General features: G+C 47.0%; 5 protein-coding genes and 1 long non-coding RNA gene across 10 annotated transcripts in view; 3 read left to right on the top strand and 3 right to left on the bottom strand.

The window, feature by feature from the left end:
* Window positions 1-326: 326 nt before the first annotated feature.
* On the bottom strand, window positions 327-23877 carry POLD3 (DNA polymerase delta 3, accessory subunit). Its single transcript, XM_035116075.3, has 12 exons — window positions 23540-23877; window positions 22294-22349; window positions 21902-22004; window positions 18717-18756; window positions 16211-16343; window positions 14742-15009; window positions 12504-12576; window positions 11174-11324; window positions 8977-9083; window positions 6244-6332; window positions 4277-4355; window positions 327-2509 (listed from the first exon to the last, which is right to left on the bottom strand). Exons 1-12 carry the CDS (start codon window positions 23597-23599, stop codon window positions 2319-2321), a joined length of 1350 nt encoding a protein of 449 aa, XP_034971966.1. The 5' UTR covers window positions 23600-23877; the 3' UTR covers window positions 327-2318.
* A 7478-nt stretch (window positions 23878-31355) lies between these two features.
* LOC118085791 (uncharacterized) lies at window positions 31356-65318 on the bottom strand. The gene is made up of 3 exons (XR_015949809.1): window positions 65130-65318; window positions 34234-34348; window positions 31356-31526 (listed from the first exon to the last, which is right to left on the bottom strand). It is a non-coding gene; the product is annotated as an uncharacterized LOC118085791 (long non-coding RNA).
* Window positions 43973-48316, top strand: LIPT2 (lipoyl(octanoyl) transferase 2). 2 transcript variants are annotated; one of them, XM_088668886.1, is made up of 2 exons: window positions 43973-44631; window positions 47691-48316. In XM_088668886.1, exons 1-2 carry the CDS (start codon window positions 43988-43990, stop codon window positions 47761-47763), a joined length of 717 nt encoding a protein of 238 aa, XP_088525012.1. In that variant the 5' UTR covers window positions 43973-43987; the 3' UTR covers window positions 47764-48316. The 2 variants fall into 2 exon arrangements, with proteins under 2 accessions (XP_088525012.1, XP_034971211.2); XM_035115320.3 differs by having other exon boundaries at window positions 43976-44627.
* Window positions 58760-72043, top strand: KCNE3 (potassium voltage-gated channel subfamily E regulatory subunit 3). 4 transcript variants are annotated; one of them, XM_060274013.2, is made up of 4 exons: window positions 58779-58891; window positions 60934-61028; window positions 68583-68649; window positions 69044-72043. In XM_060274013.2, exon 4 carries the CDS (start codon window positions 69072-69074, stop codon window positions 69354-69356), a length of 285 nt encoding a protein of 94 aa, XP_060129996.2. In that variant the 5' UTR covers window positions 58779-58891; window positions 60934-61028; window positions 68583-68649; window positions 69044-69071; the 3' UTR covers window positions 69357-72043. The 4 variants fall into 4 exon arrangements, with proteins under 4 accessions (XP_088525014.1, XP_060129996.2, XP_088525015.1 ...); XM_088668889.1 differs by having other exon boundaries at window positions 69047-72043; XM_088668888.1 differs by lacking the exon at window positions 68583-68649 and having other exon boundaries at window positions 58760-58891; window positions 69047-72043.
* Window positions 72044-75332: 3289 nt separating this feature from the next.
* Window positions 75333-112000, bottom strand: LOC148686067 (maestro heat-like repeat-containing protein family member 7). The gene is made up of 22 exons (XM_088668464.1): window positions 111754-112000; window positions 109275-109399; window positions 107197-107319; window positions 106855-106928; window positions 105233-105377; window positions 103180-103275; window positions 102121-102225; window positions 101637-101772; window positions 100139-100254; window positions 98859-99011; window positions 97743-97903; window positions 97088-97217; window positions 94865-95043; window positions 93150-93287; window positions 91230-91344; window positions 89031-89171; window positions 85990-86154; window positions 84163-84318; window positions 82942-83064; window positions 80977-81076; window positions 79174-79239; window positions 75333-77630 (listed from the first exon to the last, which is right to left on the bottom strand). The coding sequence occupies exons 1-22, from the start codon at window positions 111998-112000 to the stop codon at window positions 77344-77346; spliced, it is 3081 nt and encodes a 1026-aa protein (XP_088524590.1). The 3' UTR covers window positions 75333-77343.
* A 16293-nt stretch (window positions 112001-128293) lies between these two features.
* Window positions 128294-142359, top strand: part of PGM2L1 (phosphoglucomutase 2 like 1) — a 38584-nt gene continuing 24518 nt past the window's right edge. Inside the window, exon 1 of the mRNA XM_035115219.3 lies at window positions 128294-129084. Within this exon, the coding sequence (XP_034971110.1) occupies window positions 128980-129084 (105 nt within the window). The 5' untranslated portion in view covers window positions 128294-128979. The remainder of the gene's footprint in view (window positions 129085-142359) is intronic.

Consider the following 142359-nt stretch of genomic DNA (forward strand, 5'->3'; position numbering starts at 1 on the left):
CTCCCATCAGGCCCGGCCTGCATGTTGCTGATGGGTGAGCAAGATGAGCAAAGCTGTCATGTGACTGCTTCCTCCATCGAAAGGAAAGGGCCGACAGCAGGCTCAGCAGCTCAAAAGGCCCTTCTGAAATCCCTGGCTGCTCCGCGATAGGTGAGGAATTCCAGCTGGCTTTTAAATTATATGTGTATTTGTACTTCTGAACATTAGATAGAGACAGTTCTTGGACGACTTCCTCCTTAAGTATTCGGTTGCATGGAAAAAACCTTCAAAGCTCAATGAAAATGCTTTAGCCAAGTGGTAGTATCACAAGTTCAGACACAAAAACATCTCTTCAGCAAGATTTTATTTATTTTATTTTTTTAAAAAAATGTTTAGCAGAAGACAGCATCTTTATTTAACATTTTGCTTTTTTGCCCCAACATAAACACCTGAGCACACAAAGGAGGGAGGGGAAAGTGTTATTTTATTGGGAAAGTTTAAAAAAAAAAAGATTGGCAAAAAAAATGGACTAAGGCTTTCCAGCAGAGGCCTCTTATTTCATATTAAAAAAAACAGCGAACGCTAACCCAAGGATGTGAAGCCTTACTCAGCTGTTGGCCTGAACTCTTTAGTCTCATTTAGCCTTGTGCCCTCCATGTTTTGGGCTGTAACTCTCCCACCAGAACCCCCCTGCTGGTTGCGTCTGGCGAGAGTTAATAGTCAAATTCATCTGGAGGGCACCAGGTTGGGGGAGGCAGGTCGTAGGTGAGGATGCCAAACCCACCTTCCCATGCGTAGGGGAAATCTGGGATGAGAATGCCAAGCAGGCTTGTCTGTCAGGAAGGTCAGCAACTGCAAGAACACCATGTTGAACACAAAACCCCAAGGACGCCAGCCAGAGGTGCAGGCCGGCTCGTGTATCTGCAACAGCCGTGAACGGATTCTGATGCTTCAGTAATGGACTTCAGAAACCAGGCTGTAATTTCAGTAGGGGCTAAGCCTCAAAATAAAAATATTATTTCTGTAATACAGGGTTTGAATAATGAACCCCTTTTGTCTTTCCTTTGGCCTCGGAGCCATCTATAATAGGCAAATGACATGTTTCATTAAAAAAACAAAAAAACCCTCACCAGCAGCTCTACCTGCTACTCTATTTTGGTTATGGCTTAGGGCATGGCTGTGGAAGACTGCCCACTCCACCGCTAGACCGAAACCAAACCAGAATGGTGGCAGAATGGAGTTCTTGCCCTCTGTCAATGGTTCACTGAACGGATCTGTCCAAACTGCAGCATTGTGAGAAGAATGGCCAGTCTCCAACCCTGCTCCTTTCCTTTCCTTCTAACTTTTTTTTTAAAGTTAGATCTTCCCAAATGGGGGTTGCTCATCATTTGGTTCCTCATTAACAAGTGGTCTCTCCATTAAAGTGAGGGGGGGGGGACACACACACCCTGCTTGGCAGTTGATCAAGGAAGCCAACCAGTCAAGAGACTCCAACCCACCTCGTTTATGCTAAAACTGATACAAACCCCATGCAAGCCAGCAGCTGCAGGCAGTCTTTGGTTGGGCTCCCCTTCTGAATGACAGGAGGAAGAAGAGGAGGGGGCAGAAGATAATTTGGGCCAAAGCCCCATACAAGCAGGTGGAACGAAGAGGGCCGTCCGGGCTGGTTCTGAATTGTTTCTCATTTCAAGTGTTTATCATAACAGAGGCAGCCTGTGTCAAGGCCAGAATGCTCTTTTCGACATTTCTAAAGCTGGCATTGCTTCGCGCCCGCCTTTCAAAGCATTTTGTTGAGAGAAAAAGCCCCACCAAGATTCCTAGGCTATCGCTGCCCTTCCGCAGAGCTACAAGAAGAGCAGGCAACTGTGTGCAGGGCCCACTAGATTCCCCTTTCAAATAGCTGCCTGGGCCCAGAGAAACATTGAAGACTCCATCAAGCTCTCTGAAGCCACCACTGTGAAGAGGAAAGGGGTGGGGGTGGGACAGCCATAGCTGGGGGAGGGAGACACTGAGTCACATCACATTTCATTGACCTGAGCCTGTGGGGAAAGCCAGCCCACCCGCGGGTCTTGCCGCAGGATGGGGCAGCTAATAGAAACAATTGGCCTTTAAATATAGAGATAGATATATTTAACAGGCCTGCACAAAGCAAATTAAATTGATTCCCGAACAGTGTCTCTGTTGCCTCTAAGCAGCTGCTTTCTAAGCAGTTTGGCACTGAAAGGTCCCCACGTGGGGTGAATCTCGTTTCCTGGTTCTGGAGAAAGCCCACTTACATGATAAGTCTTTGTGCCTCAAAGAGGGTGGAGGCCTGCTCTGACGCAGCTTCTGGCTGGAGCTCATTTCTTCTGGAAGAAGCCCATGATGGAGGCCTGCTTGCTGGCCTTGGGGGCTCTCTTTGCGCCTCTCTTCTCCTCCTTGGGCTCCTTCTTGGCAGCCCCGGCAGGTGGCTTGCGAGCCGCGGAGGGCTTGGAGCGGAAGTCGCCTTCGCTGTCTGTGCAGGACTCGCTCTCGTAAACCTTTTCGGTCACTGGAAACAAAAGGGCAGCATGAACCGGTTGCACCACTGGAAAGACCCTGATTTTTGTAGCCTCTGGATCAGGGGTCAGCAAACTTTTTCAGCAGGGGGCCGGTCCACGGTCCCTCAGACCTTGTGGGGGGCCGGACTATATTTTGAAAAAAAAAATATGAACGAATTCCTATGCCCCACAAATAACCCAGAGATGCATTTTAAATAAAAGGACACATTGTATTCATGTAAAAATACCAGGCAGGCCCCACAAATAACCCAGAGATGCATTTTAAATAAAAGGACACATTGTATTCATGTAAAAATACCAGGCAGGCCCCACAAATAACCCAGAGATGCATTTTAAATAAAAGGACACATTGTATTCATGTAAAAATACCAGGCAGGCCCCACAAATAACCCAGAGATGCATTTTAAATAAAAGGACACATTCTACACATGTAAAAACGTGCTGATTCCTGGACCGTCTGTGGGCCGGATTGAGAAGACGATTGGGCCACATCCGGCCCCCGGGCCTTAGTTTGGGAACCCCTGCTCTGGATTATCCAACAGCCTCTTAAAACTGCACTAGATCAACCCCCCAATTCTGAAGGCCACCACAGGAGGCAAGCAAGGCACGGACTCCTGATTGCTGCCCAACCCAACTCCCATCTTTCCTCTACTGTTCCTTCTCCTGCAGAACTATATTCCTGGGCCTGCTGACCTTTCCTCACCCTTAGGCAGCATCCATACAGTATGAAACCCCTGATGCAAGCCATAATAGCTTGGCTCCCAACAGGAACCCAAAGTTAAACATGGGAGGAGTGGGAAATCTCTCTGGATTGGACACCTAGAAATCCTCTACATACCTGCGACCCAAATGCCCCTAATCCCAACCCCTGACAGATGTACATATATAAATACAAACATTCTGGAAGTTCAGCAAAGGCAACATTTAGATCTCTGACTTTCAATGTATGGATAGGCCTCTTCTCCTATCCAAACCATTCTCACCACGATTCCGTTCCATTCTTTCTTTGCTACACCAAACCATCTGCCAAGAACACACCAGAGGTGCGGGTAGCAATGAACCGGGCCGGATCTGGACTGCAAATACGTAATGTCAGCATTCCACAGAGGACTATTTATTCCAAGTTCTAATGGTGAAGGAAAGCTTCCCACTCTTGACATGTTTAGAAAAGACTGAAGTTAAAGAATAAAACCCACACTTTCTTTGGAGGGGGTGGGGTCTATCTTTGTTATTGCAAGCTCTGGATGCATCCTTTCGAAGGGATGGGGGCCGGGGGGGGGGCAGGAAGGTTGGCTGAGGATAGACAGAAAAGAAAGAGCCTGTTTCTTTGGAGGCGCCTGAAGTGGAGGCCAGAGCACTTGGCCTAACTTGAAAAGTCAGGTCCTTAATCCATTTCTAACTTGACAAAACCCAGGCTAGAGGCTTGCATGACGAATGTGCACCAAGGGTTTCTCGTCAACACACGGACAGACTTCCCCACTTTCCTCCAGGCTCCCAAGGCCTCCGCTTGCAACGGATCTTGAGAAAGGGGTCCTACACGAAATGACAGTGCGTCCTGAGCTTGCCAGGGTAACTTAGGATGCTATGCAAATTGCACCGCACCCGTTAATACACTCAAACAGAGCCCAAAGGGATTTGCCCTCCCGTATCCAACAGCAGCTCGCTGTTTTTGCTACTGTTTACGTTACTTAATTGATGAGTTAAAACTAACACGGTTCATTGATTAATCCCAGGAAAGCTCCACAGCTAAGCCTCACCTATGCAGCCTTCCTCATCGATAAACGTTTTGGACTTCAGCACTCGCTTCCGCTTCCGCTTTTTCTCTCCTGCCGCTGCCTGAAAAAGAGGACAGTGCAGACTGTGAAGATGGTGTGCAGTGAATGTTGTGACAAACAGCATCTACTTTTGCCCCTTTCTTGTGGCTGCCTGGGACCCGGGGAGGGGCTCAACGTGCTACCAATGGAGGAGGCCGTCTCCTCCGGACGGAAAGCAGGTTCCAAAGGTGAAACTGTGTCACATTCGGCAAATTTCACTGGATCGATCATGGGTTACTAGCAACAGGCACCTTTCAAGCTACCTTTAAAAGCGAGTTTATAAAAGGGTGGAGAGTTTTATTCCACAGCATAGTTGCCATCAGCAATAGGGCGGTTCATAAAAAAACTTTTTTATTTTTTAAAAAAATGCCTACTCCAAAGGTCTTATCTTACCACACTAGGGATTATATAGCTATATCTGAAATTTCATGCATATCAGTTAATATCTTGACCCTCCTCCACAAAAATAGCTGTTTACTTGGCTGTTTTCCTATGTCGCGAAGGCTGAAATTTCAATTCAGTGGAGCAGGGTCAAGACATTAACTGATATGCATGAAATTTCAGATATAGCTATATAATCCCTAGTGTAGTAAGGTAAGACCTTTGGAGTAGGCATTTTTTTAAAAAAAGGTTTTTTTTAATGAACCGCCCTAATCAGCAAGCAACGATGCCTCTCCAAAGGAAACAGCCAGCTGTTCCACAGCCAGCCTATGGCTGACCCTTGAAATCTCCTTCCTCATAAGCCAAAACTGGCCCCAGGAGGGAGAGGGAAATGGCTATTCCAACCCACCATTCCTGGGTTCAAGCACATATACAGTACTTTCTTACATAGAGCTGGATTCAAGCTGGATTAGGCCAAAGGCTCACCTTTTCTCACCTGAAAATAGCCCTGTATAGGGAAGATTTCAATGTTTTACTGTGTTTGATGTTTTGATTTGTTGGAAGCTGCCCAGAGTGACTGGAGCAACGCAGTCCGATGGGTGGCATATAATAAATTATTGTTATTACCATCCTCATCATCATTATTCTCACAATGGCTGCCCACCCAGATGCCTCTGGGAAACCCACGAGCAGGACCTGACTGCAACAGCACTCTCCCCACTTGTAATTCCCTCTTCCTCCCAAAATAGAGAGATGTATTTTACAAGTTGGATCTATGCATATTTACTCAGAAATAAGCACCACTAAAAAAGAAAAAAAAAGAAATTTCAGTTCAGCTTTTGAAATCAAAGTGCGTAGCTGGGGAAAGTTGGAAGTTGGGTTGTGTTTTATAACAACCAGAATACATCCAATTTCTTCATTCACCCCACTTTGAAGAGAGAAGTCTGCTGAATTCATTCTGAAGTGAAACCTTTTGGGCTTCTGGGAGATGTTAACCGACTCCGACAAAAACGCAAATAGGTTTTGTCTCTTTGCCAAATTTTGGGTTTTCAGCCAAGCATTAAGAGCAAAGTGGCATCTGCTTGTGACTGCATGACTGGGTCGGATCATTTGTAATGGAGGCTGTGGCCACGAAGAATTCACTCCTCACTAAGCCCATCAGTCACAAAGAAGGCGCTGGAAGCAATTACAGCTGGGCCGAGAATCACTCATCCTGCACTACATTCCCAATTCTGCCACTTTGGGCCAGTGATCTAGTATATGAGAAGCAACAGCTCGAGATACATTGATATTTTATTTAAAGAAAGATTAAGAAGCAAATGAAGCTTCTACTGAGACCTTGGAAATGTAGTTTAGATCCAGGTAAGACTTCCTCCTTAATTCCTTCTGCCTCCAACCCCACAAAAACGCTCTCCGCTCCATAAAAATTACATAAGCCAAGCGAGCGAAGGACATTTGTATCAAAGACAATCAGAAGGAGGATTTTCACCCACTAATGTCTGAAGCATGCACGCAAAACCAGTCTTTACCTCCATGGGCAGAGGATCAGGCTCTGGGTTCGGGTCTGGCTCAGGAGAAAGGTCTTTCACTTCAGGAGTTACAGGCGATACCGGGACATCTGCAGGGGGGGGGGAGAGAGGAGTTAAGTTACAGCTTTGGAACCATGGCACAATGGGTATTTTCCTACCTTTGCATTTTGCCTTGCTTCCATCACAGAGCCCAAGGAATGGCAGCAGCCTCATGTGCCTCCACAGGGCACACTGAATATTTATTACTGCTTGTCTAGTTCAAGCCAGGGCAAATATGCCTCATTTCTAAATCGGCCCCTGAAATGCGTATTTGAGGCCAGATCTTCATAAGGGCCCCTGATGCCAGTTTGGAAAATGAAGCAGTGAGGCACCTTTCAAAAGCAAAAGTGTACACGCTCCATTTTGGTCAGCCAATATAGGCTCTTAAATGTGTTTGATTCTTTGGGCGAAAGGGTATACAGCGAAGTGTGGTAGGATGGACTCAAAAGCACCTTTTCTAACAAACCCCTCGGCAAAATTCACGTTATAGCCCAACACTCCTGTAAATTCACATATTTAAGACGTTCTCTGCCACACGCACCAATAAAAACTTATCCTTCAGTACTGAAAGCTCTGATTTGAGATTTTGCAGGAGCTGCGTTATATGAGCTGGATCATAAGAAAACAAATTCCTAAAGGCTCCCAGAAATACTCTGCTTTCCCTTGTGATATACCCACTATCTCTCAGGCCTGCTGTGCCATTAGATAAGTTCTTGGCAGCTTGACTATCAAACCAGTCCTTGCACCAGACCACCCTCAGTTCACCGGAATGCGAAACCTATCAAAAGTGTGTTCCTCTTGAACCATATCCATGAATGTACTTTAATGTACGAAACTGGAAGCATCAACACTAGTTTTGGGGAAACGCATCTCTAATGGCTGGAGGTGGTTTTGAAAAAAAAAACCCTGATACAATCAAGCAGTCTAAAAACCACGTCAATACAGAGGTTACTAACCTCTCCTCAATTCCACAAGACACATTCAAAAATGTTTTGGTCCTCAGGTCCTATCCTGACTAAACCCTGGGCATTTTGCGTTGAGTACTCTGTGCTATTTGGGTTCAGCTACGGCAGTAAGTTACAAGCTGTTGTGGTTCTGCCAAAGAGGATGGCGAAAGCCATTGATGATCACAAGGCAGATTTAATTTTAATGCTCCCCGATCTGACAGTAATGCGGAAACTGCGTTAGCAGCGGCACCTGTATCATTCAACCCCCCGCTGCGTCACCTTGACTAGTTGAAAGGTTGCAAAGAAGCCCTGCTGAGTTCAAGAAGAACAATTGCCACGGGGAGCCTTGTGGGGTAAGCAAGCAGAGAAGGGACTTGCCCTGCTAACCTGCTTAATAGAAACTATGGAAATATTGGACAGAACACCTGCCAAGCTTCCCTTTCAATCCACTTTTGGCTGGCAGCAGCTCTGTGCTCATACTGTAGTTGTGACTCGTATTTTTGGGGATGTGAAACCAGCCCAGCTTATTAGGTCAATACTGTCCCGGGAATGCCTGCGTCTGGGCCAGGCATCAGGCCAAGCGACCTTTCGCAGGTTAAGCAGGGCTGAGATCTACTGGTGGACAAGCTTCCAACCACGCAAGAATGAATTGCGTTCTTCTGTCGGGGAAGAGTGGAAACACGAGCAGCGAGGGAGACGGCAGCGTACGGGGCATCGCACAAAAATACACACCTCAAGATGCCCAGTCAGATCAAGTGGTGCCAGAAGCCAAGGTGGGCTGTCCTCGTATTGATGAGGTTCCTTTAAGGGCTTAAATCCCAAATTCTCGCGGTTATCCGATTGTGAGAATAAATGCAGTTGGGGTCGAGGTGAAAAACCCGGTTCACCCCTTTGTAACTTGCAAGGTGCTACTGAAAAAGTCCAGCCTGTCCACCAGGTGCTCATATACCTTAACTGCAAAAAGTGACAAGGTACCATTTGTACCTTGATGTTGGTATATGAATACAGCAGCAGCGGCAAAGGTTACAATAATAATAATAATAATAATAATAATAATAATAATAATAATAATAATTTATTATTTATACCCCGCCCATCTGGCTGGGTTTCCCCAGCCACTCTGGGCAGCTTCCAACAGAAAAATAAAACACAGTAATCTATTAAACATTAAAAGCCTCCCTGAACAGGGCTGCCTTCAGATGTCTTCTAAAAGTCTGGTAGCTGTTTTTTTCTTTGACATCTGATGGGAGGGCGTTCCACAGGGCAGGCGCCACCACCGAGAAGGCCCTCTGACTAGTTCCCTGCAACTTGGCTTATCGCAACGAGGGAACCATACATATCGTATGTATTTGATTTTTAATTTCTGCTGCATCTCCTTTTCATAAGCTGCGTTTTATTGGAAGCTCTTTGTTAAGCCCCCCCCCCCATTTGAAACCAATATGATGGGGAAGAGTTTTGCAACTCAAAAATATATAAAACGCCTGCAAAGAGGCAATCTCTTTTCAGCACGGAAGCCTGCATTTTCCTAGTGGTAGTAAGATGAAGGGCAGAAAGAATAATCATTTATAGCACAGACACAAGGAGAAAGAGAAGCCTAGTCAGACAGGACAGGACTTTGCACCTATCCAGGGCAGATGCTTAGCACTGCTGTACCCACTTATTTCCAAAGAGACCAGGATCTACTAGAGATACTGGCTTCAATGTAACTGCAACCTCGCCAAACCTCCACCCCCTGGCTTCCATTTACCCTCGTCATCGCTGCTGCTGGGTTGAGGCTGTTTGATCCGACGCCTCTTTCTCTTCAGGCTCTCAACCTCTTTCTCCTCGTCGTCTGACATCTCCAGCCTCTTTGTTCTGCAAACAAATAAGGCTCGTCACCTCAAACGTATTTCGGGGTGTGGAACAGGCGGAAAGAGAACAACTTCCCCCAGTGCAAAACGCACGACTGCTAATCTAGAGCAAAGAACAATAATGGCAGGCTTTTCCTCTTCTACCTATAATTAAAGACGGCTGCCTACGCTGAACTCTGGAGGAAGAAGCGACCTGAAAAGATGCTCCCTGGGTCACGTATGTCCTGCAATCAAAAACGAACAGAACAAACCGAGGTCGGGATTCTATCCGGAGGAAAACAGGTGTGGGCCAAACGGCAGTCCAGAAATCAGGAACCGTAATCACCTGGGTGCAGGTATGTATGCCATGCCATTAACAGCACTCAGGAAGCCAGATTAGGAAGGGAGACACAGAAGCCTAGCAATTGTAAAAGGGAAAGGACCCCTGACGACACTGGGGTTGCGGCGCTCATCTTGCTTTACAGGCCGAGGGAGCCGATGTTTGTCCGCAGACATTTCTTCCGGGTCAGCACCCTCTGACTTGAGGCCAACAAAACAATATGTTATTAAAAACAACGTTGACCAGCAGCCCACCCAAGACCCCCCCCCAAAAACGAATCAACTTGTTCTGAACCCTTGGAACAGGGCACGACATAAAAGTCAGTGGCATCTCAGGTGCAAAATGCCATGTTATGAAAGCGACTGCAGAGCTGTGAAAGCTAATATCCCCAAGACCTGGGAGCTCATCCTGCCTCAGGGGGTCTAAAGAAGTTTGTCCCCAAAGCACAGTTTTTACGAGAAATCATGTCCCAAATGGCCATGGAGTTGCTATGAGGTAGCGTCTCAGATGTCTGGAGTGGCTTTGAAATACGTTTTAGCATGATCATATTTTTACTAGTGGAAAAAAATTAATTAAATGGCTTCTTTCAGCACTGATGGGAAGGTGCCAGCTAGCTAGCACTGGTGGCAGAGACAACTCTGGGCATGGCGGCCCCTGCTCTTCTGCCAAGGGGCATCCTTTTCTACAGGCCTCTGGGGCTACAAACAAGGCAGCTAGTTAGAATCAGCTGACTGGCTTAAAGTCAAGCAAGGCGGGCGCCTCCACAACAGGAAACTTCCCACACCAGGCTGCAGACAAATGTTTGAGCTAAAATTAAACGTAAGCACAGAAGGATACCAGTCCAGAATTCTGGTGATATTATATGAAGCAGCTACTCCTGTCATCCTGTGATAGATTTCTATTAGGCACAAAGCTAGAGTATACAAATGCAATATGGGTGTGTGTGGACGCATGCGTTTTTCTTGTCTTGCTCTGTCTTTCAACAACCCGTTCCTTTCTGCCCACCCACCCCCCCTACAATGCTCCCCACCTGCACCTCAGTCCTTCCAGGCACTCTATACACATACAAATCTAGTGCTGAAGAGCTCCAGAAACTCGCAGAAGCCTGCAATATTGGTAAAATTTATTCTGGACACAAATTTAGGTTTAGCAGTCGCAGAATATCTAGCACAGGCATCCCCAAACTTTGGCCCTCTAGATGTTTTGGACTACAATTCCCATCATCCCTGACCACTGGTCCTGTTAGCTAGGGATCATGGGAGTTGTAGGCCAAAACATCTGGAGGGCCGCAGTTTGGGGATGCCTGATCTAGCAGGTTTTGCTCTGCTGCTCTCAAAATTAGAATCAGGGAAGTGTTAACAATTGCAACTAGTTTAAAGCTGAATCACTGGACTGTTTGTGTTACTTGTGTAATACTCAAGTATTACACCAAAACACTGCAATGTGTGCGCACATTGTACTTGAGTCGTTTTTAAAAAGAAAAATTAGGATTGAAAACAGCAACGAGTCCCTGCTTTAATACTGACGTCATTTGCAATCCTGCCTCCACTTTCTGAGCATTTAAAAGTGCAATCAGTCTGGAAGAAAGTCAGTGGAGTTCAAGGTTCTTATGCAATTCAGTGTTTGACTCGGCCTTTTAAAAATCTGTGTGCCTCCTTCCTCCCATTCCAGGCACTCCATTAGAGCACAATGAACTCCTGCAAATGAATGAGCCAAGCTGGCCATTTATACCCCCAAAGCCTTAGACAACCACACACGTAATTGGGGAGGGCTACCTTTTCTTGTCCTTCTGCTGTCCTTTGGTAGGGTTAGCTTTCTTGCTGGGTTTCTCACGTTCTGGTGTACCCGGAAGAGATTTGGGTTCCCCTGGAGACTTGGTTGCAGCTTTCTCTTCCTTTCGCTGTTCGGGTTCAGGATTCGCTTTGCCTGCATTTGTCACAAGGGAAAGCAGGAAGGCTGCAGTTTACCATGTTGCTCTCTCTGGTAGGATCTGGCTATAACAAGGGGCTCCATTCTCACAAAGGGTTGGGAAGGGGTTGAAGGACAGTGGTGCCTCGCTTAACGAACGCCCTGTAAGACGAAATTTTCGCTTAACGAAAGGGTTTTTCTAGCGGGGGTTGCCTCGCTAGACGAATTCGTTTTACGAAAAATTCGTCTAGCGAATCGCGGTTTCCCATAGGAATGCATTGAAATTCAATTAATGTGTTCCTATGGGCATATATATATATATATATATATATATATATATATATATATATATATATATAATATAAAAATTCAATGCATTCCTATGGGATTCGCTAGACTAATTTTTCCGTGGAACGAATTAAATTCGTCTAGCGAGGCACCACTGTATGTGGCAAAACCACAAAAGAAAAACTGGACAGATGCGACTGGAGCAGTGTAATAAACCACACAGAAGACAGCAGACCTAAGCATGTTCAGGCCTGGTCTGCATGTGCAGCAGGATTTTTTTTTTATTAGACTCATTTGTCGCTTTTTTCAACAAAATAATTCAGTGACTGCGACAATAAATCAGTAACACACACATTGAAACCAGCGTAAAACTGAAACAAGAGAAAAATCTAAAACTCATTCATATTTATTAAAGGTAGTATAAAATATCCTACCCACAGATAACTAAAAGCCAAAGGCCTGGGGAAATTAAATCTTTTTGCCTGGTGCCTAAAGATAAGTTGCCACCCTCTGGACCTTCAGTGGAGGAGCCAAAAAATGGCAGCACCTGTGCCGTAGAAATCCCTGCCTATTGACATTATGCTGGCATCCTCATTATAATTATTATTATTATTATTATTTATACCCCTCCCATCTGGCTGGGTTTCCCCAGCCACTCTGGGCGGCTTCCAACAGAAAAAGCCTGCTGAAAATGTTTTGTTTCAGCAAGCCTTTGTTACCTATATTTCCCCGCTGAACTCCTTAAGGTTTGCAAATGAAGAGACATGCTTAGGAACAAATTGCTAGTTTATCCTTTATCTAGCTATAATAAGCCCTTTGGAGCCACGGATTTGAACATAAATGCCGTAAGCTGTATTTAGCCCTTGACAATGGGGCAGGCAACACAAACAGGAGCTCGACAATCCTTACACAGAGCAGCTTTTCCAAAGAAGTTGTTCATCAGATTTCCTTTAGCAGGTGCCTTGCTACTTGCTGCGGAGGCCTGGAAGCAATTAAGAGAAACCGTCGTGAGAGAGAGAAGCCCCTGAAAACTGTTTCTTGAAATGCCCAGGTGTGAAACAGCAAAAAGGAGAGCATGCACACCTCTTATTCTTCTTTGAAGAGACAGAAGACATTCTTACGGAAGGCGCTCAAAGCAGGCATGTGCTTTTTCATTTTCAATTATCTTTCTGAAAGCCCAGAAGGTAAGGGAAAATATATTTCCGCTAGTGCTGGATTCTGTGTGCGCAAAGCTGCAGAAACCATGCGGACACTGCTGTCCCTCCCCTAAACTGGATGAGGTCTTGTCCCTGACATCTCAGAACAGCAACACAGGCCCTGCTGCTTCCCTAGTGCGGCATCAGAGGATGGAAGAAGAATCAAAGGTAAGCCCTAGAGCAGGGGTCGGCAACCTAAGGCCCATGGGCCACAAGATCATTTAACTGGCCCATGGACCCCCGCAACCCACTCAGGGACCCCCGCCATGTATGCGCTGTGCTAAACCGGTGCGGAGCAGAGCGGGGACCGCCTTCCATGACACTGGCTGGCTTCCCATTGGCTGCAGGAAGCTCCTGCAGCCAATGGGAAGCAGCGCACACGTCCTCCACACCGGAAATAGTGTTTGCGCATGCATGCATGCGCGCACACACTCTGGCTCACCGTATCTGCGGGACCGTGAACCAGCCCAAGCCACAAAAACTTTGCCAACGCCTGCCCTAGAGCCAGTGAGTGGGATATTAAAGCAGTGAGTGGGATATTAAATCAAAATATAACAGTGAGGGACAACCAACGTAATAAACCAATAGGCAATCAAAACACAGGACAGCAAAATCATAAAATGCAATGCAAGAACAACCACAGTCCTTTGATACTTCAGCTCATGTGCCACCAGAATTCTAGGCCTTCAGCCAGCCAGTCAGGTTAAAGTTTTATAGGGCAAGGGCTAACCCTAGGCTGCAGGCCGGCCCGAGTTCCATCAGCTGACTTCCACCCCCTGAAGATGGTCACATGATCTCCCAAAGCAACAGAAGCCCTAGAGTAGGCATCCCCAAACTGTGGCCCTCCAGATGTTTTGGCCTACAACTCCCATGATCCCTAGCTACGGTAACAGGACCAGTGGTCAGGGATGATGGGAATTGTAGTCCAAAACATCTGGAGGGCCGAAGTTTGGGGATGCCTGCCCTAGTGCCCTTTGTGCTAGGCTGGTCCAGCAGTCTCACTGCCCTTTACCTTGCTTCTGATGAGCTCCCAAAGCAAAGGAGAGCAATCATGTCCTATACAGCCCCTTCCTTCGGAGCCCCTGACATCTCATGCAGATACTCCGTTCTCCTATCCCATCAGAGCTACTTCTTTTCTATTCATTGTCTCCTGGTTTTTTTCATGACAGTTGAAAGTGCTTTCTCTCTTTCTATGCGGCTTCAGAACAATCAGAAGGGGCAGCATTTTATTTGATAAAAATAAATTGATTCTAAAAAATGTATTCAGCTTGTTCCCCAGCAGCCTGACAACCAATTATCAGCCTTCCGTTGTGTGCACACACGTCTGTACTTGTATTAAAAGTCAGAAAGGAATTACTTTCACTTGTTTGTTTGTTTGTTTTTTAAAAAAGAAGCCTCTGTATACTTTATTTGAAGGAAATGCATGAAAGCCAGTGGGACCAACATCTGAGTGTTCCTACGTAGGATTTGGAAATTTTATTCTGAGGTTGCCATGGTGAAAGCAGAAGGAGGGCAGTAATTATTTTAGTTAATCCAGAACATTTTTGTCTCTGGCTTTGCCCACCACTGGCACTTGGATCCAAAAGATTATCTCCAAAGGAGCACATCCTTTTTTTAAAAAAAGTTTTGCCTCTCCTGATTCAAGGCATTGAAAAACTGTCAAAATCAAGTCTTAAAAAAACAACCCTGTTTCACTGGTGCTTAGTTACCCTGTGGAAGGTGGATTATGGAACCCTCACAACCATCATACTCTGGCCTTCACAGAAAACTATGAATCTTCAGAGCTGTGTGCAGGAATTCTCTTCACAATGAATATATTCAAAGTAAACTGTATTTGCTCTCCCTTTCATGCCTTTGTGTCCAGAGCTGGCTTTCGTGGTGCAGCCTTGAGATGAAGTTGGGGGGGGGGAAGGTAGCTGATGACAAAGGGGGGCAAAGCCTGGAAACTTACGCTTGGTGACTCTTTAGCTTCCACTTTGGTTTCTTTCGGGGTCTCCTGGGACTTGGTGGCAGATTTGGCTGCAAACATTCCCATAATGCCCTTGGCTTGCTGGGAGGCCGTCTTTGAAGAAGCGCTTGGGGCATGGCCGTTGACCACAGGAGCAGCTGGTTTATCCACGCCATGAGGCGGCTGGCGATCCAGCTGGGCCGGGGTTTCGACGCGAGACATTTCAGCGGCTGTCCTGGCAACCGCAGCAGCACAGTGAATAGCACTAAACCTGGGTAGCGGGAGGGGAAAAACTTCAGTTAGCGCAACTTGGAAGTTTTATCATCTGACTTCCGTGCCAAACACTCTCCAAGAGCCTTGGGATAAAGGTGTTTCCTGGGGAAACAATTCCTGTTTCATTTCATACTGACCAATAAGGTGGGAGCAGACCAAGAAAGTTTTCTGTTCCTTTTTATACAAATGTCTCTTAAACTTGTCCTAAAAGTCACTTGCCCAAGCACAGCAGTGTGGACAGGAAGCAAGGGAATCTCTTTTCACTGAAGAGAACTGGCCAGAAGAACAAAATTATTTTTGTTTCAACTTGGGGGGAAAGGCAGGATAGAAATATACTAAATACTCCCTGCCTATTGAGATCAAGCAGGGGCCTTCACTGTAATCTTTTTGCGCCTGCTAAAAACATTCTTATTTGGACAAGCCTACTCAGCTGCTTAGAAAGTTGAGGTGATTTTAACCTGTTTTAGTATTTTAGCTTTTGCATGTCTTAAAGTAGGGTTGTAAATATTTCTTGATTTTACTGTTCATCTTTTGTAAACATCTTTGAGGGTTTCTTACAATTAAGATACGTTGGATTTTTATGAATTAAATAAATAATAATCACCCGGTCAATCCAAGTGAAGCAATACCGTATTGGCCCAAATATTTGCCGTACTTTTAAAATTCATGGGGGGGGGAGGAGAAAAAAAGGCAATACCCGAATATCTGCCACTCCCTTAAAATTCCACAGGCACTCGCACCTGTTCCGTTTTACCGTATGTCTGTTACAGCAGTGATATCATAAAAAAACCAAAAATTTTGTAAGGTCGCAAATTTAAGCCATATTTTTAACTTTTCACGGTCGGGGTTAGGAAAAAAAAGGGCGGCTTATATTCGAGCCGATACGGTAAATGAGAACATAGCAATTAAACTTGTATGGACGGTCAGAAAGGAAAAGTTTGGAACACTTTGCATGCCGCCGACTCTGAATTGAAACAGGAAGCAAAAGAAAAGCCAGCACTGTGAGGGGGGGAGAAACAGCTCAAAACTTTTCCTAGCAGAGCGGGGGGGGGGGAGCCACTACTGCAGGGGCACAATAAGGAACCCCCTGAGATGGGTTCTGGAGATCGCTTACAGCCTGAGCACAATCTACAATGATGGCAAGATAGAGGTGGGCTTATCGGGATGACCAGCAGATCAGTTACCGGGACAGAACTCACTTGCTGCAGTTCTGCAGGTTTGCTTTGATGATATCGTAGTCCGTGTTATAGAGCGGACTGCTGTCCTTGAGCATGGCTTTCTGGATGCTGTAGACGTGCACGCTGGCAATGGTGGACAGCTTCGACTTCATTGCTGAAAAGGAAGACAGGTCTGTGAAATGGAAAAGACCTCATAAAACGCAACCAGTTCGCAGTGAGATGGTTCGCACTTGGTGGCAACTCGACAAGCGACCTGGGAGTACTGGCGGGCCACACTTGTGTGCTCATGTGAAGCTTGTGCAAACTGGTGCCTCCATAATATATATGTGGCAACAGCAGTATGTGTACGATCATGGCACAAAACTGGGCAAAATATTGGGAGGGGATAACTCTTAAAATTGTGAATGGAAACCCAACAAACGAGCCAATCCCAGGACACCTTAGAAGACTCTCATGAAAAGCCTGCATTGCTCCTTGCCAGTTTCACTCAGTACCTAAAGCGACTATTCTGAAACTATCGTGCTCTTGGCAGCTAAACGTTTGGCTGCCAAGAGACACACAATGTAAGACTGTCTACCATATAGCTGGATTATGGCTACAAAAGCATTTGTAGTCAAAATGTCTAGCCCACATGCCTCTCCCCTGGGAAGGAGAAACATTAGCCCTGCGATAACAATCTGAGGGCTTGCAGCCCAAGCGCTTCTGCCAAGGCTGTATCAGATCACACGAAGCAGAGTTTGGTGGAAACAGAAGTTTGGAGGAATGTCTGCCTCACCTCTACAGTAGCTGGCTGTAATCTCAGATGCTTTCGCTTCTGCATCACACTTCCCCCACCCACCCCACGCAAACGATTGGCTGAGGTTGCACAATTTTTGCAGGACAGACTTGCAACCAGAGGCACAGTGATTCTGGCTAGAATTGTTGCCTGGGATGGGCTCTTCATCTCTGGTGCCGCGCTGAATCGCGGAGGCTGTCTAACTGCTTCTGGAGCAGAGTGCAAGATTGGGAACAGATCCCCTTTCCCAAGCTCAGGAAGAGGGCTGGGACTAGTACGCATTGCACCATGCTTCTGAGGCTCTAACTCTCTGTGTTTGGAGATGGGGCAGGATTCTTCCCGCAATCACGCTGTGATTCAGAAGTGCTACATGTGCCTGCAAATCACAGCACAGCACAACGCGGACAAGCCTGGTTCTCCACCCAGGCTTGGGTCTGGTGCTTGTCATAGTCCTCCAAGCAGGGAGGGATATTGTCCTGACCGCAACTGAAAAATAGCATGTTCTCAAACCAGGAAGAGGTGACTTCCAAGGAGTCAAGCAGAGGCTGTTAAGAGTCAAGGAGTCAAGCAGAGGCTGCTAAGCAGAGGCTTGACAGCCATATGTCAAGAATGCTTTGATGGTGTTTCCTGCTTGGCAGGGGGTTGGACTGGATGGCCCTTGTGGTCTCTTCCAACTCTATGATTCTATGAGAATGCTTCAGGACAACTCATTCAGGCAACACCTGATCATCTGTCTCCTCATTTGACCTCGGGGACTGCAGCAACTGGAGCGCCAAATTGACAATTGTTGGGCATGTGTTTGAGAGTCTGGTTCTTGAATACTGTTTGTGTTGCTTGTGGGGGGGGAGGGGAGTTTGTCAAGAGGAAAAGACAGGAGGGGACAGGAAGCATGACAACTCCCCCTGAGAAAGGCCAGACAACACAGAGGTTTAACTGGATGAAAGGAGCGAGTAGAACAGGGTAGGGGAAAGTTGACAAGTAGGCAATGTCCCCTTAGAAATGAAAATGGGCTGAGCATTGAGAAATTATAGTTTAACCCAGGTATGTGGATTGTTAACATTCAGTCTAAGTTCTATTCTGCATTAAAGGGGGTTTGTGCTCTTTTAAGTTATTTCCCCCGAGTCTTTGGGATACAGTAGTTTATAGCTAAGTATATAAGGCAAGACATGCTGAGCCTCTCCAGAGGTAACCTTCATCCACCTCTATATTATAACTGACTTCCAACAGGACAAGCTCCCTTAACCCTCTCACGTTTCAGCCAACCAATCTCCACGCCAAGAGCAATCAGAGGGTCAGTGGGGGAAGAGGGCTATTTGCATTATTTTACAGCCCACTCCCTCACAGTTCTTCCCCCAGACACAAAGTGCATAAATACAAAGCTAGATATGGGAGTATGCTGCTGGAGACACCTTTCCAAAGGTATGTGAAGGCGGAATCCTATGTAGTTTTGTCTTGTAGCCCTATTTTCTCTTCCTCACTCTCACACCATGGTGACATAGTTGCATTAAGTATTCCAAACCAATGTTAAATGCTGTGTTTTCCGCTCCTCACTCTAGAAGCATTACTACTACACAGAGGTGAATTGGCAACAAATGTGGGAACACCCTTAGAAAATAGCATGGGAGCAAGGTGTTCCAGACAAACCAGCAATACTACCCATACTCATAAATTTGCAAACTGAAAAAGTGATGTTAAGACTATTTCCAAAGACAGAGCAAGCTTCTTTGGAAGTACTGCTCTCAATGGACCTACCTTCCAGCTTTTCTTCTTTCACTACTGCAACCTTGTGGCACTGTAAAGAAATGGCAACTTATTAAAGCAGCAAAATACTGAATCATAAGAGTTGGGCGGGACGACAAGGGCCATCTAGTCCAACCCCCTGTAATGCAGGAATATTTCACCCAGAGTAGGGCTCAAACTCATGATCCTGAGATCATTGTTCCAGATAGTAAAGCAATATTCTGATCCCATATTTAACCTGCAACAAAATCTGCTAGATCTCAGTAAAACTCACTTTTAAGAAAGCAACTTAGGACTGCAGCCTCAGTCTAGTCCCCCAACTTCTAGCTTAAGTATTTCAAAAGCACTTGTGTGAATTTCTCTTGTTGTGTGAATAATAAGATACTTGATATTAGGTGCCATAAACTCTGGTTTCCTTTGCCCACCATTGTAATACTAGGCAGTGATCCTATTGGGGGGGGGGGTTGCCCTCTCATATAGCATGCCAGACCAAATATCCAAAAAGCTTTAAGCAAACACCTTGACAGTATATTATTATTACTATTATTATTAACTATCCACCATTCCCAGGGGGGGTTACAACATACTGCAAAACACATTGTACAAAACAATTAAAATTATCAGTTATAAATCATCACAGACAACAGTATCAGCTCAACACCTCCCACAACCTTGAAAAGCCTATACAGTACTGTATTTCAAACACCCAGTGCTCAGGAATGTCCCTTTCACAGCACAGCAGTGCCCTCTGCTGGACCAAGCTCGTTAGTACTGTACAAGAGAGTTGTCATTTCATTTACAGTGGAACCCCTACTTACGAATGACTCTACTTACAAAAAAATCGACTTACAAATTTAAAAAATTGGGGCGCGCTTACAAATTTCTTCGACATCCGAACGGCCTCGTTGCCCCGCGCTCGCCACCGCCGGATTGTGCCCTCATGGTTGTTGTCGCCACCGCCAGGCCGGCCTTCTACAGCAAGCGGGGCCACGGAGGAGCGAGAGGCAGAGGCCTCGGCCACCCGCCTGCCCGGCCCCTACCTGTAGCGCTCGCTCGCTCGCCTGCCTGCCTGCCTGCCTGCCTGCCTGCCTGCCGATGGCTTCTCTTTCTCCTTCGCCTGCTCTGAGTGCTCGCGGAGCTCGGAGCAGGCGAAGGAGAAAGAGAAGCCATCGGCAGGCAGGCAGGCAAGCGAGCGAGCGCTACAGGTAGGGGCCGGGCAGCCGAGGCCTTGCCTCTCGCTCCTCCGCGGCCCCGCTCGCTGCAGAAGGCCGGCCTCGCAGCGGTCATGAGGACATGATCTAGCAGCGGCGGCAGGCGCGGGGCAACGAGGCCGGCGAGGGCGGGGTAACGAGGCCTGTGAGGGCCTGATCCGGTGGTGGCAGCGAGCATGGGACAACAAGGCTGGCGAGGGTCTGATCCAGCGGTGGCGGCGAGCGCGGGGCAACGAAGCCAGCGAGGGCCCGATCCGGCAGCGAGCCCGGGGTAGCAAGGGAGGTAAGGCTCCGGAACGAATTAATCCATTCCCAATGAATTCCTATGGGAAACATCGTTTCGATTTACAAATGTTTCTACATACGAATGTGCATTTGGAATGGATTAAAATCGTAAGTAAGGGGTTCCACTGTATTTCTTCTTCAGTTAACAACTCATGAGGAGGGCAGCTGAGTAAGCATGCCAGATCTGGCCCCCGCCCCCAGTGCCCATTTTCATCACCTTCCGCTCGTTCATTGTCCAGGATTCCAAAATGTGTGGAAAGCCTTCGGATACAAGACTCCCTGTTGGAAGGCAATGAAAACACACAGAAGGCACGCTCGTGCCTGCTGCGCTCTCACAAATCATAAATCATCTGGTTGCATGAAGTCTAAAGAGGACTACTATGTCAAAAGGAACCAAGAGGAGATTGAGAGGAGATATGATAGCAGTCTTCAAATATCTAAGGACTGTCACATGGAAGATGGAGTAAGCTTGTTTTCTACTGCTCCAGAGGAGAGGACCAGAACCAATGGCTTCAAGTGACAAGAAAGAAGATTTCGACTAAACACCAGGAAGAACTTTCTGACAATAAGAACAGATTCCCGCAAGAGATTATGGACTCTCCTTCCTTGGAGGTTTTTAAGCAGAGGTTGAATGGTCATCTGTCATGGATGCTTTAGCTGAGATTCCTGCATTGGAAGGGGTTGGACTAGATGACCCCTGGGGTCACTTCCAACTCTACAAGTCAATGATTCTATTATCACCATGGACTCAGATGCTGTAGAGTAAGACCAGCCAGTGGGGTGCCCTCCCATGTTGTGGACTGCAACTCTCATCAGCCCCTGCCAGCACAGCCAATGGTGAAGGATGATGGGAGTTGTAGTCCAGCATCATCTGGAGCAAGCATCCCCAAACTCGGACCTCCAGCTGTCCTGTTAGCTAGGGATGATGGGAGTCGTAGTCCCAAAACAGCTGGAGGGCAGAGTTTGGAGATGCCTGATCTGGAGGGCACTATGTTGGTTACCCCTGCTGTTGAGACATAGCAGCGTTTGTACTTTTTCTGCCTGGAACTCTGCACTAGAATGTATGGAAAAGTAGCACACTCAACACACTGAGCAAAGTTGGTTGGAAATGCTAATATTTTTAGTCACTTTGGTTTTAACCCAAACACTTAATGCTTCAAAAAGACACAATTTCAGTAACTGTTACTGACTACAGAAGCAATGTGCCATTGTCCTAACAATGGAGTGTGCCTCCGGGGGTGAGGTCAAACCGCTGCATTAGCAGCACTGAAGTGACCTCCTCGGGGCGCAAGCCTGGGCTGTGTGTACGGAGCTCCTAGGCCTCCCAGACGACAAGACACACACACCGTCATTGATGTGGTCCAAAGAAAAGCAGAGCAATACGTTTGGCACCAGCCTGGCTGCAGGAGTTTCCGGAAGGAGGTGTACAAGGTGCCATCCAACCATCTTAGGGACTCCACTACAGATTTGTGTAGGGTTTGTTTCTTAGCCTTTTCTTCTCCCAAAGATATCGCAGAAGGCAGTGGATGTTTAGGATCAGAGTCTTCCTTCTCCTGGTTGGGCTACCTTCCCAGGTTGACAAGCCCCATCTGCTCCATTTCCCTTTATAATCCCACTGAACTTCTATGCCCATAGGTTATGGGCAACAACCCCCGAGGCGTACGGCATTTGTACTTGTAATGGAAGAAGCTGTGCACTCACTGTGTGTCCATTCTGAACGAGGTTTCCAGCCACTAAATAGGTGACATGCAACTGGGCTCCCGAATTCTCCTTCCGCTTTCTTTCCACATAGTCATACAACATCCTGTGCAAATGGATGGAGGGGGGGAGTGAGAGAGACTAAAATGAAGATAAATCCCTTAAGTTCCTCGATAAACTTATTATTAGTGAAGGCAGACCGCACACCTTGGAGGTGGCCTGGTGCGTCAAGATTCCAATAAATAATTATTCTACTCAATCTTTTTTATTAAAAAAAAATCCCACCGAGAATTATTTAGCCATAAGAGCAAAATTGAAGCTACAGTTGAGAAGACTTGCTCCTCTTTTTATCAATATATCATTGCTCCTCTTTTTATCAATATATCAATACTTACTGCTTAGCTTGGTTGACGTGAACACCTAGTGTATAGCTCAGCCATTTGTATGTTACCTGCAATGGAGAAAAATTCAATCGCAACATGCAACAAGGGCCAGCAGCCCCCCCCCAAAGACTGCCAACCATCATTACTGCAATTGCCCATAGAGAGCCAAGCTCATCATTTCTGCGCCAGTTTCTCTTAACCCACTTCCATAGGGTTAAAGGTAGGATATAGCTGCAATAAACAACCTTCTCTGCAGCTGATCTGAGACTCTAGGACAGGCATCCCCAAACTTCGGCCCTCCAGATGTTTTGGACTACAATTCCCATCATCCCGAACCACTGGTCCTGTTAGCTGGGGATCATGGGAATTGTAGGCCAAAACATCTGAAGGACCACAATTTGGGGGTGCCTGCTCTAGGACTCCCTCCCTTGTGGAGCTAGATTGGCTCTGCCTAGCAGGTGAGAAGACCTGCTTGTCCCAACAGACTTTTGGAAATGGACTGCTTTTAAAGAAAGGGCTATTGCCAGACTGTTTTCCTTGGAATTATTTGCATGTTTTTGTCACACACACACACACGAGATATATATTTTATTAATGTTCAATTGGTTTTTAAAATTAATCTCCCCCCCCCAATGTTTTCAAGCTGTTACTTTTATCTGTAAGCCACCTTGATTCCTTGTCGGGGGGGACGGCGAGCTACAAATATATACAGTATGCAGCAATATATTTAAATACATATATATATAAATATATTTATATAACTTACTCACTCAGTCAATAGAGCGTGCAGGGCCAGATCTAGATTTGATGAGGCCCTAAACTGCTGAAGATAATGGAGCCATTTATATGTCTAGCTGTTCTTTGCCAACAACAAATTGTGGCTGTTTTTTGTGTTGAATATACACTGTGTGGTAAATTATGGAGCTAATGGGTATCTAAAACCATTTGCACATAACAAATAGGAGCCTATACAACACAAAACACTGTTGCTGTATGTGGGTTTTATTTTTTTATTTTTTTTATCTTATATTTTGGAAATGTACATCAATTTTCTGGGGGCCCCAAGAGACTGGGCCCCTAAGCTATAGCTTGTTTAGCTTATACGTCAATCTGGCACTTATGCTCTGAGCATGAAACTCATGATCCCAAAGTATTGGGTTCGAGCGCCACGTTGGGCAAAAGATTCCTGCAAAAGATTCCTGAAGCACCTGCGACACCCCCCCCCCCGCTTTCGCACCCCTCCCCCCCCCCCACTCACGACTCTGTTCTGGTCCGTGACGAACTCGTCGATGTTCTCCAGGTACAGCTCGTCCTCCATGGCCGGCGGGGTCGGCAGCGCCAACTTAGGCCCCACTCGCCCTCTTCCCTCTCACAGGCGCCGAGCGGAGCCGAAGGAAACCGCCGCCGCCGCCGCCGCCGCCGCCATGGCAACCCGAGGCCTCCCTAGAAAGAGCGCGCTACGGCAGCCGCGCGGGGACACGCTCAGCGCGGTCTCTCTCTCTCTCTCTCTCTCTCTTTCTCGCGCGCGCGTTACGGAAGCTGCACCGGGCCAAGTGCGGCTGAGGCGCCTCCGCTTCACGCGCACGCGCGCGTTTCGGCCGCTCTCCCGGGGGCTGACGGGAGTTGTAGTCCAGAGCGCCTTACGGAAGCCGCACCAGGCCAAGGACGGCTAGGCGCCTCCGCTTCGCGCGCACGCGCGTTTCGGCCGCTCTCCCGGGGGCTGACGGGAGTTGTAGTCCAGAGCGCCTTACGGAAGCCGCACCAGGCCAAGGACGGCTAGGCGCCTCCGCTTCGCGCGCACGCGCGTTTCAGCCGCTCTCCCAGGGGCTGACGGGAGTTGTAGTCCAGAAAGTCCACGGAGGGCGCCGGGTCTCGGAGAAGGCGGCCATCGGCGTATCAAAGCGATGTTGTCTTGCTCGTGTATACTTTTGCCCCCGCTAGGGTAGGTCATAATGCCTTCCAGAGGTTGGAAGGCTGGGCATGGAAGCGGCGGCGGCAGGACCCCTCCCCACCACCGCAGCTGCTTTGCCCCCTCCTGAACCGCTGGTAATTCAGAGGTAGACTGCCTCTGGACATGGAGGCTCCATTCAGCAGCTCTTATAACCAGGGAATCCCCATGGCCATTTCCTCCACAGTATGTATCCCGTGCTATATGTTGAGAACTGCCCTGTGATCTGCAGTTGAAGGGAGGCATACAAAATTATTATTATTATTATTATTATTATTATTATTATTTGAAAAACCTACAGATGGGGAGCCTAATGCCTTTCAGATGTGGAACGCCATCCCTTCCCTGCCTCTCTGACATCTGATTATGCAACTTAAAGACACCTGAAGGCAGCCCTGTATTGGGAAGCTTTTAATTTATTATGCTTGGCTGTGCTTTTATATTATGTTGGAAGCCGCCCAGAGTGGCTGGGCAACCCTGTCAGATGGATGGCGTATAAGTAGTTATTGTTGTTGTTGTTATTATTATTATTATTATTATACAGTCATACCTTAGTTGTTGAACACCTTGGTACTCGAACGTTTTGCCTCCTGAACGATCGAAACCCAGAAATGAGCGTTCCGGTATTCAAACTTTTTTTTTTTTGGAAGCTGAACGTCCGATGCGGCTTCCACTATTGTTTCCTGAGCACCTGCGCAGTCAGGAGCCAATCGGAAGCCGCCTCTTGGTTTCCGAATGTTTCGGAAGTCGAACAGACTTCCGGAACGCATTCTGTTCAAAAACCAAGGTACGACTATTGGCCTTTTCCCAGGACCGGGGCTCAGATGTTGTTGGACTCCAATTTGCATCAGTCCCAACCATTGATAAGGGATGGTAGGAATTGTCCAGGAGTGAGACCTGTTGGTCACAATAGGGAGCTCAGTGAAGCTGTAAACGCAGGGTGCAGCTGCTATGATAAAGGCAAACCCCATGCTAGGGATCATTAGGAAAGATGAATCAAAAGTAAAGATGCCAATATCATGATGCCGTTGTGTAAATCGGTGGTGTGACCACATCTGGAGTACTGTGTACAGTTTCAGTTGCCTCACCTACAAAAGGATGTGTAACGGCAGCGGCCAGAATAATCTATACACAAAAGTGGAAGGACAAAAGAAGACTAGCAGAATAAGTGACTAGAATATGTGGAGCTAGCAGTATTGACTGAAAATATAAGAAATCAGGATGAGTCTGACATAAAGAGAGGAGTGGGAATAAAATGGAGAATACTTAAATAATTACAGTAGCCAAATAAATTTCCAAGTAGGACAAGATATATGAGCAGCAGTTAAAAACAACCAGAAGAAGGGTGGTAATTAAGGAAATGCAGCTCAACAAGGATTAAATATCAACCCTAGGGTTGCCAGACTCAGTAGAGGACAGGACCTCTGTGCCTTTAATTGCTTGGAAATTAAACAAAGGGTCTGCTGGTTTCTCTTTAAGGTTTCCAGACTCAAAAGAGAGCAGGGCAATTAAAGGCACAGAAGTCCTGTCCTCTATTCAGTCTGGCAACCCTAATCAACCCATGGAGGGATGTGTGGGGAAGTAAAACAATGTAGGATAAATGATTATAAAGTGGATGTATCAAACTATGGAAGATGCATAATTCTTTTAAATTTATTTTTAAAGGGTGTACAGTCAAAAAAAGTTCGGGGAAACAGCCCTGTGTGCAGGGCAGAACATTCATCCATTCTGATTTCTCTGTGTGGGTGTTTGCACATCTTCCTGTTAATCTTTCGTTCGACCCATACTTTTCAAACCTAAACTTCAATGTCCAAGATATATGTACCTGAAATGTACTCGGAGTCGAGAGTGAATTTCATGCTCTTTATTCAGCTCATAGTCATCAAGGAGAAGAGGAGAAGAAGAATGGCTCTTTTCCCAAAACCATCTGCTTATATACATTATTTACACAATGGGCCTTGCGTGATTGGCTACTTCAGGGCTACACCTGTGGGCCAATTATATTGTGGATTGACTTCTGCCTGCAGCCTGATTGGCTGCTCCTACAGGCCAATCAGGTAGCAGATTCACTTCTGCCCGCCGCCTGATTGGCTGCTCCGGCAGGCCAATCAGGTTGCGGATTCACTTCCACCTGGAGTTGGATTGGGTAGCTCCCGCTGTTTCTGAATCCTATTGTTCTAGGATTCAGCTCAGTACATAACACCCCTCCCCTCTAAGTTCCAGTCCTGCCCGGGAAGTTGCATTCGTAGTCCCCAAGGTCTGCTGGCCGCCTCCGTGTGCGTTGTGGCCTGGGGTGTTCCTTGGTCAGGGGTTCTGGTTCTGGTTCGTGTTCCGAGGCTGCTGGCTGTGCCGGGGCTGTCTGGTCTGGCGCCACTGAACCACTAGGTTGTGGCTCTGGTTCCGGTGTCCTTCCAGCCTCGGGGCGCCCCTCTGTGCCTACTGCTTCTGCTTCTGCTTCCCCTGCCCACCCCTCTCGCTCTACAGGCCTCACTGCCCTGCTGTCCCCTTGGGACCCCTCTGTCCCGCTCTCCTCCCGGGTTCCTCCTGGGAATCGTCGCCGTAGCTGGTCGCAGTGGCGGCGCCAACATTGCCCCCCTTCCGTTAGTACCTCGTACGACACGGGACCGGTCACCTTGGTGACTGTGGCGGGTACCCATGCTGGGCCTGCCCCAAAATTCTTTGCGTACACTGCGTCCTGGGCCACAAATGTCCGGGGGTTCCTGCCTTTCCCCACCACTACCTCATCCTGAGCTCTGTCGGGGTGAAGTCGGTCCAGTCTAGTTGCAAGGCGCCGGCCCATTAGTAGTTCAGCTGGGCTCCGGCCCGTCGTTGTGCTTGGGGTGCTGTGCTGTGCTAGAAGAAATGCGGCAAGGCGGTATTCCCAGTCCCCTTGTGTCATGCGGCGGAGGCTGTCCTTGGTGGTCCGCACCATGCGCTCCGCTTGGCCATTGGTGGCAGGGTGGAATGGTGCTGAGCGGATGTGGCGGATGGCGTTCTGCGCTGTGAAGGTCTGGAACTCCTCTGACGTGAATGCGGTTCCATTGTCCGAGACGAGGGTGTCAGGGAGCCCGTGGGTTGCAAAAAGCTTACGTAGTACCCGGATGGCTGCCGCCGTAGAAGTGGACGGTACCAGTGCGACCTCCAGCCATTTGGTGTAGGAATCCACCACTATGAAGAATGTTTTTCCCTGGAAGGGTCCAGCGAAGTCCACGTGCAAGCGTGACCATGGATGTCGGGCAGACTCCCAGGGCTGGACTGGGGCCCTTGGGGGATCCGGGCGGGATTCTTGGCAGGTCTGGCAGTGTTGGACCCAGGCCTCTATCTCTCTGTCAATCCCCGGCCACCACACATAACTCCTGGCAAGGGCCTTCATCCTCACTACCCCTGGGTGTGTCTCGTGTAGGGCTGTGAGGACCCTTTTGCGGAGGGGCTGGGGAACAACAACCCTGCTTCCCCATAACAAGCACCCCTTGTGGGCCGACAGTTCATGTTTGCGGTTTGTGTAGCCAGCGAATTCTGGCCCGGGGCTGCTGCTGGGCCATCCTCGCCACACCCAGTCCAGGACCCGGGAGATGACCCTATCTTTTGTGGAATGGTGCGCAACTTCTTGTGCCTGAATGGGTCGGTCGGGAAGCAGCTCCAGGGTCATAACCTCTTGCGCAGGCGCTGGGTCGGGGCCTGTTTCTGGTAGTGGTAGCCTGCTGAGGGCGTCTGCGTGGCCCATCGCCTTCCCAGGGCGGTGGATTAGTGCATACTGGTAGCCGGCAAGGAAAATTGACCACCTGAGGACACGTGGAGACAACACTTGGGGGGTCTGCTTCTCGGGGGCAAACAGGCCAAGCAACGGCTTGTGGTCAGTCACTATGGTAAAGGGCCGCCCGTACAAGAAATCATGGAATTTTTTTACGCCCTTCACGATTGCCAGACCCTCCTTGTCAATCTGTGAGTAGTTTCGTTCGGCTGCAGCAAGCGTCTGGGAGAAGTATGCCACCGGCACCTCTCTTCCATCTGGGAGTTGGTGTCCCAGGACAGCGCCGATGCCATAGGGAGAGGCGTCGCATGCCAGCACCACTGGCAGCCTCTCGTCGAAGTGTGCCAAGACCGAGTTCGAGACGAGCAAGTCCTTGACTGCCTGGAATGCGGCCCTTTGTCGCTGGCCCCACACCCAAGGGGCCCTTTTATCTAGGAGTCTGTGTAGGGGCTCCGCTACCGCTGCCTTATGCGGAAGAAAGGCATGGTAAAAGTTCAATAGTCCCAAGAATGACTGAAGTTCGGGCTTGCTCTTGGGCGCTGGGGCCTCACAAATGGCCCGTACCTTGTCACCGGTTGGATGGACCCCTTCTGCGTCCACCTTAAATCCCAGAAAGTCCACCTGCGGCACTCCCAGTAAACACTTTTCCCGCTTCACCTTGAGGCCCGCCGTCTGGAAACGGTGCAGGACGGAGCGGAGGCGGTCCTCAAATTCCTCTGGTGTGGGCCCGGCGATCAGTACATCATCGAAGAAGGGGGTGACGCCAGGAATCCCTTTAAGGAGAGAGTCCATTAGATTCTGGAATATGCCTGGTGCCACGCTAACGCCAAATTGCAGCCGCTTTACTCTGAATGCCCCTCTGTGCGTCACAATCGTCTGAGCCTCTGCTGTGGCTTCGTCCACAGGCAACTGTTGATACGCTTGGGCCAAGTCCAGTTTGCCAAAGATTTTTGACCCAGCCAGGGTGGCGAGGACATGGCTGACCACTGGCACTGGGTATGCATGGGCCGTGAGAGCCTTGTTTATGGTGCATTTGTAGTCTGCACAGATGCGGACCGAACCGTTAGGCTTGACGGGTGTGACAATTGGAGTTTCCCAGGGGGCGTTGGGCACCGGCTCCAGCACTCCTTGCTCCACGAGTCGGTCCAATTCCTCGTCTATGCGGGGTTTCAGGGCGAACGGGACCCGGCGGGCCTTGTGCCTGATGGGTCGTACAGCGGGGTCTAGCTGTAGGGCAATGGGGGGTCCTGTATATCGTCCCAATGCCCCATCGAAAACCCCTGGAAACTCTTTGCATATGGCGTCCACGTCCACTTGTAAGCTAGTGCGGTTCACCCCGGTAACGGCTAGCCCCAGAGGTCCAAACCATGCCAGTCCCAGTAAGCTAACGTAGGGGCCCTTAACTACCAGCAAGTCCAATTGTTGCTTTCGCCCTCGATATTGCACCCTGAAGGTCCCCACCCCCATTGTAGGGACCTTACGTTTCTGGAAGTCCCGGAGGGTGAATGGGGCCGGCCTTAGTTTGGGACCCCCATTAGGGCACAGTTCCCTTAATGTTCGGGCCGAGATTATGGATAGAGTTGAACCCGTGTCCAGCTCCATGCGGCATGGGGCTCCCTCTATCTGTACCTCTATATAAATTTTCTCTGTGCTGGGATGGGGCAACTGGAATACCTGGTAGTCCGTGATCTCCGTCGAGTTGCCTTGGTGCATGGTGCCATGTGACCTGGGGCTCCTGGGTCGGTCATCTGATGCTTGTCGACGGGTGAGTCGAGCCCGACACACCCGGGCGATGTGTCCCAATTTTCTGCACTGCCTGCACTCTGCGTTGCGGAAACGACAGGTCCTCCTCTCGTGGTTCTCCCCGCAGCTTGCACAGTTCCCTCCTTCTCGTCGAGGCTGCTGTGGTGTGTGTGCTGCTTGAGTGCGCCGCTGTACTCGGTGTACTTCCTCCCTGTCAGATTCGGATTCGTCGGTGAGGTCTTCGTGGTAGACCCTCGGTTGGGATGGCGGGGCCGGTCGTGCCTCTTGCGTTGACCTCTCGGCGGCTTCGGTTGCCAGGGCTTCCTCCAGAGCAATCTGGAACGTGAGGTCTTTTTTGGCGTAGAGGCGTCGTTGCAACATCTCGTCCCTCAGGCCACCGACGAGGCGGTCACGAAGCATGTTCTCCAACTCTGAGAAGTTGCATAGCCGGGCGGCTTGGCGGAGGGAGGTCACAAACCCAGTTATGGTTTCCCCCGGGGCTTGCCGCTTTGCGTAGAAGGCATTTCGGCAAGCTACCACCGAGGGCTGTGGTGAGAAGTGCTCCTTCAGCCGTTCCATTATTGTTTTGTACGAGACGGTAGCGACATCTCTAGGTGCAAGGAGAGCCCGGGCGATTTCAAACGTCTCCTCTCCACAGACGCTGAAGAATGTCGCCCTCTTCATGGCATCGTTGGTGACTTCTTTCGCTTGCAGGAGGAAGTTGAAACGGGCAGCGTACCCTTCCCAGTCTCCTGATGCTGGTTTGAATGGCGAGAAGCTGCTGTCGGTTGCCATTCTGGGTTCCTTGGGTCCTGGAGCTGAAGCCTGGATGCACGGTGCGATGCAGCGGTGCAGCAGGTGGCGGTGCTGCGGTGCAGTGCGTGGTGGCGGTCAGCTCAGCAGGATCCCATCCTCGTCGCCAGTGAAATGTACTCGGAGTCGAGAGTGAATTTCATGCTCTTTATTCAGCTCATAGTCATCAAGGAGAAGAGGAGAAGAAGAATGGCTCTTTTCCCAAAACCATCTGCTTATATACATTATTTACACAATGGGCCTTGCGTGATTGGCTACTTCAGGGCTACACCTGTGGGCCAATTATATTGTGGATTGACTTCTGCCTGCAGCCTGATTGGCTGCTCCTACAGGCCAATCAGGTAGCAGATTCACTTCTGCCCGCCGCCTGATTGGCTGCTCCGGCAGGCCAATCAGGTTGCGGATTCACTTCCACCTGGAGTTGGATTGGGTAGCTCCCGCTGTTTCTGAATCCTATTGTTCTAGGATTCAGCTCAGTACATAACAGTACCGTATATAGTCATCATGACTTAATAATAATAATAATTTAATAATAATTTATTATTTATACCCCACCCATCTGGCTGGGTTTCCCCAAACATATTTGTTGTGCTAGAGCGTGCTTTAATCCACTTTAAATGTGCAAATCTGGAGTGCCGCCATGCACCCGAGTGTGTCCTGCAAAACACTGATAAACTGGAGGCACTGAGCTCAGAAGTGCGACAGAAGGGACCCCCCCCCCGTCACCTATATTGTCTTTTCCTGCCCGCTCCTAGGTCTGGGTAATGAAGCTGCCATAACTAATGATAAAGAAATGATTCATTATAAGTCAGAGCAAAAGCCGAGGAGAAATAGTTTTATTGTTTGCAAGCTGTTTGCTGCAATGAAGGGGCTGCTGTTTTGTGCTCTTTGTCGCCTGCTCTCCTGCAACCGTCCTCGAGAAATTCTCTTCACAGCCCAGTCACTCGGATCAAGCCAAATTGCTATGCCAACATGCCTGATATGCAGCAGCTGTAAACGGAAAGAATAAGTGGTTAAGAGAATGCACTGCTAGTGCACCAAATTATTAGAATCATAGAGTTGGAAGAGACCACAAGGGCCATTCAGTCCAACCCCCTGCCAAGCAGGAAACACCATCAAAGCATTCCTGACAGATGGCTGTCAAGCCTCTGCTTAAAGACCTGCAAAGAAGGAGACTCCACCACACTCCTTGGCAGCAAGTTCCACTGCCGAACAGCTCTTACTGTCAGGAAGTTTAGGTGGAATCTTCTTTCTTGTAGTTTGAATCCATTGCTCTGTGTCCGCTTCTCTGGAGCAGCAGAAAACAACCTTTCTCCCTCCTCTATATGACATCCTTTTATATATTTGAACATGGCTATCATATCACCCCTTAACCTTCTCTTCTCCAGGCTAAACATACCCAGCTCCCTAAGACGTTCCTCATAAGGCATTGTTTCCAGGCCTTTGACCATTTTGGTTGCCCTCCTCTGGACACGTTCCAGCTTGTCAGTATCCTTCTTGAACTGTGGTGCCCAGAACTGGACACAGTACTCCAGGTGAGGTCTGACCAGAGCAGAATACAGTGGTACTATTACTTCCCTTGATCTAGATGCTATGCTCCTATTGATGCAGCCCAGAATTGCATTGGCTTTTTTAGCTGCTGCATCACACTGCTGACTCATGTCAAGTTTGTGGTCTACCGAGACTCCTAGATCCTTTTCACATGTACTGCTCTCAAGCCAGGTTTCTCCCACCCTGTATTTGTGCCTTTATTATTAGCAAACCTAAACTTCAATGTCCAAGATATATGTACCGTATATAGTCATCATGACTAATAATAATAATAATTTAATAATAATTTATTATTTATACCCCGCCCATCTGGCTGGGTTTCCCCAGCCACTCTGGGCGGCTCCCAACCGAATATTAAAAACGCAATACACAATACTAAGAAGACTGAGCATGCACTATGTCTTTAAAACTCAATCAAATGAGATTCTTTCCCTCAAAGAATTCTGGGCAACGTAGTTTAGCACTCACAGTTCCCATCAACCCTGAACAAACTGCAGTGCCCAGAATTCTTTGAGGGGAAGAATATGCTTTAAAGGGATGGTGTATGCACACAGCTAGTAGTGACGAAAGATGGCCTTCTGCGGCATGAATTTTTTAAAAAATCACACTGAGACATCGCAGGGGTTTAGGGTGGTCACTAGGGTGATGACTTTTTCATTTTTTTTCCTCAAAAAATGGATGAACTTTTGCCTATTAATGTCTAAAATGAGGTATATTCCATTGAAATATTTAAAAAGGTCAGGCACAAACCGTTTTTAATTTTTTTTCTACAGTATGCCGTTTTACCATTTCATAAAATTGTATTAACAATTCTATATATATTTCGTATCAAATTTGGTCACAACACCACATTCCACAATGGGGAGTGTTCTTAGCAACATAGGGTATACAAATGTCACACCTGCGCAAGGTAAAAGCCCCTTTTTGGGACCGGACCTCAAAACTCAGCCAGCAGACCCTGCCGGGCATGCTGGGAAAAGAACCTACAGGAGAGGTAGCAAAACATCGCCCTCTAGCGGCGTCTATACTGTTACTGCAGCTAAAAAAAGCTTCCTTGTGTGTTTGATGACCCTATATAATGTTGTATATATGTGACTCTAAAGCTTGGGTTCAATTTTATATCTGCTTACAGTGACTTCAAAAATGGTCAAAAAACTGATAAATAAAATTTTTAAAATCATTTTGTGCGTGAGGTTTTTTTTTTATCAAATCTCTTTGAAAGTAAGATTTTATCTAATCTTTAATGAAAGACCATCAATCTATGATACAGGAAAATGAGGCTGTCATCACCCTAGTGTTCACATGTGCGTTTGCCAAAAAGGAGGACAAAAGGTTTACAGATTTGCATACATTTTGCACGTGCTAATTCATAGATGCCTATTTAGAAATAATTGCTAGGTTTTAAACTGCATATGATGCATCTCGCCATACCGGGGAAGATGGCCCAGGTCACTTGCAAACTATTGATTGGCCTGTACTATTTTTATTTTATTTATTTATTGAATTTATATACCGTCCTATACTCAGAGGTCTCGGGGCGGTTCACAGAATTTTAGATTTGCGTTACCACCAAGTCACATGCAATTTAAGAAGTTCTACCCAATTTTGTAGATCTTTGGATGTTGGCAGAAACGGAAAATTGGTTTTCAGTGTGTCATGAGATAGTTCTCTCAGGCATGTAGCTCTCTTTTAAACTGGGCTTGCATCAAGCAACGGGAGGACTGCACTCCCATCAAGTGGGACACTTGCACACCCTACCCAAAGCCAGTGTCGTGTTGTAGCGCTGAGAGTCCTGGACCTGGGAGACCAGGGTTCAAATCTTCACTCCGCCGTGGGGCTCGGAGCCAGTCATTCACTCTCAGCCTAGCCTACCTCTCAGGCTTGTGGGGATTAAAAGAGGGTGGGGGAGAATTATGTACACCACCTTGAGATCCTTAGATAAAAGTTGGGCTATAAATGCAAGAAATGAATAGTAATAATTAAAGAACATTTCAGCCATCGTGTTACAGAAGTTTGGTTCTGTTGCCTAGTTTCCCTTTAAGTTTGGTTCCCCTGATTTCCCACCAGGCTGCTGTGCTGAGGATTATATATCATCTCAACAACAGAAAGATGAGAACAGGGAAGGGGGCATAAGAAGGAAACTTACACCAAGCCTTCAGCACAGTCTTCGGGCCCCAGAGACTTTTCCTGGGGGAAACAATCCTTGCGGCAGTAGCCTCGGTAGTTTCCGCAACCCCATTCTCCAGTGCCAACATCCAGACCTGTGAACAGCAACAGCAGAACGGAAAAACCAAGCACATGAATGCCCTCTCAAAAGATAGGTTCTGTTGCAGTTCGCCCAGAGAGGGAGATTCTTCGGGGCTAAATCGTCATGGCATGCTTTTTGTCTGCTGCAAGCAACAGGAAATTTCATTCTTCCCTTGATACCTTCTCCCTGTGGGCAAGCATGATGCACAGGTGTTGGGCAAGGGCTGTGGCTCAGCGGCAGAGCATTTGTATGTAGAAGGTTGCGAGTTCAATTCCAGCCATCTCCAAGGAGGGAAGGGAGAAACTGCAAGTCATTGCAGGCAGGCAAAGGTAAAGGACCCTTGGATGGTTAAGCCCAGTCAAAAGTGACTATGAGGTTACGCCGCTCATCTCGCTTTCAGGCCGAGAGAGCCGGCGTTTGTCCACAGACAGCTTTCCGGGTCATGTGGCCAGCAGGACTAAGCCGCTTCTGGCGCAAGGGGGCACCGTGACGGAAGCCAGAGCACATGGAAACACTGTTTACCTTCCTGCCACAGCAGTACCTATTTATGCTTTCGAACTGCTAGGTTGGCCGGAGCTGGGACACAGGAATGGGAGCTCACCCCGTCACGGGGATTCGAACCGCCGACCTTCCGATCGGCAAGCCCAAGAGGCTCAGTGGTTTAGACCACAGCACCACCCACGTCCCTCTTCCTTGTGGACAATATCGGGATGGGTGAACCAGTGACTGCACTCAACAGACTTCTTCACACACATTACACTGTACACAGGGACAAACACTGTCTACACTGTCTACGACCCTCTTGCATTGAGGCAGTTAAAATATTTCGAGGTAGTACAATCTTTGCATCTAGACAGCCGTGAAGCTCACTGGGTGACCTGAGCCACTTACCCCCGCAGCCTCACTTATCTCACATTGTGGGGATGAAATAGGACTGACAGAATCAGAGAACTGTCAAGTGGGAAACTATCCCTAAGGGTCCTCTAGTCCAACCCCCTGCAATGTAGGAATCACAGCTAAATTGTGCGTGCCACTCCCAAGTTCCTTGGAGCAAAGGGTAGGATTGATTGATTGATTTTTAAGGTCAAGGGATACTGATAGTTATCCCTTTAAAAATTAAGGGATGAAAGATATTGCCCCATACTCACAGACAGCAGCAGTTATAGCCAGGAACAGCACCAACAAAAAGAAATGAAGGTTCGCAAAGGCAGCCATTTCCTTGGAGAGACTTCAAGATGAAACACACTTGACTTGACTCCACAAACTCCTGCTTAGAAATCCAGGGGACAATCCCACCATTCAATGGGATCCCTTTGAATTGATATTCCCACGGGACAAGGGAGTCCCTAAGAGAGCAAATCTGTAGTGTGTAGAGGGGGGTGGGAAAGAGCTGTATGGATGAGGAGTCAGTGACGGGTGGCGTATCTTATGACAGTTAATTAAATTAAAAGCTGGCCCATTGGCCCGGTCACAAGAAACCTATTGGAGACTGCTGAAGAGAGCCCCTGTTTGGGGTCAGGAGATGGAGAGGTTCCGCCTGACTCGGCGGGTAAGGATTTCAATTAGTGTTCACAACATACAATAGAGTCCCTATGGATCAGCCCAAGGGCCGCCAACTTTTTGGAAGAGCGGACACATTTTGAATTTTGAGAGTGCTAGTAATAGTACCACTGTATTCTGCTCTGGTCAGACCTCACTCACCTGGAGTACTGTGTCCAGTTCTGGGCACCACAGTTCAAGAAGGATACTGACAAGCTGGAACGTGTCCAGAAGAGGGCAACCAAAATGGTCAAAGGCCTGGATACGATGCCTTATGAGGAATGGCTTAGGGAGCTGGGTATGTTTAGCCTGGAGAAGAGAAGGTTAAGGGGTGATATGATAGCCATGTTCAAATATATAAAAGGATGTCATATAGAGGAGGGAGAAAGGTTGTTTTCTGCTGCTCCAGAGAAGCGGACACGGAGCAATGGATTCAAACTACAAGAAAGAAAATTCCACCTAAACATTAGGAAGAACTTCCTGACAGTAAGAGCTGTTCAACAGTGGAATTTTCTACCAAGGAGTGTGGTGGAGTCTCCTTCTTTGGAGGTCTTTAATCAGAGGCTTGACAGGCATATGTCAAGAATGTTTTGATGGTGTTTCCTGCTTGGCGGGGGGTTGGACTGGGTGGCCCTTGTGGTTTCTTCCAACTCTACGATTCTATGATTCTAGTGCTGGGAGTAGCACTCACAAAAGAGCTTCCGCAGAGGAGGCATGGCACAATGCAAAATGACTGGCTGTGGGGAATGGATTACCCAAAGTGAGAAAGACAGCTACGTCCTGATTATGGAGATCACACACACACACACACACACACACACACACACACACACACACACATGATGTTGCTAATAACAACAGGGAACATTCCTCAGTACCAGGGAAAAATTACAATGTGCCCACACCACACTCCTTTCACAGATACAGCCTAGAAGATGCTGCACACTTTGCCCCAATTTTTTATTTCTTGCAGTGCTACAGGCATACTTTTTCTAAAGCAAAAACTCAGAATCTGGGGCACCTGCCCAGGAGCACCACCGGAAGCCTTTATGGTTTAATAGGCAATCTCTATACCCAGGCAATTCTGGGAACTCTAGCTCTGCGAGGGGAATAGGAAGTCTCCTAACCATTTTTGGCACGCTTGAGGGTGGTGGTGGTGGTGGTGGGGAGCCATGACAGTTTCAAGTGGTTGGATGGCCATCTGTCCTGAATGCTTTAGCTGAGATTCCTGCATTGCAGGGGGTTGGGCTGGATGACCCGTGGGGTCCCCTCCAACTCTGTGATTCTGTGGTCTCATACTGTATCACTTCAGATGCACGGGGTGAATGTGGTCCAAGTCCACCAAGGTGCTCTCTTAACTTGCAGATGGAGCTGGCCCTACCAGGAGGCCAAGTGATGCAGCTGCCTCAGGCAATTCTGAAGGGTTGCGAGGAGACAGAGCTCTTGAATGTGTGCCATCAAGTCTTTCTTGGGCCCCTTAAGCTCCCCTGCTCCACTCAGAGGCAATGGAGGATGCTGAAGTGAAATTCAGGTTACATCCGCACGATGCTTTTAAGGCACATGGCTTCCCCCAAAGAATTCTAGGAAGTGTCACCTGCCCCTTAAAAGGTAAAGGGACCCCTGACCATTAGGTCCAGTTGTGACCAACTCTGGGGTTGCGATGCTCATCTCGCGTTATTGGCCGAGGGAGCTGACATACAGCTTCCGGGTCATGTGGCCAGCATGACAAAGCTGCTTCTGGCGAACCAGAGCAGCGCACGGAAACGCTGTTTACCTTCCCGCCGCAGTGGTACCTATTTATCTACTTGCACTTTGATGTGCTTTCGAACTGCTAGGTTGGCAGGAGCTGGGACCAAGCAACGGGAGCTCACCCCGTCGCAGGGATTCGAACCGCTGACCTTCTGATCAGCAAGCCCTAGGCTCAGTGGTTTAACCCACAGCACCACCAGAGCCACCTCTCGCCCCTTACAGAATTACAATTCCCAGCAGCCTCAATGAATTCCAGTTCCCAGGATTCTGGGGGAAGCCATGTGCGTTAAATCTCAGTTGCCAGTCTAGTCAGCTTTTGCACATGGAATGGAGAGAGGCAACATCTTGTTCTTTGCCTCAGGCAGCAAAGTGTGTTGGGGCGGCCCTGCTTGTGGAGGTTATGTCCGACAAGGCACATCATCATCATCTTCATCATCATCATTTTATTATTTATATGCCACCCATCGGACTGGGTTGCCCCAGTCACTCTGGGTGGCTTCCAGCAAAATATAAACAACAACAACAACAACATTAAAAACTCTGTACAGGGCTGCCTTCAGATGTCATCTAAAAGTCAGATAGATGTTTATTTCCTTGAAATCTGACGGGTGGGTGTTCCACAGGGCAGGCGGCACTGCCGAGAAGGCCCTCTGCCTGGTTCCCCGTAATCTCACTTCTTGCAATGAGGGAACCACCAGAAGGCCCTCAGCGCTGGATCTCAGTGTCTGGGCTAGACTATGGGGGTGGATATATTCCTTCAGGGGCAGAGGAACCAGCGACCAAATAGCAAACATGCGCTGGATTATGGAGAAAGCTAGAGAGTTCCAGAAAAACGTCTACTTCTGCTTCATTGACTATGCAAAAGCCTTTGACTGTGTCGACCACAGCAAACTATGGCAAGTTCTTAAAGAAATGGGAGTGCCTGATCACCTCATCTGTCTCCTGAGAAATCTCTATGTGGGACAAGAAGCTACAGTTAGAACTGGATATGGAACAACTGATTGGTTCAAAATTGGGAAAGGAGTATGACAAGGTTGTATATTGTCTCCCTGCTTATTTAACTTATATGCAGAATTCATCATGCGAAAGGCTGGACTAGATGAATCCCAAGCCGGAATTAAGATTGCCGGAAGAAATATCAACAACCTCAGATATGCAGATGACACAACCTTGATGACAGAAAGCGAGGAGGAATTAAAGAACCTTTTAATGAGGGTGAAAGAGGAGAGCGCAAAATATGGTCTGAAGCTCAACATCAAAAAAACCAAGATCATGGCCACTAGGAGAAGATGACGACAGAGGACGAGATGGTTGGACAGTGTTCTCGAAGCTACGAACATGAGTTTGACCAAACTGCGGGAGGCAGTGGAAGACAGGAGTGCCTGGCGTGCTATGGTCCATGGGGTCACGAAGAGTCGGACACGACTAAACAACTAAACAACAACAACAACATATTCCTTCAGGTATATACAGGGCAAAGGACATTTGGCGCTTTAAAGGTCAGCACCAGCACTTTGAATTGTGCTCAGAAATGGTACTTAACTTCCTAGCAATCGTTCACATCTTCTAAAAACACTCTATCAGCAAACTAGCTTGAGAAATACCAGCAAAATTGCACCTTGCCATTCAAGATAGCCATCTGCTTAGTGGAGATAGGTGGGAAGGAGGGGTGACACACCATTTTGCTAATGCCTTGTGCATCATGCTGTTCTGCTTTGGGTATGGAGGGGTCATTCATTCCTCTGGGCTGCGGAAGCCCTTGGATTCCTTACTAGAATAATAATAATAATTTTGCTCCTCTCCACCATGCCCCCTGGTCCATCTGCGTATTTGCTGACCCCAAATTACACTCCTGAGACAGTGATGGGAAGAGAGGAAACGCGAGGAAGTTCGTGTTTGCGTCCAACTTCTCATCTTCATGCACTGTAAGAACCATGAAGGAAGTTGATCCAGAATTCCTCCTGGTGGTTTGGCAAGGCGTGGAGGCCACAGTTGCACAATTCCATGTTGGCGCATAGCCCCAGCTGCTCCTTGGCCCATATTGTTTTCTACAGAAGGTGCCAAGTACATTTTTCTCATGGATAATCCTTGTTGGTGTGGCCCCATCTGCATGAGACATTTAAAGCAGTGCCGTGCTGCTTTAAACAATCATGGCTTCTCCCAAAGAATGCTGGGAACTGAGTGTTGTTTGGAGTTTTTCCGTACAGCTCCCTGATAGTTTGCATAGAATGCAAAGGCATGTTCCCAAAGTCTCCTCCAGAGCTCAGGAGAATCATAGAATCAGAGTTGGAAGAGGCCACAAGGGTCATCCAGTCCAACCCCCTGCCAAGCAGGAAACACCATCAAAGCATTCTTGACATATGCCTGTCACGCCTCTGCTTAAAGACCTCCAAAGAAGGAGACTCCACCACACTCCTTGGTAGCAAATTCCACTGCCGAACAGCTCTTACTGTCAGGAAGTTCTTCCTAATGTTTAGGTGGAATCTTCTTTCTTGAAGTTTGAATCCCTTGCTCCGTGTCCGCTTCTCTGGAGCAGGAGAGCATGCCGGTGTTCCACAACTCTGATCCTATACGTTCAGTAAGCTGGATTTCAAGCATCTAGACAAGCAAGGAATCGAGAACCCTGAGGCTGGCAATTGTACACTTTGGTGGTCAAATAGTGAAACCTTATTGGAAATAAAAGGTAGGGGGAAAGCAGGCTGCGGAATGTATAGCAAGTCATCTTTGGAACTTGCCTCTCCTTGATGCCTTTGAAAAAATATTTATCTAAATATCATCACAGCCCTATCTGCGCCTTTATATTTGTAGGAACAGCAAACTGCCCCTTTTGCGGCAGGACTTGGAACCAAGACCTCTCTCTGCATACCAAGCAGGATGTTGGCAGTGAACTGACCACAACATTCCCCTCTTCCTATTTTGAACAGGAACCCTGACCTGTTTGAATCACGCAACCTTCCTGCCACTGCGTCCTGTCCTTGCTTCCCCACAGCCAGCCAGAGAGGAAAAACATTGGCCTTTTGATATTTGGAAATGAAATGTGGCGCTTCCTCCAGAAAGAAGGAAAATAACTGGGCGATAAACACGCACAAACGAAACGAGGCGGGTTGGCTCGTATTTGTGTGTGTTCACAAACCTTATCTGAGTTGGTGTAGCACAGGAGAAAACAAACTCTTTGCATGTGGAACTCTCTCTGCCTATTGAGGTGTGTGTGGCCTCATCTCCTCCTGGCTTCAGGAAGTTAGTCAACAAGGCGCACCTTTTTTGCACGGCATTTGGGGGAGAGAGCGGATACTGCCGCTATTAGTCATTGTTGTGCATTTTCAATGCAACAGGTTGTGTTTTTTCCCGTTATGGATGTAACGTATTCTTGATCTACTTGTTTTTACTGTCAGCACTAGCCAAAACAGCAGTGAGGCTATAAATCGTGTAAATAATGTTACATGCGACCCCTATTTCCAAGCGGCGAAAGACTCCAAGGGTTCCAGGCACTTACCCAGGTTTGGTTTCCTTGGAATGAAGGTCAGCGGAGACTGTAGTGTCTAGGGTATATGGTTTGATTTGCACATACATTTAACAGTTCGAAGCATGCCAGTGCAAGTAGATAAATAGGTACCACTGCAGCGGGAAGGTAAACGGCGTTTCCATGCGCTCTGGTTTCCGTCACGGTGTTCCGTTGCACCAGAAGCAGTTTAGTCCTGCTGGCCACACATGACCCAGAAAGCTGCCTGTGGACAAACGCCGGCTCCCTCAGCCTGAAGGCAAGATGAGAACTGTAACCTCATAGTCACCTTTGACTGGACTTAACCGTCCAGGGGTCCTTTACCTTTTTTACATTTAACCTGAGCATGATGACAGGGCTCACGGCATTAACGCCAAAACAGATCTTGCTTCTCCATTAGCACAGATCAAGCATGACTAGCTCCCAACCTGCTTCCAGCTCAGATCACACACCCTGCTATTGTTCTCCTATCTAGCAGCCTGGTGAAAGTGGTGAATGAAAAGCCCACGCATTAGACTGGAGGGCCTCATCCCTTAGTTTTAGTTCTTGCAACTGAGATTCTTTTGGGGTGCTGGTGGCCAGCTAAGGTTGTTGCCTGATCAGTCTAGCAACCTCCTCAATTAGATTCCAACCCTTACTGGGCACAGGACCCCAGGTACTGGAAGGGATTAAGGGCGTCCTTGAGACTGACCTCCCCCCGGGCAAAAAACAACAACAACCTACAACATTAAATGAAAAATAATAACTAGAACCCAGAAAGCCCAATCCACATTTTGCCCTTGCTGGGCTGTGTTAGGGCTCATTCTTGGTTGTGTAAGCATTGTTGTTCAATTTACTGCCAGGCCCAGACCTGCCATAGTCAGAAAAATCCCAGGCACTACGAAAAACAAGCAGGGTGAAAGATTTATACGATCTGAGGAAGAGCCAGAGTGGAAACTATTGGCCACATACTCCTGCGATGCAGCTACTACGAGGAGGTGCGAGGCGAGCTCATCCACACGATACTGGTTGAACTTCCTGGACACTCAGACAATTTCTATATAGAGTGGCTTCTTTCAGATGCTAACTCTAATGTGACAGCAAAGGTAGCAAAGTTCTGTGCTAGAGCCCTAAAAATCCGAGCCGAACCTAGTAAGTAGTGCTCACGAATTTCAGGACAGAGCCAAAGATGATCCATTGCTACCATTTGTTGTACCCTCCCAAGTGGTGATATCTTCTTTTATCTAATAATTTTTATAATGGTTGAAATGGTTTATATTCATTGCTTATATTTTAGATTGTATTTTGGATTGTTTTATGCAGGCACCCCCAAACTGCGGCCCTCCAGATGTTTTGGCCTACAACTCCCATGACCCCTAGCTAACAAGACCAGTGGCCAGGGATGATGGGAATTGTAGTCCAAAACATCTGGAGGGCCGAAGTTTGGGGATGCCTGGTTTTATGTATATATGTGTATGCTGGTCGAGAACCGTAACAATAAACTAAACTAAACCAAGCAGGGCTGAAGGTAGTCACCAGCTTCCTTCTTTCTTCCCCTGCCCCATTTTGTTTTTTCCAGTGGGGACAGATGTGCTGCAAAACTCTAGGGGCATTATAGGGGAAAGAAGGTTGCAGAGAACTTCAGTTTACAGCACATCCTGCTTGAGTAAAAATGTAAAAAAAAAAAGGAGGCGGGGAAAACAGGAAAAAATAGGGATGCCTGCCCTGGACCACCACTTGCTAAGCTTACTGGAAGTGGGGATCCTTGCCCAGACTCAGTCCTGGTGCCAGCCTTCATATTTATATAAATTTATATAAATATGAAATGTTGCCATTTTTTTAAAAAAGGTGTGGTAATAATAATTATAATAATAATAATTTATACCCTGCCCATCTGGCTGGGTCTCCCCAGCCAGTCTGGGCGGCTTCCAGTAGAATATTAAAATACAATAGTCTATTAAACATTAAAAGCTTCCCTAAACTGGGCTGCCTTCAGCTGTCTTCTAAAAGTCAGGTCGTTGTTTATTTCCTTGACATCTGGTGGGAGGGCGTTCCACAGGGCGGGTGCCACCACCGAGAAGGCCCTCTGCCTGGTTCCCTGTAACCTCACTTCTCGCAGGCAGGGAACCGCCAGAAGGCCCTCGGAACTGGACCTCAGTGTCCGGGCTGAACGATGGGGGTGGAGACGCTCCTTCAGGTCTACTGCGCCGAGGCTTGTTTTCTGCTGTTTCAATGGATTCAAGTTACAAAGAAGAAGATTCAGACTAAAAGTTAGGAAGAACTTTCTGCTAGTAAGAGCCATTCAACAGTGGAACAGACCACGTACCAAAGAAGGTGGTGAACGCTCCTTCATGGCGTGTTTTTACGCAGAGGTTGGATGGCTATCTGCCAGGGATTATTTAGCTGTGATTCCTGCATTGCAAGGGGCTAGGCTAGACTGAACGATGCTTGGGGTCCCTTCCAATCCTATGGCTTCTATGATGCAAGCAATCCTCTGAGCAGCAGAGGGCAGGTGTAAGAATACTATATTATTATTAATAATAATTTATTATTATCATCAGTAGCAGCCGTTGCTATTATCATTAATTTATAGGCCGCCTAATAATATTAACAACAATAATTTTATTAATATACAGTATTCATAACACTTATTATACTATACTATATTATTAATAATAATTTATTATTATCACCAGTAGCAGCCGTTGTTATTATTAATTTACACACCGCCTAGTAATATTAATAATAATTTTTATTCATATATTCATAACAACAACAACACTATTATTATACTTTGGTATATTATTATTATTAATTTATTATTACCATCAATAGCAGCCGCAGCCAAAATAACCCCACCCCATCCCCCATCCCCGCCGGCGTCGTATGCACTCTGCACGCGCTCAGGAGCCCTCTCGCGGCCTGCGCCAGAACTTCTCCTTCCTTCCTTCCTCCTCCGAAGCGGGGGGATCCGCCTCTGCCCTTCTTCTTCTCCTCCTCCCCGCTGGCGTGCCCGTGCCTCCGGACCCCGGCTGCCGGATGCGGCCTCCGTGCGCGGCGGCTCCCCCGGTGCGGGTGCTGCGCCTAGGCCGCGCGGCCTACCTGGACTCCCTGGCGGCGCAGGGCCGCTGCGTGAGGCGCCACCGCGAGGCCTCCTCCTCCGAGGCGCCGCACCGGCTGCTGCTGTGGGAGCCGTCGGGCCCCGTCTTCACGGTGGGGCTGCGCGGCCTGGACGCCCGGCGGGCCTCGGCGGAGTCGGAGTCGGAGGAGCGCCGCCTGAGGGCGCTGGGCGCCGGCTTCGAGCGCGTCCCCCGCGGCGGCCTGGCCACCTTCCACGGGCCCGGCCAGCTGGTGGCCTACCCGGTGCTGGACCTGCGGCGCTTCGGGCTGCCCGTGCGGGGCTACGTGGCCGCCCTGGAGAGCGTGGCCGTGGCCGCCTGCCGGAGACTCGGCCTCCCTCAAGCCGCCGCCCTGCCGCCGCCCTACACCGGGGTCTGGCTCCGAGGGAGGAAGGTCTGCGCCATCGGTGGGTGAGAGAGAAATCTCTATCCTCCTTAGCCATATCATATCCATATTTATCTCTATACAGTACCTGTCTTATTATACTGTATAAAAATCATATCTACCTAGGGCTATATCCATATCCATATCCATATCCATCTCTCTCTCTCTCTCTCTCTCTCTCTCTCTCTCTCTCTCTCTCTCTCTCTCTCTCTCTCTGTGTGTGTGTGTGTGTGTGTGTATACCCATATCCACATCTGTATCCATATCTATCTCTATACCTAGTTACAGGTAGGTAGCCGTGTTGGTCTGAGTCGAAACAAAATAAAAACATTTCTTCAGTAGCACCTTAAAGACCAGCTAAGTTTTTATTTTGGTATGAGCTTTCGTGTGCATGCACACCAAAATAAAAACTTAGTTGGTCTTTAAGGTGCTACTGAAGAAATGTTTTTAAATTTTATCTCTATACCTCTCTCTCTCTCTCTCTCTCTCTCTCTCTCTCTCTCTCTCTAATATCATATCTATCTAGAGCTATATCTAGATATCCGTAGCTCTCTCTCTATATCTATATCTATATCTATATCTATATCAATGGCTATCTATATCTACCTAGGGCTATACCCATATCCATATCTATACAGTGGTACCTCGGTTTAAGTACACAATTGGTTCCGGAAATCCGTACTTAACCTGAAGCGTACTTAAGCTGAAGCGAACTTTCCCATTGAAAGTAATGGAAAGTGGATTACTGTAATCCGTTCCCGACAGTCCGTGGAGTACTTAAACTGAAAGTACTCAAACCGAGACATACTTAAACCGAGGTATGACTGTAACCCACAGGTTGTGCTGTGGGTTAAACCACTGAGCCTAGGGCTTGCTGATCAGAAGGTCAGCGGTTCGAATCCCTGTGACGGGGTGAGCTCCCGTTGCTTGATCCCAGCTCCTGCCAACCTAGCAGTTCAAAAGCACGTCAAAATGCAAGTAGATAAATAGGTACCGCTCCGGCAGGAAGGTAAACGGTGTTTTCGTGTGCTGCTCTAATTCACCAGAAGCGGCTTAGTCATGCTGGCCACAGGACCCGGAAGCTGTACGCGGGCTCCCTCAGCCAATAATGCGAGATGAGCACGCAACCCCAGAGTCGGTCACGACTGGACCTAATGGTCAGGGGTCCCTTTACCTTATGACTGTAACCATATCTATTTCTATACAGTACCTGTCTATATGTATATAAAAATCATATCTACCTAAGGCAATATCTATATATCCATCTCTCTCTCTCTCTCTCTCTCTCTGTGTGTGTGTGTGTGTGTGTGTATACATCAATGGCTATCTATATCTATATGTATCTAGGGCTATACCCATATGCACATCTATATCCATATCTATCTCTATACCTATCTATATAGTCACAACAAAGGGTGGTTGCCGAAAAACTCTTTCCCAATCTTCATCTAAAATCTGTTCTTGGGTATCTAACTTCCAATATTCTTTCAAGATTTCCCCTCATTTAGTAGGACCTTTTACCACAATTTTTAACTTCTTCCTCTTTCAACAAGGAGGAGATTTGGGTTTTTTTGGTAACCAATTACAGTACAGTAATCTTATTCTATGTATCTAACTTCCAATATTCTTTCAAGATTTCCCCTCATTTAGTAGGACCTTATACAATTTTGAAATTATTTTAACCCTGTCTATCATGTATCCTTTCACTAATTCTTCAAAGGGAGTCATAATTCTTTTACCACAATTTTTAACTTCTTCCTCTTTCAACAAGGAGGAGATTTGGGGTTTTTTGGTAACCAATTACAGTACAGTAATCTTATTCTATGGTCCAGGGGGTCACGAAGAGTCGGACACGACTAAACAACAACAACAATCTTATTCCAAATCTCGCCTTCCTCTTCCCTCATACCTTCTGTTTCCCAACTTTTATCCATATCCTGAATTGATATCTCCTTTCATTTATCCCCTACTTCTTTTGGGATGAGCTCCCGTAACAGGGCAAATTTATCATAATACCACATTTTTGTTAGGGGAGAGATAGCCTTCAGCCAATTAAACTATTTGTAAGTTAATTCATTTCACTGGTGAGTCAATTAAATATTGCAGCCCTAATCTTAAATTTTGCTACCTTTTAAATGCCGGGTTAATAATTTGCTGGAAGTTGATTTATTTCGGGGTTCACTCTGAGGTTACTCCATGCAGTAGTTTTCTTCAGTACAGTGGTACCTTAGTTCTCAAATGCCTTGGTACTCAAACAACTTGGAAAAACCCAAACACTGCAAACCCAGAAGTTAAGTGTTCCAATTTGTGAACTTTTTTCAGAAGCTGAAAATGCTCTGTTTTGAGTGTTACGCTTCCGATTTGAGTGCCGCACTTCTATTTTGAGTGTTACGCTGAGGTCTGTCTGTTTTTGCTATTTATTTTGCGTTTTTGTTTTTGCGGCTCTTTTCGTTTTGTTTTTGTGACTGTGTGGAATAATAATAATAATAATAATAATAATAATAATAATTATTATTATTATTATTATTATTATTATTATTATACCCCGCCCATCTGGCCGGGTTTCCCCAGCCACTCTGGGTGGCTTCCAACAGAAGTATTAAAATACAATAATTTATTAAACATTAAAAGCTTCCCTAAACAGGGCTGCCTTCAGATGTCCTCTAAAAGTCTGGTAGTTGTTTTTCTCTTTGACATCTGGTGGAAGGGCGTTCCACAGGGCGGGTGCCACTACCGAGAAGGCCCTCTGCCTGGTTCCCTGGAACCTGGAACCCAGTTCAGCTACTGATTGATTGTGTGACTGCAGTACACTGTTTATTGCTTTCATTTTTATGGATCAATGGTCTCGTTAGTAAAATTCATGTTAAATTGCTGTTTTAGGGGTTGGTTTAAAAAGTCTGGAACAGATTAATCCATTTTGCATTACTTTCTATGGGAAAGCGCGCTTTGGTTTTGGAACAGACTTCTGCAACAGATTAAGTTTGAGAACCAAGGTACCACTGCATTGCGGCACAGCGCTTGATAAATCGACGGCAGCTCTCCCTTCCCAGTAGGTTTAATGCATCTCTCTTTTCTCGCTCTGCAGGCATCCACTGTGGGAGGCATATCACCTCGCACGGTTTGGCTCTGAACTGCTCCACCGACTTGACGTGGTTTGACCACATTGTTCCTTGTGGGCTGGAGGGGAAGGAGGTGACCTCCCTAAGCAGAGAACTCCAGAGACATGTCTCGGTTGAAGAAGCCACCGAGCCTTTTCTGGCTGCCTTTCAAGAGGTGTTCAAGTGCACTTTGATGGAAGGATCTACAGCAGAGAATTAGGAGTGTCAGAGAATGAATTGTCTTAATATCCGCCGGCTCCTTAGAAACACACAGATCTTCTGAATCATGAAAACCACTGTAGGCCTTTGTGTATGAGGTTTGTCTTCTGCTGCCAATGTGTTGCCTTCAGATGTTACTGTGCTACAAATCCCATTATCCCATTAGCCGTGTGGGCTGGGGATGATAGGAATTGGAGTTCAACAACATCTGGAGATAAATCTCCATGTTCTGCTGTATAGACTTGAAATGCTGGAGATTCCTTTCCCAGCCAGTCCTGGGAATTTTGCCTTTTTGTGAAAGGAGAGTCCCAAGGAATTTCCAATGGAATGTTCAGCGTCTCAAATAAACTACGGTTCCCAGGAAGCCGTGATGGTATTAAAGGTGTTCAAAGTTTGTGGTGTAATGGGGTTTCTGTTCAGTTGTTTCCATTAAATAGCGGAGCAGGAGAGCTGAAAATAATGCCAATATATTTCGCATCTGGCAACACAACGCTCCTCTCTGGTTTCAGATTTTCAGATAGTACCTGGGTAGATGGGTCTAAAAAGCCCTGGAGACAATTTTTCACAGCCCTCTAGCAGCTATGGTGGCTCATTGACCAGAAGCAATGTTACACGTAGGTAGCCATGTTGGTCTGCCGTAGTTGAAACAATTTTATATATATATATAAAAAAAGTGTGCATGCACACGAAAGCTCATACCAATGACAAACTTACGTTGCTCTCTAAGGTGCTACTGGAAGGATATTCTTTTTTTACAGAAGTAATGTGTTAGCGTTATCTCCAGAAGTGTATACAGTCATACCTCGGTTTAAGTACGCTTCGGTTTGAGTACTTTCAGTTTAAGTACTCCGCGGACCCGTCTGGAACGGATTAATCCACTTTCCATTACTTTCAATGGGAAAGTTCGCTTCAGGTTAAGTACGGACTTCCAGAACCAATTACACTCATACTTCGGGTTAAGTACGCTTCAGGTTGAGTACTCTGCGGACCCGTCTGGAACGGATTAATCCACTTTCCATTACTTTCAGTGGGAAAGTTCGCTTCAGGTTAAGTAGGCTTCAGGTTAAGTACAGACTTCCGGAACCAATTGTGTACTTAAACCGAGGTACCACTGTACTCGATTCTGACCCAACTAAGTCTCCTGGAACAAAATATACATCAGGAGGTTTAGTTTGGTCAGAATCAAGTACACAAAGAAAGAATACAGACCTCATGGTTTTAGAGATGATCGTAGAAGTGGAACAGGGTTCACTGTGGTAACACGTTGAAGGTTTTTCCCCCAAATGTTTGGAGATCGCTTAACATGGATTAAGACACACTGAATTTTCCCAATTGCCTCTCCCCCCCCCATCCCCAGTAAACTAACAGAATAAATAATCTATAAAGCCATCTTTGTTAGGTGGTTTTTCAGTGGATGTCATTCAACTGTTCCTGTGGGTGTCCTTGTATTTCCACTGTTTATTTAGTAGGGTAAATTTATATTCTGGCGATAAAATGTGATCCAAAAAATGCTTACTTTAGAAGTAAACCACAGGTCTTCCTCTAGTAAATGGGTTTAGGATTGCAGCCTTAGAGTATGTGCAGTTTCTTGAGACAAGTTAATACGAAATATTTTCATTGTTTGAATTGAAAGGCCAGTGGCTGCCAAATATAAATATTTCTTCTGGGACAACTGAAACATGCCTTCAGGTCCCCTTTTTGTGCTCACAATTGAGGTGGTTAAAGAATGCTAGATAAGTAGATTAGTTCCACTACCTACTTGACAGCATTCTTATGAATGTCATTGCAGTTCTGATCTGCAAGGGCTAAGAGATATTCTAGAATCCCACATCCAGAATAAAATGATTTTCATAATTGCTGGGTGGTGCCAGATGAAACCCTGGTGGTTGTCTAGACATGTTTTGGGATTCAGATTCTGCAGCCTAACCTGACAAGTATTAGTATATGGGGGAAAGGAAATTTGGGTCTGTCTGGCAGCAGGAAAGATAGGAAGTTCTAACCAAGTTTGATGGTCGATGCTCAAATACTCTTGTAGGAAGCGTTTTATTCTTTACTTTATCTATAAAGGTATTTAGGAGCTGTAATAGCTCATAATACTGTGGCAGCATACAACAAATAAAATTTTAAACATACAACAAAAATCATAACATACAACATAAAATGGTAGCATACAAGATCAAATGACCCAACAACAAATAAAATGTATTCTCTAAAAATGCTTGGCAGAGCAAAAAGGGGGGTTGGACTGGATGGCCCTTGTGGTCTCTTCCAACTCTATGATTCTATGAAAAATGTTTTTGGCTAATGGCAAAATGTTTTTCCAGCTCTGCTTCTGAATCCCTCCTGGATAACAAAAGAAATACCTGTGTACAGGTGGAGGAATGGGGTGGGAAGCTTTTCTTGCTTTAAGTATGTTGCCTTTTGGGGAGATAACAAGGAACCCCCCCCCCCCAGCCCATAAGGCAGGGGAACACAGTCCAGTGGTACCTTGGTTTACGAACTTAATCTGTTTCGGAAATCCGTTCTTAAAGCAAAGCGTTCTTAAACCAAGGCGTGCTTTCCCACCCATAGCAGCGGGGGACTCAATTTACAAAGGGAACACTCTCAACAGGAAGCGGAACATGTTCTGCTCCCAAGGCAAAGTTCACAAACCAAAACACCTACTTCTGGGTTTGCAGCGTTCTTAATCCAAGTTGTTCATAAACTAAGCTGTTCTTAAACCAAGGTGTCACTGTCCTGCTTCCCTTCTGGAAAGGCAACAGTGTTGTGGGGAGAAGAGGCATAGCAATACTTCTCGTGTGGCTCTGGGTTTCTGATATTTCCCCAAATGGTGCAGAAAGGAGCCATGCCACAAATACATGATCTTTCTCTCAAGAAAGGCGACAAAAGCCAATTTGGCCCCATAACCAGGCCTGAACCCACACTGAAATAGGTCAAGACAATCTGTTCCAAGAGTACTTGGCAAATATTGCCCCACAACCCTGTCAACCACCTTCCTGAAATGGGTCTTTGGGTGGCGCTATGATCTAAACCACTGAGTCTAGGTCTTGCCGACCAGAAGGTTGGCAGCTCGAATCCCCGCAACGGGTTAAGCTCCCATTGCTCGGTCCCTGCTTCTGCCAACCTAGCAGTTCGAAAGCACATCAAAGTGCAAGTAGATAAATAAGTACCGCTCCAGCGAGAAGGTAAACGGCGTTTCTGTGCGCTGCTCTGGTTCGCCAGAAGCGGCTTAGTCATGCTGGCCACATGACCCGGCTCCCTTGGCCAATAAAGCAAGATGAACGCCACAACCCCAGAGTCGTCCACAACTGGACCTAATGGTCAGGGGTCCCTTTACCTTTACCTTTTAGTAGTTGTCGCAAACCAACAGATCTAGGGTGCGGTTTTTTTCTGGAGTGGTGAGATCATGGTGTCTTTCAGGACAGCTGAGAGCACTCCTGCACTAACGCATTGACTGCATGCCGGACCCACTTGGTCATATCCCCTTGGCAAGCTTTAATAAGCCCAAAGGGTCAAGGGGACAGACACACTGCTAGCCACATCGTTGCGAAGAACTTGTCCACATCATTGATTGAAACCGATCCCATGAACTTGCAGCAAACGCCACTGGGCACCTCATTGGCGACGGCCAGGAACATGGATCTCCATGAAGATTGCTATGAAGGCAAGGGACCCTCAAGGTGCCTTGCAAACAGTTCACGGGGCTTTTCTGAAGGGTCTAAAACAAATATTTTTTTAAAGTGTGGAAGAACTGCTACAAACCTTTATAACTTTATTACAGTGGACTCTCACTGTATACAAGTTGTACAAGTGACAAAGTTATTTCAACTTCACAGGTTTCAGCTCTGCAAAAACCTGGCTAGCTTGGGAATGTTAGAGCATCGCTTCTCAGTCAGAAGATGATTGTTAAAATATGTGTGTACAAGTATTAAGATGGAGTTAAAGAGGTCCAAGGTCAACATTTCTTCAAAAGCCCCAGTTAAAAAGGTTTTCCCTTTCACCTCTGCTCCTTAACTGGAACTAGATGTCGTTCCAGCGAAGAATGCTGTCTTTCTGCCCTTCCCATCTCTACCGTTTGACACTTTAATTTATCTCACGTTACTTATTAAATGAATTAGATGGTTGTTGTTTTTTAATACCAGGTCAGGCTTGGCCAGAGAGAATCATGGCATATAGCCAGTGGCTTGCTTAGAAGAGTACAATGGTGAGTTGTTGGTTTTTTTTGGAGTGTTTTTTTTAAAGCTTTCAGCAATTGTGTTTGCTTGAGGCTTCTTCTGTTGAGAGAAAGTTGGGGGTTCTTGAGTGAGTGGCATTAAGGCTCATAATCAATTTCCCACAGGAATGTGGGCAATAATCCAAGCAAATTGCAAGGGGTCCCTGAGTAAAGAGTAGCATCGGTTATTTAAATATATATGAGCCACACTTTTATAAAGTGTATCACTGCGGCTTGCAACGTGGTCATATAATCAGTTCATACAAATATCCATAAAACATAACGAAAATCATTACGAGTTGGTTAAAAAGGAGAGAATCATTGTGAAGACCTGTCTATAAACAGTAGCTCTTTCAGGAGATGGCTGAGGTACGTCCCTGTTTGCCTCATAGGTGCTAATCCTGTGCAGAGTTTTTTTTGTTTGTTTTTTTACCTTCCCTTCGCAGCGATACCTATTTATCTACTTGCCCTGGAATGCTTTTGAACTGCTAAGTTGGCAGGAGCTGGGACAGAACAATGGGAGCTCACCCCGTTGCGGGGATTTGAACCGCCAACCTTCCAATTGGCAAGCCCAAGAGACTCAGTGGTTTAGACCACAGCGCCACCTGCGTCCCTCATCCTGTGCACAGTTACCTGGAGGTAAGCGTCCTTGAAAAAAGTGGGCTTTACTGCCAAGTAAATTCCTGCCTTGCAGGGGGTTGGGCTAGATGACCTTTGGTGTCCCTTCCAACTCTGCAATTCAATGATTCTAAATATGCATGTTGGACCGGATTTAGGTTTGATGAGGCCCTAAGCTACTGACGGTAATGGGGCCCTTTATATGACCAGCTGTCCTCTGTCAACAACAAATGGTCGCTGCTTTTTGTGTTGAATATGCGCTATATGGTAATTTATGGATATAATGGGTATCTAAAGCCATTTGCACATGTTGCCTTGCAACCAGTCCATGCAGAATGTCGGCACCCTATAAATAGAAAAAAGCACACCAGTGATATTTTAGGGAGAAGGCTAGCAGGCGGGGCCCATGAATCACAGAGTTGGAAGAGACCACAAGAGCCATCCAGTCCAACCCCCAGCCAAGCAGGAAACGCCATCAAAGCATTCTTGACATATGCAATTCTGGGCTGCATCAATAGGAGTATAGCATCTAGATCAAGGGAAGTAACAGTACCACTGTATTCCGCTCTGGTCAGACCTCACCTGAAGTACTGTGTCCAGTTCTGGGCACCACAGTTCAAGAAGGATACTGACATGCTGGAACGTGTCCAGAGGAGGGAAACCAAAATGGTCAAAGGCCTGGAAACTATGCCTTATGAGGAACAGCTTAGGGAGCTGGGTATGTTTAGCCTGGAGAAGAGAAGGTTAAGGGGTGATATGATAGCCATGTTCCAATATATGAAAGGATGTCATATGGAGGAGGGAGAAAGATTGTTTTCTGCTGCTCCAGAGAAGCGGACACGGAGCAATGGATTCAAACTTCAAGAAAGAAGATTCCACCTAAACATTAGGAAGAACTTCCTGACAGTAAGAGCTGTTCAGCAGTGGAATTTGCTACCAAGGAGTGTGGTGGAGTCTCCTTCTTTGGAGGTCTTTAAGCAGAGGCTTGACAGCCATATGTCAAGAATGCTTTGATGGTGTTTCCTGCTTGGCAGGGGGTTGGACTGGATGGCCCTTGTGGTCTCTTCCAACTCTACGATTCTAAGCTATAGCTTGTTTAGCTTATACGTAAATCTACCACTGTATGCATGGGATTGGACTATATGTCTCCTATCTGGCTAGGCACCACCAAACAGCTTGCAGGGGTTCCTGCTTTCGGTGAAACTTAACCTCAAATTGCTTTCATTTATCAGCATTTTATCAGCCCCATTTTTCTCAGCTAGCGGAACTAATGGTTTCTGAGGATGGAGATGCGCCACTATTGTTGCTTAGTGAAGGTCGGGACTCTCTCGACCTTTGATCCATTGCAAAATAACCCATTCTTGCCATTGCGCCACATTTATGGCTTCTAGGAACAGGGGGGGGGGGCTGCTCCTGTTCAGAGGGAAGTTGAGGTCAGAACCTTCCAGTGCAGCTGGGACATGCCCAACAATTGCGTAAGACGTCCCAGGTATGTAGCCGAAATATGCACATTTAGCTCATAAATCCAGGCGGTAATATAGCCCTGCCACCTTGCAGGAGGAAAAAAACAAAGAGGACTGAGGCGGTGGCTTAGGACATGTCTGCACAAATGTCAATCAAGCACCCGTTTTGGGTGGGGTGAAACTCAACCGCCATGCTCACCACTGCGGCGCAAGCCTGATGTGGACCCTGCTGTGTGGCAAACAGGAGTGAGACCAGGAGCACGTTGCAAAGTAGGAGAGCATCAGAAGAGCCTGCTGGATCAGGCCAACGCCTCGTCTAGTCCAGCATCCTGATCTCACAGTGGCTGAACAGTTTTCTGTGGGAAACTAGCAAGAAGGATTCGGGCACTGGAGCAATCCTCTCTTTTAAAGCCATGCAAGTTGGTGCTCATCACCGCCTCCTGCAGCAGGGAGTTCCACAGATTAACTACGTGCTGTACACTTTCTTCTCTCTCTCTCTTTAAAATTTATTTCTTTGGTTTTCCAACTTAAAATTTTACAGAGGTATATCAAACATAAATAATAATAATAATAATAATAATAATAATAATAATAATAATAACAACAACAACAAGATTCCAAGGAATCTCCTGGACTTCTCTCCTCCCCTACGTGGGTCCTATCATTAATCAATTCCTCCCGCATCTTTTATGATAATCCAAACCTGAAAAGGTCGCCAAGTTAGGCCATCAGTCCATATAGCTCAGTAGCGTTCACACTGACTGGCAGCAGCTAGATTTCAGACAGGGAGTTCCCTCCCATCCCTAACTGGAGATGCCTTTGGGGATTGAACATAAGACCTTCTGCATGCCAAGCAGATGTTCTACCACTGAGCTACTGCCCTCGCTACAATCGGGTCCCCTGGTCCTGTGCTTTGCCTTACGCAATTACCAGGGGGTCAGAGATTGTTGTGATGCTGGGTGGGGGGGTTGCCACCAGGGAGGGCTGGCAGGTGGGGATGCTTGAACCCTTTCCACACCTAGTGCTCCCCTGCCCCAAGCCTTTCTTCACGGCATTTAAAAAATATATCGCACCCCCTTGTTAGTTTCTGGGACGCAAAGCATCCGAGCTGCAGGGGGATATTTTCAGCACTGTCTCAAAATCGCAAATGGCAGGAATCTTACTTATTTACAGGTAGGTAACCGTGTTGGTCTGAGTCGAAGTAAAATAAAAAAATTCCTTCAGTAGCACCTTAAAGACCAACTAAGTTTTTATTTTGGTATGAGCTTTCGTGTGCATGCACACTTCTTCGGATACACTTGACTCTTCTGTTTCAAGTGTATCTGAAGAAGTGTGCATGCACACGAAAGCTCATCCCAAAATAAAAACTTAGTTGGTCTTTAAGGTGCTACTGAAGGAATTTTTTTATTTTACTTATTTACAACGGTGTTTCTGGGCAGGGTATAAATATTATTATTATTATTATTATTATTATTATTATTATTATTACTAATACTGTTATTACATCGTAGGAGCCTACCCAACACAAAACACTGTTGCTGTAGGTAGGTTTTATTTTATTTGTTTTTTATCTTATATTTTAGAAATGTACATCCACGTTCTTTTTTCCTTAAAAAAAATTTTTTTTGGGGGGGGGACAGAGAGTGGGGGCCTAAACTCTAGCTTGTTTGGCTTATACGTCAATCCGGCACTGTTGCTCTCTCCCCAAACGGCAGGTTGGGGCACAGCAATACAAAAGAACGTTTTAACAAAAATTCCCCCCCTGTCACGGATGCTTTTAACTGAGATTCACCTGGTTGGACAATGGTCTCAAAGCCACCAACATGAGTCTGACCAAACTGCGGGAGGCAGTGCAAGACAGGAGTGCCTGGCGTGCTATGGTCCATGGGGTCAGGAAGAGTCGGACACGACTAAACGACTAAACAACAACAACATCTGCACTGCAGGAGGTTGGACCAGATGAGCCTTGGGGGTCCCTTCCAACTCTACGATTCTATGAAAAAGAATTAAACACAGCACAGAACATGTATCAAAATGACGGGCTACTTGGGAAAACTTAGAAACAACTGCATAGTCTTGTCGGTGTAAAAAATAAAAAGTCTCCAAGCGATTGCTGAAATCTGAAAGTGAGGATACTGGCTTTCTCTGTGGGAAAAGCGTTAAATAGCAATAAATATCCAATAAACCATTTCCATTCTTTTATGAAAAGTCTTGATTTCTTACTCTTCCAGTAAGCTTCGCCATTCCTACATATTCCACAAGTTTTTGTATCCATCCTTCCTTGGCTTGGACTTTTGCTTCTTTCCATTTTGGGGGGCAAGTAGCATTCTCGCTGCTGTAGAAGCATACATAAACATACTTCTATACAATTTAGGCAGTTATATCCCTATATCACGAAGAGTCGGACACGACTAAACGACCAAGAGAGTGGGGCCCCCAAACTATAGCTTGTTTAGCTTATACATAAACCCGGCACTGCACATACCCCTAAACCTTTTGTGAATCTTTGTACTTTTGTCCACCTACTTCCCCCCCCCCGATTTGAAGTATAAAATGGTGATTTTCTTGAGTCAAAATCAGAGTACCACTCATATATATACATATGTATATATACACATATACATATATACATACATATACATATATACATACTCATATATATATATACATATCCTATATAATAATTTCCATGTTGTCCCTGCGTCCAGATGTCCCGTGTGTCCCTGGGGTACTGCGCATGTCCCCCAGAGACACAGGGATTGGACGGAGGGACAACCAGGGACACAGGGATTGGACCCGTGCTCTCGGGACACAGGGAACAGCCAACTGCCGCTCCGCCAACCGCCGCTCCGAAGCCCAGTCTCATGCTGGAGGTGCGCGGTGAGGCGGCGGGGGAGAGAAGCGCTCCCCCCCCCCGGCAGCCTTGCCGCACACCTCCGGCATGGGACGGCGCTTCCTCGGGGAACCCGAGGAAGCCGAAGCGGCAGCGGGCGCGGAGGGAGGCCCGCTTTGGCTTGGCAGCGGCGGGAAGAAGGGGAGGAATTCCTCCCCTTTTTCCCGCCACCGCCAAGCCAGTCCCGGAGCCGAATTGCGGCGCGGCGGGGTTTTTCGCTGTTTGCCTCCCCCAGGGGAAGGCAAACGGCGAAAACCCCCCGCTGCGGACTGGCTTGGCGGTGGCGGGAACATCCCGCCACCGCCAAGCCAGTCCCGGAGCCGAATTGCGGCGCGGCGGGGTTTTTCGCTGTTTGCCTCCCCCAGGGGAAGGCAAACGGCGAAAAGCCCCCGCTGCGGACTGGCTTGGCGGTGGCGGGAACATCCCGCCACCGCCAAGCCAGTCCCGGAGCCGAATTGCGGCGCGGCGGGGTTTTTCGCTGTTTGCCTCCCCCAGGGGAAGGCAAACGGCGAAAACCCCCCGCTGCGGACTGGCTTGGCGGTGGCGGGAAGACCCGCCACCGCCAAGCCAGTCCCGGAGCCGATTTGCGGCGCGGCGGGGTTTTTCGCCGTTTGCCTCCCCCAGGGGAAGGCAAACGGCGAAAAACCCCCGCTGCGGACTGGCTTGGCGGTGGCGGGAAGACCCGCCACCGCCAAGCCAGTCCCGGAGCCGATTTGCGGCGCGGCGGGGTTTTTCGCCGTTTGCCTCCCCCAGGGGAAGGCAAACGGCGAAAAACCCCCACTGCGAACTGGCTTGGTGGTGGCGGGAAGACCCGCCACCGCCAAGCCAGTCCCGGCAGGCCGCTTCCTCTAGCGCCCGTTTTTAAACGGGCTAAAATCCACTAGTGTATATATATATACATATGCATATACAGGTGGGGCTGTGGGTTAAACCCCAGAGCCTAGGGCTTGCTGATCAGCAGGTCGGCGGTTCGAATCCCTGCAATGGGGTGACCTCCCGTTGCTCGGTCCCTGCTCCTGCCCACCTAGCAGTTCGAAAGCACATCAAAGTGCAAGTAGATAAATAGGTATCACTCTGGCGGGAAGGTAAACGGCGTTTCCGTGCGCTGCTCTGGTTCGCCAGAAGCAGCTTTGTCATGCTGGCCACATGACCCGGAAGCTGTCTGCGGACAAACTCCGGCTCCCTCGGCCTATAGAGCGAGATGAGCGCCGCAACCCCAGAGTTGGACACGACTGGACCTGATGGTCAGGGGCCCCTTTACCTTTAAGCACTGGGCTTACCTCCAGGTAAGTGTGAATATTTGCTTTTGTTTTTCATGTGCCCTGGGCTCTGTGGGGTCCTGAAAACACATGCACATAGCTGCCAAGTTATCCCTTTTTTAAAGGGATTTTCCCTTATGCTGAATAGGCTTCCTCGCGAGAAAAGGGAAAACTTGGCAGCTATGCACATGCAAGTGGCAAATCTCTCCTGCGCTCTCGGCTGCAGCGCGCGGCAGGCAGAACTTCAACATGTGAAGCCCCACCTGTTGGATTTCTGCCGAGGAAAGGGTGTCACCCCCCCCCTTTCCAGGATCAAGTGGCGGCCTCGGCTTGGGCTGGCTGGCAAGGAGGGAGGAAGGGAGGAAGGCAAGGAGGGAGGGAGGGAGGGAGTTACGGCAAGGGCTGGCTTTGCCTCTCGCCTCGCCCAAGGCGGCTGCTGCTGCCGGGAGACGCTCCGCTGCAGAATCCCGCAGGCGAGCGAGCCGGCGCCGCTGGACAGCAGCAGCAGCAGCAGCAGGTGGAGGTGAGTCATCGCCCCAACCGTCTGTCTGGCTCCCCCCACCTGTGGATAAACCCTGGCTGAGACACGCGACCCACTGTGTGTCTCGTGTGAAATCGCTTTCTTGCAGGGTGGGTTGGATTCAAACCCAATCGATTTCAATCACTAGTCAGTAAGGCTTGATTTAAATCTTTCTTTCTTTTCTTACAAGACTCTTTCTTGCTGGTATAATCTTAATATTTGCAACCAGATGAAAGTTTCCTTTTCCCGAATACTAAATTTTCAGAGTAGTTTTTACAGTGACTGGTTTGGTTATACGGTTAGAAATACAGTACATAGACTAATAATTATGAAATAATGGTGAGGTTTAATAAGTTAACTGTTTATATTTGGACAACTTTTCCGCTGTACTTTATCGGAAGGAGAAAAGCAACTGTTTCCTTCGTAACTAAACAATTTATTTAACTGAAATGGTAACATTATAGCATATGCATCCATGCTTGTTAACTGATGTGGTTAAACAATAATAATAATAATAATAATAATAATAATAATAATAATAATAATAATAATAAACTTAGACTGAGTTTTAGTACATATGAAAAACTTTAAACAAATCCTTATTTCCTGATGAACAGCCTTTGGACCAGGGGTCAGCAATCTTTTTCAGCAGGGGTCCACTGTCCCTCAGACCTTGTGGGGGCTAGACTATATTTGGGGGAGGGGGAATGAATGAATTCCTATGCCCCACAAATAACCCAGAGATGCATTTTAAATAAAAGGGCACATTCTACTCATGTAAAAACACACTGATTCCCAGACCGTCCGCAGGCCGGATTTAGAAGGTGATTGGGCCGGATCCGGCCCCCGGGCCTTATGCTCTGACCCTTTCATTGGCTGTGCATCCTTTTCTGTTCTGCAAACCCTCCGATGAAGTCTGGGTGTGTATATCCAGTGCAGGATTTACACATAAGCCAAACAAGCTATAGCTCTTAGGGCCCCACTCTCTTGGGGGCCCAAAAAATCTAAAGGGGGAAAAAAAACCACTGGATGTACATTTCCAAAATTGTTGTTGTTGTTGTTTAGTCGTTAGAGCGTGTCCGACTCTTCGTGACCCCATGGACCATAGCACGCCAAAATATATTATATCCAAAATATAAGATAAAAAAACAAATAAAATAAAACCTACATACAGTACAGCAATGGTGTTTTGTGTTGTGTAGGCTCCTATTTGTTATGTGCAAATGGCTTTAGATACCTATTAGGTCCATAAATTACCATATGGCATATATTCAACACAAAAAACAGCGGCAATTTGTTGTTGACAAAGGACAGCTGGACATATAAAGGGCCCCGTTACCTTCAGTAGCTTAGGCTATGGGGCCTGCCTGGTGTTTTTACATGAGTAGAACGTGTGCTTTTATTTAAAATGCATCTCTGGGTTATTTGTGGGGCATAGGAATTCGTTCATTTCCCCCCCAAAAAATATAGTCCGCCCCCCCCCCAAGGTCTGAGGGACAGTGGACTGGCCCCCTGCTGAAAAAGTTTGCTGACCCCTGACTTAGGGCCTCATCAAACCTAAATCCGGCCCTGTGCATATCTGTTTGTGGATTAGAGTTCCAGCTGCTCTTTTCCTTCCCCACTGCATTTGGTGACTTTTGTGATCAAATGGCACCCTGCCTGGAACCATATAGAAGTGTGAATTATTATTGTATGAAAGGCCCTTGATGAAATGTCTAATACAAAAAGGCAGGTTGGTTGGTAGCAGAAGAAACTCCTGCTGGGAATTCCCGTCTCAAATCCAGGTATGTGCAGGCCGATCGTGATTCTTGGGGTAAAAGCACTCTGCACATGCTCAGAAAGCAAATTATTATTACGTTCTGTGTTCCACACTGGCATTGGGGGGAAAGGGTTCCTGTACGCCCAGGGAGAGGAATCTTTTTCTTTCCAGTCTGAGGGCCACATTCCCCCGTGGGCAAGTTTCTGGGGTGCCCCACATGGAGTGGGCGTGGCCAAATGCAAAAGGGGCTGGAGCAATGGATGTGACTCTTAACCTTGCATTCCAGGTACACGAAAAGCAGAGGCTTCTACCGACACAAATCTCTGTATCTTCCATCCCGGCAAGCAAAAGGCACCGTCGCGGATCAAGAACGCTTTCCAGGTAAGTGAAATCATGTGAGGAGGTTGTGAGGCAGGACTAGTGAGAGATTTGGCCTGGGGGAAGAGTCCGAACGATGCCTTCGAAGGCTACCTTTGAAACATGTAAAAAGGTAAAAGAGTATTGGGACATGTAAAAAGGTAAAACTGTATTGGAAAATTATTTATAATGAACTGGGAGAAATGTTTAAAATTACTCCCCCCCCCCCAAAAAAAAACCAACTAGAGTCCTTTCTGCTGGGGATAACCCAGATTGAAATTCCCAGGTGTCAGAAAAGATTATTTATGTATGCAACAATTTTGGCCCGTGTTTTGTTACCCTCAAAATGGAAAGCGAGCGACGTCCCAACTCAAGAGGATGGGCAACTCAAATTGAAGGAATATGCACAATTTGCAGATTTAACATATAGAATAAGAGAGCGGGAAGAACATACGTTTAAAGAAAATTGGAAAACGTTATATGGAACATTGCTGTGTACAGGTGAAAACGCTGGCAGCATTAAGAGTAAATCATTCTTGATGGATGTAATAGTGAAAAATTGATTTGAATGGTTATATTAGAATACGCAGGGATGTAAGATACTGTATGTAAAATGAACCATGGAAAGAGAAGAAGGGAAGTCATTGGATATTTTAAAGTTTGTACAATGTTTATTTGAAATTGTAAAACAGATCATTTAATAAAAAATATTATTGAGGAACAGCCAAGGTGCAAGACTAAACGTGATCCACCTGGAGCAGGAACTGGCAAGCCACTCCAGTATCCCTGCCAAGAAAACTCCATGGACAAAGACAACAGGCATATAAAAGGCTCACTGGAAGGACAGATCCTGAAGCTGAGGCTCCAATGCTTTGAGAAGAGAAGACTCCCTGGAAAAGACCCTGATGTTGGGAAAGATGGAGGGCACAAGGAGAAGGGGACAACAGAGGACGAGATGGTTGGACAGTGTTCTTGAAGCTACGAACATGAGTTTGACCAAACTGCGGGAGGCAGTGGAAGACAGGAGTGCCTGGTGTGCTCTGGTCCACTAAACCAGTGTTTCCCAACCAGTGTGCCTCCAGATGTTTTGGGACTACAACTCCCATCATTCCTGACCACTGGTCTTGCTAGCTAGGGATAATGGGAGTTGTAGTCCCAAAACATCTGGAGGCACACTGGTTGGGAAACACTGCACTAAACAACAACAACAAGACAATGGGAACTATAGTTCAGCGATATCTGGAGGGTTTAAGGCAGGCACCCCCAAACTGCGGCCCTCCAGATGTTTTGGACTACAACTCCCATGATCCCTAGCTAACAGGACCAGTGGTCGGGGAAGATGAGAATTGTAGTCCAAAACATCTGGAGGGCCCAAGTTTGGGGGATGTCTGGTTTAAGGTTTCCTACACTCAGTCTAGATGTGGCCCCATTCTAGGATCTGGCTGCCTTTCTGCCTTTTTTGGGGGGGGGGGACCGGACGGAGCTGTTTTGCACTGCCAAACCATACAGTGTCTGATGTTGCTTTCATGTGCAATGCTGGGCTTCTGAGTGTAACACACACCCGCTGCAGGTGTCATGAAACTGGAGAACTTTGTTTGCGCAAATCTGTAAAAGCACACAGCCCAAGCAGTCCTGGAAATATGCAGCTAATTCCCCAGTGTAAATACCGAAGGGTGTGGAGTGAGAGAGGCCTCGCTGATCCCTCTTGCTCCTCAAACATGAATGGGCTTCGCCGGAGACGTCTCAACATCGCCATAGGTGTGCAACCTAGGAGGGATCCTTTGCAGGCCGCGCCAGATTTACGTATAAGCTAAACAAACTACAGCGGTGCCTCACAAGACGAAAGTAATTCGTTCCGCGAGCCGCTTCGTCTTGCAGTAATTTCGTCTTGCGAAGCGCAGTTTGCCGCGCCAAAAAAAAAATATGCTGAAAAACTTCGTCTTGCGAAGCGCGGCCATAGAAAACTTCGCCTTGCGAGTCACCAAAAACATCGCAAAACGCTTTCGTCTTGCGAGTTTTTCGTTGCGTGAGGCATTTGTCTTGCGAGGTACCACTGTATAGCTTATGGCCCCACTCTCTTGGGGGACCCCAAAAAATGTAAAGTTAGAAAAACAACTGCGTGTACATTTCCAAAATATAAGATAGAAAACAAATAAAATAAAACCTACATACAGCAACCGTGTTTTGTGTTGTGTAGGCTCCTATGATCTAAGTCATGGTAGCCTGCTAGCCTGCTCCCTAAAATATCCCTGTTTTGCTCCTTTCTATATATAGGGTGCCTACATTCTGCATGGACTTCTTGCATGGCAACATGTGCAAATGGCTTGAGATACCCATTAGGTCCAAAAATTACTACATAGCATATATTCAGCACAAAAAACAGCAACCATTTGTTGTTGGCAAAGGACAGCTGGACATATAAAGGGCCCCATTACCTTCAGTAGCTTAGGGCCTCATCAAACCTAAATCTGGCCCTGTTTGCAGGGTTGTTTGAATCGGCCGGTTGAATCTTAGAATTAGAGCTGGAAGGGACCACGAGGGTTATTTAGTCCAGCCCATGCAATGCAGGAATGTTTCACCCAATGTGGGACTCGAACCCACAGCCGTGAGGTTAAGAGCCCCATGCTCTACCAACTGAGCTATCCATCCTACGCAGAAGGATGTAAGAACTATAGTGCAAAATACAGAGATGTTCTGATTTTGAAAGACATCGTGTACTCACTCAAGAAGCAAAAATAGGGTGGTTTCTCATGAAAATACAACCAAAATTGAATTTGTCCCCCCAACCCAGATTCACACACTGTTGTATATCTCTCCCCCAACCCCCCATGGGTGCAGATTAGCCTTTTCAGGCTAGCCAGTCAGCCCTGGAAATGTCGTCGTCCTCTGGCCCTTTGCAGATATTGGACTTACTGTTATTATTCATTTATTGCCTATTGCATATTTCCTCCAAAGAGCTCAAGGTGGCGTAAACCAGGCATAGGCAAACTCGGCCCTCCAGATGTTTTGGGACTACAACTCCCATCATCCCTAGCTTACAGGACCAGTGGTCAGGGATGATGGGAGTTGTAGTCCCAAAACATCTGGAGGGCCGAGTTTGCCTATGCCTGGCGTAAACGGTTCTTCTCCTCTCCATTTAATCCCAACAAGAATCCTGCGAGGTAGGTTTAGGCTGAGAGCAAGTGCCTGGGCCCAAGCTCACCCAGTGAGCTGAGTGGGGAATTCGAACCCAGGTCTTAGTCCAGTGCTCTAACCACTATACTGTACTTTACTGACTCTCAGTACTTGGTACGGCTGTCTGATTGTGCCTGGGAGGCAAGATCTTGGATCATGTTTCTCTCCTGCACCCACAGCCAGCAAGGAAGTGATTTCTTGTTTGCATTCCTCATTTTTTGCAGAAAGGGAGCTTGGCAAGCTCAGCCAGGCAGGCACAATGGAATTGTGGACGGCCCGGTTTTTTGGTTGACCACTGAGCTCGCGGCCAGGGATCCAGTATTATCAGTCTTTCCCCTTCTCTGAACAATAGCGGCTTTTACAAAACAGAAAAGACCAGGAAGTCAAATACGTCAGCTGTAATCAGTGGAATTGCAGAGTTGGAACGTACACCCAAAGGTCATCTAGTCCAACCCCCTGCAACGCAGGAATCTCAGCTAATCATAGAATCCTATTATAGAATCATAGAATCATGCAGAATCATAGTACCGCCAACATCATCATACCATTGTACACATCTGTAGTGTGACCGCATTTGGAGTGCTGTGTACCGTTCTGGTCGCCTCATCTCAGAAAGGATATTGTCGATTTGGAGAAGGTTCAGAAAAGGACAAAGCAAATGATCAAGGCGATGGAACTCCTCCCCTACAAGGAAAGGTTGCAATGTTTGGGCCTTCTTAGTTTAGAGAAATGGCGAGTCAGAAGAGACACGATAAGATTTGGTGGCCATCACTCCCTTCTGCTTAACTATGGGCAGAGTGAAGAAAAACATTCACATTCCACCTTCTCCATTCCATGGATTCATAAACTTCTATTTCGCTTTCCCCTCCAAACGGCTTAGGGTTGCCATCTTTCAAAAAGTAAAAACCGGGACACCCCGAGAACTGTGGAGTTGTTTTTCGATGGACTCACCTAAGATCCAGGAGAAAGCGCCGTCTTTCGTCAATTTCCCTCGGACGTCAATTCCGCCTTTGAAATCCCAGTAATATCCGGGATAAGCCGGGCGTGTGGCAGCCCTGCAAACGTTGCAAACTTTCTTCATTGGGGAGTTGCACTCTCTCCCCCCCCCTTGATCATTTCGGTTTCCCGTCTGAATGTTTTCCAACTTCGCAAGGTACTTAAAAAAAAAACTCCCAGGGCAGGAAAATAATGATGCTAGAGGGATCACAGGAGCACAGCCTCGTAGCAAATTGCTTTTTCTCGATTGAGTTTACCATTCCCACACATTTAGGTATTGTTTGCTTTTCCTGAAGGGCAATGGAGCATAATTCATTCATGTTTGCAAAGCCCTTGAGAATCTTTGAGCAAGCAGAGCTGCGGTGGAATTAGTCCACCGCAGAGCTGCTTTACACTTACTTAACAGAAGTGTTGTCATTCTGCAGAAGTGTGCCCCTGTTCCATTAAAAATAATAATAATACGGTGGTACCTTGGTTCTCAGGCTTAATCCGTTCCGGAAGTCTGTTCCAAAACCAGAGTGTTCCAAAACCAAGGCACGCTTTCCCATAGAAAGGAATGCAAAAGGGATTAATCCATTCCAGACTTTTAAAAACAACCCCTAAAACAGAGATTTAACATGGATTTTACTATCTAACGAGACCATTGATCCATAAAATGAAAGCAATAATCAATGTACTGTACTATAAAATAATTAAGACAGTATTGTAGATGATAAAAATTAAAATTAAATTTTTTTCCCTTATCTGCATGGATCTGTCATTGTTTGGATGGGGGGCTTTTATCCATTTCCGTAGTCACACAATCAATCAATCAGTAGCTGAACTGGATTCCACACAGTCACAAAAACAAATGAACCGAAAAAGCCTCAAAAACAAAACCCCAAATTTAATCCGTTCCGGAAGTCCGTTTGACTTCCGAAATGTTCGAAAACCAAGGCACAGCCTCTGATTGGTGCAGGAGCCCCGGAAACAATAGCCGACAGCCGCATCTGATGTTTGGCTTCCGAAAAATGTTCTAAAACCGGAACGCTCACTTCCGGGGTTTTGGCGTTTGAGAATCAAGGTCCCACTGTAATAATAATAATAATACAAAGTTTCTAGCCCTCATTGTGCAGGGGATGAAATCTTGAAACCCAATAATTGTTCGTTAAAAAATTATCTCTGCAAATCAGCTTTGGTACTATCCTAAATGTGTAGGTCACCTACAGAGCTGAAAAATTAGGTCCCTGCCCCCAAGGGCATTACAATAAAAAAAATTGATAGTGGTGGAGAGAAAGGGAAGGAGGAGAGAGAAAGTTAGCAAAGGACGAGTGAGTGTGTGCAAAAAATAGTTACGTGTTCTTAGGCTTTATTTTAGATGGAGAGTCAGACAAGAGAGGAGGATAGGGAGATATTTGAAGACTATTTAGCTGCGGTGGATGGAAATTGGAGTTCAGATTGTCCAGAGGGTGGGTTGGTGAAAAGCTGTGCTAGGAATTAAGTGCTGGGTGGGGGCTTCTGGGAATTACCTTTATTTGCAACGGTTGTGGGAGATCAGCTGAAGGTCAGCTGGCGGCATAGAAGCTGAAGGGTTTGTAGAAGCCAACCCGGCACAACAGGGCTTCTGTTGCAGCAAAGCAGAATTGGGTTTGTACCAATGTTGAACAGATCAGGGAAGATTGAGGCATTTTCAATCAAGAAACCCAGGACAGGACATCTGTATGTGGGGACTTCAAGGGAGGGGGTAAAAAGAAGAGCGAGGGACTGAGGAGCTAGGAGTCCTTCCCAGACACGACTCTCAAGAGCCTTTTCAGGTTCAAGGTGCTACTATTAGTATACTAAGCCCTTAAGTAAACCCCTTAGGGATGCGGGTGGCACTGTGGTCTAATCCACTGAGCCTCTTGGGCTTACCGATCAGAAAGTTGGCGGTTCGACGGGATAAGCTCCCATTGCTCGGTCTCAGTTTCTGCCCACCTAGCAGTGCAAAAGCACACCAGTGCAAGTAGATGAATAGGTACCACTGCGGCAGGAAGGTAAACGGCATTTCCGTGCGCTGCTCTGGTTTCGCCAGAAGCAGCTTAGTCATGCTGGCCACATGACCCGGAAGCTGTCTGCGGAAGCGGACAAACGTCGGCTCCCTCGGCCTGTAAAACGAGATGAGCGCCGGACTCCCTGCGACTGGACATAACTGTCAGGGGCCCTTTACCTTTACCTTTAAAGCCCATGGCGATATGTGGGTGGCGCTGTGGCCTAAACCACTGAGCCTCTTGGACTTGCCGATTAGAAGGTTGGCGGTTCGAATCCCCGCGACAGAGTGAGCTCCCGTTGCTCTGTCCCAGCTCCTTCCAACCTAGCAGTTCAAAAGCTTGTCAGTGCAAGTAGATAACTAGGTACCGTACTGCTGTGGCAGGAAGATAAATGGCATTTCTGTGCGCTCTGGTTTCCATCACAATGTTCTGATGACCTCCCAGGCTGCTAATGTGTTTTGAATTGCGGTAGTTCTTTAGAGCGGTATCTTGGGCGTGATAATCTCTCCAGCGAACTTCTTAAGGGTCAAGATAAGGAGATGGTTATGGTCTGTTTACTAAATCGCTGGCTTCTGAAGCTGGGATCCTGAAGTGAATGAGTAACTCTCCAGCACTGGGTAATAATGTCTCTGCATTCACCTGCAAAATTCCACCGGTTCCCTATCCCTGGTCTACTTTTTAAACCAGGAAACGGTGTAGCTCTGCCGCAATGCACTTGCTTTGAACGCAGGGTCGGTCCCCAACGGTAGGAGAGACTCCTGCTTGAAATCCTGGGGAGCTGCTGCAAGCCAGTGCAGGCACTACTGAGGTAGAATAATAGAATCATAGAGTTGGAAGAGACCACAAGGGCCATCCAGTCCAACCCCCTGCCAAGCAGGAAACACCATCAAGGCATTCTTGTCAGATGGCTGTCAAGCCTCTGCTTAAAGACCTCCAAAGATAATTGGTAATTAGAGCAATGGAGAGGGTGGGACAGTAGCTCAGTGATAGGGCAGGTGCTTTGCGTGCCCCAGGTTTAAGCCCTGAAATCTCCAGGTAAGGCTACCAAAAACCTTGGAGAGCCACTGCCAGTCCATGTAGGCAATACTGAGCTTAATGGACCACTGGAGAGGGTGGTGCAATAGCTCCATGGTAGAGTGCTTGCCTTGCAAGCAGGAGGTCCCAAATTCAATCCCCAATGGCATCGCCACGTAGGGCTGGGAGAGACCCCTTGAAATCTTGCAGAGCTGCTGCCAGCCCGTGTAGTCAGTACTGAAGTATATGAACCAACTTTATGCTTTTTATTATGTTTTCATCATTGGTGTTCTGTAATGTGCTTTTAATGTTGTACGCCGCCTTGGGATAATCTGAAAAAGGGCAGTATACAAACTGAAATGATAATGATAATTTACTATTATTACAGTGGAACCTTGGTTCTCAAACGGCTTAGTTGACGAACAAATCGGCTCCCGAACGCCGAAAACCCAGAAGTAAGTGTTCCAGTGTTTGAACTTTTTTCGGAAGCTGAACGTCCGATGCGGCTGTTGGCTATTGTTTCTGGAGTGCCTGTACCAATCAGAAGCTGCGCCTTGGTTTTCAAATGTTTCGGCAGTCGAATGGACTTCTGGAATGGATTAAGTTCGAGAACCAAGGTTCCACTGTATTTATTATTATTATTATTATTATTATTATTATTATTATTATTATCAACAACAACAACATCTGTGTGCCTGAGTGTGCCTACGCTCTTATTTCCTGTGCTTCCTGGGGCAGCAGAATATATTGGGCTGGCTCCGAGTGTGAATGAGGCCACCCCATGTTCTTTCGGAGGTCTGCTTGTTCTGAAACGGTTCCTGTTTCTATTTTTTTTGCAATCCCCCGCAGCAGCAACGGCACCCCCTGGGATCGGACGATGGCCTCCGCGTTGGGAAACCTGACAGAGACCTGGCTTCAGAAGCTGGACTCGATGATGGAGGCCCTGAACCAGACTCTCTCCCATGTTTGCCCCCAAGATGCAAAGCCCGTCGAGGAAGAGGAGGACAACAGCTACTCGTACGTCTATATCCTCTTTGTGATGATCCTCTTTGCCGTGACGGTTGGGGGCCTGATCCTCGGCTACACCAGATCCCGCAAGGAAGTGGACAAGCAGAGCGACCCCTATCATGTTTACATCAAGAATCGGGTGTCCATGATATGAGGAGGAGGAAGAGGAGGACCAAGGGAAGAAGGACTTGAGATGCCGCAGGGCAGAGATCCTTGGTGCATCCTTTGCAAGAAGAAGACACGCCTTTTATTGCCTTTTATTCGCCAACCTGGCACCTTCCAGGTGTGTTGGACTACAACTCCCATCATCCAGGGCCACGCTAGGCTGCAAACGACCCCCTACTGGTTAGAAAAAGGTTCTGCCACATGAGCTGCGTTCTAAATTTCGCTGAGATCCAAAGCCTTCAGCTCCAAACCTATTCTCACTTACCTGGGAGTAAAGGTAAAGGGTAAAGGGACCCCTGGCCATTAGGTCCAGTCGTGACCGACTCTGGGGTTGCGCGCTCATCTCGCATTATTGGCCGAGGGAGCCGGCGTACAGCTTCCAGGTCATGTGGCCAGCATGACAAAGCCGCTTCTGGCGAACCAGAGCAGCACATGGAAACGCCGTTTACCTTCCCGCTATAGCGGTTCCTATTTATCTACTTGCATTTTGACATGCTTTCGAACTGCTAGGTTGGCAGGAGCTGGGACTGAGCAACGGGAGCTCACCCCGTCACAGGGATTCGAACCGCTGACCTTCTGATCAGCAAGTCCTAGGCTCAGTGGTTTAACCACAGCGCCACCCTAAAGTCAGTGGTGCAGCTACAGGTGATATTTCAATGGGGCAATACCTTTTCTAACCAGTAGGGGCCATCCTACCAGCATGGCCCTGCTGGCTGTGGCTGATGGGAGTTGTAGTCCAGGCGCCAGGTTGATGAATCCTGCTTTTCCTGGTTCCAGTTATATCCCCCCTTCTGGAACTGAGGCACACCTGTGTGCTGATGGATGGAAATCTAAGATGCAGGGAGAGGAAACACTGTTTTCAAAGTAATTTGGATTGGTGGGGGTGCCTTCAAATTGCAGATTATCAAGGGGAATACACACACACACACACACACACACACACACACACACACGCTTGTTTGTTTGTTTGTTTGTTTGATTGATTGATTCCTCCTTCCCCGCCCGCAGTACACAATAAACAGATCAGTCTCCCACCCTGGGAATGAAATAAACTACTAGCGTTCAGGAGCGATGGAAGATGTTCTGGTGCCTAAGGTTGAGAATCCAGTGGAGGTCTCAAAAGAGGATTGGACAGGGTCTAGGATACCTGATTCAGCCAATATCACATGTGCTTTGGTCCTACATGTTTATCAAGTTCAGTATTTTTTTTTATAAAGCCGCTGGTGAATTAGCTTAGGGTACCTGATTTATCTGTTCTGGGAAACAGCCAAGGCAAATTCACCCCAGTGGCAGTCAAGGCAAAGCCCATGAATTCTCCTTTTGTTTCCCTTGAAAGCGGACTTGATAAAACATAACTTCTATGCCAACAGGATATTGGGCATCAGATATTGTGTCTTTCCTCTTGGACTGCCTGCCCCCCCCCAAAAAATTCTCCCCTTCCTTGGTGGTTTCATCACTTCTTCAAACACTTCCTGCATTGCTAGAAACAGATCATTTTCATGGGGCAATATAATCCCACAATAGGATAAAGGATTTGTTCTTCCCAGCCCGATTACGTCATTCTTTCTCCTCCCTACCCTCCGCCACACGGTGAAATGTGTTTACTCAGTGAGCTTGCGAAATCCGCTCTTAAACCGCACGCATGCTTAACGGATTTGTTTTTCTTTCCTATATCGTGCTGAGATTTAAACATGGGCGGCAGCCTCTGATTCGTCCCGTTTTCCAAAAAAAAACCCCACAAAAACAAAACAACCTCCCCTGGAAGGTGGGCTAAGTTTGGCAGAAAGTTAGGATAGAGACTTAAAACTAAATGTTGGGTGTATACATTGAAATGGGCTCACTGGAAGGACAGATCCTGAAGCTGAGGCTCCAATACTTTGGTCACCTCATGAGAAGAGAAGAATCCTTGGAAAAGACCTTGATGTTGGGAAAGATGGAGGGCACAAGGAGAAGGGGACGACAGAGGACGAGATGGTTGGACAGTGTTCTCGAAGCTACGAACATGAGTTTGACCAAACTGCGGGAGGCAGTGCAAGACAGGAGTGCCTGGCGTGCTCTGGTCCAGGGGGTCACGAAGAGTCGGACACGACTAAACGACTAAACAACAACAACAACAACAACATTGAAAAGGATTGTGTCCTGCCTTGCATTGGCTGTGGTGCTGGATTTAGATTTGGTGCAAGTCCCTGTTCAGAACGGGAGATTTCTGTGAAGCTGGCACTGCTGGGAGTTGTAGTCCGAAATGCCTAGAAGCTACCAGCTTGGACAAAGGCTGATCAGATTGGTTTGTTCCTGCTTCCTGTAGGCTCAGGGATGTCTCCAATGTGATAGCAGGCACCCCACACCCATATACTTAATGCTGCCGTATTTAACTTGATCCTATGGATTTTTAAAAAGAAAACCTACGCAACTTTGGAATTTGAACTTGGCCCTTCCAAGGACAAGGCCAGTAAGAACTCCTAAGCCCACGAGGACATCAAAGCTTTGCAGAAATCACACGCAGCATGTGTGATTGCAAGGGGCTCTGATTAGACGACCCAAATGTATGAAAATTTATCCTACAATTCACCCCAATTTGTTTGTATACGTTTCCCCATTAATCCCACACTTTTCCCTAGTGTACTTCCTCAACCGAATAATATTTATTTTTTAAATAAAAAAAGGGGATTTCTTGCACTAGGACAATAGAGCGCTTTAATCCACTTTCATTGCACAAGCCTACATTTCTGGCATGCACTTGAAATTATTATTATTATTATTATTATTATTATTATTATTATTATTATTATTATTATCCTGCAAGATAGTGGCAAATCTGGAGGCACACACAGACTTCAACAAAGAGGTCCCGAGAGTCAGTTAGGTACACACACAGAGAAATCTATTCCACTTTTGTAAAAACAAAACAAAAAACCAACTTTAAAAAATAAATCAGAAAACACAAATTTACTGGCTTAAAGTCCTCAAGGCATATGTGCATATAAATATATATACAGTACATGAGAACATTGCTATATATTGCTTGGAAATCCTATCTTAATGTAGGAAGCTGCATTTTGCAAGTAGTGTGAAGGCCCTTGCGGTAAGGGTTCTTCAGCAAGCAAGAACGGTTGGCTTGCATCCACCACATTTTGGGTTTCTCATCTGCATCCTTCGACTGAGGCTTCTCCTGCAGCCACCGCTGGCTCTGTCCTCCTGCAGCCAGAAAGCTCCTGGTGAAAGAGAGAGAGAGAGAGAGGACAGAATACCTTCTTGTGGTTGCTGATCTGTGCTGGGGCGTGGGGGGAGGAAGCAGAAGGTCTTGGGAGCCTGAATACAGGGAAGGTGGGCAACTGGCTTGACCGTAATACATGTTGAAAGGATAGAGGAAGACTTAGTAGAACACAAGCTTAACATGAGCCAACAATGTGATGCAGCAGCAAAAAAAGCTAACACTATTCTAGGCTGCATCAACAGAAGTCAAGTGTCCAGATCAAGGGAAGTAATAATCCCACTCTATTCTGCCTTGGTCAGACCACACCTGGAATCAGGGCCGTCTTAAGCCTATCCAGCGCCATGGTGCAAAGCTCTCTCCAGCGTCCCGTCCCCCCCGGGGCAGCGGCTGGAAGGCGGCTCTGGTGGGGAAGAGGCGGAGGCTGGATCATAGCTGCCAAGTATCCCGTATCCGCCGGGAAAACCCCTTTTTTCTTACTGTTTCCCGGCGGTATCCCGTTTGGCGATAAATCCCGGCATTCTCCCTTAAATTCGCTTCTTCCCGGCGGCCATTTTTCTGGTGCCGCTTTGCCATTCTATGGGCACCAGAAAATAGCGACGCCGGCGCCGGAAGTCGCTTCCGCGCATGACCGGAAGTTGCGTGACGCGACTTCCGGTGGCGCTTCGCCCTTCTATGGGCATCAGAAAATGGCGGCGCCGGCGCCGGAAGTCGCTTTTACGTGTTTCCGGTCATGCGCGGAAGCGACTTCCGGCGCTGGCGCCGCCATTTTCTGATGCCCATAGAAGGACGAAGCGCCACCGGAAGTTGCGTCACGCAACTCCCGGTCATGCGTGCGCTGCCGATCCCGGATCTTTACGACCTGGACTTGGCAGCTATGGGCTGGATGCGGCACCTCCCAGAAGGTCACTTCATGCTGCGGTGGCCACGGCAGATGGAGGCTCCGGACGAGGGCAGCTTGCTGATGCCGGGAGGCGCCGCGTCCAGCCTCCGCCTCTTCCCTGGCGCCCTCCAGAACTTGGCGCCCCGCACCACTAGCTTCTATGGGTAAAACGCCCCTGCCTGGAATACTGTGTCCAGTTCTGGGCACCACAATTTAAGAAGGATGTTGACAAGCTAGAAGGTGGGCAGAGGAAGGTGACCAAGATGAGCAAGGGTCTGGAAACCAAGCCTGATGAGGAATGGTTGAAGGAGCTGGGTGTGTTTAGCCTGGGAAAGAGGAGACTGAGAGGAGATAGGAGAGCCGTCTTCAAATATCTGAAGGGCTGTCCCATGGAAGATGGAGCAGGCTTGTTTTTTTCTGCTGCTCTGGAGGGCAGGACTCGAACCCATGGCCTCGAGTTACAAGAAAGGAGATTCTGACTAAACACAGGAAGAACTATCTGACAGTAAGAGCTGTTCAACAGCGGAACAGACTCCCTTAGTGGACTCTCCTCCACGGGGAGTTTTTAAGCAGAGGTTGGATGGCCATCTATCATGGATGCTTTAGCTGTGATTCCCACATTGCAGGGGGTTGGACTAGATGACCCTTGGGGGTACCTTCCTACTCTACAGCTCTATGTTTCTATGAATCTAGGAAATCACATCTGAAGCACCAATATGCAAGAGGGATTTGTCCTACAGGGAGAATACCAGGGGAAAACTTGCAACCTTCCAGGTGGCACTGAACTGCAATTCCCCAAAACCCACGGGCAGTGGTCAGGGATGATGGGCGTTGTAGTTCAGCAAGATCGGGAGGGGCAAAGGTCCCTCTGCTTCGCATGCAGAAGGTGTCAGATTCAATCCCTGGCATCTCCCAGGTAGGGCTGATTTCCTGATTTGCCACAAGATGGCAGCCACTGCATTATTATTATTTTTTAAAGCTACTGCCCTGAGTGCTCACTGGAAGGACAGATCCTGAAGCTGAGGCTCCAATGCTTTGAGAAGAGAAGACTCCCTGGAAAAGACCCTGATGTTGGGAAAGATGGAGGGCACAAGGAGAAGGGGACGACAGAGGACGAGATGGTTGGACAGTGTTCTCGAGGCTACGAACATGAGTTTGACCAAACTGCGGGAGGCAGTGGAAGACAGGAGTGCCTGGCGTGCTCTGGTCCATGGAGTCACAAAGAGTCGGACACGACTAAACGACTAAACAACAACAACAACAACAACAACAACTGTAGTTAATACAGTAATGGGACACGGGTGGTGCTGTGAGTTAAACCACAGAGCCTAATGCTTGCCGATCAGAAGGTTGGCGGTTCGACTCCCTGCAACAGGGTGAGCTCCCATTGCTTGGTCCCTGCTCCTGCCAACCTAGCAATTTGAAAGCACAAAGTGCAAGTAGATAAATAGGTACCGCTCTAAGGTAAATGGTGTTTCCGTGCGCTGCTCTGGTTCGCCAGAAGCAGCTTAGTCATGCTGGCCACATGACCTGGAAGCTGTATGCCGGCTCCCTTGGCCAACAACGCGAGATGAGCGCCGCAACCCCAGAGTCATCCGTGACTGGACCTAGCGCTCAGGGGTCCCTTTACCTTTACCTTAGTTAATATTCTAGCGGAGAACAGGCTTCCTTAACTCTGCGACTTCCAGATGTTTTGGACTACAACTCCCATCAGTCCCAGCCATTATGGCCGAGGGCACGGCGTTCTTGTAAGCATTGAGCATGGAAACAGGCTTCTTAGGTTTGGGGCCTAAGCTCCCAGTCCCCAAGAAGGAGTGACACAGTGTAAAAAGAGCCCAGCAGAGTCAGACAAAACGTCTATCTCAGAAGTGGCCAACATGGCGCCCTCGTTGGCCAATGGTGCGAGGGGTGATGGGAGTTGTATTCCAGGTTTCTGATTTGATCCTGGAATGTCCTGCTTTTCCTTAGGATGTCCCTGTTTCCATTGGAGGAATGTTGGAGGGTTTGGAGACTAGACAACCTTTAGAAGACATCTGAAGGCAGCCTTGTCTAGGGAAGTTTTTTTAAATAGAAAAAGTTTAATGTTTCATTATGTTTTTATATAGGTAGGAAGCCACCCAGATGGGCGGGGAATAATAATAATAATAATAATAATAATAATAATAATAATAATAATAATACTTTTTATTTATATTCCTCCCTCCCCAGCCATATTAACATGATAAAACAGGCGTTGACAACGTTTTCCAGCCATGGGCCGGATCATCGCTACTGACGCTGGTCCGTGGGCCGGACACACTCCAGGCTTGCACAGAAGCGATTTCCGGTGCTGCGCCGCCCATTTCCAGGGTGCCAGAAATCGCTTCTGCGCATACCTGGACATGCGCAGAAGCGATTCCCGGAGTCTGGGCATGCCCACCGGTTTAGTGCGGCGTGGCGCGGGGACTTGCCGAGCGGGCGGGCGGTGAGCGGGCGGCTTGTGGTCCAGATAAACGGCTTTCGTGGGCCGCATCTGGCCCATGGGCCGGAGGTTGCCGATGCCTGCGACAAAACATCAAACATTAAAAGCTTCCCTAAACAGGGCTCCCTTCAGATGTCTTCTAAAAGTCAGATAGTTGTTTATTTCCTTGACATCTGATGGGAGGGTATTCCGCAGGGCGGGTGCGAAGAAGAAGAAGAAGAAGAAGAAGAAGAAGAAGAAGAAGAAGAAGAAGAAGAAGAAGAAGAAGAAGAAGAAGAAGAAGAAGAGGAGGATGTCCCTATTTTCAACTGAGAAATGTTAGACGGTATTCCCAGGTTGGAGAAGGTTGGTTTAGGGCAGGCATGTTCAACAGGTAGATCCTGATCTACCGGTAGATCACTGGACATCTGCGGTAGATCACCGGTAGATCGTTGGCTCCCCCCAAAGAAGCTGAACAACTGTGGCTCCCCTAAAAAAAGCTCAACGTTTTACCTCCTCCCTGAAAAAATTCAACAACTTTGACCTGAACCCCCCAAAAGGGGATAGATCACTGCCAGCTTTTAACTCTGTGAGTAGATCGCAGTCTCTTGGGAGTTGGCCACCGCTGGTTTAGGGCAATGGTTCTCAAAGTGGGTGGTACTCCCTTCATCATAATCTTTTATCTGTTTATTAAATTTGTATACCCATAGATTTCAGGGCAGTTCACAACATTGTAACGGAATGAAAATAGGTAAAGGTAAAGGGACCCCTGACCATTAGGTCTAGTCGTGACCGACTCTGGGGTTGCACGCTCATCTCGCATTATTGGCCGAGGGAGCCGGCGTATAGCTTCCAGGTCATGTGGCCAGCATGACAAAGCCGCTTCTGGCGAACCAGAGCAGCGCACGGAAACGCCGTTTACCTTCCCGCCGGAGCGGTCCCTATTTATCTACTTGCACTTTTGATGTGCTTTCGAACTGCTAGGTTGGCAGGAGGTGGGACCAAGCAATGGGAGCTCACCCCGTCGCGGGGATTCGAACCGCCGACCTTCTGATCAGCAAGCCCTAGGCTCAGTGGTTTAACCACAGCGCCACCTGGGTCCCTACGGAATGAAAATAAATGGGATCAATACATGGCCCCCTTTCACTCTTAATGGGCACTCACCATGCAAGGCCATCCTGGCTCTATGGAGGAATGCAAGAGGTAGTCTTGATGGTTCGCACCACAGAACGTTCCCTGTTCCTGTCCTGCTGCGGACGCTGGCCGAATCCAGGCACACCGAGTATCCTTCTCCCTCTGCCTCCAACCGGGGCTCCTTCCTGTCCTGTCCTCTCCCATCATCTGTGGCTCCGGTGCCTTTTCGACTGACAGTTGTGTGCAGGTCTCCTGAGCTTACATCGAGCGCCTCCCAAGGGAGCGCAGGGGCGTCTTGGTAGGTGGGATCAGGCTTGCCGTGTCGGCCCGAATCCTCTCTTCCTGGCAGTACTGGGCACCAGCCGGTGGGAGGTGGGAGAAGCTGGGTTCCACCGGTGTGTCAGGGCAGGATCCGGTGTGTCCCAGTGGCCCCGGTCAGAGGAGAGGCTGTCTTCTCCCTCCGAGCCAGAAAATCGGGACGAGACGGCGGCTGGGATGGCGGCTGAGACTCCACAGGCTTCTTGCACCATCCGGGTGGCTTGCAAGGCTGTCAGGCGGACGGAGGGGTCGTGATCCTGCCGCAGTTTGGAGAGCGCTGGAGCAAGGGAGAGAAAGCCAGGCCCGTGAGAGGGGAAGGCACACTTTGGACAAAAGCAGAAATGGAATGAACCTGGGGAGATAAATCCATGGCTGCCTGGTTTAAATTGCCATTGGCTTTGCTTGCTTTTTTCGTCTCTCCTTTGGCTTTGCTTCATTTTTACAAGATTTGATAAGGCCCAACCCCAGCCCCAGCCCTTTACCCTAACCCTGACACAAACCTAACCCTAACCCTAAACTTAAACCTAACCCCAACCCTAACTCTAACCCTAACCCTAACCGAAACAAAAAAAAAATTTTAAAAATTTATTCCAGTAGCACCTTAGAGACCCCTAGGCCCTCCGATAACCCTAACCCAGCCCTAACCCTAACCCTCTAACCCTAGCCCCAACTGTTCATAGAATCCTAGAGTTGGAAGAGACCACAAGGGTCACCCAGTCCAACCCCCTGCCAAGCAGGAAACACCATCAAAGCATTCTTGACATATGCCTGTCAAGCCTCTGCTTAAAGACCTCCAAAGAAGGAGACTCCACCACACTCCTTGGTAGCAAATTCCACTGCCAAACAGCTCTTACTGTCAGGAAGTTCTTCCTAATGTTTAGGTGGAATCTTCTTTCTTGTAGCTTGAATCCATTGCTCCGTGTCCGCTTCTCTGGAGCAGCAGGAAACAACCTTTCTCCCTCCTCTATATGACATCCTTTTATATATTTGAACATGGCTATCATATCACCCCTTAACCTTCTCTTCTCCAGGCTAAACATATCCAGCTCCCTAAGCCGTTCCTCATAAGGCATCGTTTCCAGGCCTTTGACCATTTTGGTTGCCCTCCTCTGGGCACGTTCCAGCTTGTCTGTATCCTTCTTGAACTGTGGTGCCCAGAACTGGACACAGTACTCCAGGTGAGGTCTGACCAGAGCAGAATACAGTGGTACTATTACTTCCCTTGATCTAGATGCTATATGCCTATTGATGCAGCCCAGAATTGCATTGGCTTTTTTAGCTGCTTCGTCACAAACCTAACCCTAACCCTAATCCTAACCCCAACCATAACTCTAACCCTAACCCTCTAACCCCTAACCCCTACTGTTAACCCTAACCCTGACACAAACCTAAGCCTAAGCCTAACCCCAACCATAACTCTAACCCTAACCCAAACCCAAACCCAAACCCAAACCCCCAACCTTAACCCCTACCATTAACCCTGCTTTAGAATTTAGGTTAATCTTAACTCCCTTCTCATCATGCGTACACCATATGAACGGAGGCATGGTGAGAATAAAATGTGATACAATGAGATAAAACAAAAGAGAATGGTTGTGCGGCATCTTATGGATTGTATTTTTGCACTTCAGCATACGCTGGAGGGACGGTGTGCCTCCTTATTCGTAAATGATATCAAATCAAAACATACGGCATAGAACCTTCTCTTTTTCTACTAGACATGCTAGAGACGGTCTTTTTAATTTGTAAGTCTCCCTGTAGCTAGGAGTTCATGTCGTCGTCATGCAAAGGGACATGAGTCCCGTGGGGTTGTTACTTACCCAGGAATATCAAGTCCCTTTTTTCCTGAGTGATCGCAACTGGCTCTGCACACTGGGCAACGCAACCTGAAAGACAGGAAGTCTGTGACCCTCTCAGGAAGGGACTCCTTTTCCACCCCCTTTGCGCCAGGACTAGAAAGACCGCAGGGACAGAGAGCAGAGGCAGCTCAAGGCCTGCTAGACCACGGACGCATTGTGTGACCTCAAACAATTCACTCTTGCTTTCCCTTTTAATTTTAAATGGTTTGTTTTGTTCCAGCAGGTATATAGCATCAGGTAAGAGGAAAAAGGAGAACAATTAATCACCATCATCATCATCTATATATGTGTGTGTGTAAAAAGGGCATGTGGGTGGGTCTCCACTTTTTTCCGAAACCGCTTGACCGATTGTGTTCAAATTTGGACACAACGTCCCCTGCGAATGTCCGAAGGATCTTATAAAGTTTCCTAAGACAAATGTCACACCTGGGCCACGTAAAAACCCCAAAACCCCGTGTTCAAGAACTCACAACCTACCCTAAAGTGCATGCTGGAAAATAGAAGCCAGAATCAGGAAACCTTGCACAACAGTGACCTCTAGCGGTGGCTACACTGGTACTGCAGGTAGGAAAGCTTCCCTCTCCACAGCAGCTTGGCTTGGCTTTGCAGACTAGGCCGAGTAGAGGTTTGCAGACTAGGCTGAATAGAGGTGGGGGCTCCCCTGGGTGGGGGATGGGGGAGGAAGGGGAGGGGGAGGGGGCGGGAAAGGTAATGAATTGGGACAGGGTGGGGCCAATCACAGGGATGAGCCAGGGAGGTAGGGGGAGCAGTCTGAAGGGGGACTCTGAGGGCCCATTTAACAGTCTACACCACAGCAATGCATGGCCGGGCCAGCTACTAGTAGTAATTATAATTACCGTATACCCCACCCATCTGGCTGGGTTTCCCCAGCCACTCTGGGCAGCTTCGAACAAAAGATTAAAAAAACATTAAAACATCAGTCATTAAAAAAATCCCTAAACAGGGCTGCCTTCAGATGTCTTCTAAAAGTCAGATGGTTGTTTATTTCCTTCACATCCGACAGGATGGCATTCCACAGGGAGGGAGCCACAACTGAGAAGGCCCTCTGCCTGGTTCCCTGTAACCTCACTTTTCGCAGGGAGGGAACCACCAGAATGCCCTCGGCGCTGGACCTCCATGTCCGGGTTGAATGATGGGGGTGGAGACGCTCCTTCAGGTAAACTGGGCTGAGGCTGTTGAGGGCTTTCAAGGTCAGCACCAACACTTTGAATTGTGCTTGGAAACGTACTGGGAGCCAATGTAGGTTTTTCAGGACCGGTGTTATATGGTCTCAGCGGCCGCTCCCAGTCACCAGTCTAGCTGCCGCATTCTGGATTAATTGTAGTTTCTGGGTCACCTTCAAAGGTAGCCCCACGTAGAGTGCATTGCAGTAGTCCAAGCAGGAGATAACCAGAGCATGCGCCACTCTGGCGAGACAGTCTGCGGGCAGGGAGGGTCTCATCCTGCGTACCAGATGGAGTTGATAAACAGCTGCCCTGGATACAGAATTGACCCGCGCCTCCATGGACAGCTGTGAGTCCAAAATGATTCCCAGGCTGCGTACCTGGTCCTTCAGGGGCACAGTTACCCCATTCAGGACCAGGGAGTCCCCCACACCTGCCTGCCTCCTGTCCCCCACAAACAGTACTTCTGTCTTGTCAGGATTCAATTTCAATCAGTTAGCCGCCATCCATCCTCCAACCGCCTCCAACAAGCGAGACAAAGCACAGAGTGATAAAGGAATAGGGCCAGGATTTTGCTCACCAAGAAAGATGGCAGCCGCTCTCCGGATCGAGACCTGAGGGCACTGAAGGTGGTCCAGACACTGGAGCAAGATGGCAGGGATGGTCTTGACCTTCCAGGACTAGCAAAACAAAGAGGAACGTTAAGAACATAAGCAGAGGCTGCGGGATCAGGCCAATGGCCCATCTAGACCGGCCGTCTGTCCTCACAGTGGCCGACATGATGCCCCTGTCGTGGAATTCTATTCAATATTGATCCAGAGCAGATTCCAACGTATAGTTAGCAGAGCAAAAACTTTAACACGTTGCAGGATCCCCCCAAAATAGACCAGAGGCCATTGTATTTCATCCGGCAGAGCTTTACTGCTGCTGAAGGCAAATGAGCATAATAGTCACAAATCCAATACATTCAGGATTGGAAGTGGCCGTAAGAAATCCAGTTGCAGCAAACTTAACTTAAACCAGGGGTAGGCAACCTAAGGCCCGGGGGCCGGATGCGGCCCAATCGCCTTCTCAATTCGGCCCATGGACGGTCCGGGAATCAGCGTGGTTTTACATGAGTAGAATGTGTCCTTTTATTTAAAATGCATCTCTGGGTTATTTGTGGGGCCTGCCTGGTGTTTTTACATGAGTAGAATGTGTGCTTTTATTTAAAATGCATCTCTGGGTTATTTGTGGGACATAGGAATTCATTCATCCCTCCCCCAAAATATAGTCCGGCCCCCCACAAGTTCTGAGCAACAGTGGACTGGCCCCCTGCTGAAAAGCTTGCTGACCCCGGTGTTAAACTATGGAACTCTCTGCCACATGAAGCAGGGATGCCCACTAACCTGGATGGCTTTGGAAGAGGGTTAGACAAATATAGTCTGGGCCACCACATGGTCTGAGGGAATGGTGGACCGGCCCATGGCTGAAAAAGGTTGCTGACCCCTGACTTAAACTTACAATAACTTATAATAGGACTAAACCTTAACACTAAGCATGCTATGTACAGAATAGCACACCAGAAGGAAAAGAGATAGAAAGAGAAAATGAAACCCACACTCCTTCTGGCCTTACTTTTATAGTCATCATGACATTGACAGAAAGAGATAACAAAACCAGTTTAAGCCCGCTGTACTCAGCTTCTCGGAAGGTATAACCCAAACATCAGGAACCTTCTGCTTGTTTCTTTCACACAGAGAAGCTTCCAGAATAAGGATCAAACGTTGATTGATCCCTTTTAGATAAGTTATTTTAGGTTATTTTTTAAAAGGTTTTTTAAAAAATATTTTAAATATTAATGATGTAATGTAAATTACCGTGCTGGTCGGTGATCGTAATAAAGATTTATCTTATCTTCCAGAACCCTCTTGAATTAAGTAGAATAGGAAAGGTCTCTATGCATCAGTTCAATACTTTCTGCACTAGGAAATGCAAGCTGACAGTCTCAAGGGGAAACCTGCAAGCAGGATTTGAACACAAGACCCCTTTGCCCCACGAGATTCCCAGCAACTGGTATTTAGAGGCATAAACTGGAATCAGTGAACTCAAGTGTTTTTACAAAATCTGGAACGTGCGGTCGAAATATTTGAAAGGGCGGCTCCAAAGACTCCAAACTCGGAATCCTAGAAACTGAATACCAACAATTGTGGAATCCAGAAAGACTCAAAGGGATTTGCAGAGATGGAATCCAAAATTGAAATGGCGGTGCTTGCCATTTTTTTGACTTGTCTGACACCTTGACCCTATGGAGGGAAATTTGGAGCACACCCTGCCAAGCTGTTGAAGGCGGCCCAGACATAGGAGCAAGATGACAGGGACGGTCTTGACCTTCCAGGACTAGCAAAGCAAAGAGGAATGTTAAGAACATAAGCAGAGCCTGCTGGATCAGGCCAATGGCCCATCCAGACCAGCCGTCTGTCCTCACAGTGGCCGACACGATGCCTCCTTCGTGGAATTCTACTCAATATTGATCCAGAGCAGATTCCAAAGGCTGGTGACTTACGATTTGCCGGCAGAGGGTCTCTGCGATCTGAGGGTGGTCGTGCCAAGCCTTCTTGCTGTTAATCTTCTTCGGGAGGGACCAGCCCAGGAAGCGGAAGCACCTGGCGAGGGCATCCTGGCAACCCTGCCGTGGGGAGTCAAAAGGGGCACCAGGGGTCAGTCAGGGAGAGGGCAGGTCAATGGCAACAGCAACCGCCAAGCTGGCAACCTCTGCCTCTGCTCACAACCATCCTGATATCCATTTCCGTCCCCTAAGTTGTCTTCCTCATTTTATTTTAAGTTTGTATTAAAATTTGTAAATTGTGACCGGGGGGGGGATTGAACACACATTTTTTAAAAAATCATTTGGGGGTGGGAGAGCACAGAAATTTTATGTAAGGAGGAGAAGTCAAAAAGCACTTCCTGCATCCTTCCATATCTAATAATAATAATAATAAATAATTTATTTATACCCCGCCCACCTGGCTCAGTTTCCCCAGCCACTCTGGGAGGCTTCCAACAAAATATTAAAAGTACGATACATTGGTCCATGAAGCACAGAGAAATTGGATTCTGCAAACTCAGAGCAAGGAAAGGTCATAGCTGCCAAGTACCCTGTTTTCTCCGGGAAACCCCCGTTTTTACTTACCTTTTCCCGGTGGTCCCCCGTATCACTTCGTCTCCCGTTTTTCTCCGTTATTTTCTCCTGCCGGCAGCCATTTCCCGCCCCTCCGATTTGCCCTTCTATGGGCACAAAAAATGGCCGCCGCCGGCTTCAAAAGTCACATCTACGCATGACCGGAAGTGCGTAGACGCGACTTCCGGTGTCGGCCATTTTTTGTGCCCATAGATGGGCGGGTGACACCGGAAGTTGCGTTGACACACTTCCGGTCATGCGTAGAAGCTACTTTTGAAGCCGGCGGCGGCCATTTTTGGTGCCCATAGAAGGGCAAAGCGACACCGGAAGTTACGTCAACACAACTTCCGGTGTCACACGGCTGCCGGTCCCGGATTCTGCAGTCCGGGACTTGGAAGGTAAGGGAAAGGTTGGGTTCAGTGGTAGGGCATCTGCTTGGCATGCAGAAGGTCCCAGGTTCAACGGCATCTCCAAGTTGGACTAGGAATGTCCCCTGTTTGAGATCTTAAGACAGCTGCTGCCAGTCAGTGCAGACAGTACTGAGCTAGATGGACCCAAGGTAACTGACTCAGGGTAAGGCAACTGCATCCTCTGTTCCTGACTCACCTTTACCACATCGGGCTCCTCGTCTTGCAGGTGCAGGAGGAGTGGGAGCAGACTCTGGGTCACCTGCTCTTGGATGAGGTACTTCTCCTTCTTCTTGACCACGTTGGGCAGCTCAGCAAACAGGGCAATGGCGGAATTGCGGGTCCTGGCCTCTGCCTGTGGGCAACAGAGGCCGCTCCATTTCACCCTCCCTGACCAACCACCTGAACCTCATTATTTGACGCCCACTGCCCAGATCTTTGAGCAGGGGAGGAGTTTAGCTCTGCCCTCTCCCCGCCTTTGCCCTCAACCCATTCCCTAGCCCAGCTTTATGTGGGATGTCATCCTCTGGAGCAGTCAAGTAGAACATTCCTTGTTTTGCTAGAGTGGACATGCAGGGGACTTCCTCTTACACCTGGTTGGAGCATCCTTCCTTTGCATGTGACCAGTAGGTGGGTGTGACCCTTTCCAGACCTGGTAAAAGGCCAAGTCACGTAGTCCCCTCCCTTCTTTTTCATCCTGCCTGCTTCCTGCTTCACCTGGACCACACTCTCAGCCAGCAGTCCCTGAGTTATCTCCCATGAGGTAAACCTGTTTGTACATACAGGTGAAACTCGGAAAATTAGAATATTGTCGAAAAGTGCATTTATTTCAGTAATGCAACTTATTATTATTTATTTTTCTTTTAATTTTTACAAACGCTTTCTTTTGGAAATTCCGCAGTAATAAAACAAATCGTTACAATAATACAAAAATAAATATCGCTATTACATTTCATTAATTACATTCCATTTATAATTGACCCGCCTAATGACAAATAATTACAATTACAACAAATAAAGGCTTGGCATATCTTGCTTTGCATGTCATGCATCTATCTCATATATTGGTTTCACCTTTTAAGTTGCATTACTGAAATAAATGCACTTTTTGACGATGTTCTAATTTTCCATGTTTCACCTGTATTTAAGCCTAAAGCCTGCCTTCAGGGATCAATCACACTGTGCTCTGCCTGATCGTGAGTAAACTTCTTGTTGTTACTTATGAATAAGACAGTTGTGTCTTTATTCTTTTAGGAGGGATTCAAGGGATATTACCAGGAACATATCCCAATCTGGGCAAACCAGATTGAACTGCTTATCATAGCTGCCAAGTCTCCCGTTTTCCCCGGGAAACCCCCATTTTTCCAGCTGTCCCCAGCCGAGAAAATGATTTTTTTGTTTTTCCCTGGTTTACTCTGGCGCGGCGGCCATTTTGGAACTGGCCGGAGCATGCTCAGAAGCGACTTGGAACTGGGCGGAGCATGCTCAGATGCTGCTCTGCCCAGTTCCAAAATGGCTGCAGCGCGACTTCTGGTGCGGCGGCCATTTTGGAACTGGGCACAGCAGCATCAAAAGTCACTTCTGAGCATGCTCCAAAATGGCCGCCGCGCTACTTCTGGTATGCTACTTTCGGTCCGGTCCCTTATTTTTCAGAGAGGAACTTGGCAGGTATGTGCTTATTGTTTTAAGAGACTCATGCGAGTCTGCAACCAGCTTCCAGTGTGTAATAGTGGAATGTGCTCTGCTATATGAAGAAACTTGCTAACATGAGTTAGGAAGGATAATATTAATCAAAATATCCTCTCCTGTTACCCACAGCATTCCCACACCTTACGGGTCACGCCCTGACCCAGCCTCTCCATTTTCAGGGCTAATGAGGGAGAGGAGACATAGCCAAGCCACCAGGGATCGGAGGGAGAAGGGGGCACAGGCAAAAGTAGGGGGCATGATGGGACCATGGAAAGTTCTGGGGTCACCGGGGGGGAAGCACACCCGAATAGAAGGAAAATTTTCCCCAATTTCTTACGTTGCTGAACAAAGGAAGCAGCTTCTCAGCCAGGCTGACGATGTCGCTCCTCTGCATGAACTTCAGCAGGTTCTGGATGGCCGTGATGCCCTCGGTGACAACCACGCCGTCTGCCTCTTCCAAGCTGCCCAAGAGGGTTGGCATGAGAGCCTTGACCTCCTCCACCTGCAAACAGGAAGCAGCTGAACATCGCCTCCTTCCTCGAGTGCTTCTTGAAAAGTAAGCTGACTCTTGGGTCTCTAGATAATGTGGGGAGTATCATCACTGTAGCAGCCAAGTACAACATTTCCTGTTTGTCCAGAGTGGACATGCAGGGGAATGTTGTTCCAGCCAGGAGGACTTCCTGTCACACCTGGTCTGGAGCATCCTCCCCGCCCCCCCATGTGTGACCAGGTAGATGGGCGTGACCTTGGAAGACCCCATAAAAGGGCTGTTCACGCAGCTATCTTCCCTTCTTCACTTTATTCCATCTTGATTCCTTTTGCAGGGGTGATTCCCATATGGCAGGGGTGTCCAACAGGTCGATCGCGATCTACTGGTAGATCCCCATGAGGTTTTGGTACATCGCAGCCGATCTCTAGCTCCCTTTCCTTAGCGTCACTAAAACTGACTCCTACCCCACCCCCTCACCCCATCCTCCATTGTTGTATGATCTCTGGGGTGGAAGACAGATCTTTCTCTGTGCTGCTGTTTTGATCCATAGCGATCTTTTTGTGAGTGACTTTAACCCTTTGTCCCTTGCCTTTAACCCCTCCCAAATGGAACTCCCCCCCAAAAGCTTTTTTTAACCCCCCCCAAAAAACGGGGCTCCTCTGCTCCCTAAATAAAGCTTAACAAGTTTGAGCTGAACCCACCAAAACAGGGGTAGATCACTGCCAGTTTTTAATTCTGAAAGTTGATCGCAGTCTCTCGAGAATTGGCCACCCCTTCCATATGGGAAGGACTCAAACTCTCTTCTGTAACTGCAAGCTACAGCCTGCCTTCAGGATCTTACTGTGAACTGAATGTAAGTAAACTTCTTATTACTTTTAAGAGAAGACACAACAGTCTTGATTCTTTTTAAGAGGGATTAAAGGGGAATTAACCAGGAACAAATCCAATCTGGACAAGCCGGACTGGATTGCTTAACTCAAGAGATTCAAACGAATCTACCAACTTGCTTCCTGCAATATACAAGGGAATGTGCTCTGCTACCAGCTCACTAGAGTGAGTGAGGAAGGATTATATTTAATCAATATATCCTACTATCCACAACATTCCCAAAGATAAGGCGCAGACCTGCCAAGTTCCTGGCGGAAAAATAAGGGATCGGCAGACCGGAAGTAGCGCTGCCGCCATTTTGGAACTGGGCGGAGCATGCTCAGAAGCGACTTTCGATGCTGCTCTGCCCAGTTCCAAAATGGCCGCCGCACCAGAAATCGCTTCTGCGCATGTCCAGAGACTCCAGACATGTGCAGAAGGAGCCTCCCCCGGCCGGTAAGTAAACCGGGGGGAAACAAAAAAAATCCGTTTTTCCAGCTGGGAACGGCTGGAAAAATGGGGGGTTTCCCGGGGAATACGGGAGACTTGGCAGCTATGGATAAGGGGCAGCCTTAACAGGTGATGCCTTCCACCTGAGGTTGACCACAAAGAAAAAGTCTGCTTGCGAACGGAGACCTTGTTGCAGTGGGCATTCAAGACATCACTTAGAAACACACATCTGTAATGGCATTTCTTAAGGAAGCCAGTGAGAGTTTGGTCAGAAAACTAAAAGGAAAACATTCAATAGTAGCTCATAGTAGCAGTTTTAGAAAATATACTTTAACTGAGTACAATTTGCTTATTTGTTGCTGCATGGTGCTGCATGAAAAAGAGGGGCTGATATTCCAGATATTAGAGAGAAACAATATTCTGCAGTTTCCAAACCTTTAAAGGAGTTTCTTGGCAATCAACTTATGAAATTCTCTGTCACTGTGTGCAATGAGGACTAGTGGCTTTGACAGCTTTTTTTTAAAAAAAGGTATTAGGCAAATTCACCCAGGAAGAGGTCAGGGGTAGTGAACCTCTCTAGACCAGCTGTTTGAGGACCAGCAATCAAGGAGACTGCTGTCCATTTGCCCTGCTGGCTGTTGCTGGAAGCAGAACTCTCAATTTTATTTATCTAACTGAGACTAGGGCTTGCCAACCAGAAGGTCAGCGGTTCGAATCCTTGCAACGGAGTGAATTCCCGTTGCTCGGTCGCAGCTTCTGCCAACCTAGCAGACGTTCGAAAGCACGTCAAAGTGCAAGTAGATAAATAGGTACAGCTCCGGCGGGAAGGTAAACAGTGTTTCCGTGCACTGCTCTGGTTTTCCTTAAGCGGCTTAGTCACGCTGGCCACATGACCCGGAAAAACTGTCTGCGGACAAACGCCGGCTCCCTCGGCCTGTAAAGCGAGATGAGCACCGCAAGCCCAGAGTCGTTCGCGACTGGACTTAACTGTCAGGGGTCCTTTACCTTTTTTAAATTATGCCCCTCTCCGTGATGGAGCTGCTGAAAGCAGCTTGTGAGACAAGGAAAGCAAGCAGGAAAGGGGCCACAATCCATTCGCCAAGAGCACAAATTGTTGAGCGGAAAAACAGCGGGGAGAGACGAAAGCGCAAAGAAGATAACCAGGGATCAACACCCTAAGCAGAAAACTTGTTTAGACAGCAATATTCTCAATTGCTGATGGAAAGCAGATAAAGAGGCAGTGGCAGGGAGTTCCGCAGGTGGGGCACCATTGCAGAAAAGGGACTTTTAACCTGTCGCCACCAGGCTTCCATCAGAAGGCGGCATCTCATGCCCTTGACGGCTCTCTGGCCTCATCCAGGAAGTCTGTGGTTCCATTCTCCGCAGCAGCCTTTGCCAGCCCTGCATCTTCATCTTCGTCCCTCATCCCTGGGCTCGGCGAACCAAAGTTTAAAGCAGCTTTGTAGCAGCGGGGTTGGACTAGATGACCCTGGGGTGTCCCTTCCAACTCCACAATTCTCACGATTAATGTGAGGGAATAGAGGGGTTGTCCCCGCCCCCTCCTTCCTCACCTTATCAGGGTGGATGGCTAAGATGCCCAGAGCTCTCAGGCCAAGGGAACGGACATCCGGGCTGGGGTTCCTGGTCCACTCCTCAAGACTCTCGAAGATCTGATCCGCCGGCAGCTGCTCAATCTCCTGGTAGTGGAGAAGCTGAAGAACAAGAAAGGACCATCGGCCACGTGAGAGAGGAAGGGGCAGGATGTGACCACCTCTTTCCCTGGGATGGAGCCATAAAAATATCCGCATCAAGTCTCCAAAACGCTGTATATTTATTATTATTATTATTATTATTATTATTATTATTATTATTATTATTATTATACCCAGCTACTCTGGGCGGCTTCCAGCACACAAACATAATAAGAAATCATCAAACATTAATAGTAACCATCATATCCTATATAAAATAGGTCACAATAACTTTAAAATAAACAGCATATACCAAATAAAGCAATATGCAATAATCCAATAGTAAACACTAACATCAAACATCAGCTAGTAATAATTAAACAGTTTACACTTATCAGTTACAATAAAGAATTACTCATCCATAATTGGTAAAAAAACCCAGCAGCAAATCACAATGCATAAAATACGACAAATCAAGCAAGGCGGTGTAAATGGATTAAATTGAGAAACAAGGGCACACAACTTATAAAATTATTATTATAAAATAATAATAATAAAAAATTATCCTTGAACTCTCCTCCCACAATGCTTTTCATTGTGTGCAAAACAACGAGGTGGTTTAGGGCAGTAGTTTTCTACCTTTTCAGACCCAGGACCCGCCTTTAGCCCAAACATGCATTTGGGGAGCCATGTCTTAACCCTTTACCATACAATATCTTTATTACATGTTTACTTATGTTGACTGAGCTGCGTGTAATCAGCCCTGGGTGCAAGGATGGAAGGATAAAGAGGCTAGAAAATCAAAATCAAAATCTTCAACCAATTCATTAGGCCTGTCTGTTGTTTAAACAGTCCTTAATCAACTAAGGACTCACCTCAAATTTAGCCATTTAGCTAACTCATTAATCCATTACATTTAATTCCATTCAATTGAAATGTCTTTTTGAGATACCGAGGTTGAGGCAGGGTAACGGTGAGCTCATCCTTAGGATACAGCCTTTCTCTCCCCCCCCCCCCGGCATTTCTTACAGGAGGAATCAAAATAGCTTCGAAAAATTAAAATGTCTTTAACCCCTTAAACGCAGAGACTCTGAATGGGGTTGCCTGTGAAGAGGGAAGGAAGACCACGGTTCAATCTCTCCTTTGCTTCAAACTTGCTAGGTGACATTCTCCTCACTGCACATTTAAAAGCACACGGCGCGTTCCTTATTTCCTTATTGCATTTTTATTCCACCTCTCTCCCCAGGGAGATCAAGGTTGTGTGTGCAAGGTTCTCACCTTCCTCATTCAATAGCCACAACAACCCTGCAGGGTAGGACAGGCTGAGAGAAGGAACCTGAGGGTTTCGGGCCAGAATCTTTCCAGCCCTTCCTGGGGATTGAACCCGGAGAGGTTCTGCATGCCAAGAGAGCCAGCGTGGTGTAGTGGTTAAGAGCGGTAGACTCGTAATCTGGGGAACCGGGTTCGCGTCTCTGCTCCTCCACATGCAGTTGCTGGCAGACCTTGGGCTAGTCACACTTCTTTGAAGTCTCCCAGCCCCACTCACCTCACAGAGTGTTTGTTGTGGGGGAGGAAGGGAAAGGAGAATGTTAGCCGCTTTGAGACTCCTTCGGGTAGTGATAAAGCGGGATATCAAATCCAAACTACTCTTCTTCTTCTTCTTCTTCTTCTTCTTCTTCTTCTTCTTCTTCTTCTTCTTCTTCTTCTTCTTCTTCTTCTTCTTCTTCTTCTTCTTCTTCTTCTCCAGCCCTGAACGATGGCCTTTGGGGCACAGCTTCCATCCTAAGCCTCTGCAGGGATCGCGGAGGCTTGGGAGGCAAGCTGCATGCCCGCCAGCCATATGGTTGATGGGGCGCAGCTGGCGGGTGTGCAGGAGGGAAAGGGAAGGCCGCCAGCAAAGTGGCACAGCTCCCTCACTCGCTGGGGCGCCCCTGAGAGGCCAGCGCCCTGGCGCAACACACCACTAAGCCCTATGGGAAAGACGGCTCTGTTTCCCCACCTGGACCTGTATGGGAGAAGGCGTTCTCTCAGGTCACCTGGTCCCAGGTTGTCGCTCTACCTGTCCTGCGCATCTCTTACCTCTACAAAGAAAGCAATGGTGGTCGGCTTGAGTTTCTTGCTGCCTTTGCTGAGCAGAGAAAACATCAGGTCCAGGATTCGCATGGTCTCGGGGCAAGCAAAATGCAGCATGGCTCTGGAAGGCACAGGGGGAAGGCGCCATGTTGTTACAAGGAAGGATGGTAACGCCACCCCTACGAGGCGGCCGCAGCTGAATAATGCACCACCCCCTATCTCCCTTTCTCTCCCTCTTTTCCTGAACGGCTTCGCTTTCCTATTTGTTTCTTAAAATGTTGACACTGCCCGGTTGCTAAAAGCAAAACAACCCCCTCACAGCGGTGCACAGCAAAAACAATAACATGATCAATAAGAAGAATTAATAATAGCTCAGTTGGCTAAGAGCATGGTGCTGATAACACCAAGGTTGCAGGTTCGATCCCCACAAGGGAGAGCCGTGTATTCCTACATTGCAGGGGGTTGGACTGGATGATCCTCGGGGTCACTTTCAACCCTATGCTCCTAACAATTTAAGGCTTTTGAAAAGTTATTGGGCTACAAACTGATTACAGCTGGAGAGGCTTGCCTAAACAAAAGTCCGGCCCAGGGGCCAATCCAGCTTGTCGGTTGGTTTAATTATGCCCCTGTGGCAGTTTATTTTCTGGGGTAAAATCGTAAAAGAAGGTAAATCCTAAAAGAAGGTAAACAACTTCAAACCTAAAAGAAGATTTTAAAAGCCCAGCAACTTCAATCCCCCAAAAAGCTAAACAACTTCGGGTTAAAATCGTTTAAATAAAAAGCTCAACAAATCCAATCCTAAAAAAAAGGTCAACTTTGGCTGGCCTTAATGCATATATCACTGGAAGGACAGATCCTGAAGCTGAGGCTCCAATACTTTGGCCACCTCATGAGAAGAGAAGACTCCCTGGAAAAGACCCTGATGTTGGGAAAGATGGAGGGCACAAGGAGAAGGGGACGACAGAGGATGAGATGGTTGGACAGTGTTCTCGAAGCTACGAACATGAGTCTGACCAAACTGCGGGAGGCAGTGGAAGACAGGAGTGCCTGGCGTGCTCTGGTCCATGGGGTCACGAAGAGTCGGACACGAGTAAACGACTAAACAACAACAACAACGCATATTCACTTCATCAAATCTGGCCCTCTTTGAAAAAGTTTGGACACCCCTGATTAGGCCCTTAGTGCTGTCCATAGCCAGTTTGTGCAAGGAGAAATAAAAAGAGAAAATAAAAATGTGTGGACATTTGATAAACGTGTGCAATGATTTCTCAAGTGGCAGACAGAGTCCAGCTGTCAGGGGCCATACTGAGGAGGGGCTGCTCTGAGGAGGAATGGTGGGAGTCTCCCCCTCCCCCTGCTCCGGATCCTGAACCTTCCTAGGAGCAGGAGGATGGTATAGATTTGGAACAGTGGATTGCAGAGGGGTATAGGCCGAAAGGCAGAAGCTTGGATGGCTAACAGCTAGGAGAAGAAACACTGGAAGAGAGAGGGTTAACAGATTCACAGTCCGCTCAGCCCGAGGTCTAGAAGAGCTCAGAGTGTGTCAGAACAGAAAGAACAGAAAACATAGAAGGTACAAGCTCAGATTGCAAAATGTAGGAGTGACGTAGATTAATAGGGATGGCAGGGGTGTATCCCTTAATTGGGAGTACCGCCAATCTAGGAGATGTGTTCTCTGTTCTCTCGCTGTGATTATTAAAGTTTCTAACTGGTAAGAAGACTCCTTTGTTCTGCTTATCTACTGCCATGGGAGGGAGGAAGCTGATTCCCCGAAGGCTGACACCAGCCTTCTGGCCCCAGGGCCTTGGCTCCCTTGGAGAAGAGCTGTGATGGTTTTCAAAATGGCAGAGCCAGTGTGGCAGCCTGGGTGCCGGTGGGCGCCTCTCCTAGGCCGGGGTGAAGTCGACAGAACAGCAGGGCCCTCACCTTGCCAGCAGTGTGGCCCCCTGGAGCACTTCCGTGGCGCTCTGCAGCATGCTCCAGCCCCGCGTCTTCTCCATGAATGTGACCTCGTAGCGGCAGCCAGTGCGAATCAGGAGCAACTTGATGGCCTCTGCTGAAAAGCTAAGCCAAGAGGGCAGCCTGGTTACATAAGGACGTAAGTGAAGCTCTGCAGGATCACGCCATGAGGATGCTCAGCCAGATAGGCATTTGGCCTGATCCAGCAGGCTCTTCTTAATTGTTTTAGCTGTCTTTATACCTGCAATTGTTTTGTGCATGTCTTTATTGCATTGTGAAATCGCCTTGACATAATTCATAGCAAGCAATACATAAATATTGTTGTTGTTGTTGTTGTTGATGATGATGATATTAGTGTGGCTAGAAATGGAGAAGTCACTTCCAGAATAATGTAAGAACATAAGAAGCGCCTGCTGGATCAGGCCAATGGCCCATCTAATCCAGCATCCTGTTCCCACAGTGGCCAACCAGATCCCTGTGGAAAACCCGCAAGCAGGATTCGAACACAAGAGCAACTCTCCCCTCCTCCGGTTTCCAGCAACTGGGATCCAGAAGCATCGCTGCCTCCAACTGGGGAGAGCAGAGCAATAGCTCTCCATGAATTTGTCTAATCTTTTAAAGTCATTCAAGTTGTTGGTGCTGCTTCCTGTGGGAGGGAGTTCCATAGTTTAACTATGTGCTATGTGAACAAGTGCTTTTAACTGTCCTGAATTTTCCAACATTCAGATGTTTACGAGTTCTAGCGTTCTCTCCTTGTAACCCACTAGCAGAGGTGGCGAGTCGGGCCTCAGGCAATGGGTGCCCGGTGGCATAGGTGCCTGGCTTATATTTTAACACTTGAGTGGGTTGAGAGATCAAGGCAATGCCTGGGTAAACAGGCCGGTCTTCAAAAGCCGGCGGTATGCCCATGCAGATGGATGCCTCTCTTATTTAATCAGGGAGCATGTTTCATAACCATGGTTCTATCGGTGAAAAAGCTCAGCTCTGCATTATAAAAAATGGATAACTATCAGACTGCGGCGAGACTAACCACGTTACATTTGTTAATCTTTTCAAAATATATATAACTTTTATTAAGTTCTTCTATTATGCATTTTGGAATATTCATTTAAACAACCTTAAAATATCAATGACTCCCCTCCTTCCCTTTCCATGGTTCATTTTACACAACATAAATCCCTGCATATTTTACATGAACTAAACCATTCAGTATTCCATTATTAAATCCATCAAAACTTGTTTACATTGTTGAATTTATCTTAAGTACTTTAAAACATTTTTTTCAATTCGTTATACAGTGGTACCACGACTTACGAACGACTTGACAACCGAATTTTTCGACTTACGAATGGGGCAAATGGCCGCACGCTTACGAATTTCTCGACATCTGAACAGAAACCGCGGTGGTTTTAGACAGGGATTTTTCGACTTACGAGTTTTTAGATAGGGTTGCTTTGACTTACGAATTTTTCCATTTCCAATGCATTCCTAAGTGAAATCGCGTTTCCAATGGAGCTTTTTGACTTACGAATTTTTCAACCTACGAAGGTGCCTTCGGAACGGATTAAATTCATAAGTCGAGGCACCACTGTAAATTATTTCCCAATACTCTTTAACCCTTTCAGGGTAAAAGGTTACATTTGTTAATCTGAATGCCCTCGCCGGGCAACCGAGGTACCCACCTTGCGAGGTTTTCTCCACGACCACATTGCTTCCGGAGGAAATTCGTATCTGGCAGAGCTTCGGCCTGGTTGCTGAAGTAGAGTTCAATGAGCAGAGCAGTCAGAAGGTCTGGGTAAAGTCTCTGAATGGTGTCTTTAGATTCAGGCACCGAGATGACTTCATAGAGAGCCTGAGTGATCTGATAGGGGACGGGAGAAAAGAGTGGGTGGGGGAGGCTTTGAGGACAATTCTCTCTTGTGTCTTTTTAAAATACAGTAGTTTTTTATTTAAATTTATACATTTCATTAGTTTTACAATCAATTTAACATTTCCAAACTTTGACTTCCTTCCCCCTCTTTCTGCGGTTCCTTAAATTAATTTCTTAACATCTTCTGCATATCCAAGTTGCTCATTTATTCATCTATTTTAAATGTATACACTCTTATGAAACTGCAGGTTATTACGTTAATCCCGCCAATGTTTTTATCTGTTTACAATTTATGCCATTTCTGCATATTCCGTGAGTTTTTGCATCCATTCTTCCTTTATTGGGACTTCTGCTTCTTTCCATTTTGGAAATAAACGATAAATTGCAAGAACTCAGGCCAAAAGAAGATGGATTTCAAATAAATCTTCACAAGGTTTTATTGATGTGATGCGGAGTTTAAATAGGAATCAATCCCAGTGTTGAAGGCAAATAAAGGTAAATTCCAGTAAAAATCAGGACAAGGCCCTGGAGGCAAACATATTCGGTACACTTTGACCTGTGAATCTTTGCTGACAAAGAATAGACAAACAGAAATACATCTTCTTTTGGCCTGAGTTCTTGCAATTTATCGTTTATTTCTGGATTTTCCCAAGAACTCCAATTTCTACTTCTTTCCATTTTGGGGCAAGTAAAAATTATTGCTGCTGTAATAGCATACATGAATAAGTTTCTTTAAAAAATAGGTAGTTCTGTCCCTATAATTCCCACAAGGAAAGCTTCTGGTTTTTTTTTTTTTTTTAAAAAAATCAAAGTTATTTTGAACATCCTTTTCAATTCACTATATATCATTTCCCAGTAAGCTTTAACCTTACTACAAGACCACCACATATGATTAAAAAGACTCTTTACATTTCCAGCACTTGTTTGATTTAAATTTATACATTTTTGCCAGTTTACTTGGATTCAGGCACTGAGATGACCTCGTAGAGAGCCTGCGTGATCTGAAAGGGGAGGCAGGAGAAAACAGTGGGTGGGGAGGCCGTGAGGACAATTCTCTCTTGTGTCAGGGACCTTGATGCGAAAGACACAACGCCTTAAATTAAAGAAGTCCAGGAATCTTTTTCTTGACTAAATGGGGCACCCAGTCCTTCCACACAAGATATGCCTCCTGGTTACCTCCGCCTCCCTTTCTTCAATTCAGCAGTATTAATTTATTTCGATTTATAAACTGCTTGATCAAAAACCTCTCCAATCGGATTGCAAATAAAACGGGAGATGAAACGCAACTAAAACCCACAGTCCAATGAAAACAGTATGTAAGATCATCATTGAACAAACACACACAAACATATAAACAAATGCTTTTTATGTTGACAGGCAGCTTCCCGAGTTAGAATCAAAGAACTGCAGACCCCCAGGGGTCATCTAGTCCAACCCCTTGAAATGCACAAATTGTCACTAAACATAAAATAAACTTAAGAAATGAACACTCGCAGCTAAACAAAATACGCATAGAACCACTGGCATTAAAAGCAAATACAAAACCAATAAATATTTGAAAACAGATATAAGTAATAAAACTATATGCCTCGGTTGGCTTGCTGAAAAAATAAAATCCTTTTCATCAGGCAATCTAAAGCAATCTAGTGAGGGTGGCTGCCTAATATTCATAGTGTAACTGAGGGCAGTCCTTATTTATTTATTTATTACAATTATTAACCTCTTGTTAAGAAATGGGGAACTTTTACCAATCTGCTGAAATCACCCAGAGATCTTTATTCTGCCCAGGCCAGCTCAAGACGGTGGCAAGACGAGAACGGGGCCTTTTTAGTATTGGCTCCCTGCTTATGGGACGCTCTCCCCAGGGAGGCTCGCCTGGCACCATCTTTATATTGCGTTAGGTGCCAGGGGAAAACCTTTCTTGTTAACCAGGCCTTTGGCTTTTTAACTATCTATGGCCTTTTAGAGCGGGTGGGGATGTTCAGAGAGACCCGTAGCTCTGTTTTCTCCAAATATGTGGCAAGACCCAACTCACGGCAATAGAGGAAGCGGAGGTCTGCAGCTCAGTGCTGTGGTGGTCCTGCAGCCTGGCCAGCAAATTCTCCATCAGCTGTTCCTCCACGACTTCTTCGGTAGATAGGGACTGCCACAACTCGGACGAATTGCTGCAAAGGGCCAAAAGAGGATGGAGGGCTTCCAAGTGGCAGATTGAATTGCTTGCTTGGTATGTATGTATATATTGCTTGCTGTTTAGAATAAAATCTGTAATCTTCTCACTTACTTGTGTATTTTGTATTGTTTCTGAATCTCATTTTAAAAGAACCACCTAGCATTTGGCAAGACCAGTGCTTTTCTTCTTCTAAAAAAATGTTTAGGGGTACTCTCATTTGGACTCAAGAAAACCACCATTTTATAGTTCAAATCGGGAATACATCCAATCTGAAACCAAGCCGTACCTGGAAATGCCCCTGAGGATTGAACCCGAGACCTTCGTCAAAGTAGGTGCCTGGACTGAGCTATGGATGCACCTGATGAACATAGGAAATTGTCTTGTACTAAGTCTGACCACCGATCCACCTAGCTGAGTACCATCCATGCTAAAAAACCAGGGTCACCAGGATTTCCCATGTAGACAGAGACTTGCTGTGTAGGGTTCGGTTCTCAAGGGAGAAACACGAGGAACTTGTTACCTGTCTGGTGGGAAGGAATGATCCAGGAGGCTGGAGATGACTGTGTCCAAGTGCTCGCTCCTGCCTGCCAGCAAGCCCACCAGCTTCATCACCAGCCTCCTTGCGCTGGGCTGGTGGATCTGGTCCAGGCGGCTGCAGATCCCGTCCACAATGTCCGAGACCTGGAAGGGGAAAGGGGTTGGGAGGCAGGAGGGCAGGAAGGAAGAGGAAGCGGGAAGGAGGAGGGAGGAGGAGGAGAAAATGAAGAAGAGGAGCAGAAGAAGGAGATGGAGAAGGAGAGGGGGAAGGAGATGGGGAAGGAGGAGGAGAAAATGAAGAAGAGGAGGAGGAGATGGAGGAGGAGGAGGAGGAGAAAATGAAGAAGAGGAGCAGAAGAAGGAGAAGGAGATGGAGAAGGAGAGGGGGAAGGAGATGGGAAAGGAGAAGATGGAGGAGAAGGAGGAGGAAGGAGGAGGAGAAAATGAAGAAGAGGAGGAGGAGATGGAGGAGGAGAAAATGAAGAAGAGGAGCAGAAGAAGGAGAAGGAGATGGAGAAGGAGAGGGGGAAGGAGATGGGAAAGGAGGAGATCGAGGAGAAGGAGGAGGAAGGAGGAAGAGAAAATGAAGAGGAGGAGGAGGAGGAGGAAGGAGAAGGAGGAGAAAAAGTGAAGGAGAAGGAGATGGAGGAGAGGGGGAAGGAGGAGGAAGAAGGAGGAGGAGAAAAGAAGAGGAGGAGGGAGGAGGAGGAGGAGAAAAAGTGAAGGAGGAGAAGGAGAAGACCTTCAGCCAGAGTCTTGAGTGATGGGCAGGTCTCTGTAGGTTGTAGTCACCTGGTGGAGAGGCTATTGTGAAGTTCAGAAAAACTCAGCCCCGCTGCAAGAAGGACTCAGGGGTATTGGGGGGGGGATGATAGGCCCAGAAACATTTTTTAGGGGGCACTGCGCATTTGGCAAAGCAACGTAGGGCTGGCGTTGCTCCTGCGGTGGCAGCGGCACTGAGGATGGGGCTGGTGTGGTGAGCTCTGTTCACCCTCCACGCCCCGGGCACCAGCAAGCCACGCTACGCCACTGCAAGGACTCCCCACCTGCCAAACCAGCATCCTCAGGATGCCCACCTGCTGTCTGAGACCTGCCCCACCTTCTCTATCTCGGAGCCGCAATGCCTCGCCATGCTGGCAAGAAGCCCCTCTGTGGTGGCACAGCAATGGGTGGTGCACTGCACCGTCAAGCCGTCCAAAGCGGTCAGGATGAAGTCGGTCTTCTCTCTCGGGCTGAAGTAGACGCCAAAGACCTGGAGCACAGAGGGAGGGAGGGAGGGAGAAAGGCTGTTGGCTTGTGGTTGGCTGGCGCAGAGATGCCCCCACTTTTTTCCTTTTCTTAAAATAAATTCTATTATGGTTTGTAGAGAAAAATTTGATGCTTAATATCTTTGCCCTTATTTTAAACCAAACCAAGACTTCTATCTAGATACCATAAGAACACAAAAAAGGGCACGGGGGAAGAGAACTAGAGAAGGGAAAAGAAATAAATTTAAAAAGAACAGGAAAGGGTTTAAAAAGAGGAAGATAGAAAAATAAGACTCAGGAAGTAAAGAATTTCTGATTCTTCATCTGCCTGCTATGTAAATAATAATAATAATAATAATAATAATAATAATAATAATAATAATAATAATAATAATAATAAATTTATTATTTATACCCCACCCATCTGGTTGGGTCTCCCCAGCCACTCTGGGCGGCTTCCAACAGAAAAATAGAACACAGTAATCTATTAAACATTAAAAGCCTCCCTGAACAGGGCTGCCTTCAGATGTCTTCTAAAAGTCTGGTTGTTTTCCTTTTTGACATCTGTTGGGAGGGCGTTCCACAGGGCAGGCGCCACCACCGAGAAGGCCCTCTGCCTGGTTCCCTGTAGCTTTGCTTCTCGCAACGAGGGAACTGCCAGAAGGCCCTCGGTGCTGGACCTCAGTGTCCGGGCAGAATGATGGAGGTGGAGATGCTCCTTCAGGTATACTGGACCGAGGCCATTTAGGGCTTTAAAGGTCAGCACCAACACTTTGAACTGTGCTCGGAAACGTACAATATTCACTTTCAACAAAGCCATTTTCTATAAACAAATACCGAAATATCCTCAAATCCAGATATCATTATTTCTTTTTCACGCGACAAGTCCACGAGAGGTTTCCGTTCTTTAAGAAACGTTAGCAATGACTTCTCTCTGATTAAACATGTGAATTTTGCCATGCCCTTTTTCCCCATCCAGGACGGGCCAGGAGGCTGGGAAACTTAATATCCCAACCTGAAAGAAACCAAGGAGATTCATGGAGCCACAGATATTATAGTGAGCAATATCCAGACATACATTTCTCCTGGGATAATGCCCCCCCAGCTGTGTCCTCCCCCCCCTCCCAGTTACCTCTGCAACTCTGGAGGGGTTTTTGAGAAACACGGATGGATTCCAAGATTCCAAGAACTCCTTATGCTTGCGCTTGATGGCTTCTGTGTGGACGTTCTTCTCATCCAGCCTCGCAACTGACACACACCGAAAATTTAAAAAAAAAAACAAAAAAAAACACACCAGTCAGTTCCGGGGCAGCGCGGTGTAGTGGTTAGAGTGTGCCGGGCTAGGGTGCAAATCCCTGCTCCGCCATGAAGCTCACCAGGTGAGAGTCGCTGCCTCTCAACCTAGCCTACCTCGCAGGGTTGTTTTGAGGAGAAAATGGGGAGGAATAAAATCCTTATTAAGAGGTTTAAATGGAATGGCTTCGTTTGTTTGTTTGCTTGCTTTAGGTTGATCTGGTCCCCCCCCCCTTTCTATGTATTTTCATCTGTCTTTAGTTTTTTTAAAAACTTTTTGTGTTTTTTAAGGTATTCCGATTTTTTTCTTGCTTTTTAAAAATCTTTTTGTAATCCGCTTGATTTTTTTTTAAAAAAAAAGTTACGAAATGAAATCAGTAAGTAAATATATAGCAATGAAACAAACAACACATGCAAGGCTTTCCAAAGACATCTTGTATCAGGAAGATTTCATTGCTTGATGTTTTGTTGTGTTTTTGTGTAATCTGTTGGAAGCCGCCCAGAGTGGCTGCTTGCAGATGGGTGGGGAATAATAATAATAATAATAATAATAATAATAATAATAATAATAATAATAATACCATAAATGATGATGATGATGATAACAATAACAATAACAATTAATAAAAAAAAATTCCTTCAGTAGCACCTTAAAGACCAACTAAGTTTTTATTTTGGTATTTTATTTTGGTACTTAGTTGGTCTTTAAGGTGCTACTGAAGGAATTTTTTTTTTATTTTACTTCGATCCAGACCAACACGGCTACCTACCTGTAACAATAACAATTAATAATTAACAATAAATGATGGTAATAATAATAATAATAATAATAATAATAATAATAATATGGTGGTGGTGGTGGTGATAATAATATGGTGGTAGTAATATAATAATAATAATAATAATAATAATAATAATAATAATAATAATAATAATAATAATAATTTACTGCCCTTCATCTGTAGATCTCAGGGTGGTTCGCAACATAAAATTACAATATGAAAAAATAATAAAAATAAGAACAAAACCAAACCAATAATCCCCCCTTCCCACTGGGGTCTGACATCCTTCCCAGTGGTTCTGAGCTGGCCACCCTATGGCCATTGGTTCAGCCTGCCTCATGGGTGAGCTGGCCCTGGGATGATGGGATGAAAGGGGAAAGGAAGGAGGGTGTGTTGCCTACAATGACTGGCAGCCGTTCTCCAAGATTTCAGGCAGGAGATGGCAGGGACTAAACCTGGAACCTTCTGCTTGTGAGGCAGAGGCTCTGCCGCTGAGCTACGGCCCCCCTCGCACTCTGCACATGCTCAAGGGTGGCTTCGCCGCCCGTCTCTTACTTTTCTGGCCAAGCACGATCGCCAGGAGGAGGTGGACGCCCTTGGCTGCCTTGGAGCTGATGGACTTGACAGAGTCTCCGCAGCAGATCCCCAGCACCGCGACGAGGTGGCCCAGCCGGGAGAATTTGGACAGCGTCTGGCGGAGGAAAGGGGGCACAGCAGTGCTGAGCACGAGGAAGGAGCCTCAGGGAGCACCACGAGTTCAAAAAAGAGCGACCCAAATAATCAAGGGGGCAGAGAGGCTCCCTTACGAGGAAAGCTTGCAGCGTTTGGGACTTATAGCAGGCACCCCCAAACTCGACCCTCCAGCTGTTTGGGGACTACAATTCCCATCATCCCTGACCACCGGTCCTGTTAGCTAGGGATGATGGGAGTTGTAGTCCCAAAACATCTGGAGGGCCGAGTTTGGGGGTGCCTGCTTTAGAGGAAAGGCAAGTTAAGAGTTTGTTACATAGCTCAGTTGGCTATTTCACAGTCTACTCACATCCAGCTGCAATTTGCTGGCCACAAAGTTGAGCAGCGACGCACTGGTCCATATAGCCCTCTCTCGCAGGTCGGCCTCTGAGGACTGGAGCCAAGGAGCCATCAGCTGTTGGGGAGGGAAAACGAAACAGAGAGAGAAAAATCTGCAGCCATTCGCTTGTCTTCCCAAAGTGCCAGAAAGTGCAGAGCACTCTAGGGTCAGTGTCCATGAGAAATATGTAACATTTTGACTGTGTGCCCATAAAAATTCTCTAGGTAGAGAAGGCACTGCATATATAAAAGAAATAGAGGTTGAGCTGGATCTCCAACTTAGCTAGCAACCAAACCCATTGGCAATAAGATTGAATCCTGGCAGTCTGAAGTTGCTGTCCATGGAGGCGCAGGTCAATTCTGCGTCCAGGGCAGCTGTCTACCAGCTCAATCTGGTACGCAGGATGAGACCCTCCCTGCCCACAGATATTCTTGCCAGAGTGGTGCATGCTCTGGTTATCTCCCGCTTGGACTACTGCAATGCACTCTATGTGGGGCTACACCGGTCCTGAAAGACCTAAATTGGCTCCCAGTACGTTTCCGAGCACAATTCAAAGTGTTGGTGCTGACCATGAAAGCCCTCAACAGCCTCGGTCCAGTATACCTGAAAGAGCATCTCCACCCCCATCGTTCAGCCTGGACACTGAGGTCCAGCGCCGAGGGCCTTCTGGCGGTTCCCTCCCTGTGAGAAGCAAAGTTACAGGGAACCAGGCAGAGGGCCTTCTCGGTGGTGGCACCCACCCTGTGGAACGCCCTCCCAGCAGATGTCAAGGAAATAAACAACTATCTGACTTTTAGAAGACATCTGAAGGCAGCCCTGTTTAGGGAAGTTTTTAATGTTTGATGTTTTATCGTGTTTTTAAGCTGCCCAGAATAAACCTAGCCAGATGGGCGGGATATAAATAAATAAATATATTATTATTATTATTATTAATTAATTAATTAATTATTTGACCACCCTCCACCCTGTCCTCAATCCTTCCTTAAAACTCTCACCTCCCTCCCAGCCTCTGTGCTCCTTTCTTCTTACCTGCAAGATCCTCTCCAGCTCCGAAGGAACTGGGTTCTCCACCATCAGCTGCTGGAGCATCTCACTGAAGGTCTGGTATGTTCTGATGAAGAGGTTCTGGGGGAATGTTGAAGGGGGCAAATTCACCAAGGGCCCGGGAAAGGATGACCTTGGAAACAAGGAGAGCTAAGTGCCCAGATTACTGCTCAGGACCACAAGGGTCGACGCGGGTGGCACTGTGGTCTAAACCACTGAGCCTTGGGCTTGCCAATTTAACAGGGGTCAGCAAACCTTTTCAGCAGGGGGCCGGTCCACTGTCCCTCAGACCTTGTGGGGGGCCGGACTATAATCTGAAGGGGGGAAAATGAACGAATTCCTATGCCCACAAATAACCCAGAGATGCGTTTTAAATAAAAGGACACATTCTACTCATGTAAAAACATGCTGTTTCCCAGACTGTCCGCGGGCCGGATTTAGAAGGCAATTGGGCCGCATCCGGCCCCTGGGCCTTGGTTTGGGGAACCCCTGGATTAGAAGGTAGGCAGTTTGGATTCCCACAACGGGGTGAGCTTCCTTTGCTCAGCCCCAGCTCCTGCCAACCTAGCAGTTCGAAAGCACGTCAAAGTGCAAGTAGATAAATGGGTACTGCTCCAGCGGGAAGGTAAACGGCATTTCCGTGCGCTGCTCTGGTTCGCCAGAAGCGGCTTAGTCCTGCTGGCCACATGACCCGGAAGCTGTCTGCGGACAAACGCTGGCTCCCTTGGTCTATAGAGCAATGCAGGAATATTTTGCCCAATGTGCGGCTCGAACCCATGACCGATGAGATGAAGAGTTTCGTGCTCTACTGGCTGAGCTGGAAGTGTGGATTAGTTCCTTGTCAGGATCAAAGCCACAAACTTCCCACTGGAGCAGTGTGGGAACAGAGATGATATAGATACTGTAGATGGATAGATAGGTAGATAGAGATAGATAGATAGATGATAGATAGATAGATAGATAGATAGATAGATAGATAGATAGATAGATAGATAGATAGATATAGATAGATGATAGATAGATCTGTAACACTAGAAATTGTGGACATTCAATGAAGCTGAACATTGGAAGATTCAGGAAAGACAAAAGTCAACATTCCTTCATGCAGCAAACATAATGCCTGAATAGCTCAGTTGGTTACCAACACGGTGCTGAGAACGCCAAGATTGCAGGGTCGATCCCTGTAGCATTACAGGGGGTTGGACTAGAAGACCCTCGGGTCCCTTCCAACTTTACAATTCTATGATGGACTATTGGGCTGGCCAGGCTGGTGAGCTCCAGGATCTGGGGGGATTCCCATACATAAAACCCCTTCTTTATACCACGGCTGGATAAAAAGTCCACTAAACCGGGGTGGCGAAGCAATGTTGTTAGACTGCAGCTCCCATCATCCCTAGCCAGCACGTCCAATGGTCAAGGATGATGGGAGTTGGAGTCCAGCAATATCTGAAGTGCCACAGGTTAGCTGTGCCTGCCGCAAAACCATCAAATTGCATTTCTTGGTACAGATAGTCTTGATCTGATGTGCAGAGATCTTTCCTATTCTAACTAATCCAAGAGGGTTCCGGAAGCTTCTCTGTGTGAAAGAAACAAGCAGAAGGTTCAGCATGATGTTTGGGTTATTCCTTCTGAGAAGCTGAGTACAGCGGGCTTAAATTGGTTCTGTTATCTCTTTCTGTCAGGGTCATGCCGACTATAAAATTAAGGCCAGATGGAGCCTGGGTTTCATTTTCTCTATCTCTTTCTATCTCTCTTTCTTTCTGGTGTGGTGTTCCGTACACAGTACGGTATGCTTAGTGTTAAGGTTTTTTCTTATTGTAAGTTAGTCTGCACTTCTATGGTTTTATGATAGTTAAACTATGTGACTCGCTGACATAGGCGACAGTTATAGCCACCCCAAGGGGATTGGACCCATTCATGGAGGAGAGCGTGGGTACCACACTTGTGCTTGCAAGATTCCCATTGAAGCATCTGTTTGGCCACTGAGACAACAGGATGCTGGACTAAGTTCTAAGCCAGAGAGGAAGACAAAAACTACCTTTGTGTACTGGGCATTGGCAGTATCGGCCATTCCTTCCTCTTGCCCCGCCTTCAGAGGTGAAAGGGCAAAGACGCTCTTGAAAAATGTGCGGAGCAATATTCCCTTCTTGTAGGACCCCATCGTTTTTGTGACGTTCGCCTTGCTGGTGGAAGAAACGGAAATCAGAGAATGGCATTTTGCGAGCAGGGGATGATGCAAGATGGAGTCTGAAAATTCTGGCGGGCGTATAGCTGGGGAATGGCTTGCTCATGTTACTTTAAGATTTCAGCTCAGCCTTTCAACCTGTGATGTCATGGTTTGACCCTTTTGTTCTTCTTTAAATTTGTAATTTTAGGACAATAATACAGAAAGGCTCCCAGTGCGTTTCCGAGCACAATTCAAAGTGTTGGTGCTGATCTTGAAAGCCCTCAACAAGCCTCGGCCCAGTATACCTGAAGGAGTATCTCCAACCCCATTGTTCTGGTCCAGCTCCGAGGGCCTTCTGGCGGTTCCCTCCCTGTGAGTAGTGAGGTTGTAGGGAACCAGGCAGAGGGCCTTCTCGGTGGTGGCGCCCACCCTGTGGAACACCCTCTCATCAGATGTCAAGGAAATAAACAACTATCTGACTTTTAGAAGACATCTGAAGGCAGCCCTGTTTGGGGAAGTTTTTAATGTATGATGTTTTATTGTGTTTTAGTGTTCTGTTGGGAGCTGTCCAGTGTGGCTGGGAAACCCCGCCAGATAGGCGGGGTATAAATAATAAATAATTATTATTATAGAAACAATAAAGGATTACAACTGATTAGTTAGTTGGCATACATAGTTGCAGGACAAGAGAACAAGGGAAGCGTTCATGGCATCCTTTTTTCCTAGAAAAAGGAACTACAGAGTCCTGAGCAACAGGGTAATACAGAAGGACATTAAAAGATCTCCTCTACCATTAAAAGCCCATGATAACAAGACGGGCAGCGCTTGGTGCCCAAAGGATGGTAGAGATGTTACCAAGCAAACTTCTCAGCGGAGAGTTTTCCGTCATTTGGGTGCCACCACAGAGAAGGCCCTCTTCTCCAGCAGCTTCCTGCTAGACCTCAGAAGGCAGGGAAATTAGAAGACAGGTCTCTGAAGAACATATTTACTGAGGGATAGGTTCGAGTGGAAGAATTTAGATACTGTGCTGGGCCTAGACCAGGCATCCCCAAACTGCGGCCCTCCAGATGTTTTGGCCTACAACTCCCATGATCCCTAGCTAACAGGACCAGTGGTCGGGGAAGATGGGAATTGTAGTCCAAAACATCTGGAGGGCCGAAGTTTGGGGATGCCTGGCCTAGACCATTTTGGGCAGCCTTCATCAATGTGGAGCCTACAAATGTTTTGGACTACAATTCCCATAATCCCCTGGCCATTGGCTATGATTGCTGGGGCTGATAGGAGTTGGAGGTCCAATGATATCAGCTGGGGCCATGTTGGAGGTGCCATGTTATCTCCTCCTAATCTATGAGGCGCCACTTCATTTGGAACCCTTGACCACAAGCGTAAAACAGATTCCTTTTGCACAGCGGAAAGCTTAAACGCAGTTGCGTTGCCACAGTGGGTCAGGAGTTAGAAGTCAACCAGGAAGTGAGCTAAGGAATTGAATCTACCTCAAGTCAATAACGGTGGCCATAGCATGAAGACAGACAACGCTGGATTCTGGAAAATCTCTCTTAATCATCTCCTGTAAACGAGAAGTGGGGTGGGGGTGGGGGAATCACCCCAAGTGAGATATCCTCAGTGAGTGAGTGAGGTAGAAATCCTGCAAAGCTCATCAACAGTGAGGTCAGAGTGTGGCCTGACCACAAGATTGGTAAAAGGGGGAAACCTTATCTCCAGTTCAGGTACAAGGAAGGGCTCTGCATGTACGGGAAAGAAGGAAGGGTTGAGGAAGTATTTTCAAGAGCGGGATCAGATTGAAAGCAGGCAAACAAGCAAATAGAGAAACTCACTGTTAAGACTCCCACAACATCGGACGTAAAGTTATCCATAAAAAAATCAGTCATGTTGCTCCAGTTGATTGTCTTGCTGAGGATGGATAGGAACCTGAAAAAACTTTTCTTCATGACATCTTCCTAAAGGAAATTGGGTGTGGGTGTGTGAGAGAGAAGTATTCATTATTATTATTGATTTATTGCAGATATATCCCGCCTTTTCTCTCTCCAGGGAGCTTGAGGTGGAGCACATGGTTGTCCCTCTGTCTGCTCATTTAAGCCCCACAACAACCTTGTGAAGGAGGCCAACCTGAAAGAGGCAGTGATAGGCCCAGAGGTCAACTCCCCAGTGAGCTTCATGGCCCAGTGGGGATTCGAACCCTGGTTTCCCATGTCCTCGTCCGACACTAACCACTACACCACACTGCCTCTCGTTGTCCTGTACCCATGGAGGAGAATGTAGACAGTGTATAAAGATATCTGGGGGATCCTTTGGATCCAGAATGGGGGTCGGAAGGGGAGCCCCCTGGAGGCCGGATTGGATGCTTAGGCTTTCAGTTGATAACCCTACGTCAGGGGTCAGCAAACTTTTTCAGCAGGGGGCCGATCGACTGTCCCTCAGACCTTGTGAGGGGCCAGACTATATTTTGAAAAATAACAATGAACAAATTTCTACGCCCCACAAATAACCCAGAGATGCATTTTAAATAAAAGGCAACATTCTCATGGGCGTACCCAGGATCAAAACTAGGGGGGGGGCAAGGGGAGGGGCCAAGGCACGGAAGGGGAGGGGCCACAAAGTGGGCGGGAACAGCGAACTCGCGCTCCGCCGGGCTGTGCCCCTCCCTGGAAGCAGGGCTGGTGGGCGGAGGCGGAGCCCAGCCCAGCGGAGCGCGAGTTCGGCGTTCCCGCCCACCGCGCCGCGGTCCCTGGTTCCCCGCCGCGCTTGGCCTTGCCTGAGGGCGCGCCGGGGAGCTGGAGGGAGGGTGCGGCGCGGCGCGGCGGGAATGGCGAACTCGCGCTCCGCCGGGCTGTGCTCCGCCTCTGCCCACCAGCCCTGCTTCTAGAGTAGGGCAGCTGCCCTAACTTGCCCCGTGGTGGGTACGCCCTTGAACATTCTACTCATGTAAAAATACGCTGATTCCCGGACCATCCACGGGTCGGATTTAGAAGGCGATTGGGCTGGATCCGGCCCCTGGGCCTTAGTTTGTCTACCCATGCCCTACATTGTGGTTTCCAGGGAAGGAGGGAGGGAGGGAGGGAGGGAGGGAGGGAGGGAGGGAGGGAGAGAGAGAGAGAGAGAGAGAGAGAGAGAGAGAGAGAGAGAGAGAGAGAGAGAGAGAGAGAGAGAAGGAGCGTCTCCACTCCCTTCATCCAGACCACACACTGAGATCCAGCACCGAGAGCCTTCTGGCGGTTCCCTGCCTGCAAGAAGTGAGGTTACAGGGAACCAGGCAGAGGGCCTTCTCAGTGGTGGCACCCGCCCTGTGGAACACCCTCCCGTCAGATATCAAGGAAATAAACAACGACCTGACTTTTAGAAGACATCTGAAGGCAGCCCTGTTTAGGGAAGTTTTTAATGTTTGATGTTTTGTCGCCTTTTTATTACTGTTATTGGTGTTCTGTTGGGAGCCGCCCAGAGTGGCTGGGGAAACCCAGCTAGATGGGCGGGGTATAAATAATAAGATTTTGTTATTCTATGGTTGTTATTTATATCTCACCTTTTCCCCAGTCCAGGACTCAAGGCAGCTTACACAAATTAAAAGAACAGAGGTAAAATATACACAGCTAAGGACATATAAAAGGTAATGGTTAAAAAGTAAAAAGGGACCCCGAGAGTCATCTAGTCCAACCCCCTGCAATGCTGGAATCACAGCTAAAGCATCCATTGACAGGTGGCCATCCAAACTCTGCTTAAAAACAATCCAAGGAAGGAGAGCCCACCACGTCCTGCAGGAATCCGTTCTACCCCCTCTAGCAGAATCCCTCTTTGTTGCCCTGCCTCCTGCCTCCCATAAACACCTTGGAGCCTGGGCAGGCTCGTATGGCACAGGACGGTCCATTAGGTAGTCTGGTCCTAAGTTGTGCCCCCCTACCTCTTTTTTACTATTGAAGTAATCTATGGTACTCCTCCAGGAGTTCAGCAGAAGCTCAGGTTCCTGAGCAGAACCAGGGTTCTCGCTTTCTTCCCAGATGGTCGCCATGGCAGAGAGATCAGGGACTAAAAGCGCCAGGGGAGAAGAGAGAAAAGAGAAACCAGTTACTCTCCTAATGGGGATTCAGGGTGTCCTGCATGGAGAATGTTATTGTTGTTTAGTCGTTTAGTCGTGTCCGACTCTTTGTGACCCCATGGAAAGGGGTGAAATCAGCCTGTGTTGCAAAGCTAAGCATCTTGTTCATTGCCCCGCCCACTTTTGCCTCTGGCCCCACCCACTTTTGCCTCTGGCCCCACCCACCAATGGCAAGTGGCCCCCAGAAGGGAGGGCTGCCCTCAGTCTGCAAAAGATCCCCCAGCCTTGACCTGCAGGATCCATGAAAGCTTTCCTCAACTTCTGTGCGTGCATGTCATATACCCTGTTTCCCCTTTTTTAAAATACGTAGTCATAAAGTAAGCCATGGCAGGGTTTTTAAGCATTTGATAAATATAAAGACATACCCCGAAAATAAGCCATACTTCCGCGCCGCGGAAACCAACCCCCACAGGCACCTCCACTCACAGAGTCACTCCATGCGGCCGGCACTGCAGGAGCGCGATCAGCTGTGAAGCAGCGCTCCAAGAGCTCCGCTTAACAGCTGATCGCGCTCCCACCTTGCTGGCTGCATCCCCGCGCTCCGCCTTCTCGTCCACCGCCGTCCCTGCCGCTTCCGTGCTTGCCACCACCGCTGGGCTCACTGCTTCTTCCTTGCCTGGCCCGGCCAAGGAGCTTGGAGCGCCCTGCAGCGGTGGGCAGAGCGCCTGAGCCAGCGGCCTCCATCTGGCCCGGCCAAGGACGCCTGCTGCCCCGCCACCTGAAACTGGTGGCTGCTGCAGCGCTGAACACTCAAGAGAGCCCAGCAGCGCCCTGAGCCATAAAAACCATACCGGTAATAAAAAAATAAGACATCCCACTGAAAGTAAGCCACTCTGTGTTTTTGTGAGGAAAAAAAGTTATAAGACGGTGTCTTAAAAAAAGGGGGAACACAGTAGAATTTAGAACTTGGGGTGCTGTCTGATGCCAGTCTATCAGACAAGGAGGAGGTCTGACCAGTGCCAGATTTATGTACAGTGGTACATAATCACGGAGTTAAAGCACAGAGTCTAGGGCTTGCTGATCAGAAGGTCGGCGGTTCGAATCCCTGCAACGGGGTGAGCTCCCGTTGCTCAGACCCAGCTCCTGCCCACCTAGCAGTTCGAAAGCACGTCAAAGAGCAAGTAGATAAATAGGTACCACTACAGCGGGAAGGTAAACGGCGTTTCCGTGGGCTGCTTTGGTTTGCCAGAAGCGGCTTCGTCATGCTGGCCACATGACCCGGAAGCTGTCTGCGGACAAACGCCGGCTCCCTCGGCCTATAGAGCGAGATGAGCACCACAACCCCAGAGTCGGACACGACTGGACCTGATGGTCAGGGGCCCCTTCACCTTTACCTTTACCTCGGTTTAAGTACACAATTGGTTCTGGAAGTCTGTACTTAACCTGAAGCCTACTTAACCTGAAGCAAACATTCCCATTGAAAGTAATGGAAAGTGGATTAATCCGTTCCAGACAGGTCCACGGAGTACTTAAACTGAAAGTACTCAAACTGAAGCATACTTAAACTGAGGTATGACTGTATAAGCTAAACAAGCTGTAGCTTAGGGCCCCACTCTCTTGGAGGCCCCAAAAAAATTTAAAGGAAAAAACACTGGATGTACATTTCCAAAATATAAGATAAAAAACAAATTGCTTTGATAAAATACATATTTTTGTTATGTGCAAATGGCTTTAGATACCTATTAGGTCTATAAATTACCATATAGCATATATTCAACACAAAAACAGTGACAATTTGTTGCTGACAGCTGGACATATAAGGGCCCCATTACCTTCAGTAGCTTGGGGACGCATCAAACCTAAATCCGGCCCCGGATCTCATCTGCACTGAGCTGGTTTCTGCAGCTCAGACCACATGGCTCTTGCAAGCCACACTTCAGTTCCTATACCAATAATTTGGGAACGCTCACCCCTGTAACTAAGCCAGGTTTTACTGCCTGTGCAACTTTTCTGACGGATGTGTGAAAAAGCACATGAACCTGCCCTTTGAAGAGTTTGTAAGGAAACCCATTTTAAACTTACCAAAATTGTGGTCTTTTCCTGTGCTTTGGGGCAGCAGGGACTGTTTGGTTACTCACAAAGGCATATTTTAAAGGCCTAGCAGCCGGTATTGCTGCATATTTCACTTTGCTGCATATTTTAAATCTCTGCTGGGATTCCCTCACCAAAGAGCACCAGCCCCAAACCTGGAACTTGGCATCTAGGAATTATGCTTTCATATGTATTTATTTTTCCTCCCATCAACAATTCCAACGCAATCTGAGCTGCCGAGACCTTGCTTTACCTGAAGTCATGGTTTTTCGTCGCCTCGTCTTTTCCTTCTTCCCCTTCCGGTAGATTTTCTTGAGGCATCGAAGCAGCGGCCCGCTTTCATCCGTGATAGACTCGGTTGTGTCATCCTGGATGTCCCCTTGGCTCAGGTCTGTCCCGCTCTGGCTACCCAAAAAAATGTCAGAATCTTCCCACCCCAGGGGGGAAGATCCTCGGAAGATGTCGTCTTCATAGTCTCCCAGGTAGCTGCTCAAATCCATTCTGCAACTGGGACAGGAAAAAGGGACGCCGCAGGTCGCGTTTACAGAAACAAAAGATAAGGTAAAGGTAAAGGACCCCTGGACGGTAAAGTCCAGTCAAAGGCGACTATGGAGTTGCGGCGCTCGTCTCGCTTTCAGGCCGAGGGAGCCGGCATTTGTTCACAGACAGTTTTCCGGGTCATGTGGCCAGCAGGACAAAACCACTTCTGGCGCAACGGGACACTGTGACGGAAACCAGAGCGCACGGAGACGCCATTTACCTTCCTGCCACAGCAGTACCTATTTATCTACTTGCTCTGGCATGCTTTCGAACTGCTAGCTGGGACAGAGCAACGGGAGCTCACCCCGTCGCGGGGATTTGAACCGCTGACCTTCCGATCGGCAAGTCCAAGAGGCTCAGTGGTTTAGACCGCAGCGCCATCAAGGCAGCTGGGCTGTCCTGTTGGAGCTTTTCATTTGGGGCCCCTCCTTATTAGGGTTGACAAAGTGCATATGGAACTCACCCCCACTGGAGGCAGTCATTGCTTTAAAAGAGGACTGGAGAAATTCATGAAGGATAAGCTACCAATGGCTGCTAGGCACAATAGTTATGATCTACCTCTACAGCTGGAAGCTGAATCCCAGCTGCTGGAAATCACAGGAGGGGAGAGAATTGCTTTTGTACTCAGATCCCGCTTGCGGGTTCCTCAAAAAGAGACCAATGAGAGGACAGGATGGACTAAATGCGCCACTGGCCTGATCCAGCAGACTCTTCTAATGTTCTTATGGCATTCAGAGACCCCATTATTATAGCTTAAGCAAACATATATGGACAGGAGCTTCTCAAATATTTTAAAAAGCCCACAGTCCTAGTTATGAATGCAAAGGATGAAGGAGAAAACGCGTTTCGTTTGCATTTTAATATGACCCAGCCCAATTTGCTCTTCCTGAAACTATACACCAGGCATCCCCAAACCGCAGCCCTCCAGATGTTTTGGCCTACAACTCCCATGATCCCTAGCTAACAGGACCAGTGGTCAGGGATGATGGGAATTGTAATCCAAAACATCTAGAAGAAGATGTTTGGATTTGATATCCCGCTTTATCACTACCCGAAGGAGTCTCAAAGCGGCTAACAATCTCCTTTTCCCCTCCTCCCCCACAACAAACACTCTGTGAGGTGAGTGAGGCTGGGAGACTTCAAAGAAGTGTGACTAGCCCAAGGTCACCCAGCAGCTGCATGTAGAGGACCGGAGACGCGAACCCGGTTCCCCAGATTACGAGTCTACCGCTCTTAACCACTACACCACACTGGCTCCCCAGTGGGGGGCCGAAGTTTGGGGATGCCTGCTATACACCAACCGAAACCTGTTGAAATCCTCATTTTTCCTAATCTATTCTTGCGATGCCGTTCTCCAAACAAAATTTGGGCACAGTGATGTGTATATTAGGTGAGAGTGTGCCAAAAAACTCACGAAAACATACAAAACCCAGCCAGATGGGCGGGGTATAAATATTATTATTATTATTATTATTATTATTATTATTACAAAATGGATTGTATTTCTTACAAAAAGGTGCCTTTTTGGCAAAATCACGAACAAAAATGTGTGTATTATGAGAAATTCCTATGAAATTGACAGATTCCTCCATCTGCAATGTGGATGCTGCTGGCGAGCTGCTGCTGCTGCTGGTGGGAATCAAGAGGGTAAAATAATGATTCCATCATTATTTAGAATCATAGAATCATAGAGTTGGAATCATAGAATCCTAGAGTTGGAAGGAACCCCCAAGGGCCCTCTAGTCCAACCTCCTTGTAATGCAGGAATCTCAGCTCAAGCATCCATAACAGATGGCCATCCAACCTCTGCTTGGGAACTCCAAGGAAGGAGTGTCCACCACCTCCCGAGGGAGACTGTTCCACTGCTGAGTGGCTCTTAATTTATCTGTGTTGTAGATGCACTGTGTGACTTCACATTTCCTAACGAACTGAGATGATGCAAGAAGCTAACGAACTGAGATGATGCAAGAAGCTCCGGGGGGGGGGGAAGGACCAAAGATCTGTATGTACGGAGCAGCACTTACTGTCCGGCTGAGAGCAGATTTGATCTTCGGTTCACTCTAGGCGAGCAGCTCAAGAGGCAAAACTCAGCCTTACATCACAACGAGGGCAACTAGTGCTGGGGAGGGGGGGGGGAGATTCACTGGGTGGGAGGGTTTACACTGCAGCTGGATGGGGTCACCCGGGAAACCGCAGGGCAGAGTTGCCATGAAAACACACAGGTAATAAAGGGTGGACCAAGGTGTGTGCTGACCCGGTGATGTGGTCCCTGGGCTCATGAAGCTTTTCTCAATGTTGAGCTCAGGTGAGTTTATAAAATCAGGGATGGCGTGGAGAAAGTGGATGGCGAGAAGGTTTTCCTCCCTCTTTCATAATGCTGCAACTCATGGTCGGAAGATTTCAGGACAGATAAAAGAAAGTACTTGTTAAACCATGGGTAGGCAAACTAAGGCCCGGGGGCCGGATCCGGCCCAATCGCCTTCTAAATCCGGCCCGCGGACGGTCCAGGAATTAGCGTGTTTTTATAATAATAATAATAATAATAATAATAATAATAATATAATTTATTATTTATACCCCACATGTCATATACTCTGAGTGGCTTCCAACCGAATATTAAAACAGTACAGCATTAAACAGCATTAAACATTAAAAACTTCCCTAAACAGGGCCGCCTTCAGTAGTCTTCTAAAAGTAAAATAGTTACTTATTGCCTTGACATCTGCTGGGAGGGCGTTCCACAGGACGGGGGCCACTACCGAGAAGGCCCTCTGTCTAGTTCCCTGTAACCTCACTTCTCGCAATGAGGGAACCGCCAGAAGGCCCTCGGTGCTGGATCTCAGTGTCCGGGCAGAACGATGGGGGTGGAGACGCTCCTTCAGGTATACAGATCTTACATGAGTAGAATGTGCCCTTTTATTTAAAAAGCATCTCTGGGTTATTTGTGGGGCCTGCCTGGTGTTTTTACATGAGTAGAATGTGTGCTTTTATTTAAAATGCATCTCTGGGTTATTTATGGGACATAGGAATTCGTTCACCACCACCCCCCGCCAAATATATATATATAGTCCGGCTCCCCACAAGGTCTGAGGGACAGTGGACTGGCCCCCTGCTGAAAAAGCTTGCTGTGTTAAACTATGGAACTCTCCGCCACAGGAAGCAGGGATGGCCACTAACCTGGATGGCTTTGGAAGAGGGTTAGACAAATTCACAGAGGAGAAGCCTGAGTTTCTGAGCTCTGCTCTGCCTCCTGAGCAATGCTTCTGAACACCAGATGCTGGAAGCCTCAGGAGAGGAGAGCTGCCCTTGTGGTGGGATTCTGCTTTTGGGTTTCCCAGAGACATCTGGTTGGCCACTGTGAGAAGAGGATGCTTGTCTAGATGGGCCATTGGCCGGATCCATCAGGGCTCGCCTTATGTTCTTATACTGAGTAGTTTAAAAGTCTGACCCTGCTCTCAAAGATGGATTATGCATTGAAAGGCTAACAGACCTGACATTTCCGATCCATGTTTTTGTTATTGAATTCTACTCAGTATTGATCCAGAGCAGATTCCAACGTATAGTTAGCAGAGAAGCATTCCCCCCAAAATAGACCAGAGGCAATTGTATTTCATCTACCAGAGCTTCACTGCTACTGAAGGCAGATGAGCATAATGGTCACAAATCCAAAACGTTCAGGATTGGCACTGTCCATAAGAAATCCAGTTGCAACAGACTTGACTTAAACTTACAATAATTTATAATAACACTAAGCATACTGTGTACGGAACACCACACCAGAAAGAAAGAGAGATAGAAAGAGAAAATGAAACTCAGGCTCCTTCTGGCCTTACTTTTATAGTCGGCAGGACCTTGACAGAAAGAGATAACAGAACCAGTTTAAGCTCGCTGTACTCAGCTTCTCGGAAGGAATAACCCAAACATCATGCTGAACCTTCTGCTTGTTTCATTCACACAGAGAAGCTTCCAGAACCCTCTTGGATTAGTTAGAATAGGAAAGATATCTGCACATCAGATCAATACTATCTGTACCAAGAAATGCAATTTGATGGTTTTGTGGCAGGCAGAGCTAACTTGTGGCACTTCAGATATTGCTAGACTCCAACTCCCATAATCCTTGACCATTGGACGTGCTGGCCAGCGATGATGGGAGCTGCAGTCTAACAACATTGCTTAGCCACCCCGGTTTAGTGGACTTTTTATCCAGCCGTGATATAAAGAAGGGGTTTTATGTACAGTGGTACCTTGGTTTGCAACCATTTCGAATTACAACCATTTTGGATTACAACCACGTCAAACCCTGAAGTGTGTGTCCCTTTTTTTTGGATTACAACCCATTTTTTTGAATTACAGCCATATTATTATTTTTTGAGGCCCCTTGGGTTACAACCTGTTTTGGTTTACAACTGGACCCCCGGAACGGATTATGGTTGTAAACCAAAGTACCACTGTATGGGAATTCCCCCCAGATCCTGGAGCTCACCAGCCTAGCCAGCCCAATATTCCATCATAGAATCATAGAATTGTGGAGTTGGGAGGGACCCAAGGGTCATTAGTCCAGCCCCCTGCAATGCAGGAATCTCAGCTCAAGCATCCATGACAAATGGTCATCCAACCTCTGCTTAAAAACTTCCTGTGAAGTAAAGTCCACAACCTCCTGAGAGAGTCCATTCTAGCGTTGAACTGCTCTTACTGTCAGAAAGTTCTTCCTGATGTTCAGTCTCCTTTCTTGGAACTTGAAGCCATGGGTTCGAGTCCTACCCTCTAGAGCAGGAGAAAACAAGCGTGCTCCATCTTCCGTGGGACAGCCTGTCAAATGTTTGAAGATGGCCATCCTATCTCTTCTCAGACTCTTCATTTCCAGGCTAAATAAACCCGATTCCCTCAACCGGTCCTTGTAAGGCTGTGTTTCCAGAGGTGTGGAGCACATGTTGTTGTTGTTTAGTCGTTTAGTCATGTCCGACTCTTCGTGACCCCATGGACCATAGCACGCCAGGCACTCCTGTCTTGCACTGCCTCCCGCAGTTTGGCCAAACTCATGTTCGTAGCTTCGAGAACACTGTCCAAACATCTCGTCCTCTGTCGTCCCCTTCTCCTAGTGCCCTCAATCTTTCCCAACATCAGGGTCTTTTCCAGGGAGTCTTCTCTTCTCATGAGGTGGCCAAAATATTGGAGCCTCAGCTTCACGATCTGTCCTTCCAGTGAGCACTCAGGGCTGATTTCCTTCAGAATGGATAGGTTTGATCTTCTTGCAGTCCATGGGACTCTCAAGAGTCTCCTCCAGCACCATAATTCAAAAGCATCAATTCTTCGGCGATCAGCCTTCTTTATGGTCCAGCTCTCACTTCCATACATCACTACTGGGAAAACCATAGCTTTAACTATACGGACCTTTGGTGGCAAGGTGATGTCTCTGCTTTTTAAGATGCTGTCTAGGTTTGTCATTGCTTTTCTCCCAAGAAGCAGGCGTCTTTTAATTTCGTGACTGCTGTCACCATCTGCAGTGATCAAGGAGCCCAAGAAAGTAAAATCTCTCACTGCCTCCATTTCTTCCCCTTCTATTTGCCAGGAGGTGATGGGACCAGTGGCCATGATATTATATAACTGCAAATACTAGGGCAATAATTTTTACACACATTTTACTTATCAAGGAAAATTTAATTGATATTTGTTTAACCAAAATATCTCTGGAGTTCCTGAGTCGTTACAACTTTATAGCACTTTGGAATTTGAAAGCTGAAAAATTCGACATATTGCTGGGCTACAAGCCAGCAGGCACAATGGAGGGCAACATCTAGGTATGTTCACATTACCAGAGGACGAAGGCTGTCACTAAGAGTCTCTTGCTTTGTGCATACCTGCCAAGTTGCTGTCAGAGAAATAAGGGACCGGGCGGAAGTAGCAGACCGAAAGTAGCGCTGCCGCCATTTTGGAACTGGGCGGAGCATGCTCAGAAGTGACTTTTGATGCTGCTTTGCCCAGTTCCAAAATGGCCGCCGCGCCAGAATAAACCAGGAAAAAACAAAAAAATCCGTTTTTTCAGCTAGGAACAGTTGGAAAAACAGGGATTTCCCGGGGAATACGGGAGACTTGGCAGCTATGCTTTGTGTCCCAAGTCATTTGCTGTATGATAACAGCAAAATCTAATGGCAATTGCCTGTTTGGACCTCCAGGAAGAACACCCCACAAAGAAACACACCTGCTCATTCTGGGGGAGCGCTACCCCATCTAAAACCAGTCAGCAATTCCCGAATCCTGGAACCACCAGCCCAGAGAGCCCCGATCTTGGCAGGGTTTAGCCTCAGTTGATGAATCTGCATCCAACCCATTATCACCTCCAGCCTCCGGTCCAGCCATTGCACGATTGGCACCTGATTCAGGTGCAATGGAGAGGCAGAGCTGGGCATCATCCGTGTACCAATGACAGAGCATGATGCAAATATGCAGTAAAGTAAAAAGTAAAAAGAAAATCTGTTCCATTCAGGTTGAAAGTATGGACCCAGTAAGGTATACTGTGGCTGGAAGCAACTTTTGGTAACCAAACATGGGACCTAGGGGAGGAAACATGTCTTCAGGAGAAGGGTGATGACTCTGTTGCATTGATGATAATAAAGCGGTGGGACAGAGAGCCAGCAAAACCTTTGCAAATTCTGCTAGGGCCGCATCTGACTTTGCATTCAATGAAACAGGGGAGAGATTTTTACCATTGTGATCAAGGAACAGTAAAGTCAACCTGAATGGTGTGGGCCAGGGGATGACATCACCGGCAGCCAATCAGAGGGATGCTGCAGAATTCCAAAGCATCTCCCCACCATCTCCATAGCAAGGCTTTTGCTACAGAACGGGCTTCCCCAACCCGGTGCCCGCTGGAGGTTAGGGACTATGACTCCGCGGCAGAGCTGCCTGCCTGGTGTTGATCTCGTGGGCATCCAACAAAGCGGAAGGCTGGAAGATTCAGAGCAGATAAAAAGAAGGACTCCTTCACATTGCACATAGTTAAACTGTGCAACTCTCTCCCTCGGGGCAAATCCAGTTCAAATTCTCAAACCTTTATTGGCATATATACAAGATTCCAAGAGGGTTCAGCTCAATAAAATCACTCATCAAAAACCTGCATCTAATACTTAAGTTGTATATTAATATTCCATGAGTTTGACCAAACTGCGGGAGGCAGTGCAAGACAGGAGTGCCTGGCGTGCTGTGGTCCATGGGGTCACAAAGGGTCGGACACGACTAAACGACTAAACAACAACAACATATTAATATTCATGAATCCTCGTTGCATGTTGCTAGAACCTGGCTGCTATCTTCATCTTAGGGACGTGGGTGGCTCCACGGTCTAAAGTTAAACCACAGAGCCTAGGGCTTGCCGATCAGAAGGTCGGCAGTTCATAGAATCAGAGTTGGAAGAGACCACAAGGGCCATCCAGTCCAACCCCCTGCCAAGCAGGAAACACCATCCCCGTGACGGGGTGAGCTCCTGTTGCTTGGTCCCTGCTCCTGCCCTTCTAGCAGTTCAAAAGCACATCAAAGTGCAAGTAGATAAATAGGTACCACTCTGGCGGGAAGGTAAATGGCATTTCCGTGCACTGCTCTGGTTCACCAGAAGTGGCTTAGCCATGCTGGCCACATGACCTGGAAGTTGTACGCCGGCTCCCTTGGCCTATAGAGCGAGATGAGCGCGCAACCCCAGAGTCGTCTGCAACTGGACCTAACGGTCAGCGGTACCTTTACATTTACCTTTTATATCCATCTTATCCCCCTCCCTGAGGGGGCTGCCTTACATTCGTCTGAATGCCACACCCTACCTACTAACAACCAACTAATTAATAAACTTAGAACGAATTGTCCAATACCGGGAGCAGTGCAAAGCTACATACATGATTGATTCTATTTGCCTCTGTCCACAGGGACAGAATCTCTCTGTGTGTGGTGTTTTCTGGAGTCTTGCCTACAGTATGGCTGAAGGTAGCCCATTCAGTCTGTGCAGCATGCATGCCCTGCGTTGATTCGGGTTGGTCAAATGGGAGAGAGGGGTCGCCGTTGGCCGTCCACCTCACCCCACAGACACTATTCCTGATTTGGCTACTAGGCCACTAGCCTAGATGGCTTTAAAGAAGGGGAGACAAGTTCGTGGAGGAGCCGGCTCGGTAGCTACTCTCCAGGGTGCTAATGCTGGGCTCAAATCCTGCTTGCTTTCTTCCCGTTGAGGCATCTTGGTCGGCCCCTGTGAGAACAGGATGCTGGACTAGATGGGCCATTGGCCTGATCCAGCAGGCCTCTCCTTACATTCTTAACCTTTGGGTTGAATGGGACAGAAAAACGCTCAGCTGCCGTGACCCCAGGTCAGATGAGAAACTCAACTCAGGACCAAGCCGCTTCCATGGGTGTAGGCAGGGGGGGCAGGAGGGGGCAGCTGCCCCCCCCCCTAGAAGCAAAAATTTATTGTATTTTACAGACCATAACCAGCACTTTTCCCCTCCAAAAACTGAAGTGGAAAGGGCTTTGCTTTAACGAGAGCAGCTCTCCACTTGCTGGGGGGGGGGCGGGAACACAGCTGTAACAAAAACACATCAAATAAATAAAGCAAAGTGGCTACCGGTACTTAAGCAGTTAAGACAATGGAGCAGAAAATCCCTTCAGGCAAGGTTTGATAGCTGACCAATTCACCCTATTGTTCTTCAGTGGTAGTTGTTAATGAGCATTCAGGGATCGCATTAAGAGTTCTATTGGCGATTTAATGAGGGTGCATTGACTAGGTGGCTCTGCAAGGCTAAAAGGAAATGAATAAGAAAAGGGGGGGGCTGTAGCTTTTGATAGACACAGTGATGTTTATAAAAAGCAGAGGTGTTCCAGTCTGCCCCTTCTCCTGCATCTGTATACTGTAAATCAGGGGTGGCCACCTCCCAAGAGACTCTGATCTACTCACAGAGTTTAAAACTGGGAGTGATCTACCCCCTTTTGGGGGGTTCAGGTCAAAGCTGTTGAGTTTTTTTAAGGAAGGGAAGCCCTGTTTTTTTGAGTTTAGGTCAAACTTGTTGAGCTTCTTTTAGGAGGAAGGGAGGCCCATTTTTGTTTAGGGCTTCAGGTCATAGTTCAGCTTTTTTTAGGGAGGAGGAAAATTTTGGGTGAGCTTTTTTTAGGGGTGCCAGTGATCTAGCAGTGATCTACCACAGACATCCAGTGATCTACTGGTAGATCACAGTCTACCTGTTGGACGTGCCTGCTGTAAATCAAGCAGAGAGAAAGCTGCTTGCAAGGCTCCTGTACAGGCGTACCAGTATCTTCCTCTTGCTGCAGAGTTCCAGCATCACAGCATCACCCAGAGGCACCCACAAATGTGAGTTATCCCCCTCTCTATTTCTTCCTTCCTTCCCTCCCTCTTCCGTCCTTAATAAAATACGGGGGGGGGCAGATAAGCCCCACATAGAAAGCCCATCAACATGGGGGGTGACTCTTTAAAATACAGTATTTACCAGTAAATGGGGGGGGGGGCGGCACCTAGGCCTCTAGGAGTTGGCTGCTATGCCTAGGACAATTCAAGAAAGCAGATTGATGCATATGCTATGGTAATATATCAATAGAATCATGGAATTGTAGTCGGAAGGGACCACAAGGGTCATCTAGTCCAACCCCCTGCAATGCAGGATCTTTTTCCCAAGGTGGGGCTTGAACCCACGACATGGTTGAAATATTATGCTGATATGCAACAACACCTCGGAGCCTTCCCTCGCCCTCGTCCGCCCTGCCACCCCCTCTCGCCTGCCCGACCCTCCCGTCCTCTTACTGCAGAGTTCCAGCATCACAGCATCACCCAGAGGCACCCACAAATATGAGTTATCCCTCTCTCTATTTCTTCCTTCCTTCCCTCTTCCATCCTTAATAAAATACGGGGGGGGCAGAAAAGCCCCACATAGAAAGCCCATCAACATGGGGGGTGACTCTTTAAAATACAGTACAGTCGTACCTCGAGTTGTGAACACCTCGGGTTACGAACAACCCGGGTTACGAACTTCGCAAACCCGGAAGTATTTTCGCCGTGCGCGCGTGCGCAGAAGCGCCGCACGCCTTTGCGCATGCGCAAAGCGCAAAAATAGCACTTTGCGCATGCGCAAAGCAGTGGTTCGGGCCCTTTTCGGGTTACGAACTTTTCGGGTTACGAACTGCGACCCGGAACGGATCGCGTTCGTAACCCGAGGTACCACTTTATTTACCAGTAATGGGGGGGGGGGAGATGCATCTAGGCCTCTAGGAGTTGGCTGCTATGCCTAGGAGTAGGACAATTCAAGAAAGCAGAATGATGCATGTGCTATGGCTATATATCAACAGAATCATAGAATTGTAGTCGGAAGGGACCACAACGGTCATCTAGTCCAACCCCCTGCAATGCAGGAATTTTTTCCTAAGGTGGGGCTTGAACCCACAACATGGTTGAAATATTATGCTGATATGCAGCAACGCCTTGGAGCCGTCGTGTCTGCGGCCGTGCCTTGCCTCGCCCTCGCCCACCCTGTCACCCCCTCTCGCCTGCCCGACCCTCCCGTCCTCTCCAGCCAAGCAGGGTAGCCGCCGATGCTGCCAGCCCCAGAAGCACAAGGTGGCCGCTGCCGCGGCCACGACATCATCAGGCCAGCTGGCCCTGTAGCCCCGCCCACGTTGCCACTTCGGGGCCCCGCCCCTGAACGACCATGGCTTGCCCCCCCCTAGTTTTGATCCTGGCTACGCCCCTGGCCGCTTCCCTCCTTTGTTGCTCCTCCTGCAGTGAACCAGCATTGAAGATGCTTTTATTTAAAAAAAAACAAAAGGAAAAAAACCCGAGTTTAAGGTTTGCCAGAGGTTGGGAGTGAACACACACACACACACACCAGCTTCAGGGACAAAGCAAAACATCCAGCCCCCAGGGTATCAGTGCCTTGTAATCTGAGACGTCCAGATAAAGCAGGACAGTATTGGTGTTAAATAAGTAATGATCAGACGAAAGGCATCCTGGAAAAAGGAGATTGATCTGTGTGTGCAGCTGGTCTTCTGGAGAGCCACCAAGGTCACCTTGCATGACCCTGAAAGGCTGATGCAATGTAAGAAGCTAAGAATGCAAGGGTCTTGCTGGATCCATAGACAGTGGTACCTCGACTTACGAACGACTCGACTTGCGAAGGTTTCGACTTATGAACGAAAGCCGCGGGCGGTTTTTAGATGCCATTTTTTTTGACTTACGAATTTTATTATTATTATTATTATTATTATTATTATTATTATTATTAATACCCCGCCCATCTGGCTGGGTTCCCCCCGCCACTCTGGGCGGTTTCCAACAAGTAACAAAATACATTAAAATATCTCAGATTAAAAACAGGGCTGCCTTTAGGTGTTTTCTAAATGTCAGGTAGTTTATCTCCTTGACCTCCGATGGAAGGGCGTTCCACAGGGCGGGCGCCACTACCGAGAAGGCCCTCTGCCTGGTTCCCTGTAACTTTGCTTCTCGCAGTGAGGGAACCACCAGAAGGCCCTCGGCGCTGGATCTCAGTGTCCGGGCTGAACGATGGGAGTGGAGACGCTCCTTCAGGTATACCGGACCGAGGCCGTTTAGGGCTTTAAAGGTCAGCACCAACACTTTGAATTGTGTGCGGTTTACTCGACTTACGAATTTTTCCGAATATTTCCCCCCAATGCATTCCTATGGGGAAAGCAGCTTTTTTTTTACTTACGAATTTTTCGACCTATGAATGTGCATATGTCCATATGAAGTCCATATAGTTCAGCATCCTGGTCTCATCTCAGGGACCAGCCAGGTGACCCAATGGGATGCCCATTTGAGATTCTCAGCAAGTGGTATTCGGAAGCATATTGCCTCATTCGGCGGAGGTCCAACATTGTAGTCATACAACAGCCATGCAAGGTGGGCCAGGGCCCCTGGTCTGGATAGAGGCAGAGGCTTAAAGCCCCCAGCCCTTCACACTAGATTCCCAATTCAGATTAGGCCCCTGGGTTGGCAATTTGTGTTTGTCTGTTACCTTGCACCTATGGGCACGGATGCAGAGCAAATGTATCATCCAATTTAGTCCCCGGTGAGCCTAGGTGTTTGCATTGTGCAATTAAGGGTTTGCACAAAAGGAAGTCCCGCCAGTCCATTGGGACTTCTCCTCAGGAAAGTAGGTCTAGGAGTTCAGTCTCCATCTGTCCTGAGACACACCTTTCTGTAGGATTCCGCTCGTGCCAGAGCTGAACGCATTTATTCATTTTCTCTTATGCAATTTTACGATGACGTGGCTCATCTTGATAAACAGTGAAACAATGACATCTGATAATAACGTCATTTAATTTACAGATGAAAGCCGCACCCGTCTGAAAATCAGTGAAACCTCTTTGCAGATATGAAAAGAGCGAAAAGAATGAAGAGAGCAATTATGCCAAGCCCTGTGCAGGATAAAATTCCGTCATCTGCCACCCCTGCTTTGTGTCCATCATTTTTGTGTTTATATGAAAGCAGGATTTGTGAGGGTCCTGACCCACTACTTGTGGTTCTGGGTGAGATGGGCATCCATGGCTTCAAGGCAGGATGCCCAGTCTCAAGGGGGGGGCCCTCCATCACCCACAGAGTTGCAAACAGCTCCATTGCCACAGCCTTCCTGCCCAGATGATCCAGATTTCTCTGCAATGCCTGCGGTCACCATGGCAACAGAAGACTTGATAATGGGTTCAGGGATGCCTGTGCTTCCTTCTCTAGCAGCAGGCTTAAAGGGGGAAGGCCAGCCTCCAGCCGTGCAAATTCCTTTATTTGAGGAGCTTTTGAGCCAGAGTCCAGCCTCAGAACATATTTCAGATATCTAACTTCCATGCACATCTTCTGTATATCCAGGACAGCCCCTCCCCACCCTGTACACCAGCCTCCCCATTTTTGTCTTTGAAGGATGTATTATTAAAATGTTGGTATTTGTTTTACACATGTAATTGGGGTTATTATTTTTTAATTGTGTTCTTTAAATTTCCCCTGAGACCCCTGTTCTCCAAAATACATTATGAAAACCTATGTTCCATTACATGCACCACAACTTTATACATCTGTAAAACACGTTCTTATTAAGGGATCTACAAATTAGTCTATAAACTTTTGGAACTCGTCTTTGGGTTTTTGGGGGGCGGGATGTGTTTACACAAAACCTGGATTTCTGAAGGTTACAGTTTGCTTGTGGGCAGTTCTCATAGACACCTGGTTGAACTAGATAGGGCCTGATCCAGCAGGCTCTTATATTTTTAAATGCTTTCTCCTGGGTCAAATTACTGGTACATTTAAGCCAGGGGTAGACAACATAAGGCCCGGGGGCTGGATGTGGCCCAATCGCCTTCTCAATCCGGCCCGTGGACGGTCCAGGAATCAGCGTGCTTTTACATGAGAATAATGTGTCCTTTTATTCAAAATGCATCTCTGGATTATTTGTGGGGCCTGCCTGGTGTTTTTACATGAGTAGTATGTGTGTTTTTATTTAAAATGCATCTCTGGGTTATTTGTGGGGCCTGCCTGGTGTTTTTACATGAGTAGAATGTGTGCTTTTATTTAAAATGCATCTCTGGGTTATTTGTGGGGCCAGCCTGGTGTTTTTACATGAGTAGAATATGTGCTTTTATTTAAATGGCATCTCTGGGTTATTTGTGGGACATAGGAATTTGTTCTTTTTCTTCTTCTTCAAAATATAGCCCGGCCCACCACATGGTCTGAGGGACAGTGGACCAGCCCACGGCTGAAAAAGGTTGCTGACCCCTGATTTAAGCTGCTGTTGTTTACCCTGATTGAAGCCTGCAGTTCATGGTGTCTGGCAAAGATCCAGGACTGATCCATTTGTGGTCTTTGCCCTAGAAGAACTAGACAGCAGGATATGTCTATCTATGGCTACTACAATTGCCAGGATGACTAGGTGCTTCTTCCATGGAAGGAGGCAGTAACGCTTCTGAATAACAGTTGCTGGAAGCAGATGGAGAAGAGAGTGGCCTTGTGCTCTTCTTGTGGGTTTCCTTTTGAGGTATCTTGCCTGATCTAGCGGGGCTTTGCCTTCGTAAGATTCTCCCAATACCAGAGAGAAAAATCTCACATGGCGGGACCTTGGGCCAGGTGTTGCCTTTCAGTCTTAACTGGTGGCTCCGTGGTTTAAACCACCAAGCCTCTTGGGCTTGCTGATCGGAAGGTCGGCAGTTCGAATCCCCGTGACAGGGTGAGCTCCCGTTGTTCTGTCCCAGCTCCTCCCAACCTAGCATTTCGAAAGCACACCAGTGCAAGTAGATAAATAGGTACCGCTCCGGCAGGAAGGTAAATGCCGTTTCTGTGTGCTCTGGTTTCTGTCACGGTGCTCCATTGTGCCAGAAGCGGTTTAAGTCCTGCTGGCCACATGACCCTGAAAGCTGTCTGTGGACAAACGCTGGTTCCCTCGGCCTGAAAGCGAGATGAGCGCCGCAACCCCATAGCCTCCTTTGACTGGACTTAACTGTCCAGGGGTCCTTTACCTTTACCTTACCTCACAGCGTTGTTGTGGGCACTAAATAAGGGAGAGAACCAGGTACACCACCTCCAGCTCCTTGCTGGAAACGGTGAGATATAAAAATAAATAAATGCAATTTACAGCCAGGTGCAATTTAATTTAAGTTTAGACTCCATACTATCCAATGAATAGGTTCAGTTTGCCAAACACATTTTGTTCCAGAAGCTAGTTCGGAAGTGGGAGATAGCAAGGAAAATGATGGCAGCGCAGGGCAGATGGGGAAGAATCTCCAGTGCCAGTATCTCACTGAGGCGGTGTGACGACAGGAGAGAGTTATTATGAGAAATCTATCGTTAAGCCGCACGACAGCGAGATGCTTTCACTGGAACAACACACCGCTTAACGGACATGCACTTTCGCATTCCCCCTCCTGGGAATTGTTGCTGCTCGTTTTGAATGCAAAACAGGTAATTAAAAAGGGGAGCGTGAAAGAGATGTCTAGTGGTGGTGGCAGGCGGCGGGAATCCCTGTGACGGGATTATGCAAGCTTCTTCCTCAGGACACGCAGTCAGCCCAGACAGTTCAGTGGATTGCAGCATGGTGCTGATGACGCCAAGGTTGCAGGTTCGATTCCCTGTGGCTGCATATTCCTGCACGGCAGGGGATTGGAATATAGTTGAACCTCAGGGTCCCTTCCAGCCAGTGCCGGAGTTACGTATAAGCTAAACAAGTTATAGTTTAGGGCCCCACTCTCTTGGGGGGGCCCAAAAATATGTACAGTGGAACCTCGGTTTATAAACACCTCGGTTTACGAATTTTTGGTTTACGAACACCGCAGACCCATCTGGAACAGATTAATTCACTTTCCATTACTTTCAATGGGAAAGTTCGCTTCAGTTTATGAACAGACTTCCGGAACCAATTCCGGAACCAATTACACCCATGCTTTGGGTTAAGTACGCTTCAGGTTGAGTACTCCGCGGACCCATCTGGACGGATTAATCCACTTTCCATTACTTTCAATGGGAAAGTTCACTTCAGTTTATGAACGCTTCAGTTTATGAACAGACTTCCGGAACCAATTGTGTTCATAAACCGAGGTACCACTGTAAAGGAAAAAAGCAACTGGATGTAAATTTCCAAAATATAAGATTAAAAAAGCAAATAAAATAAAACCTACATGCAGCAACAGTGTTTTGTGTTGTGTAGGTTCCTATGATGTAAGCAATGAGCCCCACCCACTCCCTTAAATATCACTGGTTTGCTCCTTTCTATATATAGGGTGCCTACATTCTGCATGGACTGGTTGCATGACAACATGTGCAATGGCTTGAGATCCATAAAATATCCATAGAGCATAGATTCAACACAAAAAGCGGCAACAATTTGTTGTTGACAAAGGACAGCTGGACATATAAAGGGCTTCAGTAGCTTAGGGCCTCATCAAACCTTAATCCGGCCTTGGTTCTAGCTCTACAATTACACGTTTCTCAAGGGAACCTGCCAGGGAAGACAACGCCCCCAAGTGGGAGAGAGCAAAGAGAGCGAGAAAACTACACGCCCCAGCAGCCCTCGGGACAATCCCCCCGGGAAAGCTGCGCGCGCACCGAAGCCTGCAGCAGCGCATTACTCAGCCTGAGGGGCGGGGCTTAAGTGGTTTCCGCCCCCTCCCCCTGCTCCTTATTACCGGTACTGTATTATTAAGGCCCGGCATTTGGGCGCGTGCGGGCGGCGGTTGGGCGCGAGGCGGGGTCTGTCGGCTCCGTGGGCGGGGCTTGGAGGGGCGGGGCTTAGCGCGTCTTTTCTCTTATTTACGGCGGGCGCCCGGTGGTCGAGGCAGGCTCGGGGGCGCGCCTTGAAACTTCGGGAGCGCGCTTGCTCGCTTGCGCGCGCAGCTCCTCTGAGGGAAAATTTGAGGGCGAGGGCTCCTTCTCCGTGAGGGAAAAGTGAGGGAGGATCTCCCGTGTACTGTGAGGGAAGGGGCTTCTTTATGCCTGAAAAGCGGGGCGTGAGGGGGAGGGGTCACTAAGCGGGGGTGCCTTTTTTAAACAACAAAAAACCACCCCTAAATTCTCTCTGTGCATGAGAGGAGGGGCTTCCCCCACCCCAAAACAAACTGAGGGCTTATGGGGTGAGATTGACAGGCCGCTCCTCCCTTCCACGCCCCCCCGCGGCCAATTTTGGACCAGCACCTCCCCCCCTCCCGGGTGGGGGCAGTGAGCGCCTCCATGCCCTTGGCTGGACTGCTAGGCGGTCTCCGTGCCAGCAGCAGCCCCGCCCACCCAGCCGGCCAGCAGGTGGGGTGGGGGCGTGGGAGGGGGCGGGGGTGAGCCTTTGCACGCACATACACACACACACGCGTGTGCCTGCGAGAGCAGCGCCCGTTTGCACGCTCGCCCCTTGCTGCATCGCCAGAGGTGCTTCTGCTGCTACTGCTGCTTGTGGCGCCCACCCGGACCCCTGGGGAGGCGATGGGGGACCACCGAGAGGACGTCAACTCGAACCTGCTCATCACCTTCAGCACGGGGGACCTGCAGCTGGACAAGGCCATCAGGCAGTGGCTGACCTGGGACAAGGTGGGTCTGGCATGTTAAGCACCTCTCCCGTCTTCTTCCCAGAATATTCCACGAAGTCCCCGGAATCTGTTAAGTAGCTACCAGAGGGGGGGGGGCGGCGATACTATACATTTCGCTCCTCGTGCAGTTAAAGGGCTTTGCCAGCGCCAGAAATAGGAGTTTGCTGCGCTGGGCGCTGCTAAAAAATCGTGCGCACATTATCGCGCTGGAGAGGCTTGCGGGGGGCTGGGCAGGCTTTGTGGAAGCTCACATCTCCCTCCTTTGCAGTGTAGGTGAATTTTTGGCGCTGGGAAGAAATATACCATTATCGATTGCCTTTAACTGCGAATGTGCCATCAAGATCGGTGTGCGTGTTTTCCCTTCATAGCTGCCAAGTTTTCCCTTTTATCGCGAGGAAGCCTATTCAGCATAAGGGAAAATCCCTTTGAAAAAGGGATAACTTGGCAGCTATGTTTCCCTTGCAACGGCCGTTTCTCCCCGCTCTCCAAAACGAAGCCCTGCTGCATAACGTTTCATGTATATGAAGACTGTAGTCCACAAAAGCTTGCGCCATAATATATTTGTTAAGTCTTTTAAGTTGCCAAGTGTCTCTGCAAACGACTAACATGGCTACTCATATTTATATTGCGAGGGATTCCTTAGTGTCCATCAAACCATATTCCCTTAAAATAGGGCTCCTGGTTAATGTAATTAGGAAGAAGACCATAGTTTAAAATTGGGGGGAAGCCCCTCTCTGAGTAGGGGGCTCATGTGGCTCTAAAATAAAGAAATTAATGCATCCCCTTACTTCAAAAGAGACGCTTCTCCCTTATTTCAGCACCATGTACTGCTATCCTTAAGCAGTAGTGCTTAATAAACAGTGATGCAATGTAGAGCAGTGACTCATCTATGTTGTAGACAAAGGAAAGTGTTTCTGAGAGCTGGATGTTTTGCATTTTCCTGCTTTGAGATGTCTTTTCAGCAGAGGGCAGCGCTGCTTTTTAAATTTCATTTTGTTTTTGCATTGCCGTGCAACTCTAAGACCAAGCTTAAACAACTTTATTGGGTGGGCTGTTCTGCTGTAAGTGCCCCACAAGTTCCTTTGACACTACCATTCTTGGAAAGTTATGAAATTGCAGAATACAAATTAATTTGCAAGTCACAATTTGTGTCTTACTGTCCTTAAGACACTTCCCTTTTCTTTCTCTCCTTTTTTTTTAAGTAGGCAGTGCTGCAAACTGTGGTTTTGTTTTGCACTGTTATGCTTCCTCCGGGAAGCTATATCAGTCTGGCATCAAATTTGCTTTTGTACTTGGTTATTAGTAGCGTGTAGGTCTTTTGGCCAGTTATAGATGATCTGGTTCCCTGATGTCTAAAGTGCTACTGGAAGAAAAAAAAATTATTTTGTTTCTTCCTCCTCCTGCTTGCTTGGTGATGTCATACAGAGTCTGATTAGCATTGTGCAGAGGGAACCTTGTGAAGTGGTCTAGGGGGTGGGAGCTGTCTGAAAGGCAACAATCAGTTATTTGGAAATAGACAGCTTTATTTTTTGAATTCTCAATCATTAGGAAGGTTCTCTGTAAAATAGCTTTTATATTTAGCTCCAAAATGAAACTGAAATATGGCAAAGAACATGACATCTTGCAGGTGGACTACGGATTTTTTCGAGGGGAAGGACGACATTTTGGTGTCTGCATTTTTCAAATAAACTCAGGAGACCAACAGTTTATTTGTTAATGCAAAAGGGTGATCTTGCCTTACTGCAGATGGGACTGATGTGGCTATGTGCATTATCACACTCTAAAATATAGTGTATAATACGTAAAAGAAGCTTAACATGTTTTACTGCTTCCAGGTGCTCCATATTTAGATCCTTGGATGACTATGGCTGTCTGTGGGAATTCTAGGCATTTAAAAATGTGCTTCTCCAACCCTGCATCTCCTTGATGTGAAGACATTTTTTTTTAAAAGACATTTTATTCCACGCTCTTCAACAGCGTTACATAATCCCTGGTCGCAATATTACAGACCCTATCAGGAAACTACTAAACTTAATCAACCACAGTAAGGCAACTAAACTTCCACTGACAATTATGTCCCTAGATATCCTCAAAGCTTTTGATTGCTTGGAGTGGAAATATTTATTAGCAGTACTAACTAACATGAAATTTGGCCCCAACTTCCTACAAATCCTCAAACAAATATATTCCCAAGCCTCAGCAAAATGCAGAATTAATAATATGGACTCGAACACCATAACAATTCAAAGAGGCACAAAACAAGGATGCCCGCTGTCTCCATTCCTATTCATCCTAGCTTTGGAGCCCCTAGCAATCCGAATCCGAGCAGTCACAGACATCAAGGGAGTGGAAATAAAAGGCAAAAATTATAAATTAGGGCTCTTTGCAGATGACCTGATGGTCACAACATCAGACCCATTAAATACAGCAACCTCCCTAATCAGAGAACTCAACACATTTGCAATGGTGTCGGGCCTACAGGTAAACTTTGGAAAATCAGAAGCCATGTGCTTCAACACCCCTCCCCATATCCAAAAAGAACTTACTAATATCACCAAAATAAAACTTTGTCATACCAAATTCAGATATCTAGGGGTACAAATAACCAAGAACCTCAATAAATTATACCTCCATAATTACAAGCCCATGTGGCGACAAATAAACAAAGACCTAAAGAAATGGGACAGTATGAGTTTCACTCTTTCAGACAGAATAGCCATCGTCAAAATGGTCACCCTCCCAAAACTGACATACTTATTCCAAACCCTCCCAATCTGGATCCCCCCAACCCAACTTCGCAAATGGCAGGGAAAATTACATTCTTTTATTTTCTCACATAAAAAACCAAGGATTGGCACCAAATACCTTCACCTCCCCACCTCAGTAGGAGGATGGGGAATCCCCAACATAGAAACATACTACAACGCCAACCAAATACGCCATATAATCCCATATATACTACAAGACGAGACAAAACAATGGGTACATCTGGAGAGGGACTCAATTGAAAATATCTGCACCACAGCATATCCATTTCTCCCAAACAAATTAAGGAAGATTCCCACAACACTCAACAGATACACACAAACCATGTTCAAAGCATGGAAAGCAGAAACTAGTAAACTATCTCCAACCCCATCCCCATTAATTCCCCTGGCTTACCATCCCTTGTTCCATCATGCAGCACAAAACCTCCAGATGAAGACTTGGCAAACTAAAGGTTTACATCGCTTAATAGACTTTTATAAAGACAACAAACCTTTGTCACCACAAGAAATACAGGACAAACTAGAAGACATCCTAATGTCCTGGTTAGCACAACATCAACTACATGCCTTTCTGAACAACCCAACTGTAAAACCAGCAGCAACCAGACCCCTGACAGCTTTCGAAAGCCTCCTCCAATTGCCAAAAGGACACGGAAAAGGGATGGTATCTGCAATTTACAAGATACTAATTCAGAATCCCATAGATCCCCTGGACAAGATAAAACGACAATGGGAGGATGACATAGGATATGAAATCAACCCTACCCAATGGACTAAAATGTGGTCGAAACCCCCTTTCAAATCTATATCAATGAAAAGAAAAGAACTCTCATTGAAACTAACTCACAGATGGTACCTGACTCCACGAAAATTATCACTAATACGATCAGGAATCTCATCAAAATGTTGGAGAGGATGCACTTCCACAGGCACGTACCTCCACATGTGGTGGGAGTGCCCTAAAATTCAATCATTCTGGAAGACATCTATGCAAGAAATTTGTAACATAACTAAGCAAGTGCTAGAAATTACCCCAGAATTGGTTTTACTAAATATTTTTCAAGATAACAACGCTCACGCAAATCATAAAGAACTTATAATCCATCTGTTGTCAGCAACTAGAAGCATCATAGCCAGGCACTGGAGGGACTTATCGGGAGTGGGCTTGGACCAATGGTACCAAGTTGTATGGGAAACAGCCCTGCTAGAAAAACTGACCAGTAAGCTGAAACTGACACGGGGACAAACAGAAGAAGACACCTTCACCCCAGTATGGTTCCCCTTCATCACTTATACAACCCAACAGGACAATGACAAAAGCTTACCGGCAGCATACAAATCAATATGGCTAACTTGATCAAAACACCCTCCCCCCCCCACTCACGCAAGAAATTAAGGATCATCACAGCCAACCATGAATGAACAACCACATTCTAAGACAAATCCTGACCTCTCTCACCAACAAAGAAGCACGAACAAACAACAGAGAACCTGCACAAACGACGCTGACGCCGAACCCCATCACATATCAAGAAAAACAGAAATATCGGCAATTCACCACACCCAACCCCCCTTCCCACCTACCTCTTTCCCCCCTTCCTCATAATGTCTCAACAAGTTATAATCGATGTGTAAAAATGATGCATGAAAAAAAAAGAGTCATTGCACTATCTTTGTAACCTAAGAAAATCTTTAATAAAAATAATTACAAAAAAAACAAAAAAAAACAGCGTTACATAATTACACATATTTCAGTTTTTCCACTCTTGTCACTTCCAGCAGTTAACATGGGCTTGTGATGACCCTACATGGGTCATTACTTCATTTTGAGCTTAATTATTCCTTGGTTAATGCAAAATCTTATAAAAAGGCAGGTGGCACCTGAGCCCCAGTATGTGACGTCAAAATTGTACCCAAGTACTGCAGCTCTTTCTTCTTCTTCTTCTTCTTTGGTAACAATGGCCATACATCAATATTTCATTATTTGTCCAAATTGTTGATGCTGCAGAATGGCTTGGGGCCTATTTTTAGGAACAGTTGCCTCTGAAGTTGGATGTAGCAAGTGATTAATAATGCATGCCACCAATTGTATAAGTGAGGAAAGTTACTAGTAAAAAAATCATCCCCTGCATTTGAAATGTGAAGGATACAGCCGGGGGGAGGGGGGCTGTAGTTCAGTCATCCTTAAAATTTCCAGATTACAAAAGGGTCAGGTAGAAGGTGATGTGAAATAGCCCTGCCTGTGGTGCTGGAAAGCTGCTGCTAGGTGAGTGAATCAGCCCAGGATAAGGCTGTTTCCTGTGCTCCTAAATGTACTTGCCTGTGTCTTGAAATTACCTTGAGTTACAGGAGATCAGCAAATGGCTAGATTCACATCCAATTTAAATAGAAGTACTTTTGCTTAATTGGATCAAGCGGAATAAAGGTGTAACTTTAAAGGTGTAATCATGGTGACCCACATAAGCTCTGTGACACTTCTCTTATTCAGGCATGGAGCATTACATGATAATTGATACAAAATAAAAAAATTCCTTCCAGCAGCACCGTAGAGACCAACTAAGTTTGTCATAGCTTTGAGTTTTCATGTGCATGCACACTTCTTCAGATACACTGAAGCAGAAGTCCCCAGACGCTTATATATAGTCAGATGGTGGAGGGGAGGTATTACTCAGAAGGGTGGAGGGAGGGGTGATTGACAGACTGATAACTGTTGATGGCCGTTAACGACTGATATCTGATAATTGATATAACATTTGGAGAAATTTCAAAATACTTTTTAGAAACCTATATAGTCTTATTCTAGAAACAGATGAGCTTAAATAATTAAAACAAGTTGTATGTGTGCCTGTTTCTCTCTCTCTGAATGTGTGTGAAAGCTAGGCCATGAAATTGGGACTTCTTAGCTAAGATTTAAGTTTTGTTTTAGCAGAAGTGCATACATAATTCTGGCAATTCACTACTGCTTTGTTATCTTTGGTTTACTGACAAGTTGTCATACAAAACCAGCAAGTCAGAATACAGTATAAGTTGATAATGGTTTTATGAAGCAGACAGTAGAATAATAATAATAATAATAATAATAATAATAATAATAATAATAATACATGGAACATTCTTGTCTCCTTTCTCTTTGGTATTTAACTTCCAGGAATTAGAATCAAGCTCTGTTCAGTACAGTATTTGGAAACCTAGAACTATGGTGGGCAGAGTTTATTTACAGGAGTTGTACCACAGGTAGCTGACTTGAGTTGCCCAGATGCTTGGAGCCAGCCCAGAATCTCTGGTTTTCAGGGCCGAACTAAAAGTCACATTAGTTATGTTTTTAGCCCTTGAGTGTTTGGGGTTTTAAATATATAAATACAAGTGTCCCCATCCAGACACTGTGGCGGGGAAGGGAAACTTTAACTTTTTGCTCCTGCCATGGTTCCAATAGGAATCAAGGGGACAGGGCCTGCCATCTGCAGTGGGAGGAGAGACTGCAAGTAGTGTTCATGCCCCACATGCACTTACTAAACCATCACCAAACGTGCTACTAAAGGATTAAAAGATGCCAATAAAATTGGGTCTATTTGGGGCCTTGGTACTTGATGTGTGGCTGGATGCTTGTCTGCAAGACACCCACTCCCAATATTGGAAGAAGGGAATACTGTAACTGTTTCCCCGTAAGATAGTTCCTATTGATCACAGTGGGACTTAGTTGTGGGTGAACATGCACAGACTTACACAAAACTAATATTTTTGACTTTTACCTTAAAGCTGCTATAACTGATTGATTTGGCTGAATAAGAGGTTGTAGTGTTTTGGTATCTGGGCCTGTCTTCCAATTAAATAAATACTGCTTTCTTTCAAGAGTTAGGAATAAGAAAAACATGTTTCAAAGACTTGAAGATGTTAGAACTTTAAAATGAATTGACAACTTAAAGAGAAAAAACAAAATAATATATTAACTAGTAAGACTAAAACTGCAATTATATGCACACTTTTCAGGGAATAAACCCCATTGATTACAGTGGGGTGTATTATTTATATAGCAAATTGATTGTACAGTATATGAAATTTTTACAGTGTCATAAGCAAAAAGCATGCATAATAAATGTGCATAGGGTCAGGCTGTAGGTCTTGGAATTAGACCTGCCATGGTTAAATTATTTTATAGGATGACATATCTGACAGTCACCCTCAGAGTCATTCCACTGAAATTGATTTATGTGGGTCTGCTGTGAGCACGACCCAATTGGATACCACATACAATGTATTCATATTATTATTTGAATAACGTGAAGTGACTTTAATGCACTTGTCAGAAAAAAACAAAAAATTACCTCCCTACTAAAACCCATACAAGGCCTGGTTCTTAATGGAAACTTGTAAAGAACGAAATTCACGGGTGTATTTATTTTGCCACATCAGTTAACAGGCTGTAGGTTGCTTCTACGCAAGCTCTCTGAAGCCTCGCTCAAGTGATCCTGGATTTCATCTTTGGCATGTTGATTTCTGCGCCAGGGTCTGATCCAGGTGAACAAGCAAGCCACTAAAATGTAAACGTAATGCAGCTGAATGCACTTCAGCTCAGGCAGCTGCATTTTGAAGACCTTAATTGCTACCACAATTCACTGGGAATGTCAGGGGAATTATGAAGTAGGAATGTGTGGCAGGGAACCTTTTTTTGCTAGAATTTTTGTAAATTATTGTATATTGTGAACCACTGTGGGCACAGTTTCTTGTGGAAAGCGGCATATAATTAAACTGAAGCTTAATGTACTGTGTCCATGAAGACAGTAAAACTGCTGCTTCCTTGTAACTTCTTGCTGGCCTAGTATTTTGTCATATTTAATGAGCCATAGTTAGGAGGAGGCGAAAATAATTTACAGTACATTGAATTCTTAGGCTTATAGGTTTATGGATAGTTGGGCAGGGGTGTCTGAGCTGATAAGTCACGAACACTCTGTAAAGGGGTTTAGTCCTATAGGGGACTGGGTATGAATTTAGATAAGGCAAACATAAATCTATATAAAGGTTTTAGGAAACAACAGTATGAATCACATCAGAATTGTCTACAGTGTAAGAGCTTAATCCCTTGTTTTTAGCCCTGTTTTACAGCAGGGCTATCTCTGCTTGGCTCCTATCTCAGGCTTTTGATTCTGCACCCACTATGGAAACTTTTCAGATTGTGGAAAAACACTGATCTGCCTCATCTTTATCAGCTCTTTCTTCTCAGTGGAACATAGGAAGCAGCCCTATACAGTTCTCAGTCAGATGGGCCGTCCATCTAGTTCCACATTGTCTACTCTGGTTGTCTACTCTGCTTTTTAGGGTTTCTGGCAGGCATCTCTCCCAGCCCCTACCTGAAGATACCAGGGATTGAACCTGGGACCTTCTGCATGCAAAACACAAATGCTCTACTACTGAGCTACTGCCCTTTCTCATTTTGGCATCCATTCATGGTTAAAACTGAACTTACTAAATGGAAAATTTTCTGCAGAAAAAATAAGCACTGGAAAACTCTGCATCTTAGAAAACCTTCCACCCACATTACTAATTTTCACTTAGAAATAATTTGCATCTTTCAAAGATAGACCCATTCAGTTGAATTAGACTTACTTTCATATCTTTCACGTCCTTTTAAGAATAATGGTGCTAATTTTATTTTGGGTATGGATGCTGATTTAGAAAGTAGGCTATACATAAATAAAATGTTATGGACAATATAATAATGGAAGTGGGGTGGGGCTTATTGGTTTTTAAATTTTTTATTATGATGTATTTTGTGCTCTCATTTTGTATTATAATGTTGTGAACCATCCTGTGATTTTTGGATGAAGGGTGGTATACATATTTAATCCATCATCATCACAATCACATGCCGTATATTTTGCTTGGCTATTTCAGGTCACAAACTGAATTGCCTTGATCTTAAATAATCCAACCTGTTGCTGGATGGCAAAAGAGCCCAGAGAGCATATCTGCACCATTTGTCTTGCTCTGAAAAGCAGCATCATGACTCCCTAGAAAGGAGGATCAGTCCAAGCCCCTTTATTGATTCTTCAGCCTCCGGTCCTTTTGTTCCTTGCATTGGTTCCAGGGGTCACTGACTATAGTAGGTGCTCTCTGCATATTTCACCTGGTGCAGAATGCTCCAGCCTGCCTCCTGGGTGTGGAGAGATGGGATCATATTCAGCCACACACAGTGGCAGGCAGCTGTTCTGCTTCTAGTTGTCTGCTAGGTCCAGTTGCCACCCTGGGCTCCTTTGGGACGAAGGGCAGGATATAAACTTAGAATGCAATTCAGCTAAGTTTTACTCAGAGCCATTGAAATTAATGGGCCTCACTTAGTCATGTCCATTTATTTAACCTAGTCTACTCTGATTAACGCGGGCTTGCCGATCAGAAGGTCGGCGGCTTGAATCCCCGCGACAGGGTGAGCTCCCATTGTTCAGTCCCTGCTCCTGCCCACCTACCGGTAGCAGTTCAAAAGCACGTCAAAGTGCAAGCAGATAAATGGGTACCACTCCAGCGGGAAGGTAAACAGCGTTTCCGTGCGCTGCTCTGGTTTGCCAGAAGCGGCTTAGTCACGCTGGCCACATGACCCAGAAGTTGTACGCCGGCTCCCATGGCCAATAAAGCGAGATAAGCGCCGCAACCCCAGAGTCGTTCGCGCTTGGACCTAACGGTCAGGGGTCCCTTTACCTTTTTACTCTGATTAAAGCTTTGCTGAATACCCCGCTTAATAAATTTTAAAAATAGTAGAAGAGGTGATGTTGGTCTTTAAATTTCTTTGCATTGTGGTGCTTGCCTTCTCCTTTCTTCTTTCCAGAGGAGAAATAACAGTAAATCATCAAGTTGGTTCTTGGAAATGCAGAAAAAACCTGTTATTTTGGCTTTCGAAAGCTTGCGCTGGTGCTGTTCCTTTGCATGTCTAGAGGATATTGCATCGTGTGTGTGCCTCTTTTACTGTTTTATGTTTGTCAAAGTTTAATTGTTGTAGTCTTGTGTCTGACAAATCTGGAGAGGTGGGCTATGAAGGGTTGCATCAAACAACCTTGTTCAATTGACAGGTTTCTGTCATCGGAATGGGGAAGGAAATAATTTTCAGCAGTTCCCCTCCTCCCCTTCCTAAAATTGTCTGGAGGGTTCCGGAATACAGGACGGGGTGGGGGGCAGCAATGAGAGGGAGAATTGCTGGAAATTGCTTCCCTCCCTGGATGACTTAGTGCTGGACAGCATTGTTGGATGCAACCCAAATTGGTAAAATAAAAAGCATGCTTAAAATTTGTACCTGGGGGAAAAAGCAGGTAGCTTCTAGCTTCCAGTGAGCACCATGGGAAAATGTGTGTAGTATGTTGTCTTTTTCTTCTCCTAAGCTGGTGGGGTGGGGTGTTTGAAGAGTTTGCTAGAGTTCTACTTTGTGATATGGTAGCTGTAGGAAGAAAGTGACCGCTCCACACTTTTTCAAGAGCCCTTCATTACCCAGCCTTCCCTCTCCTTGTCATGACCTGTCATTACCATAGCTGCCAAGTTCTCCCTTTTTAAGGGAAATTCCCTTATGCTGAATAGGCTTCCTCGTGAGAAAAGGGGAAACTTGGCAGCTATGGTCATTACAGAGTTGCAAGTTTAGATGCAAAGAGCGGGTGGGGCAGGGGAGATTATTTTAAATGCAGCAATAAGACAGATCTGAATGTAATGGAATATTGTGCTTGAAGAACAAGCATTTTATATTGCAATAAATAAATAAAATTCTATATTAATGAAAAGCAATAAATAAATATTTTTAAAATGCGCTCTTTTTGCAGAAAGACAATTTTGTGACATCAATTGCAAATGGGTTTTTCAACAAAAAGTAGTGGACAAATTTTGGCTAAGCAAACTTCAAATCGTCCTTGGCTAAACTCTTTACTAACGCTGCCAGCAGATCCAGTCAAGGTTTGTAAAACAGTGCTAGTACAGGGAGTTATACTGAGTCACTGTTACAGCTCACCTCCCGGTGTGCAGCCATGCATGAGTCTAGCCCTTCATCTCCCTGCAACAGAGAATGCAAAATGGCATTTATCAATAAATGCTCTCCTTGCACTGAGTGTTATTTAGAGATATAAACCTACAGGGTGGGATTCATCTATCAAATCCCATCAGCAAAAACCCTGTGCAAGGAATAACCTTTGCAATGGTGCTTTCCCTGCCCTCCCCCCCCCATGTGCCCCCAAAACAGCAGGAGGGGGTTGGGAGAACCCCCAGAACAGTGCCGGGGGGGTGGAGAGGGGGGGGGTCATTCTGTCTGGCAAGCTGCAATGCCTGCACAAACAGAACATTCATCATAACATGAATTCCACTCACAGTTTCTACCTCCTTTTCATTTTATGACTCATTCTGTGATATTTATTTTATTTTTCCTATCTTCCTGTTTTACAAATAGAGTTCAGAGCCAAAATTAAACCTGGCGTTGTTTGTAGAAGAGATAGTTGGGGATGCAAGATTCTGTTTTTCCAGGCCACAGTGGTGAAAGGAGCATTAATTCCTAGAAAATAGTAGAGTTCAACCAAGGTTAATTTCCCACAGTCCATGAATCATCCCTTTGCTTTGTTCATTATTTGCAGTTGCTTACATTTTACCCTTTCGGCAAGATTCAATTCCCCACCCCATTCGTTCAGAAAGAAGTATAATAATAGTGGCACTACATCTCTGCCTAACCAATTCTGAGGCCCTCTAATTGGTGGGGAGAGCAGCTGGTACTGGGCCTAAGCAACATCATGGTCCATTTTCAGCAGCCTCTGCCCCTTTTGTCTTGCTGACGCAGTGGAGTGGGATGAAGCCACCCACAGCAGATGCACAAAGCAGGAGCTGCACAGGAGTGGGCAGTCACGGAGTATGGTAGCAGGGATGGCTTTGCTGCTGTCCTATACTCATTGCCATGGAGCCAACTGCATTTGTTATTGATTGATTTATTCTAAAAATAATAAAATTCCAATTACAGGTAGGTAGCCATGTTAGTCTGCTGTCAAAACAAAATAATATTAATAAAAATTCCTTCCCGTGCCACCTTAGAGACCAACTTAGTGACCGACTCTGGGGTTGTGGTGCTTATCTCGCGATGTGGGTTAAACCACAGAGCCTAGGGCTTGCCGATCAGAAGGTTGGTGGTTCGAATCCCCGCGACGGGGTGAGCTCCCGTTGCTCAGTCCCAGCTCCTGCCAACCTAGCAGTTCGAAAGCACGTCAAAGTGCAAGTAGATAAATAGGTACCACTCCGGCGGGAAGGTAAACGGCGTTTCCGTGTGCTGCTCTGGTTCGCCAGAAGCGGCTTTGTCATCCTGGCCACTTGACCTGGAAGCTGTACGCCAGCTCCCTCGGCCAATAACGTGAGATGAGCACCGCAACTCCAAAGTCGGTCACGACTGGACCTAATGGTCAGGGGTCCCTTTACCTTTACCTTTTAATTGTGCTACTGGAAGGAATTTTCTGCTTTATTTTTAATAAAATTCCAGTCCCTGCATGATGCAGCTGTAGAATGGCAGAATGCCTACAGCCCTGATCAGAGCCAAGTCATTGGCTTGAAGCCCTGCAAAAGCTGGCCCCCAGGTGCCAGTGGCATAGAGCAGCTGTTGATAGTGGCAGGTTGTTATTACAGCGTGTATTTTTGTCTTTATAACCACCTTGATAACTTCAAATGAGTAATGATTTATTTTTTTAAAACAGACATGGAGAACCATTTCTTGATATTCATTTCCATGGTGCTGCATACTGTAGTTGCTTTGGTTTCAACAGGAAATGAAACTTTTTTTAAGTTTCCCCCTGTGACTCTCAGGACTTTCTTCTATTGAACTGCTTGCAATAGTAGATCTGGAGACTGAATAACATTAAAACTGCACCATGGGTGTTTTCCTCATTCTGAAATAAATATCATTCAGGCTTCACAAGCTGATTGGTGCCTTGCAGTTGCTGGACCTAGAAGCTGGCTGACCTCTTTGTGGTAAATGTCACTGTTGCTCGCTCACCCTTGAGACTTCAGATTCCATTGCCTTTTTTAAACCCCTGCCGAGGAGGAGTCTGTTCATCCTGCTCACCGTTGAGAATGGCTCCAGAGACATGCATATTGTTGAGCAAATCTACATTATCAAAAGTCGTTTGGTTTTATTATGTAGTACAAATTGCACTTAAGATCATTGCGTGCTGTCAGCCAGCCAATTCCAAGTTCTGGCTGAAGCATGAAAGCAATAACTAGCAAAGGTTGCTGTGATTACATACATATCCACTTCAGAGAGTCTGGCAGAACAAATCTTTGCATATGTACAAGGCTCCCACAAATCACCTTGGAATTTTCCCCTAATCTCGGAACAGGTTTTGTCTTGTTCTTAGCATTTAGTGAATATGACTGGAATGAATTGCAGGTGCTTCATATGTGTGCCCTGTGGACACCTGAATGGGAAATAGACATTGAGAAGGTGGGGGGAATTGGAATCGGTTAAATGAAGAAATAGTGTTGTTGTTTGTTGTTGTTGTTGTTGTTGTATTATATCA

Source organism: Zootoca vivipara, chromosome 4 (assembly GCF_965207765.1).
Source record: "Zootoca vivipara chromosome 4, rZooViv2.hap1.1, whole genome shotgun sequence".
NCBI lineage: Eukaryota > Metazoa > Chordata > Lepidosauria > Squamata > Lacertidae > Zootoca > Zootoca vivipara.

What these genes read in the sequence shown, in the direction of transcription:
- LIPT2 (XM_035115320.3), top strand. Translation starts at nt 43,988, where the DNA reads ATGCACTCTGCACGCGCTCAGGAGCCCTCTCGCGGCCTGCGCCAGAAC. An exon ending in GAGGAAGGTCTGCGCCATCG is followed by an intron (nt 44,628 to 47,690) that starts GTGGGTGAGAGA and finishes CTCGCTCTGCAG; the next exon opens with GCATCCACTGTGGGAGGCAT.
- KCNE3 (XM_088668888.1), top strand. Translation starts at nt 69,072, where the DNA reads ATGGCCTCCGCGTTGGGAAACCTGACAGAGACCTGGCTTCAGAAGCTG.
- POLD3 (XM_035116075.3), bottom strand. Translation starts at nt 23,599, where the DNA reads ATGGAGGACGAGCTGTACCTGGAGAACATCGACGAGTTCGTCACGGAC. An exon ending in CAGCAGAAGGACAAGAAAAG is followed by an intron (nt 9,084 to 11,173) that starts GTAGCCCTCCCC and finishes ATTTGTTTGCAG; the next exon opens with AACAAAGAGGCTGGAGATGT. An exon ending in CTGATCCTCTGCCCATGGAG is followed by an intron (nt 4,356 to 6,243) that starts GTAAAGACTGGT and finishes CCTCTTTTTCAG; the next exon opens with GCAGCGGCAGGAGAGAAAAA.
- LOC148686067 (XM_088668464.1), bottom strand. Translation starts at nt 112,000, where the DNA reads ATGGATTTGAGCAGCTACCTGGGAGACTATGAAGACGACATCTTCCGA. An exon ending in CCATTGCTTTCTTTGTAGAG is followed by an intron (nt 89,172 to 91,229) that starts GTAAGAGATGCG and finishes CTTGTTCTTCAG; the next exon opens with CTTCTCCACTACCAGGAGAT. An exon ending in TAGCCATCCACCCTGATAAG is followed by an intron (nt 86,155 to 89,030) that starts GTGAGGAAGGAG and finishes TCCTGTTTGCAG; the next exon opens with GTGGAGGAGGTCAAGGCTCT.